General features: G+C 36.4%; 1 protein-coding gene across 8 annotated transcripts; it reads right to left on the bottom strand.

Moving 5' to 3' along the window:
* Positions 1 to 1,458: 1,458 nt before the first annotated feature.
* Positions 1,459 to 100,877, bottom strand: VPS13A (vacuolar protein sorting 13 homolog A). 8 transcript variants are annotated; one of them, XM_027635376.1, is made up of 73 exons: positions 100,712 to 100,874; positions 93,843 to 93,886; positions 93,291 to 93,333; positions 92,272 to 92,367; positions 91,876 to 91,977; positions 91,112 to 91,221; positions 90,782 to 90,841; positions 89,600 to 89,659; positions 89,302 to 89,382; positions 88,830 to 88,887; positions 87,255 to 87,382; positions 86,938 to 87,044; positions 86,106 to 86,277; positions 85,687 to 85,749; positions 82,004 to 82,139; positions 81,238 to 81,332; positions 80,282 to 80,424; positions 78,821 to 79,022; positions 78,621 to 78,735; positions 75,819 to 75,955; positions 71,978 to 72,110; positions 71,071 to 71,188; positions 69,998 to 70,136; positions 65,500 to 65,584; positions 63,631 to 63,806; positions 61,992 to 62,148; positions 61,573 to 61,652; positions 61,252 to 61,311; positions 61,023 to 61,173; positions 60,323 to 60,439; positions 60,137 to 60,240; positions 59,519 to 59,686; positions 58,236 to 58,534; positions 57,297 to 57,444; positions 56,328 to 56,478; positions 53,785 to 53,909; positions 52,780 to 52,949; positions 51,974 to 52,194; positions 50,562 to 50,794; positions 47,934 to 48,026; positions 47,078 to 47,434; positions 46,234 to 46,335; positions 45,856 to 46,014; positions 45,476 to 45,737; positions 44,433 to 44,593; positions 43,247 to 43,350; positions 41,653 to 41,950; positions 40,114 to 40,509; positions 39,199 to 39,303; positions 38,955 to 39,101; positions 35,684 to 35,722; positions 34,510 to 34,638; positions 33,690 to 33,823; positions 32,054 to 32,183; positions 31,478 to 31,713; positions 28,192 to 28,345; positions 27,306 to 27,452; positions 26,656 to 26,737; positions 25,180 to 25,249; positions 24,527 to 24,632; positions 24,044 to 24,157; positions 22,604 to 22,749; positions 22,403 to 22,484; positions 21,332 to 21,445; positions 20,800 to 20,875; positions 20,535 to 20,698; positions 20,125 to 20,170; positions 19,742 to 19,865; positions 18,713 to 18,827; positions 8,329 to 8,414; positions 7,565 to 7,688; positions 5,965 to 6,039; positions 1,459 to 4,677 (listed from the first exon to the last, which is right to left on the bottom strand). In XM_027635376.1, the coding sequence occupies exons 1-73, from the start codon at positions 100,809 to 100,811 to the stop codon at positions 4,627 to 4,629; spliced, it is 9,615 nt and encodes a 3,204-aa protein (XP_027491177.1). In that variant the 5' UTR covers positions 100,812 to 100,874; the 3' UTR covers positions 1,459 to 4,626. The 8 variants fall into 8 exon arrangements, 7 of the variants coding, with proteins under 7 accessions (XP_027491177.1, XP_027491178.1, XP_027491179.1 ...); XM_027635377.1 differs by lacking the exon at positions 35,684 to 35,722; XM_027635378.1 differs by lacking the exons at positions 1,459 to 4,677; positions 5,965 to 6,039; positions 7,565 to 7,688 and adding an exon at positions 12,135 to 12,253 and having other exon boundaries at positions 8,346 to 8,414.
* Positions 100,878 to 121,896: the final 21,019 nt, after the last annotated feature.

The following is a 121,896-nucleotide window of genomic DNA, read 5'->3' as shown; positions in this document are numbered from 1 at the left end:
GACCCATCAGCACAAGAATGCTTTTCTTTCACACTTCCCAATCAACAATGAAAAACATTCATGAGGGCAGGTACCAAGATGAACTTCTGCACATAGTTTTCAATCTGTTTGATGCAACAAGGAGTGAAAATGCACAAAGATAAAAAAACTTGGAGACATCCAGCAAAAAAAAAGGGAGGTTTCCCTTTTTGCCTATTAGTGTCCTATCTCATCACGCCTGTTCCAGCAATCACATTTTTTTCAGCCTTTGATGTATCAATCAAGAGATGATGAGTTCTTTCATTCCTCGTAGGAGGAGACTTAAAACAAATTTACTCCTCCCCTGAAGTATTAAAAGAATATTTAGAATTCTTGTTCCAGATTTGCCCTGAACACAATCAAAACCTCTTTATAAAAACCTTGTGTGTGAAGTTAGTGAGCTTTAGATTCTTGAAGTCACAAAAGCAAAAATTGTGACCAAGATCATATTTGCACAGATCAAATAAAATTTGGCTCCTAGGTGATGGATAGATGTACTTGTGCATACTGGCCAGAAAAAATCCTAAATCCATTTGTAAGAATAATTTTGTGAAATGCTCAAGATAATAAATAGCTAATGGCATACATACAGAATCGTATGTGTAGGGAAAAAAAAAAAAGAGATAATTACGTAAGAATTTGGTTATCCCAAGCACAGATACAGGCTGGGAGAAGAATGTAGTGAGAGCAACTCTGAGGACTTGAAGACGCTGGTGGATGAGAGGCTGGACATGAGCCAGCAATGTGCACTTGCAGCCCAGAAAGCCAATTGTATCCTGGGCTGCACCAAAAGCAGCGTGGCCAGTAAGGAGAGGGAGGTGACTCTGCCCCTCTACTCTGCTCTGGTGAGACCCCACCTGGAGCACTGCATCCAGCTCTGGGGTCCCAAATTGAAGAGTGGTCCTACCAGAAATGGGAGATTGTCCAGAGGAAGGCCAGGAAGATGGTCTGAGGCGTGGAGCTGCTCTCCTATGAAGAGAGAGTTGGAGAGGTTCAGTCTGGAGAAAAGAAGGCCCAAGGGAGACTTTCTAGCACCTTCCTGCACTTAAAGGGGTACTTCAAAGTAAGAGAGCTGGTAAGGGACTACTAAGGGCATGTAGTGACAGGACAAGGGGGAATCCCTTCAAACTGAAGGAGAATAGGTTCAGATTATATTCTAGAGAGAAATTCTTTCCTGTGAGTGTGGTGAGGCATTGGAACAAGTTGGCCAGAATAGCTGTCAATGCCTCTTCCCTGGAGTGTTTAAGGCCAGGCTGGATGGGGCTTTAAGCAACCTGGTCTAGTAGATGGTTACCCTGCACACAGCAGGGGGGTTGGAATTAGGTGATCTGTAAGGTGCCTTCCAACACAAACCAGTCTATGCTTCTATAATCTGGCATCATCATCTTTGTTTTTTCAATGCAGCAACAGAAGAAAAAACCCACAACCAACAAAACAATGTTAAAAGAAGCTTATACATGTTAATCCAGTTATTAAAACCTTGTCTTCACAATAAGCCAAAGGGAAATGCTAAAGTCTAAAATTCTATTTTCTCTGAGATGGCTACAACAGAAGTTTGATCATTAGTTCTCAGAGACAGGATTTGACTTGACCTGTAAGATTCTGAGTAATGGTAATACTTGTTAATTGAAGCAGTATATAAAGAAAACAAATAATAATTACATTTCAGTAAAATAGAATTCAGTTTCACTTTATTCAAGATGAAGAAGAGGTTGAGGGGGGGAAGGCAGTGTGGAAAACAAGAGAGCCATGCCATGAAAGCCATGCAGCTGAACAAAAAGAGATGCAACAACTAGATTTATGAAAGTTTCAGCAGTTTCTTAAAGGTAATTCTAACCCTTAGCAAATTGAGAACCCAAGAGACATTTTTCAAATTTATTAAATTTACATAACAGTAATCTAGAAGAGAAACTGTTCTTCAGCATTTCAGTGAAGGCCATGATAACACTTTAAACACCACAGTGGACAGAACTGAATGCCTACATTTTAATATTTATTGAGATCCCCTTTTGTAATTGCATATACACTTTCAATAAAAATTAATATACCTATTCTGCCTTCTTGAAAAAAATATGCATATTGCAATGACGAACGAGGCACAGCAGAGTGGACATCTCAAACAACCTGCAGTAATCCAGAAAATTACACAATGGTACAAGTCTGAATACCTTTCTCTTTGCCCTTGGATGATATATAGTTAAAAGAGACAACTGGTGTTTGCTAAGAAATGGTAAAATCCACTCATGACTGTATGGAGAAAGTTTAAGGAAAAAAACCAATTTACTGACTAGAATAGGGAAATACAGAAAACACACTGACTAGAACAGGGAACTATAGAAAATCATGCTGTCATAACAAGTGGAAACAAAGTGGGAGGAAAGGTCCCACATTGACTTTTGAACATTTCAGCTCTTGTGTTAAGGCTTTCAGTGAGCACAGAAGATCAAAATACTTTATAAGAAAAATGCAATTTGGGGTGAATTCTTATTTTTTCCAAAACATGAGCTGCTTAACCACAAATACGCATATTTAAAATAAATTTTTCAACATTAATGATTAAATTACTCAAATATTATTGAAGAGCCAGATGAGATTTGAGAATTAGTGTTTGTTGATAAAATAAATGCAAGAAATATTAAAACAGAGACAGAAGAAAATACACAGAATCAGGTAAACTGAAAAGCTACACAAATGGAAACGTACAAAGTACACACAAGAGGTATTGTAAGTGAAAGTTGCAGCAAATACTCTGTAAATGAGATGGAGCTCACTTAGCCCTGTAAGGCCATCCAAGAGAAGGTCACTCTAATCAAACCTACAACCTGAGGACCTCGCTGCCACCATCCAAGCTCGCTTGGCCCTGGCAGATGAACCTGAGGATTAAAGGGTGGGCTCAGTTCCACGTACACTGCATCTCACCTAAATAATCCACTGCGCAGGCTAACTCTGTAAATGCTGGGGATAGGGAAGAGACCACAAACTAATCAAGAAAATAATGAGGCTGTTAATTGAACTATAAGATGAAAATGACAGATTAAAAACAAAGACAGATAGAGAATGGTACTCAGAGCATTTAAAAACACAACTTATCTAAGGTAAAGTACGTAAGTTTGGCATGATAACCTGAGTTCATACTCTTGGTACGTGCTTGGTGTACAAACAAGTGGAGTAACACAATCATTGTAATATTTTGGAATTATCTTATTTTGTTTCAATTTACAGGGAAAATTGCAAGATTACATGTATTTTGTAACCCACTAAATGGTTACTCAACACCAATGGCAAGACTTACAGTACATTAAAGATCTGCAACTACAGGTTAGCATGCTAGTTGTTTAAGATTTTACAATAATGGAACCATTTGGATATCTCAAGCATCAGAATTCTATCCTGTAGCTATAAATATTGTAAACTATTGTTTAAAAATCATACTTTGGCAGCAGGTACTTTCTATATGTACCAGATGTTTTGCAGACTTTGATATTGGAATTTATGGAAGCCTTCATGTAATACTGTACTGCTTCATGTACTTTCTATATCAACTGCAGTAAATACCCATTCAACAACACTATGACTACATCTAAGAAACAAATAGAATTGCAGACATTCAAACTATCAAAATTCTGCTGTCTGGGTACAAAACAAAACAGTTTCATTGGGTAAGAAAAGTTGATATAAGCAACTGTGACATATTGTATTTATTATTTAATATAAATCTGACTTCATTAGTCACTTGCTTAGCACACAATATTGTGTAATTCAAGGCATTTATTTTTGGTATGCAACAGTGCATTTATAACCCCATCAACTCCTCCTTGATTTGCAAGACTGTAAGTAACTTCTATTTAAAATAATAGGCTTTTATGATTATTTTTTAGTGTAGAGAAATATTAATTCTCCCCATTACACATTTTTGTAAACTGTTATATTTTCTGTGAGTACAGACAGAGGTGCTGCAACATTACCTTAGCTAGAATATAAAAAAGTTTACACTAAAAGCAGTACTGTGTTGTAAATCAATCATGACCTGGTCCATTCATTTGCAAAAAGAAAATAATATTGTCAAATAAGCAGCCCCTCCTGTGATCACCTAAATTCAACTTCTTTGATCAGTAGCCTCCTTCCTATATTTTGAGTTGTTACACTAATGGATAAATTTCCTTTGACAAAGAAATTTGTATTTCAAAACAGCCTCAAGTCACATTAAAACCAAGACATAAATTAAGTATTGATTTTCAAAATCAAAACTGAAACATTTGCTCTGAATAGTATCATAAGAATTATTCCAGAGTTCAATTTCAATATCAAATGTTAAGACTAATTCACTTTATGTTGCTTATATAAAAAATGAAATTTGGAATCTTATCTTAAAAAAAGCTGGAAAACCAAGCCCAAACTTGGCAGAATCTTTTCATCATTAGGTATTTTTTTAACTTAACATCATCTAGTTCTGTGATATAGCCATAGACTGTTGTGACCATAATAAACAATTCGATAAATAATCCTTCCTTCTTGTTTTTGTTTTTGTTGCTGATATTCAAATAGTTCTGCTTTTTAAAGAGGAATTAAAAGGTAGTTGTTCTTCATATCTTGGTGCTTTTCCATTCATTACAATTTTGGTTGATTCTCTCTCACTTCTTCCAGTTTAGAAAGGATCCACTGTGTGAAGAAAAAGAAAAAATAAAAGTCTTTCCATGGTAAAAACCAATGAGACGGAAATCTAGAGTAGGGCAAAAGGACTGCCATAAGAAGTGTTCATAATATTTTGCAGGAAGATGAGTATATTATTACAAATCAGAATCAGATTCTACCCCCCTCATATTGACAGACCAGTTAGTTGGTTTTGTTAGATTCCTGAGCCTTTCTAGGAAAATACACAAACTAGTATTTTTATGAAAAGTGTACTCAATTTTTTCAGCTTTCTTTTCCTTACTTAAGACTTATGGCATATATAATATGATGTGCTAATTTGGCTCTTAGTATTGTTCCTGATTTAGCCGAGGCATAGAGAGGATCCCCTTCCCAGAAAGACTACTGGACCTAAACACTGCCTGTCCCTGTTCCACCACAGCCAAAAAAAAAAAAAAAAAAGAGAACTTCAGTACCTCCAAAGATTACAGGCAAGTCAAATTCAACGTGAGGCCCCTACCTTTCTGAAGTAAGAGTCAAGTGTTATCATTCAGCTGTGCTTAGAAATCACCTCCATGAAGAAAAAGGCAACTTAAATTGATGAGAAGGTGCAAAAGCAACTTAAACTAATGACAGGATGCAACTTCCACAACCTGTTTCAAACTATGATCCCAAGGAACCATGTCCCACTGGAATATATACAAGACTAATTTATGGTTTGTAAAAATTATTAGCTGCACTAATAAAAACAAGGCAGGACCTTCACAACTCGTGATTCTGGTAGTGGACCTGAAACACTCCTACTTCTCCATTGTAGTCAAAACTAATGATGTCAAAATGAAGAGAAAATGTGTATAATAATAGCAGCAATATCATATATCAAATAGAGAATTTGTATTTTTATTAAGAATTTTCTTAATTCTTTAACCAAAACTGCATTTTGAGGAACTGAGCAATAACACCCTACCCCTTCCCAACCCGTGGAATAAAACTAATTTACCAAATATTTTTGTTCTATTAACATGTACTATTTTAATTTACATCCTAGATTGTTTAGTTTCTGTTAGTAGTACTGTTAAATCAGTCTTTAGACAGATAGTTATAATTCCAAAGATTTACACATGGACAAGTTTGATGTTGAAATTGATTATTTTTGAAATTCAGTACTGAATAGGTCATTGCTATTTCCATCTCTCTAATGCATATGTGGAAATTACTGAATTTTAAATACATATAGCAGTTTCAGGTTAAGAATATTTGTTTCACTTTTTAAGCCAAATTTAGCACAGTATAATTTTAATAGTATTTTGACTTTACCTTAGCATCCTCTGGACTTCTAAAATTAATAATTTTTCCAAATTCTTTGGCATGGAACACTGACTTAACTCGTTCCTAAAAAAGACCCCAAAACAGCAATTCAGAATTGAAGTTAAGTTTCTTCACACTTTAAGACTAAGAAGTCATTTACTATTAATACAGATATGATGGTTCAGACAGCCACGTGTACCAATTACACTAACCTGAGTATGTTCGCATTGCATGCACATACCCTGAGAAACATAATTTTCTGCATGAAAGCACAGTGGAGTGGAACACTCCAGCAGTAAGACTTCTCTTTTTACCATGGAGTCCCTGGAGAAGGGACTATCAAGTGCGTAGGAATGGAAGGCAGATAATGGAGTGTGTGCAGTAACAAAATCCATTGCTCCCTAAGGTTTTAATTTTTCATTCTTTCTAAGTCATTTCTTGAGTGGACATTCCACCAATACTGACTTGGAAGTAGTGGTCTTAGGCAGTGAAAACAGCAACTTTGGCCGCATAAAGAAAAACATAAGGAGTTATTTGCAAAATACAGTTTTCAACCACAGATTTCAGTAAAGACATACTGCAGACATGTTAATGGATTCTGAAATGACTGCTGTGTAGGGGTAAAGATGGATATGTTATTCAGCATTGTCTGAAATGGCAGAAATGCTAAGAATTATTTCATCCTGTAAAAGTTCACTTGCAGTCAGAAATCCAGTTTGGAGGATTCCAAACCAATATGGCTCTGCCTTTCATGCTCTCTGCAATAGAAACAAATAATCTGAGTGAAAAACTGATTTACTTCGTACACTGTCAAGACTGTCCTGACAACCAATATGTGTAATTACACACCTGAAGCTTATTAAAAACAGAAACAAAACCTGTCAGGTAAATTTATTGATTGAAATTAAATTCAGTTACCACTCAACAAGAATGTAAGAAATATTTTTAAGGAACTGCCTCTGTAAGTACACTCAGTCATTGGTGGTCATCTTTCTCCTTCTGTCTTTTGCAATTCTACCAGGGAAAGAAAGTTTCAGGATTTTTTTCAAAGGAAAAATTGAAACTAAGAGCAACATTCTTCAACTTGTATTGAAAAGGATAGATACATGTCACTATGGTTTTTTTTAAGATATGGAAACCTTACTGTATTTTTGAAGAATTTGATTACTAGCAAATGAAAAAAAAAATCTTTGAAGCACAGCACATGCCATGTATTGCTCTGCTCTATTTGCATAGGATTGCAACAAGGTAGGAGTCCACATATTGGCATATTTCCACAGTGTCAGAGAGCATAATAACAATATTCTGCAATCTTCTGAGCCTTTTGTCATATCACCATTTTCCAAACTATGAATACTTCATGAAATGGTGCACATCAACAAAAAATTCCCAGGGCTCAAGGAATTTCACCTGCAAACAGTAAGTCACCATTCTGCTTAGAAGAGTCAGAAGCTAGTTATCTGAGTTTGCCCATGCCAAATTTCAACTCCCTTCTCTGAGTGTATCTCAACTACAAAAGAGACCAAGAATTCAAAGGAGAGAGAGTATAAATTCAATTTTATAAGCAGTTAACACAAAAAAACAATAAAACATGGCAAGGTTAATGTACCTTGGCTTCAATGCGCAATCTTCGACCATCAACAATGAATGGTTCTTTGGTAAATTCATCGTAAGTGTATTGCCATTCACATATCAGCTGTCCAAATGTCCCTTTTGTCACAAATAACACACCACTAGGCAACAGAAAATAAAAGTAATGGTTTAAAAATTATTGTAAAAATACTTAAAAGTTATCATGTTACCCTTGCTCTAATGAATTCACTTGTTGTTGCAAAACAGTTCTCATATAATGATCTATAACAACTGTACAGCACACTTTCCAAAAGAGTCAATTTTGAATCTTCCTCTTACTTACTTAAAATACTCCCTCTTTCAGAGCAAAACTGTAACACTACTTCAAGCTGTATTTTTACAAAAAGTTGTACATACATTTTTTGAGAAGAATGCCTGATATTCCACTATTAGATGTTGACTCTGCTTTGGTATTATCCTTTTTTCCTGCATTATGCCAATTTATAAGTGAGCCCCAACAGTTCAGTTGACTTCACCCTAACCAGGTTTATAACAAATCCTTCTCAGCTAAAGAAATCATAAAGCCAACATTCCCTTCTTAAATAGGAGAGAAATAACACTCAATGCTTTTCTGCTGCACAATGCCACAGTTGAAGATAATTAAGAGCGCATTAGGCATGCCTTTCCAATTATTTTATCTACATAAATGATGACAGCGCTGTTACTGATCAGCAATTATCAAGGCATGTACATTTTAATGATTGTTTTAAGTACATATTATTCAGAGTTAAAACTGTTTACCTTTTGGTTACCATTAACAGATCTGTACTGTTGACCATAGCATGTGCAATATATCTGAGTTTTGCAAATCTTCCATTTTCAATTTTCTAGAAGAGATAAAAGTTTTGTAGCTTTGAATATGCTAGTAAATTAATGTACTAATTTTGTGATTAAAATGTATTTATGCTCCAAAAGTATAAATTATAACAAAATGCAATGGACATACTTTTAAAATAAAAGGCTACTTTCATACAGTCAGAACATAACTAACAGATCTGTGACAGCTAATATTCACAATTATGTAGAATTACATGGTTCCTGTTAATACAGCTATGCAAATAAAAATCAATCCTAACCAAAACTGGTAAAGAAAAATATAATTTCTCAAAACATTTCAGGACTCATTTTTTAACATCTTTTTAATATACTTTGAACTTACGATAACTAATACCGTTGTGAGACAACAAATGACAAGGATTCTTTTACTAATTTATGCTAAGTCACTTCCAAATCATTGAGTAATTAACTCCGAGAATAAATCTATGCCTAACTGTATATAAACCCCTCTATCATGTAGACAGCAGAACCTATAATAATGCACTTAAGGTAATGCTTAGCCTTCCTCCATATTCATTTGTTTTCCTGTGAACTTACATTTTCCTACAATTGCTGTAAATACTGTAGCAGAATATTTTTTAATGGGTAATAAATTTTAAATATTGATGACAGTAGATTATTTTATAAACACAGACACTCTCTGTAACTCTAATATGACTTGGCAAACATTGGTTTTCTGATTTTCTGAGTTATGAGTGATTAAATTAGTGGTTTAATTAATATTGATGCATCTTAATTGGGAATAGCAACATGACTGCTTGCATACTTTCCATCTTTTACAAATTGAAAGCAAAACTAGATTAGTATAAACCAGTATGATTCATTAAAGCCTTAACTACAAGCATATTCCTTCAGATATGTATGCCAAGATTTATAAACATGTAGGTTAGTTATCAAAGCAGTTAAAATAGCAAAACCATTTAATAAGCGTTCATCAACATAATAAAGACATCTAATTTGGTGTACCCTTCACATTTGGCTGAATGGATAAATCCACTTGCCCAAACACATATTTGAAAATTATGTCTTCCCCAAACATGCTGTTTCTTTAGTGACTAAAATGCATGAATATTTGAGTAACAGGTTCCCGAGAAGAGAGCTTTCCAGAAAGCTCTTAGAAAGCTCAGATAATTTCTCTTTCCCCAGCTCTGCTGGGCTACAAAAATCACTGCTATTGATTATGTGCCTACTTACATAAGTCACCACTTGTCTTTATTTCTACAAGAGTTAATGTCTGGTGCAGGGTGAATTCAGCAAGAAGAATGGCATAAGAAACAAGGAACTAAGGGCTTGGAAAAGTCGTTATTTTTTGTTATGTTTTTGGAAACTTCTTATTCAAGCTTTATCTAGGGGTTGCTATGCCTCTGAACTGAGTGTCTCTCTGCCTTTCATATTTAGCTCTAAGCTTCCACCTTATAAGTAAATAATCCTCTCTAAGCAAAAAATCCTCTCTAAGGTAGCCTCTACAACATTCCTGCAAACAACACATTGGATGATTAGAAGACAGAGGAGGTTGTATGGACAGACAGCATGAGAAGGGTACCTGATCCAGATACCAGGCTACTGGTCTAGGTCTATGTCCTCATGGATATAGACCACTCGCTAGCGGTTTAGCAAGTTTTTAGTCTAGCAATTTTCTAGTGGTCTAGCAACAGGGAAGGAGAGGAGAAAGCTGACAGGAATTTAAAGAAATAACGTGTGTGGAAAGAGCAAGGGTGCTCCAGCAAAGTTGAAAAATACAGAGTTGAGTTTAACTGCAAGACACTGTGACAATGACATCAATTTCTCTTACTGACCAAACATATAAATATCACACAGCATGACCAATATCTCTGTTCTATTAGAAGCAAGTATAGGGGAGAAACATTTAGCAACTTAGCCTTATTAGGATGGAGGGGATATCCCCTGTTCAAGAAGGTAAATTTCATGTGCTTTGTATAGCACTGAGGTAAGTCTCTCAATCCAAATACAATCCAAATACTTAGGAGAGGGATGTTACCTCTTTTGATCTTTTCCGTAGCTTGCTAGGTAATTTTCATCAAATCATGTCAATCTGCTGTAACTTACTTAGCTTACTGAAAATGAACTGAGAATTGTAAAAATTATTATGGAAGTACAGTATTTAACTATCACACAGGTGACAATCCCAAGCAAAAGCTATTTAAATGTCCACCAAATTCCACAAAAAAAGTTTCATTCTACTAAGATTCCCAAACACGTGACTTGCGGAGCACAAAAAACATTGTTGGCATGAGCTAACTAGTCCTCGTTATCTATGAGTCAAAGATCATAAGCTCAGTTTATCTGTGTTCTATAGTTTTGTAGACAAAAGAAGTTAACTGGGAAATAAAGCACAAGAAAATATTGCACGGGCTATTTGCAAAGGGAACACTTGTATCCATACCAATGAAGAGCAGTAACTACTTCTACATTTTCTGCCTTTGGATTTTTCTACCCTTCACTTACAGTCTTTGTCCCTTCAAGTATTAGAGTTATACCTATGCATTGGGAAATGCATCAGAGGGATACATCAAGTTTCTGCTGATAATTCTTATAGCAAGGTCACAACTGCGCTCTGTTACCAAAGTCCCTTATACAGCTCGAACATAAAAGGATATACAATTGATCCCTCAATATAGATGCATAAATAGTTTTTAAAAATTTTATGGTATTTAGCTAATGCTTGGAGAAAGACAGCAACTTGGACCACTGTTTGGTGATGCAAAACTATAAAAGTTAACATTAATCACCTATTAGTTTCACCACGGAAAAAAAACCCCACACTTTTTTTTTAAAACAATGCCTGTATTTCAAATTAAAAGCATTTTAATAACCTGATTAAGATATATATGAAGCTATTGGGAAAAAAAAAGACACACTCCAGCAGCTGTTACATTTGAAGTAACACAAGAACAGATCCCCTTCTTTGCAAATTCTTACCTGTACTACAACTGCTTAGATGCCACTGCAATAATCTAACAGCAAACGTAATCATTTATGGATGGATATGCAAATATGTTCAATATCTTAAGTGGCATCCCTGCATTTGGAGAGATTCCTAATCACAGTACATACTCCTAATTTAACAAGAAACAATCACAGAGGGCTTCAGCAAAGTTAGAAATGAAACAGAGCAGAGTGTTAAGTAGCAGAGCCAAAATTTAAAATCTATGATGCTTCTGCTAATAGTTCTAAAAAATACTAGTGTTATGGGTGATACTGAAGTCTGAATGCTTGATATCCTTCTTGAACTCATCTCAACTGAAACAGGATGAACAAAAATCTGCTGCTCTGTATGTTCAGGTTAACTTGAAGGTTTCAACTGAATTATATATTGACAGTGTATTTCCTTATGAACTGGCTACGGTATAAATGTGTGAGTTCTGAAAGCAATCCACCGTTGTTGCTAGAAACTCCAACCCTGAATGCATCTTTCAGCTCAAATCATAAGGTAACTTCTTCAAAAGCTGTAGAATTACTGATTTCAGCAGGTTAACTTGCCATAATTACATATCCAATCTTTCCCACAGAAATGTTTAACAGCTCTAAGCAGTTCCCAGGTGACTTGTTACATGTAACTTGAATGTATGTGAAAAAAGGGGGGAAACTGTTACGGAAATAAAGAGTAACACGTAAAACATTCTTTTTTCTGCCTTAAAAAATTATCTCTCATCCCTTATGAATAAGAACTGACATTTACCCCTTATTACCTATTTCCTCATTCCAGTTATCCCAGTGTGCAGTGTCATTCTACAAAAAGCAAAGCTTTTGTCCATGATGTGTTAGTGTCTGAATTCAAGATTCCATTCAGCCATGTTGAACAGCAACTCTGAAACCAACATGGTTTTATTAAAATCAACAGAAATTTGCAGCAAGATTAACATTTAAATCTAAGGCCACAGTATGCGGGACAATAAAAAGTAGGACAGTAACTTTCTTTCAGTACACAAAATTCCTTCTTCACAGTAGGAATAAAAGTTGCCTAAGCTGACTAGCAGAATCATCTTGGTCAATTCAAAGAGAATTTCTTTGATAAGCTGAATGGAGAAACCATACTGATCCATACTTTCATTCTCATGAATATCTAAAGGTTCTGTTTCCTACCAATACAATCAAACCTCTGATCTGTAGCATTTGAAGCATGATTACTGCATCAGCAGGAAAATGGAAGAATATTGCATTTATGCTTCCATCACAACCAAGCTAAAATGAAACTGAGTCATGCAAGCTTTCATATTCTTCTGAAACAATTGGTGTTAGCTGGTTTCAGGTAGCTTCCGGAAATATATATATCTTCTATTTGGGGTTGTGCAATGGCTATGTAATAGTATCCAAATGTTGTGCATTTAGGTGGTCAGGATCCTGCTTCTTCCTTTAAACTAGACAGAGGAGGTTTTCCAAAGGAGGATGGATGACAGCCGTGACTCACTTAAGGGAGTAGCAAACTAGATGGCATACATGAATGTCTGGCAAGAGTCAGGACAACGTCAAATAAAAATGAAATTACTTTGAACTTTGGAAAGAATTTCTCCCAATAATTTTATGAAGTGAAACCCCAGTTTTAGGGTACTTCATAATATGGATGTTTATGTTTGGATTTGAACCCAAGCTCAAGATGAGTGAGGGAAGGAGAGGAAGGAATAGTATGACACACTTTTCCCACTCCTCAGATGTTCTTCCTGGCAGACTGGAGTCTGAATACTGAGGGACAAATCACTTCAACATTCTACCACCTGATCTGAAGCTCCACGACCAAAAAAGGATCACTAAAACAAAAGCTGAAGACCTCCAATACAATAGGACATGGTATTGAAGCATAGCTTTGAAGGACTGTCTTCTCTACAAGCTTATACAGTAATCTCACACAACACAATGAAAGTGTCCTCACAAACTCACACACTATAAAAGCAAATTAGAAATATTTTGAATTTATTTTGGTTTTGGGTAGACATTAAGCTGTGACACAGAGAACCACTGATTTCATGGTGCAACAGTTGATGACTTATCTTCATAAGCACAAAACTAGTCTTCCAGCTTTATTCCCTGGCAGGGCAAAGGTCTGGCAGGTCTATAGCTTCTGTAAATGACTAATAATAGCAAACACATATTAAATGATCACAGAAACTGTCTAAAGTATCCCCTTGCACTTGCTTAAGTCTACAGAGCCTCTTGAAAAAATAAGACCACCATAGAACCCTGAACAAAAGGGATATACAGGATAACATCAGAGATAAAGCACACAGATTATTCACCTCAGCAAGGAGGAAACATATACATTCCACCTACTGTTATACAAGTGACTAAAAGAGAAAACCCTAACTCCTGAGAAAAGCTGAATTGCTGACTTGTTCTGTTGGCAACTGTTGCAGCCAAGAGCAGAAAATTCTGCAATATGAGACAAAATGATGGCACAGTAATGGACTTCGAACTCAATTCAGCAGTGAAAAAGGGGCGAGTGGGGGAAATCGTGCAGCCAAAACTTAAATTGTTAAAACACATTAAATAGAAGGAAAGAACCAAAACTGAAAAAAATGTCTCCATTTTTGGTGCTACTTCAAATCCCTAATGAAAATAATCTCTATATGGTTTTTTGGTTGGTTGGTTGGTTTGGCTTTGAGCTGGTTTAGCTATTAGTTTTCATAGCTTTTCATTCCATGACCTAGAGAGAAATCCCAGGTTATACAAGTTTTTGTTATCCCAAAGCCCCAAATCCAAATTATTTATTTTTTCAATGTATATTCAGAGAAATCTAGACTCAAGTGAGAAACAAATAAAATACTTGTACAAAATGAATTTTTTTTTTATTAACATAAAAACTTCAAAAACACAACTATATTCCATCAAAGAGACAGAATAAAGTAAAGAATTGTATTTGCCAACTACACTAGCAATTTTTTTCTACTCTTTTGTTGGGTTGTTTTTTGGGTTTTTTTTAGTTAGCATTCTACAACCTTTTGATCTACTGAGTAAAGAAAGGACTCTGCAGTTATATTGCAGTGTAACTTGAATTAGCAATACCTGACCCAGGAGTACTAGTACATTTGTGCTAAATTTTACTCCTCGTTCTGCAAAAATTAGTTGAACTTTAAGATAAAAAATTTTTAAAGTTAGGTCAACTTTTAGTCAAAAAAATTATTAAAATAATTACATTTCTAAAACTGTTTTAGAACAAGGAAGAAATACGTTTTTTTATAAAATTGACATGCATTGTCTAGAAAGACTGGTTATTACAGAAGAAAAAGAATTTTATAGGATAAAAAAAAATCGCACTAAAACAGCACAAAAGAGAACGAAATGTTAGGTAACATTATTCCAAATTCTCAAAATCCAATAAAGTTAATAAAATGTCACAGTAACCTTTCCATAAAGTTGTATCTAACAATTCCCTCAACTTTAAGACATGATGTGTCTTTTTTCAGGATTGAAGATCAAAATGATTTCCTATGTTCCTCAAAGAAATACGGAAGATCCAGTTGTACCCGAAACATTTAAAATCCTTCCCACTATGTTTCAGGCAGTAACACACTGCAATACGGTCTTTCATCTATTTCTGCAAGGCATCCCTTTGAGGTGACAATATTACCGAACAAATAGAAACACATGGCCTGTACCATCAGTAATTTCAGCTAAAACCAGTTCTCAAATTTAGTTGTCCCCTCTTTCATCTGTGAGATTAAAGGCAAAGGGTAATTGCCCAAGAGATCAGACTGTACAGCAGGTTTTGAATGCATAGAGCAAGAATAAGCAGTCTTAATGCTTTTTAATGGTTCTTCTCTCAGCATTTTGATAACTGGAAGCCAACAGACAATGAACAAAATGACATTACTTTGGTAAATATGCAAACATTTCAGAAGCTCTTATTGCTTTAGAGCAATTCTAACTGTTCAGATGTTGGCAGAATTAATTATCACTACAATACTTAATGATACAGAAATATCTGTTGCCAGTTGTCTTTAAAGAGCAACACAAATTTAAATTTAGTAATGAACCGCAAAAAAGAATGAGAAAACTGTGCAAGTATTCCAGTGAATACAGAATAAATAATCTTTTAAAGAAACAAGTAACTTATAAAGGTATTTTGTAGAATTTATAATACAGATTTGTAGTGGATGAGTGTTCCCTGCCACCTCCCATATCTAGGTAAATAAAAAACTAAATACTTTTGCATGTTACATATGTTTTCCTACACAAAGTCTTATAAAAATAATGGTATTTTTTTCCATCTGTCTGATTTTTACACGGTGTTTCGTTCTAGGGTGGATTTTTTACCTTCCTGTTGCTATGAAACCAAAAACAATTTAGAGTCAGAATAAAAAAAATAACTAAATAACATTATTTCACACCTTTAAGGATACCACAACATACACAAAATATTTTAAAATTATGGTAAAACAAATGATAAATGAAAAATTAAAGTTTTATGTTAAATGTTCCTTGCAAAATGTATGTATGTTATCTTTTAAATACCTTCATAAGCCATTTAGTATTTTCACATTATCTAGTTCCAGGAAACATGAAAAACAATGTTGGAACAGAACAGATGAATCCATTTTAGATATACTTTAGACATGTTTATTTTTAAAAGAAAAGCAGACAAAATACTTCTGAAATATTTGAATAAAACAGTCAAAGAGCATTTAAACACCAATAATTCAAACTCAGTAAGTTTTACTAAACACATTTAAAAGCAATCCAACTACTAAATTATAAATAAACCCTCTCAAACACTTATTTAAATGCAAAAACATTAAACACAGTTGATAGAAATACATCTGGAAATAAACTCTTAAGTCACAGTATCACTTATTTCTTCATATTATTCAATACTGTTTTACCTAATGTACAGTTTTATCTGTAAGACTGTTTTTATTACATTCTTTGCTCCTTTGCCTAGCACTCATCACCATACAGTTTATTATCCCCACATTTTTATTCACAGTTTTAAAAATAAGAATTTAGTAGCACAGAATCCCAACATCTCTGTGGGAATTATAGCAGCAACATTTAAAGGTTAAAGGTCAAAGGAATGTGACAAAGGCCATATATATCTGTAACAATCCACATCCACATTATCCTAACTGTCATCATCATCACTACTACTGTGAGTCATAGTCCACTCTTTGTAGGCCTGTCTTTTCTGAAAGCATGGTAAGGGAAGAAGAAAGCAGAAGTATTAGTTTAGAAGTAATGATTTGTCTGGAAAGTTTGTTAATTAAAGCAAAATAAAACCCCGAAAACCAAAGAAATTCTGAAGTGACATCCTAGTTTAGGACACAGTATGAGTGCATGAAATAACCTATATCCTATTTCCTTTAATCAGCATATTCAATCTCTAAATTGCTAAAAGAAGTTTTACTCCAACCTAACCCTGTAATCTGTTGAAAAGCTACAATACAGTGACTGAAGTGGGACCAGTCACCAGACCTGTATGCAAAGAAACAATGCAAAAGAGGAGAATAATTATTTTCCCCACAAGAAAATACTACTCTATCCAAACTGTTTCAAATAGGGAACATGCAATCCACTGAGTTCCATGCAAAACAAAGTAACAGCTCTGTAACCACAAACATTAAGAACCAAAAACATTGGTATGCTTGAGAGTTAAATTAAGATTAAGACACCAAACATCCAATAGCAGAATTTAATGTGTGGGAAAAAACAATACTACTTTCTGATTTGACTGTCTACAGGGAGAATTATAACCCTGCATGGAGCTCTGAAAACATTTCTTCAAGAGCAGTTGGAACCATACTAGTGAAAACTGATATGAAACAATTTTTCAAGTTTAGTTATCTTCAAATGGTGGTTGCCATCACAAAATATAAAAGTCAACACACAGGGCCGTGCTTTAATGTTTTTGTAAGTTAGATAATGGAAGGGGGTGGTACTGTACTCGACCATACAACACCGAAAAATTAAAATTACGTACTATATTGCAAAATTTTGTAAACGCTTCTCAGGAAAAAAAACAAAATACAAACATGCACAAATTTAAGAAGGAAAAGCAGTGTACAGTAATGAGAGAAGTCTGCACAGTAGAGCTGACTCTGTTGTTTGCGAGCCTTTGTTTTAGTGGTACACTTTAAAACAGAAAAGAGGATGCTTTGAAATTTATTTTCTTACCAAAACCAAAAAGATTAGTAACAAATTTATGCCATTCATCACTAGTAGCTTCTAACTATCCTCTAGTTAAGGCAAAACTGCTTTATGGTACTAGCTTTAAATTGGACAGCACAAGTTAAAGCTATCTCCTTAGAAGAAAGGCAGAGGCATAATATTATCAAAGACCTTTCATAGTCTGCTGAACTAGATCACCGGTGAACGGTATAGTGAACACAGCTAAGGTGCTCCAAATAGGACAGTCCTCTTCCACCAGAAATGAGAGACAAACTGATGAAATGCAGAAGAAACAAAAACAAGAGTGGAACTTGACAGGAAACAAACACCTATGGCAATACTCAAAGTGAGTCAAAATCCTCTTCCAAATGCTACTTCATTCTTACCTACTTTTCCTAAAAGGTTATTTCTGTATGACATTTTCATGGTACACTGTGAATCCTTTTATGTGTATTTTTAAAATTCTGTTTAGATTCAGGCAATCAATAATTACTGCTTTATTTCTTATGCCTGAGCATTTCTAAAAAGTAGGTTTATTTCTAACAGAGGAAAAAACAAACTCTGTAAGCTGTGTGTGTCACAATTGAAATTATTTCTCAAATGTCCTTAAGAGGCAGATGAATCATTAAAGAATAACTGCTGCTTAGCATGTTCTTCATGCAAACAGTATTCCACTTCAGAACTGTTTAGGTTCTTTCATGGCTTTAGTATGACACAAGTACAGCTATTCCCAGGTTCTTTAAAATGCTGTTTTACATAAAATTAAGATTTAAAAGTCACTGTTTAAAATACGTATTGTAAAATTACCGAAAAAGTATCTGTACTTATCATCACTGTTTATAAAAAAATGAAATTTAAAGGCATAAAACTTTTTAATTGCACATTTAAACTTTGTTCTTCTTTCAAAATGCACTGTATCTTGCACAAACTGCCATAGATATACTGATAGACATTATGGTGTCTTCCTCAAGAGTTGTATCACAGCAGCAAGTGTATCACAGTTGTATCCCTAAAGTGGTCATACTCCTAAGAAATAAAATGAAACTTCTTGACTACTGAGTTACTAGGTATGGTCAGATTGGGAATTTAGGAAATGGGAAATTCTAAAATATTTATTTTAATGTAAGATGAGTTTAAATGTATGTCAATCTATCTCTCATTTTTCCTTCACCTGTAACATTTGACTTCCAGTTCCATCTCTTAATCTGTAAGGTCTAATAACTCCATCTTCACCAAAGAAGCGAGGTGGGCGCAGGCTTATCACATCTTCTGATGAATCTGCAACTCTGACAATAAATCAGATTACTTCAGATATGTATCAATATCTCTACTCAACTATAATATTTAGCTAAGGCTATAAATTATTTCATATACAAATTAAATTCAAGTCCTAGTACAGCAACTGTTGTTGTCTATATATGTACTTTTGCATAGAAGTAGACATTCTATGAAACAGTAACAGAACAGAACAGAAACAGGCCTGTAATACTTAATTAGTGTCTAAGCACTGTACTTCAAATCTTCAAAATTAAAGACAACTGTAAAATACAGAACTTCCACTCTGATATGTTTCTTGCATTTCTCTTGCAATTCTCTGCTGAAGAGTTTAAACCGGAAAACAAAAGAGACTGGCAATCTTATGGTAGCAAAAGTGATCTAACTCACTAAGAACAGAGCCACTGAACTGCCGTATTCAGATGAAGTTACTAAATGCCTCCTCAAAACTGTTTCCTACTTCTTTACACATTACAGTGTGAGATAATCTTCAGCAATGAATTCATTAAAGTGAGAATACCAAGTACTCAAATGCAGTCTTAACACAATTCTCAGTCTGAACGACCATGACAGATCCTAGCATAATCTGGTGGTCTTGGAACTCATCTCATACAACAGTAATAATATATAAAGTAATTTTAGATTCATCTGAGAAGTCTTTTTTATCTCCTTATTTTGGGTAGAAGTTAAAAATTAGCAATTGAAGGAAATCCAATCATGAAGGCTTTTAAAACTAGTTTTTTCAGTAATGCGAGAAATACCTGAGATTTGTGGCTATTTTTTAAATGCTGTCAACTGTGTATTTTGTTAAAGAGCCACCTATTTATTATGTAAATAACACAGAAGTGATAGGAAGACACAATGTACTACTGGTACTACTGTCTGTTTCATGCCATACGTTATCCTGTAGACTTATTTTACTTACTTTTTAATACCCTGAAATGTGCTGCTTGCCATGTCTATGATTCCACCAGTAGGCCTAGCTACTGCTCCCACTAAGCCTTTTCCGACACCTTTGAAAAAACCAGCTGCTCCTTCTTCCTGAGCTCCTAAAAGCATTAAGAGCAATAAATCATTATAAGACACTGAGTTTTTCTTACAATCGTAGCAAACTTTACTACTATTTAAATACAACTCTTATTTGATACACAACTACACAGTCTCCATCTGAAGTTCATATAAACAACAGGAATATAAAATCAGCAGGAATATAAAATCTGAGTTTTATATCTCAGACTTACAATATCTCATCAAATATGAAGAATTTACCATGATGTGAACAGTTAATGAAACAAGACCCAAACTTACCTCTTATTGGTTTTGTAACTATTCCTGTTATGCCACTGACAAAACCCTACCAAGATAAACAAAACAGACATTACCAAAAGGCTTCCAGGTAATATTTTTCATTTTTAGCATTTTTCTTTCTATTTCATTGATGAATAGGCTCAAAGGACATGTGCTGGGAGTATTCTAAAATTCACTCCGAGCTAATAGAATTAGAGGCACATGCTTCACAATTTCTACTTTCTCTCCTACCCTCTTACACTTTTCTTTAAAACTATGACTCAATTGAGGCTATGTATTTGCAAAACCACTATTAAAACTTAACAAAAACCTAACTAAAAAAAATTCAAAACACACCACTCTGGTGACTACAACAAGCCCCCTGTTACTTTTGTCTGCATAAAATAAATTGTATTTTTTTTCCTCCTTACAGAAACTAATCCTTTTCCACCACGAGTGATACCCTCTCTCAGACCAGTGGGCTGTTTATTCATGGCTTCTCTCCTTTTTTGCTGGTAATCCTCATCCATGGTTATTGCAGCTACTCCTTTTGCCATAGCACCTGTGATTCTTGAGGCAGCACCTGCTAATCCACCTATTGGAATACAAATCAAATTAAAATTCCAATGCAATTTACAAATACTCAAATCTATTGCTGACTATTAAGCAAACTACCACCACAATGCTGAAACTTACCAACAGCTCCCCCTACTAATGCTTTAAGTCCTAGTGCCATTCCTTCTATAAATTCCTCAGGACCCTGGATGGCTCCCTATGAGAAAAAAAGTGACATATTCATCATAAGCTTCAAATAGTATGCATTATATATTTTTAAATCTTACTTTTTTATTGGGATTTATATGTAACAAAGACAACAAGAAGATAAGACTAAGCAATAAAGTGTGAAAGTGCCCACAAAAGCCCCTGTGAGAGAATGACAGACTATTTTAGAATACTAATTAATTCCCTGAATTCTGCTTATTTTAAGGTGAATGGAAAAACGATCAGATTTATTTTAAAGTAAGAACTGTAAGGAACGGTCATTTGTGAGTTAAGTTAGATGGACTTCTCTCTCTTCATCTCACAGTTTTCCAGGCACTTTCACTTGAAATGTTGAATTCTAAATCTAAATTTAAAACCTGAACAGGTATTAATATAGATTTTCAATACAATTCCTATCTATTTACTTCTACACTACATTTCATAAAAAGGCAGCAGAGATTTTTACCTGGTATGGTTCATAGAAGAATGCTTCTACTCCTTCAGACAAGCCTCTTATGAATCCGAAGGGATTACCCAAGACATCAAGGCCAAGAATAAGAACATACATCTGTTTAATAGCCTAAAATAAAGAGGTTTTAGTTAAATATTTCCTAAATTACACTGAAACAAAGGCAAACAGTGTAGTTTAGAAAACTACAGATTACAAACAGTGAAAGAAACATTTGTTTAATATAAAAACGGTAAAATTACTTGGAAAAGTAGTAGTTGTACTAAAAAGGTGAGAAAATCAGTCAGTAAACCACACTAAGTCAGTCAAAGAAACAATAATACTTAAAAGCATTTCAGCAGTAACTGTTGCTAAAGTTACTGAGATTTTACAAAGCCAACATATTACATAGATTTCTCTCATACAACAGGACAAACTGTGGTCTCTTTGTATATGCTAAGAAAATTGTCTTGATAGTCGCTGCAAAATGTTGTAAACTGCATCTATATGCAGTGTAACTTGTTTTAAAAAAACAGGTTGCACATCTCCTAAACGCCAAATTTTCCCTCCGTGAAAAGTAAGGGAAAGAGAACAAGAGATAACTCATTTCCCCAGTCAAAATCCTGTATTGATTTTTTCTCCTTTAAAGATGGACAGAGCACTAAACTAAAATGTCCCAAGAATCCCTTATTATCAATGGTGGATGGATAGAAGATGATGCCTTCTTTCATGCACAAGTGTGTGTGTTGGATTCTCTCTACTGGATGACAGGACTTCAACAGTATATAAAAGCCAAGAAGGAAGCAAAATTCATATGCTACTAATGTCCAAGAAAAAGCATTAATATTTTCATGCTAATTATGTTCTATCAGAGCTGCATTGTGTTTGCTTCCCCTATCCATTCCAGCAAGCTGCATTGTTGTCCATGCCACTTCTCCCCAGTATAAAGGAAGTAAAATTTAAATAAGTAATTGTTTCATATGTGTTTATTTTACCTTTGTACTTACATATAAGTAATTTTACTCAGTTTCACAGAACAAAAACACAGAGTAGCACTTGCAAAATATAAATTTACTGGAATATTCTAACCTGTTTCGAATAATGTTTTACAACTGCTGACTGGAGTTGTTGTGTAGTACAGAAGTGATACCTGAGTTCAAAGAATGACAACCTAAAAAAACAGAAAAGAGAAAAAGTAAATCCTTATTATGCAGAGCAAAATAAAATCTAGTATATGTAATATTGGTATAATCTTTGGGAGTGATCTTTACAATCACATTTTTAACCTACTTAAAAACAATATCTTGTACATCTGTGAGGGTGGCCCCTATACTCTTCAGCAGGAGATTCAAGGACTGAAGTGGTATCAGTTCATTCTTTCCTTCTTCTTTATTACTATCTTCTCCACCCGTACTGAGTGAAAAGCTTAAGTGTAACTAAAGGATAAAAATGAGATGGGGAAATAACAAGGTTCATTATTAAAAATATTATATTTCTACCTTTATAATATTTTAGATTATTTAAAAATTGAGTTAAGACATTCCTGGTCTTGACTGAAAGCAGTCTGACTTTGTAACAGAGTACATAAATACACCATGTAGGCCAAAAAAACCCCACTGACAAAAAGTCAAACTATGTAATTTATACTACCTTTAAGAAAACAGGAACTTGAAACTGCTTATTCATGTTTTCAGGGAAGGTCTCCAGATTCTTTTAGCTTTAATTTAGGTTTTTAGCTTGTTTTCAAAATATTAGGTTTCTGTAAGTTATACCCAAAATCAAAGCAGTCAGAAAATGATAACATAGCATGATGTCCAAGCAAGAATGTAAAACAAAAGCCTGAAAACAAATAATTACTAACACAAGTTTTACAGGTGCTAAATAAACACTGGAATATGCATACAAGAAAAATCCCACCTGTGCACATCTGAAATAATCAAATTATTTGTTTCACAGAAATTAAGACCGTCTCAAAACAAAAACATTCAGGAAAATTGCTCAAATGGCTCTATAGTGCACAATTGTATTCAGCAGTGTTCAAAATCAGATTAAAAGAAGTTATGTCTGTTGCTGATTCTCTGAAGACAATATCATGTGCCACTCATTAATTTATGTTATAACAGAGCTTAACTATAGCTCATTTCAATGATACACAGCTCATCTTGGAGAATTATTGTCATTTAATTTTTAATCACTAAAGACTAATCCTTTATTGGAACCTGAAGCCCATTTATTCCATCCTATTTCCTCTATGTAATTTTTCTTGTCAAATACAATTTCTAAGATCTCACCAGATACTGCAAAGAGGTGAAACTGAAATCATTCTTTTATTTATTTCCTATGAGATGGAGATGAGATTCTCTTAAGCACTGCTATAGAGCCTATAAGATACTATCACAGCTTTAACAGTGTGAGCTACACAATAATTTGTTACCCTGGCTGTACATGTTATTCAGAAATTACTTAAATCTCCAATCCACAACACATTGTCTGCACACAAACTAGAGAAATTTGCAGGGAAATCTTACGTAACAAAAAGAAAAATCATTACTCATTATAAAGGAAGTCATGGATAGGAATGAAATACTAAGGTAGTGGTAACAATGAAAGCACTTTCCTGGGACTTTTTGTTTTGATCACCTCTATATGTCTTCATTTCCAGTGCCTATTATCCTGCAGGAGACAAATCTTCAGAGAGCAAACACACATTGTAACGTGAAAAAGGAATACCTTAATTGGAGAGATATGAAAGTATTCATACAAGCTGATTTGTGATGTATCCATCGATGACACACTCATCAGTTCTTCTTGAAGACATTCCACATCCTTTTTGAAATGTTGTATCTGTAAATGCATTTCAGATGAATATTACTTCAAAAGTTGGAATATATAAAACTAGCATGCATTTGTCACTGAGACACAATACATTGACTAATACTGCTTATACTCTCCTTTGTACAAATTCCTCTCATTTACCCTGTATTGTAAGATTTTGAAGCCTTCTTTCCATAGCATTCAAGATGAAGATAAAGGAAAGAGCTTACTATCTGTCTCAGGCAACAGTAATTAAAAAACTAACAGCTTCATATTAGTCCTAGACACACAGCAATTAACCATTGCTATGGACACAGAAAACCTTTTTTTTTTTTAATACAATTTGGCTAATTACAACTTTAAAATCTATTTCTCTTCAAACAACAAAAAGTTCTCTACCTCTGGGTCACTTGGCAAATCAGTCTGTGTAAACAACGCAACAAGTGCATACAGGAAGCCAAGATCTAATCTGAGATCCATCTCTTGAATCAGGACCTTAAAATACCTATAAATAAAAAAAAAATATTAAGGATTCTACAAAAATGTGTAACACTTAACACAGGGTATTTAAGTCACTTATGTATTAATTTCAGGTATAGGTTTTGTGGCGGTTTTTTCTGGTGTGGGGTTTTTTTGTAGTATTTTGTTGTTGTTTTCTTTTTTGTTTTTTTTTTTGAGGAATTCATCACTACTGGTGAAAAGAAGGCCTCCCACAGAGGTGTAAGATAAACACATTTCTGGTAAACAGAACCATCTTAATCACCTAGTGGCATTTAACACTCTACATACCACCACTAAACAGATTTTTTTTCTAAATTAAAGAAGACTAAAATCTGCATTAAAAAGACACCTAAAAATCCTTGCTTTGCTCTGCAATTATGGGGATAGCAAAAGGCATCGAGCTTTCATCTCTCTTAAAGTGCTCTGATCTTTCCAAGAATGAGTTGGTGCTAAAATTACCGTTCATTGTTTGCCTCTATAATAATTTTAATTTTAAAGCTTGATTAAACATAATCAATAGCAGAAGAGATGGAACATGTCAAAATACTTACTTAATATGAGATATTTGTGAATGTCCTGCAGTTCTCATGACAATACTGACATCAGTAAATGGTTTTGGTGCTATGAAGTTGTAAAATAAAAAGAGATCAGCACAGACTGCCATATGTTATACATAACTTTATAGTTTTAATATGAAAATGTCATATACATTCAGAGTTTTTTCAATCCTGTAAAGCAGGATTACATAATGGATATGACTGGCAAACAACTAAGTCAGGGAAAAGAGCAGGAACAAAAAGGAATGGGAAGGCAAAGATGAAATGGAACATCAAAATGCTATTTCACTGACCTCTTAAAATGCACCATTTTCATTTAAAAGCAAATTAATACTGATATAATCTTAGATTTATAAATTTCCTTAGTTATGGAATAAGATTTTCCAACCGCTGATACAAAGATACACACTAAACAACTACAAAAAAAACCCAAACAAAAAACCAAAACAGAAAAAAAATAACAAAACCAAAAACCAAACAACAAAAAACCCCAAACAAAGAAACAAAAAAAAAAGAAAAAAAATTCTGCAGATTTATGCACTGTAGCTTGAAACTGATCATATTGAGAGTGAACATCTGACATCCTATTAGCTTCTGCAAAAAATTAAAGCATTATTTTTTGTCTCAATCCACAACCTCTTTTGATATTCCTCAGATCTTTCAAGTGAATTTGATATGAAAAATTTAATGAAAGACTTCAGTTCATCACATAGTAGAGAGACATTGCAAGCAATGTCACTATGCTCCAAGCAATGGAGAAGTCTGAAGGCTAAATACAAAACAGACAAAATATAATTTTCCATCTGCAGAGTTTATAAATGGCACCTCACATAATAATTTTAAGTTTAGACATTTCTTTTCATATTAGTTAAGGTTATTTCAGATAGGTCACTAGGTCATGTACTGCATGATTAAGATATTGGAGCAGAAGGGAAATAACGGAAGACTAAAGATTCACTGAAGTCAATCCTCACTGCCCCAGAACTCCAAATGCAAGCAATATAGAAACAGTGCACCAGATTTGCTATCATCAACATTAACAAGAAATCTGTCTTTTCTTATTTTCAGCAGACAACACTTCTCGTATATTAGTCAGCATTAAGTTTTAGCTGTGGTCTGAATGCAACTACCAAAACCTCATTTTAAGCCTGATTCAAGCAAAACTTTCATGTTTATGCTCTCCAAAAGCAATGAATTAGCGTGCCAAAAAAATGTGCTTAAAAGGTATGATATTGATGGATAAAGGAAATTTTCTTTTCTTCGGACTGTTTACTGTTGAAATGGTTTTCTGTGTATCTTCTTTGTAGACACAACTGCTTCCTTATCTCCAACATTAGTACTTGTGCTGTTATCTGTAGTCAGAAGGCTTAGACAGACTTCATCTGATAGAATTGACATGGTTAACTTCAGTACAAATAAGTTATCTTGTCTTTTTAAATGGAAGGATTATGTTAAACTAGAACAACAAACCTGAATCCAAGGTGATGGACTTTGGAGGTTTAATAGGATAGAACACAAAGGGAAATATGGCTCCAGGAATCTGGTTTTGTATCTATTAGAGGGGTAAGGACAGGACAAGGTGCAGCACGTTAGCTTTTCAATAGTGAAATACTTTAAAATCAGGACAAACACAAGAATTATGAACATTACCTGCAGCCTTCCACCAAACTGAAAACAGAAAGAAAGCTACTATTGCGCTTACAAATATATCTATTTTAAAAATTTAATAATCCAATTCAAATAGTTTAGAAAAGCTTCTTTAAGTTGGTGGTCCACAAAATTAAGTACATGGTCCAAAAAATTTTTACAAAGGATTTGTTTTTAAAAACTTGAGCATAACAAGAAAAGAAACTGCACATATCTTTTTGCTGGTTACAAAGAAAAGCTCCAAGAAAAAGCATGGAAGATGAATGGCAAATGTTTTTTTCTGAACAGTCATAGTTATCTTTTTTCTTTTTCCAAAGTAGTATTCCAAAGATTGAGAATCGCTGATGTAAAAGCCAATGATTACAAATAAATTGAAAACATGAGAAATTCAAACAATTCTAAAAATGAATCCAAGTTTCTATAAAAGTTCTTTTTTCTGAATAAGTAATTCACTACTTTCTGACAAGACTCACCTGTATCCTGTAAATTTGAATTCTGAAAGACTTCTGATGTGCAGATGAACTGTATTCCACTTTTAAAGCTGGCAGATAATTCCTTCTGACAGGAATTTCATTTGGTTGTTGAATTTTCATGTCCATTCCATTAGGAGTTAAACATACCTATTGTAATATCACAGAAAATTTGGTATGCTGTTTTAAAATACTGCTTTTTATAATATACTTAGAGATTTTATCACAAATTTCAACAGAAATAAAATTACAAAATACTGCATTATTTGGGAGTTACTAGCATTTAATACACATCTTTCTAGAGGAAAAGCTGAGTAGTATAATGGTCTACGACTGAGATAAAAATTGGCTTTACTTATGCAATGTTTATTTTCCGATAACACATTTCTGAGGAGCATCTAAGAATTTTTCTATAGAAGAGGACTGAGTATTTGGAGTATAATGTGCTTCAACACTCCAGAATAATTTCTGAAATTATTTTTTCAATTATATGTGGTTGAAAGACAGTTGAATTATCCCATAATAAGCCATCTTAAAGAAGATTTTATGCTAAAACAAACAAACTAATCCCAAACTAACACATTTACTGGTATAATACATGAACCAAATGCAAAGCTTCCTTACTGTGGTTTTATGAATATTTAGTATCAAGACCTGCAAAATTGTTATACCTCAATTTCAAAGTTAGAGGCTAACAACAAAAAGGAAGTTTTCAAATGTTTGTGGATTTCCTTCCAAATTTTTTTAAAGACAGAGATGAAGAAGGATATTCAGATGGACTGGGTAACCTGATATATCTCAAATTTCACTGGAAGTCAGCCAAATTGATATATGATCTTTTTCTAGTGTATACATACAAACAAAAGAATTAGAAAACTATCAGTAATACCAAAACATTCGATTCCAACTCAATAATCTTATTTTCTGAAGGACTCAGCTCACTGTAGTCTTTGAATTCTTGTTCTAATTTTTCAATTTGCTTAACACTCATTGGTCTCCACCTTGACTTCTTCTTCGGTTTTGTCTCCCAAACCACATCAGAACTTTGAAAACAAAACAAAGGACCAAAAGAGATGTATTAGCCATTTCAAAACAAGTTTTAGCTACTGTAGCATGACTTTTAATAGGTTGTAACTGGGGAATGAAAAACAATATCATAAAGCACTACTGTAGTAAATAAAAGGGACCCAAATCACCCACTGCCTTCTTGGTACTAAGCAGAAGCCAGTCTCTCCAATATGATACAAAAAAGAAAAGTTAACGAGTCAGTATAATTCCATACTTCAATGAAGAGAGCTATGATATTTAAGGAAGCTCAATTGTAACAGCACTGCCATCTATTATTGTACAATCTCAATGTATTTTTCTGCTTATACTCCTGCATGTATTTTGGCATTTTAAATTTACTACAAATCGAGAAGTCTAAGTCAAGACAAAACACCTCCTGAACTGCCTCTTATTTTTGATAGCTTGTTTCTTCACTCATTCCATCTAAATCAATTGATGGTGACTTTGGTTTACATGTTTCCTCTACTGATTTTATGGTGGGGGGTTTGGTTTTGTTGCTTGTTTGGGCTTTTTTTTAAAAGTTATCTCTAAATCAATTCTTTTCTTTTGTCTTTGAGTTTTATTAATACAAATAATTAACCAACTTTAAAGGGCATTGGACTCTTTTCCACTGCTTCTAGGCAAAACTATTGTGTCTAATTTCATCTTACAGTCAACTCAATCACAGAATCAGCCAGGTTGGAAAGGACCTCCGAGATCATCAAGTCTGGCATAAAACAGGGGAGAAATCAACACTGTCAGGCAGGTGCAGGATGTTTTCTCTTTCCACAAATACGTAGCTTTTGAGACAGTCCACTAAACCCTTTTAGCTACATCTGTGTCTGTGTTCAGACACATCAATGGTAGAACCACCAAAATAAAAAAGTGAGCTAAAACCCAAAGCAACAGCTACAAAACAGAGTAACGCCTTGAAGTTGCTGGGAGTTTTCCCCCCCTTTTTTTGTTCCTTGTCTTTTTTTTTCTTTTTGTTCCTCCTAAAAAAGGAAGCTCAATTTCAGTACTGCCATCCATTTTCCTGGAGTTTGATATCCATTCAGGGTTTGACAAGAAAACAATACCAACTACAAGCATTGCTAGACCATTGACTTCCAAAAACACCAACACCAAAAAAATCTCAACACCACTATGAATCTAGGCAATCAGATGTTACTTTTAATGGAGTGTTTCCACTGTTTAGATATCAGAGTACAGTTTCTCAGGTGAGGGCACAGACTGGAATTTTCTTTGTAAATGACAGACGTGACTGTGTGAAGTATATGTGTATAAGAAGTTTTTGCCTGTTTATTTTACAGTGCAGTGCAAAAAATTAATCAAGAAAAAACAACCCTCACTCTTGCAACCTCATGGCTGTGAATATACAGAAATGTGTAGATTATGGCAATGATATGTAAGTGTCCCTTAACATTCTAAAGAGCCCCTGTTTGAATATATGATAGCACACATTTCTTAAACATTATATAATTTCTTTTCTGCTTTCCTCTGAAATGTTTTCTTAGGAAATCCAAGTATTAGTGCTCTGGATCACCATAATTTATCAATCAAAACTAAAGAGACCTATAAGCTGCTATTGTATCAAAATTTCCAACACAGAATTCAGCAACTGTTCCTGTAGTGAAGATAGAAAAATCCACTGACACAAACCTAGCACAGACCCTACAGCTTGAAACTCTATCACTTGCCAAACTACATGGACAGGAAATATTTCTGTTCAGTGTATTGGGAAGTTTGCCACACAGAGTTACAAATATATATTCCAAAAATACAAAGATATAGAAAGTATATGCATTAACATAAAACAGTGAAAACATTTCTCTTGACCAGGAAAATACAGTGATTTAGTTCTAAATACTCTTAACCTAAATCTCTTGTTCCTCTTTGTAGTGGTTTGAACCTTGTTTTCCCCCAGAGGCTGAAAAGTGGTAACCCCCAGGGGTGGAAACCCCTGGAAGTTTTGGAGCTCTGTCCAATGAGCGCTCCTGCAGAAATGAAAACATATCACAAGCACCGGAAGAGTTGTAGTTTGGTAGGTAGAAGAAGTAGCCATGTTGTGGTAGAGCCACGAGGAAAGAGGCCCGGAGCCCCTCAGGGCCTCTGGGGCCCCCCCAGCCCCAGTTGGGGGCTACAGAGACAGAGCAGAAGCGGTGGCAGTGTCCAGAGACTCTGGATAAGAGCCAGGACAGATAAGAACTGAACCGGAGGAAGCAGCAGAAGAGAGCCCGCAGCAGAGCTTTGGAGTTCTGGGGGGTAGGAACTGTACCAAACCCCCCCAAACTCCTTGAGACCTCCTGGAAGGAGGAAGATGATGGACTCTTGCTTGAAAGAGCCTTGGAGTGCTACAGCACTTGCAGAGAGGAGCTGAGAAGCTCAAAGGCATCCTGGGAAGCTGGACCGGGACGGAGAAGGAATGCGGGGGGGTTGACCTTGGCCCCCCTCGCTGCTGCTGCTAAGCCAGCAGCCTTGAGACAGAGCACAGAGCTCTGCAAAGGGGAATTTGAATCCCCTGAGGAAAGGGACTGCCACGAAGACCCCTGAGCTTCATGGTATGACGTGGTGACGCGAGCTTGTCCCTGCTACGCAGTCCACGGAAAAGAGAGACCCTGGTTTTGGAGACGACGGGCCAAGGGGCTTGGAGACCCCCTTGTGTGTATTGAACAGAGATCCAGCTACAACAATCCAGTTACTGCTGCATGCATGAGATGAGGAGAACCTGCTGCCTTAGAAGAAGCTGCTGCCCTGAGAGACTGGAAGGGGATCTGTCCTTCTTTCCCTCCTGGACTTTTATTTGGAGGGGAGAGGAGATCTGATCCATTGTAAATACATATGTCATGGTAGAGATAGTTGTGATCGTGTGTATAATGTGTTATAGTATTTATTTGTACAGTCATTGTAATATATTCCCTTTCCCCTATTCTGAGTCTGGTTGTGTTTTGTCTGGAAAAACCCATCTCACATTAGGTTGAGATGTGGGAGGGGGGATGGAGTTAGGGAATTGGATTTTGGGGCTGTGTCAAACCATGACACTCTTCCATCACAACCCAAAATAAAACTCTCAGAGTGAAAATACCCAAAATTAAACATTTTAAACCACTGCACACAAAGTAAGTTACCTTGTAATTCCAATGTAGGACACCTCTTGTTTTAAGTAATTATCAACCAATGAAATTCCAACATCTTGCAAAGACAGAATAATTTCTTGTTCTGCTAGTTCTGCTTTTACACTTTCATATGTCAATTTAAACACATTCTCATCTTCAGTGATCAGGACAATACGCTGCAAACCTTCATAAAATGACATTAAATAGACAGCTTTTCTGCAATCCACTCTGAGTATTTCCATTTTGTCCTACAAACAAGAGAGGAAATGTTTTTAGAACTCTATTCATCATTTTACTCCACAAACGAATGCATATGGCTTGGCAACATAAACAAAAGACATTTTTAAGGTGCAGGAAAAAATTAACTATGACATTTTACAAGAGGTTAACACAAACACACACTTTTCAACTGAAGACAACGCTTACTGGCACAAGCTCTGGCAAATACAGTGTTGTTACTGTTCTGTGTCTGAAACTCATATATGAGACTCCTCATCATACTCATTAAATATGAAGTTTCATACATACACTGATGAACAGGACAATAAATTAGACGCCACTAAAAGGAGATTTCAATAATAAGCATACCTCTTTTGGAGAAATTTCCTCGGTTCTATTTCCACATTTCCATGTCAATTTCCTAGATCCTGCTGGGTCTGCCCAAGTATACAGTACTGCCTTATTGGGCTGAAGGCAGTCTTCCAATTCACTAAGGGAGCTAGAACAAAGTAATTTTAAATTCAAATGTCAACAAATATTTTGTGTTAATGACCTTCGCATTCTAGCATTTCAACAAGAACATTTTACTTATATTTTCAAATAATGAAAATGAAAACTAAAAATAGCATTACACATGAAAAAACATGAACAAAACCATGCTCAGGACAGTTATAAAAACACGCATTTATACTTCGAAATACATACATATATTTTAAAAATATACGCAGTAGACTTTAAATACTCATTTTCATTCCCACTTGTGATTAACGGGGAAAAATAAAGTAGAAAAGAATTCCAGACAGCAGAGCTTAAACACTGAAAGGAAAACTCAGGATCTGTGTTGCCTAGCATTAATATTTCAAAATAAGAAATGTGGGTTCAAAATTCATTGTTTAGGAAAGGTTTCCCCCTATGATTTGCTGAAGAGAAAGAAGTGCAGTGGTTAGTAACTGGATATTTCCATGTAAATGTATTTTAAAATCCATTTCCTCTCACAGTCAAAAACTGGCAGACTTGTCTTCTACTGATCTCTAAAAGGGGGCTACCCCAGGAGAGGTAGTGGAAGGGTGCTGATCTCTTCTTGCTGGGATCCAGTGATTGGACACATGGGAATGGTTCAAAGCTGTGCCACGGGAGGTTTAGACTAGACATTAGGGAGCTTTTCTTTACTGTAAGAATGGTAAAATACATAAGAACAGGGTTCCTTCAGAGTCAATGCCCCAAGCCCATCATTCAGCAAAGCCCTTAATAACATGCTTTTACTTTTGGTCAGCCCAGAAGTGATCAGGCAGTTGGACCATGATCGTGGTAAGCCCCTTCCAACTGAAATATGCTACTCTATTCTCATTAAATTTATGATAAGGATGCCCAAAATTCAGCTAGGAAAATAAAAATTTCTAGTCTTTACAGATAAAAGCCAAAGCAAACAATTGTATTTTTCAGACAAACAGGAAACAAACAGGATTTGACCAGCAGGTCTTCCACTTTTCAAGTAAAAATCTTTAAACAACATTGCCCTGACTGACTGAAAGGGAAAAAAGCTATAGACTGTTTGGCTTTTAAAAAGAAACAGTTCAAGAATGCTGTAGGTATGCTTACTCTTGTCAGTACTGCATCCATAACTCATTTTTTACTTAATCTGCACAGTCAGCACCCACACAGGTCCAGAAAAGCCAAACACAATCCTTCACCCTCACCAGGAATGTAGAAAGCAAGGCCACAAAATTCAAAAAAGACATCAGAGAGCTTCTTTAGCTCACAAAATAGTTTATTTACTCGTACAACTACCTAGCACAACATAACACTGCTAACAATACATTATCTTCAACTTACCACGCAAGAGATTTTTGGGTGCTCTGACAAAATTAGACAGCCATTTTTTAAAAAAATAGGTTTCTTAAGAGATAAAAATAGGTTTCTTAAGAGATGGGCATGCTTACAATACATGAAGTTACAATTCACATGTCTCTATGCAGACACCTCTACTAAAACTCTTCATACATACCTTTGTCCATACTCAATAATTTCTTCATTAGTATGGTTTATCAACAGAAATGGAGCTGCGCCATCATGGTAATCAGAAAAGGTAATCACTGTAGAATGTTCAGTCAGGTTAACATCCACTGTAATTCCTCCAAGCTATCAGTTGTAAAAATTACTAGGTAAGTAACAATGGAATGGATTTCCAGCAAACCAAATGTAATTTAAATGTTTTGAAAAACTTTTACTCTCATAAGATAAAACCATCAAATAGTAAAACAAACAAGCCATTGTACCTTATCTTCAAAATATTTCCTTGATCTAACTACTAGTTAACAAGTATTGCACTTAGTAATCAAAACCGTACAAGTTCTGTACTGTAAAAATTTAGGCTAGTAGTAGAGGAACCTTCCTTATAGAACCATATGCATTAATGCCCTCAAAAGCATTCTACTACTAAAATCATTCACATATTTAAAAACTCCTAGTAGATGAGACTACCTGCAACATAAAAGTAAATTTAGTGGAATCAGTTACTTTTCAGAGTAACTTAGTGTTACTTTAGATCTAATACAATACTTCTAGAGTGACAATACTTGCAAAACAATCTGTGTTTCAGCTTCTATAGAACTGCTTCCCAGAGAAGCACTTAAACAGAATACCTATTTATATCTGTGTGTACACACACAGGAAAGAGACCATAAGAATACATTTACATAAACATAATCTTTTTCTCAGATAAGGTTTTGCAATACTTGATTGTATGGGAAAACAAAGTTTTGAGAATGGAAATGAAACAGTGATTTATACTGTTTTACCTAATTTGCAAAGGCAACCATTTTTACCTTGTTGTCTAAATGCAGTAGGAGACAGTTTTCTTGCTGATCAAAATTTATCTTCTTTGGGGGGAGATCAGAATTTTCAACTCTAACAAGCAGTTTGTTGGCATCATTTTCGGGCCAAAAAGGAATGCACTAGAAAAAAACCCAGAAATTTTAAAGTGAGAAAACAAATTACATGTTAAATGGCATTCACTTTAGCCCAAAGTTCATCTACTAAAATTTTACCCAAAAGTGTATTGATTTGGATCAGAAACTATAATAAAACCCCTAAAAGTAATTACTTATCTGGACACAATACATTAAAAGGAAGTCAAGAAATAATTCAAACTACAGTGAAGAAAGTGATGAGTTAAGGAGCTAAAAGTGGAAACAGTAAGACTTCATAATCACATGAAAAGTACATTTAAAATGGACAGAGTATATAAAATCCAGAGTATAAAATAGCTACTACAGTGAAAATACCAAGTTCATTCAAAAAAACCCCAAAAAACAAAAACAAAAAAACAAAAACAAAAACAAAACAAAAACAAACCCACAACAAAACTGTAAAACTATTTTTCCATTAACAGACCTGTTTCCAAATAAGTATAAATTACAAATCAATCTTCCAGTGACAATTAATGACAAAAAGGGCTATAAATACTCTCCCCAGGACATCAGCTACTAGCTGTTCTTTTAAAAATGCTTCACATATATTTAAAAGTGCATATACACACATATATATGTGGGTATACAATATGTATAAATAAAATATGAAGCATTAAGTAGCTAAATCAGAGAGCATGTTTTGCTATTCACATTCACAACTGAAATCGCTGCAACTATGGATTTAACAATCTCACAGACAATCTCTCTTCAACAGTTTACTCACTAAATGGAGAAGACCATGAGACAGAGAAGACAAAAGTTTTAATTATAACTAATGCAAAGTTTCCAACTAATTAATAGAGTCATGCCAAGGAGAGAAGACATGATTAACAGTAACTCTCAACTGGCAAGAGCCAAGGTCTGTTTAGGTAGACCAGTTTTCCTGTATTTCAAACTGTTGACATGCAGCATCCAAAATTTCAGAAGCATCTTTCTTCAACGTAGCTTAGGAAATGAGATGTTCATATTCAATTGCATCTGAATCCTAGACCTAAATCTTCAGTGGTGAAAGACTAGTTCACCAACTTACCATGCCACTAAGTTCCCTTTCCCATTGTTTCTCACACCACAGGAAGCAGAAAGACAAAGGAAAAAATATAGTTAAATGGTAAGATCAATGGTGTTTTATTTACATCAACATGTATCCCACAGACAAAGGAAATTTAAATTGTGTTGTAAACCTAGCATAAAACACAGCAAGTAAGTCTCAACATGGAATTAAGGAAGTCCAGAGGAAATTCAAGGAGAATCCACCAAAAGCAAATAGAAGTTTAAAATCAAAACCAAAATACGTATAAAGGATTGGCTAAACAAGATATTATAAAATCAACCACAGAGAATTGAAAAATTAATTAGCTACAGAACATGACACAATGATATTGTTTTCAAGCCTTTTACCACACACATGATAAGTGCTTCACTAGACATTATATTTATTCAACAATCTTGATTTTACAACAGGATCTTTATATTTAGTAGTGGTGTTATGACACTTTTCAGCAATGTCTTCTCTCTTTCTTTAAGGATATATGCTTATCAATTGTTTGCATCATACCTAATTCAAAGGACAGTCCTTGGCAAGCCATTGCACAATAATCACTGTCCAACAAATTCTACTGCAATTTTTGAAGAACAAATGGATTTTCTGAAAATAATGACTGAAGTTTCAGATAGGTTTACTGTTTTCCAGACAGGGAACATGTCCCAGCAGAGACTGGTTCTACAAAAGGATTGCTTTTTCCTCTGAGAAGACAGGTGATCTGTCACTAAGAAGGACGAGTGTACAATAAAAGAAAAGCAGTACAAAGGACTCTGCTTAACTTAAAATGACAAAAAATAGAACAGGGGGAGCAAGAACAAGAGCAAACCAAAATATGAATTAACATTTCAACAAGCTGCTTGGTTTTTTGAAGATCAACCTAGCATAAAAGAGTAATGTGAGAAACACTCAAACAAATCACAGGTATTAGTTAAAAGAATAATTCAGGCTAGCAAAATTGCAGAGTTCCCTATCTCAGGATCAGATGGAAACCTGTTCCTGGAAATCTGTTCTGGATGCCCAAAGATAGACCAATAATGGCTTGACGCTACCTAGATTTAGAAGAAATAAGAGACACTGGATTGAGCAACTGAGTTACAAATGAACAACCCTGGCAGTCCTATTTGTCACAACATGGACTTTTAGAGACTACCTATCAAAGGGAAAAATATCAACACAATATGAAAAGAGGATTTAGAAGGGAATACAGATTCTTCTATTGACCTCTACAGCTCCATTAGGTAAACTGCCACATCTAATCTTTCAAAAGTTATTAGGAGTGATCCTAAAATCACTTATCTTGATACTTTATAACAGATATCCTTGATACTGTATAACAGAAAGGAGATTATGAGTAATTAGTACAATTCAGAAACACCTGAGAAACAGTGAAAATTGTGAGACAAACTAGAAAATCCTATAGGCATATGAATAAAAGGGTCGACATGAGAAACACACAGGTTATGTAAGTAGCAATGTATTTCAACTTTCAAAACTATTACCTTTGAATAGTATTTGCAGAAATTCCAAAAGTTCCTATAAATAATTCAGCTTAATCAAATAACAACTCTATATCAACTATAAACCACAAAACACTAAGAAATAATACCATCTGACTACATTTTCTAAGAGTAAAAAATATAAGTAAGAATATAGTGGCATGTTGCCCATGCCACTACACATGAACCTACTGCAATTTCAGAGCTCTGTCAATGAACTAGATGAGGAATCATTCACGTAAAGAACACAAAAACTATGTAAGGCCAAACAAACACTTGGCTCAGAGGAACGTAAGAATATTAGGAAATAGAAAAAATGGCTTATGGCAAACAGTCTATTCTTGAGTAAGAGCACTATTTTTGAAAAAAATGATAAATGTTATGGGAAGTTGAATGGTCTTCAACATTTAAAGATCTAAACATCTTTATGTACATTCAACAAAAATCACAATAGAACAACATAACAATTTCATTAACTGACATGATGATATTTAAATGGTACATCTCTAAGGACCATGTCATCAAAGATAAGAGGCATACTTAAGGAGTGTTGAAGGTACCAAAAATGTAACAAAAATATCTGCTTAAGATTTTGATTGAAAATGCTCTTTAACTTCTGCATTTTGGTTTGCAAACATTTTTAGTAACCACCTGGAGTATTTGCAATGGTGACATTGAGGTGCTTGAGCATGTCCAAAGAAGGGCAATGGATCTGGTGAAGGGTCTGGAACACCAGTCCTATAAGAAACAGATGAGGGAGCTGGGATTGTTTAGTCTGGAGAAAAGGAGGCTCAGAGGGGACCTTACTACTCTCTTCAACTATCTGAAAGGAGGTTGTAGCAAGGTGGGGGTTGGTCTCCAAGCAACAGGACCAGAGGAATCAGTCTCAAAATTACACTAGGGGAGGTTTATATTGGATATTAGGAAAAATTTCTTCACTGAAAGGGTGGTTTGGCATTGGAACAAGCTGCTCATTAGAGGAAGTGCTGTGGGTGTGACACTTGGGGATATAGTTTAGTGGTGAACACGGTGGTGCTGGGAAGAAGGGAGAGGTCACTCTTTTCAGAAAGCAGTACTGATCACTTTCAGCTTTCAGAGACCTCCAACGCTACCCCAAACAGGTAGTGCCTTTCCTACACATTCTGGAGGAAGGCATGATGGCTCCAAGACTCAACACACATACAAAACATAATTGTGTGATACTGTAGTGCAAACAGCCAAGCTGCACACCCAGTCTGCAACAGTCTATACCTGATTTTCATGACACCTGGCCTTGAGGCCAGGGATCCCTCTCTAGAAACTACGTACTGAGCACTACAAACCAGAAGTGAGACTAGTTCCGGAAGAAGAATTTTGAGCTATCTGAACTGATTCACGTGAGGGAATTTCTTCCCATATAAAGTTGCTTGATGTATACCAGATCAGCCAAAATACTCTACCACATACCACTGCTAAACTGAACAGAGGTTTCAATGCCATTGCAGAGATATAATACAGTAACAGTACTGGTTTTTTTCTGACATTGTTTATGACGCAAGGTGATAGAGAAAAAATTCCAATTACAACACAAACCAGGTTTACAGTATGTCCCAATGCAAGACTAAGAAATGGTAATAGAACATGGATAATTTATTGAAAAAAGCATAATATATTCAGACATTATCACTGAATGCATAATTGCTCATGTTTTTCATCAGTGAGTGTTCAAAACAATTTTTTTTCCTTAGAGACAAAATTTGGAATAGTTTCCATTATAAGTTTACCTGTTGCAAAACAATGGGAATCCACTTTTCCTTGCCTTCTTCAGCTACTTCCAAAGTATATTTACTTCTATTTGAGATCATAAAAAATGGAGTGAAAGTAACAATTCTAGTAATATTAAAACTGCTGTTGTTTATGGTGACACCAACCTGTGAAAAGAAAGACACTGTTAGAAGTACACTGTTCTTTTCTTACTTCATTCATATCTCCGGGAAATAATGAATTTGAAAGATAAATCTAACGTACTTGATATTCCTTTTTATGACTCTTGCATTTCACAGAACCATGACTTCCAACAGTGTCCAGTGAAAAATGATCAGACAGTTCACTGTCCGTTACCCTAAGCTGCACCTGTGAAGAAGCACCCTGAATTTATTTTCAATTTACAGTCACTGAAACATTTAAAATTATATATAAAGTATGGATAAACATAAATATAAGTGCATACTAGAAATACAGGTGTTGCTATTGAAAAGTCAAGACATAAGTGCCAGTATCATCTCACAAACGTATTTTCTACCATGCTTAGTTATAAGCCATGTGGAATAAGCGTTATAAGTGTACAGCATTCCAATGAAAGCAACCACATAAGGATCCTTTCCAAAACTTATCACAACTAAAACTTCAAAGGTAAATCAACACACTCTTGTAATCTCTCTCATATCATTCATCCATCAGTGATCTTCAGCATCAGAAAACTCACAGCAAGCACAAATAGTGAATGAATCTTAACCTCAGCATTCTACAAACCCAGAACTAATCAACCAACCACCACTGCAAGCATTCATTTTTCAAGTACCACACCGTTACACTTCCTACACAAGGCCTATGTCTTATTTGGAATAAGGACCTTTACCGATGCAGTTTAAATGGAATAAAAGAAATTCTTTTAGTTAGGAAACACTTCTCAGTGAATTTTATTTCTCTCAAAGGTGAAAATCTCTTTCTTAACAACACCTTTGATGATGTAAACTTCTTATCTCAACCATATTTGACAAGATACTCATTTAAAATACTCTCTTTAGACAGAAGTATCATGTAGGTTTCATGCCCACTACAGAGCACAGCATAGTATAGATAAATTTCAAAGTATAAAAATACTTTCATACAACAACATGAGGTAGTAAGTACAGAGCTGCCGGGTTTTGCAAAACACAATACCTTGTTATTTTGGAGGAAGTTCTTAGGCTGGAAAGAAAAAAGGAGTGGTTTTTTGTAATCCGGAGGATGCTTGCGGTGAATACCATCAGCTTTGTATTGCAACATTCGACCAGTTTTATTAACCATCCAGTATGGACTGTGAATTGCTATAATCATCTGCCCAGTTGTGTAGGTCACATGAACAGCAATATCCAGTTCAGTCTTATCCAGCTCCGTGATGCAGTAAAATGTTGTGAAGCTGATATCAGGCAGATCACTTTTTATATAGTACTCACTCTTCCAATTTTGATCAAGATAGTTAAGCAACTGCAAATCTAGTTTTGTTTGATCCAAGACTGCATTATGAATCTGTGCTGAACTTCCTTCTTGGAGAGTGTCATATTTGTTCCCATTACCCTTTAAAAATAAAGAAACTGAGCAATGGAGTAATGTACACTTAAAGGAATCACATGTAAAATTCATATCAACTTCTATTTTCTAGTTAGCTTTAAAAATTCAGATACAAGTTATTTAGGTACAATTTTAAAATATTTTTTATGCTATTTAACTATGTTACTTTCTTAAACAACTACCTTAATACAACATTTTGCAAAGGGAACCCCAGTACATCATGGTCATCATACTTAACACCATCTGTCACTAAATTCAAACACATGAATATGCCTAAATGACAGTTTCCTCAACACAGTATTTCCTTCACTAAATTTAAAGTTTTAAGAGACATTCAAATAAGAACCTGTTACTTCCATACATTTAGAATAGGGTAAAGTCTCTAGTTCTAGTAATTGTGTATTTGTGACAAAGTTTTATTATTAGTTTCTATTATTTGAATCCAAATACTAAATATTAATACCATCTGAAAAACATCTGTGTCTCCCAACAATATTTCTATTACCCTGATCAGTAAGGAGTGGGACATAGTCATAGCAGATCTGCAAAATGAAACGTTTAGTGCTGAGGAATCAATGTCTACACTGCATGTTTTAAGTATTTTACTCAAGACTGGCTCTCATCTGGCACTGGAATGAATGCCTACTAGGAGTCAGTACACCTAACCGTTTCATTTCATCTAGAAATAATTTAAAGTATGGCATTAGCCAAAACCTGGCAAAAAGGCAGGCGTGTGAGAACTTGTTAAAAGCACGCTACTGCTGAAAGTCAGTGACAGCACATAAAATGCTACCAATAGGCTGATCCACTTATGTCACTTGAGGCAGTCATAATTCACAGGAAGAACTACACTGTTTAATTAGGCTTAAGTTGCACTTGCACAACAGTGTGACTCTCTCACAGACCCAAACCTATACAGTATTAAGTTTTACTTTGCATATATAACTGAAGTATGACTTAATACCACCACATTTCACACTCTTGTAATATTTCCTTTCTGCAGAAAGACTTGCCCTTATAAGATCTCTGAACTTGGTTCACAAATACTCTAACAGAATCCCTCTCTTTTAATCTCCATTTCACCCAGCTGGTAAACTTTCATATCATAGGTGGGAAACATCACAAAAAATTCAAGCATTAAGTAATTACCTCTACAGAAAAAGTTATTAGATAAGGAAGAAGATTGTGAAGAAGAACAGAAGGCCATAAATGAACAACGTATGGAAAATCCCACTGATCTTCTGCACATAATGAAGATGTCAATGAATCTTTTACAGGAACAATATTGATGATAAGAGAGTGGTTAGTTGACCCCACAGACTGGCATTTCCTTTGTAACAAACTGTCAACATTTTTTATAATGTCATCAAATGTAATTCCTTCACACATATCATATTCTCCATTCACTGCATTTTCATTGGCTGGTGGTTGCAAACTCAGTATGGATCTGTAAATGAAAACATTTTTAGATACTCAATATGAGATTGAATTTTTCAATTATAAAAAAGTACTATGAAACAGGAACATTTTAGTATTATTTGGAAGATTTCTAGCAGTAATTCTTTCCCTGCCTTTATCTTGATTAAAGGAGGAATCAAAAGGTGGACTGGATCGCAAAAGTTCATGTTATTGTAACACTATGGGTTTTTTGTTCCATACAACCAAATTCTTCCTTTACAAAGAGAGGTATGTTGGAGATTCTTATGAAGAAGCTACGGAATATCCTTACAAGTGCTTCTCTATTCCTGTTCCAAGCAAAAGGTCTGGATAAACAACTTACTCTTATAACAGATGTGCAGAAAGTGCCTTTCTTTTCAGTCACATAAAGCATCAAGTTTATGGATTATTTACACACATTGCTTTTTTAAGGCAACAGCTTTAATCTAATACAGCTGCTCCTTGACTGAAGATTTTTTGTTAGGACAAATTTCCTTACTGTCTAGTGGAACTCATCTGTGCAATGAATCAGAATGTCACTAAAACTTATTAAAAGAAATACAGATAGTTAGAAATATTAACAAATTAATGAATCTAAGTATAGTGTAACTTAAGTACTGAAAAAGATACATGGCTTTAGTTGTGAAAAAAATAAGGAGAACATGTGCAGGAAAACAGAAGGGAAAAGTCTCTGTTATCATAAAAAAAAATCTGCATCAAAGTAAACCTACCTACCTAAAACTTGGTGACAGTTCAGTTAAAATGTAAATGAAGACTCACTGCTGTTTTAAGTCATTAATGGATGTGCTAATAGTATAGCTATGCTGTAAGCCAAGTGTTTCTAAGGCTGACAAGTATCTACATCTTTAACAGAGTTTAAGTGTATTAGTTTCAATATTTTACTTCAGAATCACAAAATCAAAAGAAGACTTTTCAGAAGAACAAACAAAAAAAGCTGTACTACTTCATTAGACATCACCTGACTAAGAAGAAAATCTGTACTGTGTGGATAACAATCACAAAATTATTCAATCCAGAAGCACTTGAGCTCAGATTTTTAAAGTAACTTAGTTAATTTAACTTGTTGAGAAAAATGGATTTCAAAATACTTCCAATTCAACAATGAAATAATATTCTGTTTAACTCAGACTAGATGCCCTGAGAAGATCCTACCCAACAATGATAGCACAGTATTATTCCAGTATTAGGTAGCAAAGAGAAAAATCTTTTTAGCGTAATTCTATGGATTCAATAATTCACAATGTATAAACATATTTGCCGATAAAGGAACAATGCAATAAGGTACCTGTAAGAGGAAAAGGGTATGTTGAATTCATTTCCTGGTGAAGCAGTCCCTAAGCATCTTCCTTCCTCAAAAACATTTAAGGGGATTGAAAAATGATTCCTTATCTGTGTGAAATAAAAATCCAGCAACATATATTAGGAAAGATGCAGTATTTTGAGAGCTCTCTCATTTTTTCATCTTACCCGTCTACCATTCAAGGTCACATATTTCAGAAAAACTGTCTCTGGAAACAGCAAATCCTTTTAAATTATCTAATTGTGCATTTTAATGCTATATTTTATTTATGAAATAAATATATTAAGTGTAAAATGCTTTTCAAGGAGAAACATAAGACCCTGAAAAACCAAAGTAAAGTAAATCTGAACTCTATGATAAGTTTCCGAAGAACACTCTCCTAAAAATGTAATAGATACAAAGGTATGTGGGTTAAAAAAATCCATATGGCAGAAGACAAGCCAAATGTTTAAGGTTAAATCATCAATGTCAATTATCATTTGAGGGTATGTAATTCTCTTCTTCGCAAACATTATTATTTATTTATTTCAGGGTTAATTTAATGACATTATTAGCTGTTGGAAAAAAAATTAGGGAAGAATTAAACAGTGAATGTGGTCATGAATTAAGCTATAAACCACTTCAAGCAAAAAAAGCAACTGAAATATAACAGGAACACCATTACTATAGAACACTAATATCTGAATCATCCCTGTATCTGTAAGCCATATGTCTATCAAAAAATACTATTCAATATACTCAGAGATCTTGCTTTTCAGCTGACAACATACCAAATTTAAAATTAATGTATCAATGGTACAGGATGAAGAAAACCAAATAATCTGATTGAAGGATAAGCTTGTGGAACCACAATAAAGTTAAAAGAAGTTCATCACTTATACAAGACTGAAAATAGTGCCAGTATTAGGAAACATTACTGATTAATTACCCTGATCCAAAATCTGCTTGATTTCCACCCCCCATTCAACCCCTGTCTGTCACTTTGAAAAAGCTTTTTCCTTGGAAATCTCTTCTAAACTACTTTATAATACACAAACCAAAGTTATATGAACCATCCAGGTACATTTTTAAAACAACTTCTGTTAATTTTTATTTAAAGACTACAGGATCATTTTCATTCATTAAAAAATTTAAGTAATTGTGAATTTAAAATGTATGGATATATAACAACCTGAATAGGAGAACGTATAGTTATCATCTTGCTTCCTTCAACAGTGTCAATTTGGCAGACAATGGACCTTTCAACACCTGATTCCTCGTGTCTCACTCTGTAAATACATCGACCCACTTTTGTCAATGGAATCTTTTCCACAGTAGAATGATTATGTGGACCTAGGATTTCAAGACGAGACATGAAACACTCAGAAGGAGTATACAAATACACTTGAAGGACAAAAATGTGCATTCAACAGAATTCTGTGTCACTTGATCTAACAAGAAAAAAAATCAGATGAAAAAGTAAAATCACCACTCTTAATATGCTGATCTTGCAGTGTTACTACAGAAACAGCAAAGATTCTTTTTTTTACAACAGGAAAAAGAGTAAATGACTCCATGACTCAAATATTTAAGTGGGTTTTGCTACTGCAAATAAAGCTAGTGCTTCATAAGGAATGTTTACAAGATGAAATGGCTTATTACAAAGGTACAGCTCTTATATTGCAAAAACAATTCAACTAACACATTGTATGGTCAAGTTTGAAAAACTGTTAATTGTTACAATAAATCAATTTAAATTGTTAACATACACCATTAAAAATAGCTAAATTTTAATTTTAGCTTTAACTCTGGTTTGCTTAAAACTATTTAAAACAATATTTTCTTAAGAACATCACCCTTAAGAGTAACTTCTATAAGCACGTAAATATACAGGGTTCAGAATTCTAAAAAAAAAAAAAAAATTATTTTGAGCAGCTTAATTCTGCAATAATAAATAAATGCAAACAAAAAATATTTGATTGCAATAAAGGTTAGTTACCTAAATAATTTATCATGGTAGAAAACTTATGCTGCAAAAATTAACGAGTGTGATACATATAACTTCTAGCTGCAAAGACTAAAGTAAGATTTCAAATACCGCCACACATCTAGAACCCAAAGAAACGCTCCTTTCACGTTATGGAGTCCTCCAATATTTATTACCTGTACAAGACACAGTATTACGCATGATGTAGTGTTTACAAAAACAGAAGATGTACGAACTTTGTAACTTACAGATTTGAATGTAAAATCTCTTGCTACTCAGTGTTGTCATTGCTGTGAACTGGTCACTTTCATTCTTAGTTCTAACAAATTCCATATTTAAATTCTCTCCATCTTTTAAATGAAATATTTTTGCTCCAAATTCAACATCAAGGACACTAAAGGCATCACTAGGCAAGACCATTATGGGAAGTCCTAAAGAATTTATTATTACAAACGGTGCTCGGTCTTTTTTGAAGATGTCTGAAGTTTGACTAGCTGCTTCAGCAAATGCCTAGGAAGCAAAAAACAGATACAAAATATAAACACACTGAATAAGACTTCATCAAGATAATCTCTGAAAACATTCATTTAGCAAATCTAACATGGTATAGTCAAGAAATCTTTCTTACCGTGCCCAAGTTACTCAACATTTGCAGTCCACACTTGGATAGTGTAATGTTGAGCTGGTCTTTCGAGGAAACATTTATTACAGTTTTATATTCTGGAACTTTGTAGTTTTCTTCATCTTCATCATCTGATTCAAGTAGCACTTTTTTTGCCTTTTTCATCTGAAAGGATATTTTTAAATAATTCTTATCTGACCACTCATTCTATATAAGCAAGTTTCACGTCAAGTCTCTCTCTCTCCCTTTCCCATTTCTATGTCCTGCCACGGTTCTCTCTCTTTTTTTTTTGTTCAGATTAGTCTCAGCAATGAAAGGCAAAGAGCATTTGTTTTTTCTAAGGGATTGAAATGGAAGATTCGAGTTCAGCTTTGGAAACTATACCTTGATTTCAAGAATCCATGGCTTGAATAAATCAGTCTTCTCAACTTCTAACGGTTCAAGCAAAGGTTCCCACACTCCAAACATCTCATTAAAATAGTGTACCTATCAAAATGCAGAAGTCAATTAGGAATTTACATACATCTGTTTAATCAAAAATTCTCATTTAGAAGTATATTAATTATTTTAGTAACATACAAGATTCATAATCAGAGTGTAATTTCAGCTCCCACCGTAAGCTGAAACAAATGCATTAGAGAAATAAATGAGGCAGATAAGTCTCTACTGCAAAAACCCTGTTCCAAATAAAAGGTGTATCACTTTCAGTATAATGATGGCCTAAACTGTAGGCACTGGAAGTCAAAAGCACTGTAAATAAGGAAGAATCTACCTACAACAATCACTGGACTTTAGGTCACTAATTTCCAAATATGAGCCAGTTTGGATGTTTTATGAAGAATACTGGTACCACTATAGAAATTACATAAGAATATATTCTACTGTAATCTTAAGTGAAGATTATCAGAGAGTTTTAGCCAGTTGTTACTCCAACACTTAGCACTGATGCAACAGATTTTTGAGAACTTGTAAAAACTGTAAATGTGAGATGGTATAACACCACTTACTGTGCCATTAATGCATTACAGCTAATGCATTAGATTTTCATTTTAATTTAACTACCTTAAAACGTCATTCCCATCATGGTCCCACAACACTTATCTGCAGGAATTTAGTCATTAAATATATGGGTTATTTTACTTTTCTTGTCTAAATAACATGTATATAGCATTTAGATAATAGGGTTTAGCATGTTCAGAAAACTTTTTTTTATTGTAGAATTCCTCACCTCTAGCTCAAGACAAGAACGTAGGTTGATTAGAGTACTCCAGTTCTTGACTTCTCCAACAAATGAGGATTTGGCAAGAAGCATTGGTACAGTTCTGTGCCCAACTCCAGCTTCAAGTGTTAGAAAAACAGATTCTATTTTAATTTTCAATGACTCTCCTGTGGGAACTAGTTCAGTGGTTGTGGTTTTATCTTCATTTTCATTTGTCTCTTCAAGAAACCACATGTTTAGATTTTTTATATCTTTCTTATTCCACAAGTCTGGAGGAATTTGACTAATCTCTTCTTCTGTTGTATCTGCAGTTTGATAAAGGGCTGATGTAATAGTAATTACTGTGTTTATAATTATTGGTGAAACCTACAAAAAAATTGGAATAATTGGAAATGAGAAGCTAGTACAGAAACAGCTAATTCCAGACACAAAAATATAATGAATATGTTACACTAACAAAACACTTCTATTTTCTACATGACTCTTGTTTGAAAATGCATTCCCTTCCACAAGCTATAGTTCAATCTGTTCAGATTGTCAACCCCTGCCTTATCTCCAGATGGAAGCTTTCTAAACTGTGTCGTTCAATGATCTATCTGAACACTTCAAAACTTGTATTGCCACATCAGGCCATTTCATAAAACACAGATTACAGCTGCGAAGCACAGTGACACAATTATCCAATTTCAATTTTATCTGTTTTGGAATGCTAAACAGATAGGTGACCTGATGAAGAACAGAAATAATTCCCCACATCAGTCATTCCTGATTTTATTTTTTTTAAGAAACATGTGCCAAAAGCAACTTCATAGGCTGCTGAGCAGGAAATAGCAGAAAACTAAAATCACAATTAAGATTTACCTACTTTTAATGTTAGAGATTTAACCATTAGATCAGCTGTCTGTGGATTAGTACCTGACTGTTTCATTTCAAAGAAGAAGTCACAAGGCTGTAATACCTATACAAAAGAGTAAAAACAAATGATAAATAGTGAAAAAAAAAATCTGAAAAAAAAATACTTTAAAGTAATACATATAAGTACTGAAAGGAAAAGTTACCATTATTTGGTTCTTCAAAATCAAGAGCAATCTGAACACTAACAACATGAAGAAAAAAAAAAACAAGTATCCAGAAGCATCACCTCAGCCATTCTCAATCATTAAAGATTCAAATGTCAGCTACAGGAAAATGCATTACACTTCAGTAACTCCACTCCTTAGGTAAAGTCTGCAGATGTCTTCAAATACACTGCACCATCATGCCTTTGATTTTTGAGGAGAACCAGATTTTCAGTTAAGGGCAACACATCAACAACACAGATACAGTATTCCTGGATAAACATATAACTGTCTGAATCCCAATTCCAGCTTTATTTTGCAATCAGTCCCTGCATCCTTTTACTTGCCGAAGTTTAACAAATCTAAGGTAACTCTATAAGCAAAATCACAGTGCTATGTGATTAACAGAGCACTTAGATATAGTTAGACTCTACTGACACTGTATTGATGTGAAAATTTGTTCTCAAATCCCTACCTGAGAAGGTAAGTCTTTCAAAAACTGTAATTTCAAACCATACTGATTTTTGCAGTCTTCCGTGACATCAGTCTGTATCTGAATCAGGCACTGGTGGCGTAGAAACACCCTGAATCAGTTCTACCACACTTTTCCCAAGTGAGTTTGAGCTAACAGAATTTGTTGTCCATAATATTATTTTATACTCTCTTGCTCAAATTACATTTTTTAATTACATTTTTTCTTATTCTTTGTTACAGATAGGAATGAAAAATAACATATTCCTTTTTAAAGAAATGCACATGTAAGAAATGCGTAGAAACAATCTCATCACTTGTGCTATTCTATATCCAAAAGCTAGTTTCCTGTCTATCTGGGGAAACCTATTTGGCATCTGGATGTGGCACTAAGGGATATGGTTTAAGGGTGACTGTGGTGGTGCTGGGTTGATGGTTGGACCAGATAATCTTGAAGGTCTCTTCCAACCCTGACGATTCTGTTATCAGAAGGATGAATTCATCCAATCTGATGTTCTCCCTAAGTATAGGCAATATAAAATCTTACTGTCAACACCACCCTTCAGCAATCTTGTAATCTTCACATAACCTAATATCACTTAGTTTCTTTCCTTTCTTGACCAAAGGCAGCCATGGAATCTCTAATCCTCTGATTACTTTCTCAGACTGGATTGTTTACAGAAAACCTGAGTTCATAAGTTTGCTTACATGCATGTTTCAAAAGGGTGGTTATGTGGCTACCTGCAGCAAAAGTCTTTTTTTTTTTTTTTTAAGTATTCCACTCAAGAACATTCTGAATCTTTCAAGGAAGGTACTGTTTAAGTATTTAAACTAGTGTCCTCTGAAGTTTTTTCCCTATCTATAGCACAAGCATCCCGTCAGATACAGGTCTTTTTCTCTGTTTCCACAGTCTGAGATGAGGTTCAGGCAGAAGTAATTCCTGTAAGAGGGAAAGCTTGGTGTGAAGCCTTCCAACTGCTTTGTAGAAAGAAAACCATATTTATGCCACATTTACCAGCTATGGAAATGGAAATCAAGTGACCTGGCATTGTGCTGTTGCTATCAATGGACGTGCATCGCTTTCTCAATGACTAGATTAACATATCAGTGCAATTAAAGACTTCTACCTAGGGAGTTAACTCAGCTGCTAGGATTCTACCTGAAAATGAGTCCCAGTCCTCTGTACTTATAGCTTTAGTCTTTCCAGTGTTAACTCCATAAGTAAGCAAGCATTAACAGAGAGCTGAAAAAGACTCACAAATTCATCAGTGGTCTGAGTAATGGGTAACAGTTGGATACACTGTCAATTTTAATTTTTTCTCTGATGCAACAATATCATCACAGAGTTTACTGAGGTACATTACGCTGTACAGGCAGAAAAGCTGTAAGAAGCTCCAGGAGTCAATGCAATTCCACCTGGTCAGTAACTAACAAGTCTGATTCTGTTGCCAAAATGTAAACACGCAGCTTCAACTATAACAGATAATTCCTTAATACAAAGGAATTTATGAACAGCATATCACAATTAAAGTATTTCATAATATGTACTTTCCATTCTCTCTGTGACCCTGCCATTCTCTTTCATAACCACTTGATGCAAACTTTCAGACTGAAAGACTGAAAGTATTCCAGATTTACTATGCCGCATTTGAAATAGTGTGAACTTAAAAAATTCTATTTATTTGGCTTACACAGGATATGAGATATAATTAACATTTTACTCCTTGAGGCTCTTCAATTTAGCTTGTCATACAAAAAAAACATCAACACCACAAGACAAAGATGATGTTTTAGGCATATCAGAAAAAAACCAGAATAAAATCAACAAAATGTTAGCCACAAAATTTTACTCATCTATCTGTGGTATACATTTTAACAATGAAAGTTTCAGAAATAACTTGTATTTTAGCTTGTATAAGTTACACAGCATCTTTTAGATACGCACTGGATGTTTGTAAACTCACCGTAGTAATGTTCCCATTCCTTTTTTCTGGAATAAATGGGCATGCTTTCATTTGTATGTCTTTAACAGCAGCTGTCATGTTGTACCTTTCAGGGCTATTTTTAATGAAGACCTCACACTGTGTTGTAGCCACCAATGCAGGAGCATCACTTCTTGTTAAATCAGCCACAAACACAATCTCTGGATTTTTAATAACAATGTTCATCTCCATTGTAGATACAGGCTGCACAGGTGCTTCAAAAACATAAATTACATTAGTTTAATTGTTCAAAGATTAAATTTTAATAATTTGCATCTCTTTTTAACTTACATAGAAGTTTTAAAGATTTAGTGATAAGATCTAACATAACCGGTGTCAGCAAATCTGTAGATCCCTGCAACTGGCTGGGATTTCTAAGGTCTTTGCTGGAGGCACAAAACCATTAAAGATCTAATTACTTTCAGATACAAAAAAAGACTCCACAAAGCTTCTCTGTCAAAGTCAAAAGGACTTTAACAGTATTAGCACTGTTACTATCTCTGACAATAATCAGCTGACAATTAGCTGATATTGAATATCAGCTTTATTCAATACCTACATCAGCCAACTATGAAAGTGTTAGGCACATTTTTTACTCTCTGGAGTAAGAAAACCACATTTTCCATGGGATAATAATGTAGCACTTACTGATGCTTGATGTAACCATTTGCAACAACAATATACTTTCATATAAAACTTCCTTACCTGTTTAGATTTTCATCATCATCAAATAATCACAACAGACCTGGCTGAGGTGGACACAACCAAGATATTTAAGGCACAGTGAAACAAAACCAAAAAAACCAGGGACTTGCTTGGCCGACCTGATGCAAACTACCTGAGGCCTGGAAGCATAAAAAGCCTACTTCCTCCTCTTATGCTCTAATGGACCAATTTTTGATGTCAGATACTCAACCTAAGCCTGTCTTCTGATGTAGGGAGAAATGTGCATCAGTGGACAAGTGAAATGACATTTCTAGGCAGCAGTATCAGGCAGGCTGTTTTCATGTGTAAGCCTAATATAATATGGTCCATCACTCTTCAGAAGGATGAAAATGATGACAGTGATAATCATCCTTATAAACAAAAGAAAACAAGCCTAAAGAACGCCAGCTGTAACTGTCCTTTTCCATTTTATTTTATTTCATTCTAAACATGCATCTTTAAGTATTTCCTTTGTCTGGTAAGACAAGGTTTCATTTGGAAATAAAGACCAAAGGTCATGAACCTATTTCCATGAGGCAAAGAAAGCAACACAGTTACAAGAAGCTGTTCCATACATATAAACACAGGAAATAACATAAAAGGGGCATTGTATTTTTTTCAAATAGTATTACAATGCCAAAATTACATGGATATTTAAATTCAGATTTTAAACTATTCCCAGTATATACCTTGGTCCTTTAAAGGTAATGACTGTTTGAGATTTCTCTGTGCAGCAGCACTTTCTGCATTAGCCTTTAGAAATATATCTGCTACGGTAAGTAGAAACTCCATGCTTGCACAAAGGTATATCTCTTGAACAATCACATCAAGAACAGTGCCATCTCTCCCCTGTTTGTAGCTTATATCCACCATAACTTTCTTTTCAAATCCATGTTTCATTTCCACCATTCTGAAAGACAATTAAGGTGGTATTTAATGACACAATAAAAAACCAGCCACAAATACTGAAAAACATTCAAGATTCTCATCTAGCAAGACATTAACAAGAGTGAATTTAAAAAGTAATATCAATAATTTTAAAACATGACCAATAAAAGCATTAACATAAATTTTATATAACTTCAAAACTAACTGGACTCTCATACACTGATAACGAAAGGTGTTGATAGCTTTAGCAAATCAAATCATCATAATTCCTTGTTCACATATCAAAAGTACTACATTGACATTCGTTACTACTCATGAAAAATAATCCTAGTCTTACTTAGAAGTTCATTAAAGCAGAAAGCAAAAATTTTTCAATGGATATTTATTCATTTCATATTTATAGTTCGATTTATTTCATTTATTCATTTATTAGCATTTATATTGGTCTCTCACAAAGATATGTGGAACAAAAAGCAAGTAAGGCATGTAAGTCTACAGTAACAGGTACGCTGAAACAATAGCAGTTTTAACAGAATACTAATAAAATGGAACATTTTTAACTATTTGTCAAACTCCAATAAACAGTAATTCATGTCAAATCACAGACCTTGGTGTAGCCTTCTGGATTGACTGTCTTTTATCATCTAATGTACAATTTGTCAGTTTGACTGAAGCATTCATTGAGCCATCTGATAACATTTTCAGAGCAGCTGACATCAAAACTAATTTAAGCTCTGCAAGCTTCAAAAGGTCATCTCTCTGATCCAAACTGGTAACCTGTTTAAATCAAATGTTTGTAGACTTCATTGCAGGTAGGGAAAATAACATACTGGTGTGATATACAGCTTTATTCTAATAAAATTTCAAAAAATAATATATTAAATGAGTCCCCTACTCATTCAAAAGACAGCCACAACAAATAAAATACAGAGAAGACTTAAAGAAAGCTTTATCCTTCTACCATCTTTCTAAAGCGAGTTTACATTAGTGAGAGAGAGACAATGTTTACAAGAAAGTAATGCAATTTTGGTTTCTTTGTATAGTATATGCAAAGATGTCAATTAAGAAATTAAATTTTGTCTCTTATGACTGTGCAGTGTTTAACCAGACACTGGAAAATTGTTCATAATCTAAAATAATATCCAATAAGTCTACAATAAAATATTACCTTTTGTCAGAAATCTGCTGTAAATTTAAACCAAGATGAATATAAATGCATTCCTACTGTAAATACAAATTAAAAATCTCTCTCCACAAAAAAACCAAAAATTATTTGTGTGTCTGTGTTCACATGTGTATGTGTAACTAATGCATAGGCTGTGTTCCTCTGCATTTTTTTCTTCCCAAACTGTATTTTAAACTAAGATAAATTTCCATCAAATTTTTACTCAGATCACAAAAGATGCCAGGTATTATGCCAGTTATTCTCTTTCCTGTAGTATCTGCAAAGCGATTTAGCTAAAATAGCTGTTTATCATTTCCATCACATTTGTTACTATTGCTAGAAAACACTTTCTCTCCTCATAAATTAAACTATTCTTGTTCAGAATTTCCAGGACTCCAGGCAACCTTAAAGTTGTTGCTTTCTCTTAGTAACCAAAATAATATTTACCTGTTTTGAATTTGGACTATACAACACTAAAGTCAGAGAGTCAAATTTGAAGTCCAGTTTTAGTGTTGTTCTTATTTGCACAGGTGAATGCAATTCCACAACAGCTGATGTCACAACAGTTACACCTTTCAGAAATCAGAAAAACAGTTAACACTAAAGAAAATTACCTGGCTGCAAACAAGGAAAAAAACCAAACCAAAATAAAACATCCTCACTAATGACCATGAAGACAACAATTTCCCTTTTCTTCCACATGTAAATCCATCCTCACTTAGGATTTATCATGCTTTCTGTAATTACTTTTTACAAAATCACACAACATTTGAGAATATAAAACACTCCCCCTACATATTCTACATGTGATTTTTACCATCTTTAGGACATAAATATACAATTTCCCTTAGTGTAGTATGGTACTCCTTGCCAGAATGTTACAAAGAATACAAACTTACTTTCATCTTCATTTGTTCATCTGCTACATTTTTGCTTTTCACATTTAATACAGGAATTCAATGAAAGCTGCTTTTCTTAACTTTGCCTTTTTATTTAGTATGTGCTGAACAGTCTATGTGCAATGACATGTATTGAACTTTTAGGGGTGCCATAACTATGACAAGACAAATAGATCTAAATCTGAACAGCAATAGAACCAGCATACATAAGAAAAAGAGTACCATGGCAGCTTTCTAAAGTTGGGATGTTAACCACATTCAACCAACAGACTTGTAAGTGCTGCCTCACATTATGGCCAGGTGATGGAGAGCTGCATTCTGGAGGCCATCTCTGTCTGCAAGAATGACAGGGAAGTGATCAGGAGTCATCAGCATGGATTCACTAAAGGGAAATCATGCTTGACCAACCTGATTGCCTTCTATGATAAAACAACTACCTTGATGGATGAGGGGAGAGCAGTGGATATTGTCTACCTCAACTTCAGCAAGGCCTTTGACCCTGTCTCTCACAACATTCTCACAGGTAAACTCGGGAAGTGAGGCCTGGATGAGTGGACAGTGAGGTGAACAGCAGATCCCAGAGGGTCATAATCAGTGGCACAGGATCTAGTTGGAGGCCTGTCACTAGTGGTGTTCTCCAAGGTTCAATACTGGGCCCAGTATTGTTTAACTTCTCCATCAGTGACTTGGAGGGGCAGATGCCTCCTCAGTGAGTTCACTGGCGACACAAAGCTGTGAAGAGTGGTTGATACCCCAGAGTGCTATGCAGTCCTTAAGGAGAACCTCAACAGGCTGAATAAATGGGAGAGAAGAACTGCCTGAAGTTCAGTAAAGACAAGTGCAGGGTCCTGTTCCTGGGGAACAACCGCAGGCATCAGTACAGGTTGGGGGCCAACATGCTGCAAAGCAGCTCTGTGGAGAAGGACATGGGGATCCTGGTGGACTGTGAGCTGCCTATGAGCCAGCAGTGTGCCCTGGTGGCCATAAAGGCCATGGTATCCTCAGATATGGAATTATATCCAATTGGTGGTCGGTCACCAGCGGAGTTCCCCAGGGCTCAGTATTGGGACCAGTTCTCTTCAATATCTTTACTGATGATTTGGATAAGGTGATCAAGTGACCCCTCAGTCAGTTCACAGATGACACTAAGTTGTGTTGGACTTGATGATCTGCTGGAGAGTAGGAAGGCTCTCCAGAAGGATCTGGACAGCTGAATTGATGAATCAAGGCCAACAGCATGAGGTTCAACAAACCCACGTGGTGGGTCCTGATCCTGGGTCACAGCAACCACATGCCACACTACAGGTTGGGGGGAAGAGTGACTGGAAAGCTGCCCAGTGGAAAAGGATGTGGGAGTACTGGTGGACAGCGGCTGAACACAAGCCAGTAGTGTGTCCACGAAGGCCAGTGGCATCCTGGCTTTGATCAAAAATACTACAGTCAGCAGGACCAGGGAAGTGATACTCAGCCAGCACTCGAGGAGAGGCTGTACTTTGAATCCTGTGTCGAGTTCTGGCCCCTAACAACAAGAAAGACATTGAGGTGCCCCGGCATGTCCAGAGAAGGGCAACAGACTTGGTGAAGGAAGGGCCTGGAGCGCAAGTCTTATGAGGAGCAGCTGAGATATCTGGGGTTGTTTAATCTGGAGAACAGGAAACTCGGGGGTTTTGTCACTCCCTATAACTACTTGAAAGGAAGTTGTAGCAAGATGAGGGTTGGTCTCTTTTGACAGGCAACTAGTGATAGGACAAGATGACATCGGCCTCAAGGTGAGCCAGGTGAGGTTCAGGTTGGACATCAGGAAGAATTTCTGCTCACTGGAAGGTGGTGGAATCACTGTCCCTGGAAGTGTTCAAGAAATGACATGGATATGGCACTCAGTGCTGTGGTTTAGTTGATATGGTGGTGTTCACTCAAAGGTTGGATTTGATGATCTTGGAGGTCCTTTCTAACTTTAATGACTCTCTGATTCTACAGTATTGCTAAACACAACTGAATCTGCCATCCTTTTATAAATGCAATTCAAACAAAAGTAATAAACTGATAATAATACCTAAAAATGCCAGACTATGTCATTTTAGAAAATATTACCTGCAGAGTGCTGTGAAGTACTATGCATATCATTACAATGTCTAGTTGATTCTTTCGGTTCTGGAAACGATGTTGACACACCAGAGCTTTCCCCTGTATTTTCATTTAGTGTCCTCAGTATTGTGGTAATATCTTCCTGACTGAGAATTAGCTTTAAAAGCAATTGGAATTAAAATCAGAATTACAACTCAGTTCACGTAGCTTTCCGTAACTAAAATGTGAGCTTACAAGTAAACAGATAAATTAAATTAATCTCATATAAGTCTCTGTTCAGGAGACTAAAGACCAAGTAAAACGTTTTTCTCAAATTCACAAAACATTTATGGTAATTTCTAGAAATCAGAAGTCAGTCACACATTATTTTGTTTTCATCCAAAAAATTTCTTTACCAACTTACAGTTTAGAAACTAGAACATTAGATGTACACATGCAGTTGGACTTCCAGTCACCCAAAACTGTTATGTGCATTTAGTCACAAGGTAGTTTACATTAATAGTTATGAGTTCTCTTTCAAAATCTGGCAAAACAGCTTTCCTCAAACACCTGACAACCTTTATATTTTTTAATGTTAAATTTAAATGAACACATGCACTAACTCAAATTTGGGCTTGTCATGGGTATGAATTCATGCTGCTATTAAGCAAACCAATAAACCCCAACTTTTTCCAATCCTTCTTTGAAAGATACTGACAGGTAAAAGAAGGCTATAACAGCACAAATATGTTTTAACTAATAACAGTAATTTATAGTACAAAGTCTCCCTGCAGTATCATAGATGAAACACAGAACTTAGATTAGAAAAGAAAGCTATTCACTTCCTTTTCCCCTATCAAGTAACAAAATCCACTCTACATCTACGTCTTGAAATCAAACAACAACCTAACAAATGAGCTTGGACTTTAACGGAGAGGAAAATAAATCCATTTTCCTCAAACATTCTAACAGTTGACTTCAGAAATGAGTGCTTACATTCATAGGCTTGAGTCGGCCAGATATTTCAATATCAGGAACTTCATTATACCACGCAGCAGCTAAATTTCGTTCAACAGCTACTTCCAGATTGATTGGCTGCAGCAACTGTACTTCTGTTTGCAAAGAACCTTGCTCATAGCAGGATCTGTGAACAGAAACAAAATACTCCCTGCTTTACATATTTTGCTTACACACTCTAACAAACACATTTCTGTACTTCTCTAATGTTTTTAAACAGTGCTATGAAACTGTCTTTATACCACTCTTAGTAGCTCTAGTTAAAACCTTACTCCACCAACTAGGCATCTTTCTTTGTCAGGGAGGAGACATCAGGCACCTACCAGGCACACACCACATAAACTCTTGCAAGTTAGGACATTTTACCTGATCTCCAGCGGAGAACAATTTCTTCTTTCTTCAGTACTCTTCAACCGTGTTTGAAAAGCCCCTTCCCCCTTCCCTCTCCACTCACCAATCCCTGCACCAACAACCATTTTCAAACAGATTTTTATGGCTATCTGACTTAGTACCTTTCCTGCTGTGCATAGCTTGAAAATCCCATCAAAATAGCCAGTTACAAATGGGTATAACCTGTCCCAAAGTAATGAATGATATTTAAGTCTGTGCTACTAAACATCATATCATGGCTAGGCTTCGCGAACGAAGATTTAGGAAGGCTCTATCCACATTGCTACTAAACAATTTTGCCTATAAAAACATTTGCTTCTATTTAAAGATATGTAGATTGCTATTCTTCCTAAACCATACAATTTATTGCTTTTAAAAAATATTAGTTTGTCATTATATTTCAAGATAATAGTGCATCTGTCAACCACCAACCTTTAACTAACTATTTAGCAACTCCTCAAAGCTCTCTATCTGAAGAAGAATTCCAGAAGCATTTAATGAATTTTAAAAATACTGACATTACATTACCTGTATAACTTTAGTTCACTCAATTTCACCGTCATAGAGTCAATAACAGGTGGAACATCACAACACATTCTTGTTTTAGCGATAAAGAATTGGTTCTTCACGGTGATTAGACCAAGATCAGCCACTAGAACGTTCTCAGACATTGCTGATTGTGGAATTATTACAACAGGTGCTTTAATGTTAATATCTAGTGCCAAACGGGAACTACGCTCTTTTACACCTGTAGCTGCTTTCTCTGCTGCTTGAACAGTTGCTTCAGTAAGAGCTTCCTTTGCAGCTTGAAAGTTATTTACAAAAGCCTAGGAAAAGAATACAGATCTCGGAAATTAATTACTAAGACTGCACTACTTCAAAAACACTAACAATCATAGTTATTCTTAAGAGACTGTTTTTCCTACACACTTGTGGTGGTTTGGGCTAGGCCTTCCTTGGTGACCAGTTTGTAACCAAGGAAGGGTCCAAATTTACCCAGTATTCCCTACAATTTTTACGTAAGCCAGACTATAAGAAGAAAGGAGGAGAGGCCTTCGCTCTCTTTCCTTCCGGCGGCTTGGAGGTGCAAGTTCCCTGCTGTTGAGTCTGCCGTGTTGGGGAGCGAGGCCTGGTAAGGCCTTGTCGACCTTGGGAGGCAGAGGTTGCCGGCGATCGTCCCAGAGTGACTCTCAGTTGTCCCAAGGAGAGTGGTGGGATATTTTCTTTGCTAACTCTTTAGTTACTAGATTTCGGGCTACTGATTGGGATATATGTATATATATATTTTTTATTTTGGTTTTGTTCCCTTTCCCTTCCCCCTTCCCCTTCCCTTGTGAAATTGTATATATTTTAAATTGTATATATTTCAATTGTAACATAAGTGTAAATATATTTATATGTATCACTTTAGCTGTCTCTCTCTCGTTTTGGGTTTTCTTAGTTGGTTGTTTTTCTCCCTCTTCTCCCAGAGGTTTTGGTGGGGGGGGGACCTCTGGTGATAAGGTTTGGAGACTTGGCAGGGAGTCAGCTTCAAACCATATCAACACTTTTTCCAAATCCTGTAATAGGATAATCTTTCCTCAAATATGATAAACTATGCATATATATATATATGCATAGTTTATATATGCATATATATATATGCATAGTTTATATATGCATATATATATATATATAAATTTACATGCTAAATATTTGGAAAATTATAATTATATTTGGTAAGAGCAAAGATCACTCCATATGGAATCCTTTTCTGGTTCTGAAAATGTTACTTGAATGCTAAGAAACAGAATCTGGGAAATTTAACTTACCAAAATAGATGAAACAAACTTGTTGACAAAAAGTACTTGAATACACCCAACAGTTAGATAAATACGATTGTCAACAACATCCATATTTGAATATGCAATGTCTTCTGTAGCATTCACATATGATATCATTCTGAAGTTGAAGACTTCTTTTTCTGTGATGTACAGAGCCTTAGGAAGACAAAAATACATTATCTCTACTCTAAAAACTTACATGCCGAAGAAACTGAAATAAACATAATACCTCACACTCTTATGACATTTTTACCTCAAATATCTCAAAAAGAAATGAAAAAAAATCAAATTTAAAAAATCCATTGAAATAGCTGAAAATATTCAGTTTGAATCTCAGCTTGAATAATTCTGTTCATTAAAGTCAACAGAACAAGAGATGTAATGAGCAGCTGGGTATTACTGGGTATCACAGTTGCACAAATTAATGTCAGCCTAATAATTACTGTTTGTGGGAGCAAAATCAATGTGCCTACAGAGAATGCTGCTCCCACCAAATACATAAAACATGACTGAAAAAAGTCACAGCAGACAATTGAGTCCATAAGTAAGTTCAATTTAGCATCAATATTCCACTCAAAAAAGTCAACGATACATGCAAATGCATACCTTTTTATACAATGCTGTCTCATCAGAATCCAAAATAATGATGTTCTTCAATTTTGCAGTCACTTCGGTTGCTGTTTTCCTCATGATCACTTGGCTATCCAGACCTCAAAAAACAAGATATACAAAATCTATAGACTGTTCTGGTTACAAAGTTCTGTATCTTCGTGACTAAAGTTCTTCTCCTACCTTCAATGTGAATTTCAGCTATTCTTTGTTTTTTCTCTCTAATAAAGATACTCAAACACGATAAATCTGCACAGATATTGAGGTCAATAACATCTTCATACTTCAATTTTTTTGATGCTGTGGGAAACACAAAATAATAAAAGTCACAGTTTTTCCAAGAGGAGATTTAATATTTTAGTGTCCCTTTGAACTGCACATTAAGCAAAAGAGGAGACTGATAATCCTCAAGTATAAGGTAATAAGTGTAAATAACTGTAAATAACTGTAAATAACTAACTGTAAATAACTGTAAATAACTGTAAATAACTGTAAATAACTGTAAATAACTAACTGTAAATAACTAACTGTAAATAACTAACTGTAAATAACTAGCTGTAAATAACTGTAAATAACTAACTGTAAATAATGGTAAATAACTGTAATGCCATCAAAAGCCTTAATTCATACCAGGAAAAAAAAATTTAAAATGACAATCTATGAATTTTTTATTTGCATCTACTCAGTGCTTCAAATACACAGTAAAGGTAAGTCTCAATCTCTGTGCCAGAAAACTACACATGGATAAGCATACAAATCCCAAGCAAAATTTCTCATATCAAGTCATTAACAGATTTACTAAACCAGAAAATACATTTGTTTTCTTCTTGCTTGAGTGAAGAGAAAGGAATGAAAAGAGGAAAAATATAATAAAGAAACTTACTTAATTTCTTAAGAACATCCTTCTTCTCCTCTATTTTTTCAGGGAGTTCTGCAACTTTAGTTTCTTGTTTGGGTAGAAGATTATTCAGATAGTTCATAGTATTCAGCAGAGCTTCAGTATGCAAATGAACATCTAAAGATGAAAAGTTCACCTAGAAGAACAACTTTTGCTTATCCAAAATGCCTGTCTCCCCACTCTGAGAAAACTATGTTAAAAAAAGATATCATACCTTTATTTTCTGTAGAACATTCTGATAGGTAGTTTTGAGTTCTGGTCCATTAATATCAGTCTATTCCATCAAAAGTGCACACAAAACAAATAAAGAAAACAGGAGAACTTTGGAAATTTCATTAGAGAGAACTTATTTTCAAAACCACTACAACTTAAGATGTACAAGTTATTCTGTTCAAGGGAGCAGACAAACTTTGCACATGACACTCAAGATGCTAAAGGTATAAATAAGTGAGAAGAACCTTCAACAATTACTCCATAATATTGTACTATTTATGATAGGTTTACAATTCAAAAGCAAAGTCTGCTCTTTTCTCACCTTTATGTACTCTAGAGTGAGAAGATCATCTTCTACATTATCCAATGTAGTAATTATGTAAACTGGCTTGTCGTTATCATCTTAAAAAAAAACCACAAAATAATAAGATTACTTTTTTAAAAGAAAAAAATCTACAACTTTCTTAATCTATATACTACAAACTAGGCTACTGTCATTACTCTTTAATCACAAAACCTCTTTTGCAGACCTAAACTATTTAGATGTCTCTCTAAAATCATCAGCACCAGAATGTATTTACCAAAGCACTAATAAGAGAATGAGCTCCTACTTCCCCCCCACTCTGTATTTAATTTAGAAAGCAAATCTTCCTTAGTTGACAAAAGTCCTACAAGACTTTTTGAAGACAAATTCAAAGTGTTATTTGTGAGTAATTTTTTGATCAGACTATAAACACTTACCCATATACTCTGGGCACAGCAGACAAACTTCGCGAAGGAAAGCATTTGCAGTCATGTCGAATGTTCTTAATTTAAGTTCTGTGCCTAAGCCCAAAATATCAAGCTGCAGCACAGGTATCTCAGTATTATCAGTATGACGGCATAATTTAACTAAGACCTAAAAAAAACACACACCCCCAAAACCAGTAGGGGATTATTCTCTTAGTTTTTATATAGGATAAAATATTTACATACATTCTACCACCTAATGTGTACTTGTGTATTGATCATTTAACACATTAATACATTAATACATACAGCAAACACCTTGGAAAAAATAAACAATTCATCAAGTAACATTGCTCAATTTGGTTGCCGCTATTTTAACAAAAACTTCAAACATGCACACATGTAATACCAAAGTAACAGTTACACAAACTAAATAATTTTTAAAAACTATTCTGTACAGCACTTAGTAACGTTGAACACAGTCAAAACTAGATTTTCAGTCAGCATACAGTGTTTAATGCTTTCTTTGGAATTTCTCTGAACACTCCTGGTAATTTAGATTCCCAAGATTGAAGTTAGGCAGGAGGATTTACTACTTTTGCACCCATGCATGACAACAATGTTATTAAATAAATACCTAGATGAAATGTTGTATCTCAACTTCACAACCAAAGCAAAACAAAGATATGTACACTTCCTTTCCATATAATGCTGTCTACAAATAAGGAAAATCAAAACCTAACCCAGTACACTGTGAAGTCAATAAATGGAGAGGTGATTTCTAAGAGATTCCCAACTGTACTTTTTTCTTACAGATTGTAAGATAATTTCCATTACAGAATAGTGTAAAATACAGCATCTATCTTTAGACTAGTAGTTCTTAAACAAGGCCTTGTCATCACACAAAGAACAGCTCATTTCAGTTTCATTTGTAGCAAAGTTTTAGTATATATAGTATGTTGCAAGCTAGCTATGATGTGTTGAAGACATTCTGCAAGCCCTTGTAAAGTTAACTGAATTTGTATGATTTATTTGTATAATAAAAGTAAAGTAAAATACAGTGATTAGCAGCAATAAAACTGATGGTCTAATGATAAAGGCAATGATAGTGTTAAGAGGCCACCTTTTTTACTAGACCAGCTGATATAGTCAGAAACAACTGTCTTGCATTTGGATAAAATACTCTTTTTTCCCCCTGTGTCTGAAGCAGCAAGAACACCACAGAAAACTCAGCATAATGAAGACGTTATAGATTTAGGTGTGCAGACAACAAGATCTGGGAAAAACTGGAGCAGAAAAATATGGTTTTTGTTACAAGAGGAAACGTTAATGAAGTCTTCCCAGTGAACACAGCAGTATCTAGAAAAAACATGTCAAAACCTAAATATTTACCTAAAATAAATACATAATGTGATTTTTGAGTGATAGGTAAAGAAAATTCAGTGATAAAACTGGATAAAGCAAAGTATTTCAGTGATGAAAATGATGTAGAAGCACAACTGTGGCTTAGAAAAAACTCTGCAGAATAGTTTTGGCAAAAAAACAGGGAATGAATACTTCTGCAGGCATGGATTTATGAACACAACAAATAGGGGAAAATTACAGTCCTGATGTGCTTCAGAGAAAGTTTAAAAAAATCAAGTAACTTTACCTCAGCAACTTCAAACCTGAGTTGAAATTCTGTCATATTTTTCAAAGATTCTTGTTTATGTAGTCTTTTTTGCCTTGCACTACTGCCAGCTTGCTTGAGGGAACCAGATGGGGCTTCAAAAAATGTCACTTCTTCCATAGGACTGCTTAGTGCATCATAAAATTCTTCTTCTGATTCTATGGATTAATTCACAACAACATTACATACACAGTTTAGACAGCCAAAATTTTATATTACTATGACTTAGAATTTTTATGCCTACATCTATAAAAGCTTAAATATCCAAGTATCTAGCTCATAATTAGCAACCAATAAAGTCTGTTTCTATAATTACCTCCACTCCTGCCTTCACAACTTTACACCACACCTACAGCTATCATGTCATCTTAAATTTCAGTTCTCATCAGCTAATTCCCTTGTCAACATTCTCTCACTATTGGATGTGTAAAAGACAGCACAAACTGTGGCTCATCTTGCATTTGGTGCATATTAATAGATTATCTCTCCTGCTGGCCTGACTGCTGCTGAGGGCTGCAGCCTCTGCTTCAATATCAGGGGCACTACTTTGGATGTCTCCCTGCTATAGATATCCCATTTCAGGAGAGATTCCTAAGGACTATCAAGCTTTTAATCCACTTGACATTACTATGGAAATATAAACAAGCCAAATACATTGCACTGTTTTGTAAAGCTCTTGTCAGTCACCTAAAAATCATGAAGACTGAAGTTTAAGGTAACTGGAAGAAGTATCCTTCTCAAGAAATTATATGAAGAGCTATTTTCTAAGGCTTGAAAGTACCCCTGAGTTTGGAGGGTGAAGATCAAGAAATAACACGAATCACTTAAAAAGATCGCACAGCTGTATGTACAGTATAGATTAAAAATCAGACTTTATTCAATCTAAATCTAGTTATTACTTTCTCAAATTACTTGTTGCCAGCATTCATCCTCCTTTCATCCTCATTTTTAAGAGCTGAAAGACACTTCCTTTGGACACAAAGGAACTCATACAAAAAATAGATGAAGATGCACAAATACATATTTCTATATATACTGCACATACACTGAGTTTAAAGCTATAAAGTAGATATAAAAATTAACTTTGCTAATAATTTCGCTAGTGTTTGCAAACCACATATATCATTACCTTGAGAAAGGAGAAGAAGTACTGTTCTCTTTTCTCCAGCTGAGTGTTTTGGTATCACAAAAAAAATTGAGACTGAAATAATACTGATATATTTGCTTATTTTCAAATGTAACTACTAGATGAAATGTTAGGATCTAGTTAAGCTCTTTGAACAGCAAAACAGTACTAAATACAAGTGGTTTCTCCACAGTCAATCTTCTATTTTGAATCGAAAAATTCATTCAAAATGCTTGCTTATTAAAACACGGTAGTTTCTAACAATCATCATTTCAGGATTTTATAATTTAAATAAATCCAATTAAATAGGAGATAACTCCTTCATAAGAAGAAAATAATCTAAACTGTCATCACAGGACTAAGTACATACTAAATGTCATAAATATTACTTCAGATGCTCTGAATAGAGACTTGCAACAACATATGCTAATACAAAAACATACAAACCATACCAAACAAACATGTTTCCGTTTTACCTTCAGAAAGAAAATTACAAAAATAAGCAAAATGACAAAAATTTTACTGCTATGAGAAAATACACAAATAGTTTGTATAGTGTGAATTATAATAAGCTACACACAATATAACATTATTCAACCCTCAAGAATTTGAAACAAAGCCACAAGTGGTTGCTTATAGTAAGAGTAATAAATTCATTCAATGAGCTCCAAAACTTCTTGACTTGACCTATTTCTTAAGCAAAACTTTAAATTACATTATATTACCTGATTCAGGAAATGAATGAAGATCCAGAGCAGGAAACATGCCTTGTGGTAAATGTGGTGCTGAAAGCACAGGGGATATTCCAGCCTGAAACAGGAGGTACCATAAAATTTTTTGCTTGAATTTACTGGTCATGCTATTGCACGCACATATGCTCTGTGAAAGTTTTACCACTTAGAGGAACTTGTCTAAGTTTAAATGCAAATTATTACAGTTAAACACTTACATTACTGAAATTACCAACATGGAGAGAAATGAGACCTAAATTAGACAGAAGCAGTAGGTATTGCACTGTCATCTAGTTACAGAGAAAACACAGGAAAGATAGTGAAGAGGTTCAAACATACAACTTCACAGATCAAAAGAGGGACAGAAATGGCACATCATATGAAAAATCAGGAGAAAAGAAAACCTATTCTCTGAGAGGACTACAGTACGGCAACTTCAGAGAACAATAAAGATCAAGAGCTTTTTTATAAAAATCACACAATACAAGTGCCAGGTGGAAAACAAAGAAAAAAGAGCTAGACAAAACATAAGGGCAAACGAAACTCTTTCTTGATTTCACAGAATCGTAGATACATTTAGGTTGGAAAAGACCCTTCAAGATCACCAAGTCCAACTAGCATTAAACCTAGCACTGCCAGGGACATGGTTTAGTGGTAGAATTAAGTGCCACTTCTACAAGTCTTTTAAATAGCTCAGGGGTGGTGACTCATCCACATCCCTGGGCAGGCTGTTCCAATGTTTGACAATACTTTTGGTAAAGAAACTTCTCCTAATATCCAACCTAAGCCTCCCTTGGAGCAACTTGAGTCTACTTACTCTTGTCCCATCGCTTTTTCCTTGGGAGGAAAGAGCAACATCAGTCTTTCTTGGAGTGAGGGACCCAAAACTGAACAGAGGATTCTAGGTGTGGCCTCACCAGTGTCAAGGACAGGTGGAAGATCACTGCCCCTGGTCCTGCTGGCCACACTATTTCTGATACAGGCCAGGATGCCATTGGCCTTCTCGTCCACCTGGGCACATTGCTGGCTCACATTCAGCTGCTGTTGATCAGCACCCCCAGGTCCTTTTCTGACGGACAACTTTCCAGCCGGTCTGCCCCAAGTCTGTAGCACTGTACGGGGTTGTTACGGCCAAACTTAGGACCCAGCATTTTGCCGTCTTTAATCTCACTTCTTCACACATCTGAAAAATCAAACACTAGTAGAGAACTGAGGGGAGATCTCACAGCAGTCTACTTCTTCACAAAGGGAAGCAGAGGGGCAACCATTGATCTCTTTTCTCTGGTGACCAGTGACAGGACCCAAGGGAACAGCCTTAAACTGCGTCAGAGGAAGTTTAGGTTGGGTATTATCATCCAGAGGGTGGTTGGGTATTGAAGCAGGCTTCTCAGGGAAGTAGTCACAGCACCAAGTCTGACAGAGTTCAAGAAGTTCAAGAGTTCAGACATTTGGACAATGCTCTCAGGCACATGGGTGACTCTTGGGGTGTTTCTATGCAGGGCGAGGAGTTGGACTTCAATGATCCTTGTGGGTTCTTTCCAACTCAGAGTATTCTATGATCCTAAGAGTCTTGAATTGTGAGATGCAGTTATGCATAACCCAGCGAAGCAACTGAAAATATGTGAAATGCCACTAGAGTGCACAAAAGTACAGGAATACTCCACTCCACCTGGTTTCATATATGACAGAATTAAGTTCTCTTAGTAAAGGTAACCAAATGGTTTATTCACCATCAAGTCTCAGGAAGCAGTCTTGGTGATCTGAGTTTGTAAAGAATTCTCATCTGCAAGTTCCAGCTGCATACGTAGTGTACATGTGCCTTGCACACAATACTAAAGTAAGAAGAGAGCTGTGCACTCTCTGTGTGCCATTTTTCTGGAGTGCCTTTGGCTCTGGACTGCACAGTCAACAGCTCTTTCCCTGCACTATCACCCTCCCTCCACCCTTGTTACTGCATGTTTCAAAGCTTAGTGTCAGACAACTATTCACAGAATTACAGTATCTTACAGAAATATAAACATTATGGCAACAAGAAACATTCATCTTTGAACACTTCCCAAGGCTACATTTTTCATCTCTCTCATAACATTTCAACAGCCTCATTCATAGTCTCCAACCTACTTAATTTGACCTTTCTGAATACACCCATGTCCACAAGTAATAAATATATCAACTGTATTAAGAGTCTTGTAACTTGTGAAAGCTGCTCATCTGTAACACTTCCACATTCTAAGAAGACAAGAATAAAATGTGACATTTGACTTCATAATACCAAAAAATGAAAAATAAAGTCTTCCATGCTGGTCTTATGCTAAAGTACAAGTGCAGAATGCAAAAACGTAGAAGGAGCTGTTTCAAGAAGTCTTCTGTTATCACAGCCCAAGAACACTTCCACCAATAATTCAAAATGTAAAGAACAAAGTTCACATGCAGCACATCCTTTTCAGTTCAGAAGTGTTGTGATGTTAACAAAGTTAAGAAGAATTTCAACTGTAGGGATGAAAGCCAGCACCAAAACAGAAAATCCACTCAATTCAACCGAACTTAATACCATCAATTAAAGTCTGTCAGGCTCTGTGGTAGATGGAAGATTGAGCAGACATGTTTAAGCACAGAGGGAGCTTTGCCGACGTGGTCTATGCCCTCACAGGAGATAAGAGGAGGAGCCTTGGAGCACACAGAGGAGAAGGACAAGTCTAAACCCAGGCAGATGGAGCTCGCTTAGCCCTGTAAGGCCATCCATCTAAGAGAAGGTCACTCTAATTAAACCTACGTCCTGAGGACCTCGCTGCCACCGTCCAAGCTCACTCGACCCTGGCAGATGACCCTTAGGATTAAAGGGTGGGTCCAGTTCCGCTCACAGTGTCTCACCTAAAAAATCCATTGCACAGGCTCGAAGGCCTTACCCACATTTGCAAAGCTGACAACGACTGACATATAATGCAAATATATTCACACTTGCTCCACAGTCTTTCCTCACCTCATCTTGTAAATCACAACTAATGTACAGGTAATACTAACCACATGAAGATCACTTAAAATGTTTCAGATGTAATAGTTGAATTCTATAATTAAATTCAATATAGTAAATGTTATAAAGTACAGGATAATCATCTTATATGTGTAGATTCTATCTGTGTATAAAAATTATGTAAAGTCCCATTACTTACCTCAAACAAAGTTTGTCTGTGATTAGTTGCACAAAACAACAGAGACTAGGACAGCTTTTGGCTGAGTATGCTAGTAGTATATGAAGAGTGAAAGAGCAGGTCAGAATTAGCTAAAATTTTAACGGCACCACCGAAGAGATGGCAAGAACCACATGTCAAAGTGAAACAGTCTTCACTGTATATATACTTTCAATAGGTATGCATGTCTAGTTGTTGTGTTTACAGTTACTGAATATTATGCTAACATAACCCATAGAAAATGCCAAACTGCATCAACTGCCTTCATGAACAGGGCAGAGTAACTTTTACAAAGATGGAAAGACAAATTATCAAATAATCTTAAAAAAAAGCCAACACAAAGATGACCAGTAGTCCTTTAGAATCAAGTACACAGAAGATTAAATAACAGAATGTTGGAAGTGTTTACAAATGACAAAAAAAATGGACAGCCGAATTTTGTCTTTGACCTTGAGATCTGACATATTTTCTAATGACAGAACTGCTTTAAACATACATAAAATATAACCAGATCAGACAGACTAGATTTATGATAAAAATTAGGAACTGGAAGTTCATTTCCTAGTTTTGCTAAAAACAGTTCAAAAGGTAAAACCTACTTTTCAGGAATAATACGAAAGGGGTAAACTTCTGTTCTGAAGAAAGCACAAAACAGTGACCCAAATCATTTTCACTAAGGGAAAGGGGTTGGGAAGGAAGGAGAGAACACACTCCAAACTCCTAAACATTACAAATGCAAGGCAGAACTTCTACCCACTAAGTTCTGTTGTGTAACTGAAAAAAAAAGAAAGATGAGAAAAGCACTGAAGTCAGCTGAAAAAAAGCTGCCACTTTTGCTAGGCAGACACTGTTTATAAAACAGTGCCTGCCTAGCCGCAGATAGTGAATATTTTGTTTGTTTGTTTTTGAAACTTAAACTCTCATCTTTTACTTGAACTTTTAAAAATTCTGACATTTCAATGTTTTCTTTGCTGAACCCAAACTCTGCGGCACTCTGATATATGTGTAAATTTGAAGGTACCATTAAGCTAATCCTCGGCAAAAGTGAGCACATTTGTTAATCAAGATTAATATGAACTACAAATTAATTCCCACAGCAGTAAAACTCTGGGAGGGTTTATTTTAAATCCAGCCACTGGACAGCTATTTCATAGTTATTGGATAAAGAATGAGCTAACTTTTCCAAGAGGCACTAAGCAAATGCTTGGTCTTCACTTTCATGTGCTCCTTTCAAAATTGCAATGCTAATAGCAAGAAGGTGTTTCGCTAATCATTTTTTATGCAATATCTTTTAAAAACCTTACCTCAGCTGGTTTTGGAGGAGAACTGGTAGCAGGCACACTTTTTGGCTTAGGAATGCTATCAATTAGCTCCAAGATACTTGTCAGCTTCTGATCTGATATTTGGATAGAAAGTAAAGGCATCTGTCCAGAGAGTTTGAACCTGTTTTGTAAAGAATCAAAGTCAAAACTTTCAAAGTTAAAACAATCAATCTTAAACCTATTTCATTCAAACTTCATGTTAATTTTCTTCTGAGAAACACAAAAGTCTTCCTGGTCAGAAAATCATTCATCTAACCATTGCACATAATACATAAATATACATATATATATATATATATATATATATATATATATATACACACACATAAATAGTACTAATAACCACTTGTGATTTGGCTACATAAGCATATTTCACCAAACAGACAAAAAGTAAGGAGGGAAAGCATAAGATATCTTTTGTAAAGTCAAGTATCAAAACCGTGGCCTCCCAGGTTTCCAGAAGATGGCACCATTACACGACGCAATCACTGACCATTATTAAGAGTACTATACATTTTCTTCCAATTGAGTACATTTCCATAACCAACAGAATTTTGCTAAGTAAGTTTAAGTGCAAACTCAATGCATTAAGAGCTGTTTCCCTGAGAAGTGATCCCTAGTATGAAAACAAACAAGAGGAATAATCCAAGTCAAAGAGAGGGAGTATGACAGCATTATTTTTCAAAATATTTTTTGATGTTTATAAAGAGACTCTAAGTTTGGATTTTTAGCTCCTCAATATTTCCAATGACAACTGAAATGTAGCTCTTACAAAAGACCCAACTAAAACAGGCAATACTACCTTTAATAAAAATCTTTAAATATATTATACATATTACTTTTATAACAATATAACATTCTATGACCTTTTCAACATATGAAAATGTCTTCATTTTATTATCATTTTTCTACATACATGTATTTTACTTCCAAGAGTCACACCTAGCCAATTTTAAATAGCACAGGTAAAACTACATTGTTACATTCCCCTCCCCCCCACCTCCCCTAAAAAAAGTAATTTACTATAAATTTTCAAAATTAGGAAAAACACATACTTGGGCATTCTTGCATCTGTAACAACCATAGCCCTGTTAAATTCCATATTTACATCCAAGGGCTGCAAGATACATTGAGATGAATTTTTTAGCTTCCGAGCTTCTTGCCAGTTCTCATCTACAAGAACAAAGAAAACCTACACTTTAAACATTGGAAGAGATCTTCTCATTACACATATCACAGAATTAAAGTATCTACTATTAGCACATATTGCTAAAAATTCAGGTGACATGATCTCTTTTACAGGTCTATATATCAAGAGATATATATTATAGAAGCACTGAATTCAGACACAGAACAATACTGAATAATTTCTCCCATTCACATCTAAACAGTTACCCCATCTATGCTGCAGCCATCTAAGACTCTGATTCTTAACATGCATGGTACTGAGAGTTGAGGCTCTGGAACCAAAGGATTAAGAATTAAATGCTTATGACATCTCTGATTATAACTGACTCTGTATTGCTAGTTGCCAAACTATTAGTCAGTTTCCTTCAACACCTGATCAAAGTAAGTTGATTCTCATTCTTTCTTTACCCTTACAAAACGATCAAACCTACAACTACTTGTGGATTCTGCTCTAAATTTAGAGAAGAAAAGGCATCGAAGGAAAATACCATAGATAAACTAATTAGTCCTATATTTATTATGCAACAAATAAATTAGATGTCTTCAAATATAAAGGATTTTATTATAAATCTGTTTATTTAGTAAAAGCTAAGACAGTAATCGAACCCCTAAAGGCATGTTTTGGAAATTCGTAACATGTTCATAGTACTGAGTTTAGAACACGTTGGAAGATGTATGTTTCAAAGATTCTCCACTGCTTCAGTTAAAAATATAAGAGGCTCAACAAAAACCATAAAATTCATATAAAGAAAGATTACTTTCATGAATACTTACCATGTTTGCTGTACAGTAAGTGTATACTGCTAAGCTGGATGTCAAAACTGTCATAAGCTCTTGACATTATGTCTTCAATAGTGCTTTGTCCTACTTTGAGTTCTGACAAATCAGAACGATTTTTGCTTGTCATCTTAAGACAGTCACAAAAAAAAGAATAAATCAATTTCAAAAATATTCAAAGCACTAATTCTAAAAGCACTTGTTCCTACCATGATAAAAGATTTAATTTAATTCCTCACGACAAGGGCACAGACTCTTACAACTATCACAGCACAGGAGAACTAGAATTAGTAGTTCTAATTCTGCATCAAAATGAAAAATAGAAAGTATAAAACTCTATTTCTTCTTCAAGGAAAGAAACAAAATAAAAAGTGAATTAAAATACATGAAGCTTTAGACAATATATTTTGCATGAAATCATTTTCTTTAACAAGTAACTCATACTCCAAAGTGTAAAGTCTCAAACCCTCTGTAATCAGTAGAATAATCATTCAGTATTTTTATATATAAAAATACTACTGCATTAATCAATTCCAAAATATGAAATCGATTTCTGAGTTCTGTTGAATTCAGTTGTGGCATACTAGTTAAACAGAAAAAAAGGGCATTTGGACTGTTTATCATCAGTCTTGCCTTTATTATCAATCAATATTCCTTTGACTCAGCATAGGGATGCCCATACTTCCTGGGTATTTCACACTCGTATGTGCCCTCTCTGCTGTTCATCTCTGATGGTTGTCCTCAACCTTAAATGTCTAATGATTTTGGATTCATACTCGGTTCTGTCAGACCCAGGTAACATTCAAGAGAACTGAAACAGGTTTAAATACTAGCATCTAGGACATAGCATTTTTTTCCAGTGCTGCTGAACTATGACTACTTTTACATTAAAAATAATTTGCAGATTGAAAATTCAGAATTACTAGATTAATAATCTTACGTATCTGCATTAAGAAACAGTTTCCCCCCCGGCTTGATTTCATCCAGTACACAACTGAAGGGAAAAGACTGTTGGCTTTGTATCAGACATAATCATTCAACAAATGACCCACATCTCACTTAAGCATGTCACTCATAGTGAATATGTAATTACTGATCATATCCTGAGAGGTAATTAAATTTTCTCTTATGGTATTGCCAAATTCCCTCATCTTGCTTTCTAATTTCTATTAAAGGACAGAAGCCAATCCAGGAGTCACATTCACTACAAAAATTACACATCTATTTCAGAAAAAAAATCTCAGACACACTGATTTTGAAACGTGTTCTTCTATGTGTTATTCAAAGAGTAGCTTCTATGGGTGGAATAGGAGGTGGACTATTAGATCTGTCTCAAGCACCCAGGTAACTACGAAGTGCCACCTCTACAAAGTGCCTACAAATGACCAGCATTCAGAAGAGCTGGTAAAATTATAAATCACTGAAATAACTTGGATTTACAACCAGACCACTTATTTTTAGTATCTACACAGCAATGTTTTTTGCTAATTCCACTTTCTGAAGCAGTTCTTTCTAACCACGGCCTACTGCAAGGTCCTGAGCTTGGGTTGGAATGACCCCTGGTATCAATGCATGGCACCACCATGACAGGTGCAGGATGACCAGGCAGAGCTCCAGTGGGAACATGCTGCCTCACAGGTGCCAGCCTGCAGGATGTGCTGACTCTTACGCCAACACCAGACAGCAGCAGTGAGCACACCTGTGGGAGGTGTGCCCAGGTAGAGGCTATGCTTAGTGACATAGCTGCAGGAGGAGGTGAGTAGGGGGAGCTGGTCAGAAGCCATCTGAATATGAGCCAGCAGTGTGCCCAGGTAGCCAAGAAAGTCAGTAGTATGTATGTGGCTATGTCAGTGGCTTGTATCAGAAACAGCATGGCCAGCAGGACTAGAAAAGGGACCATCACCTTATACTCAGCACTAGTGAGGCCGCACTTTGAATACTATGTTCAATTTTGGGCTCCTTATGGCAAGAAAGACATTGAGGGGCTGAAGCATGTTCAGAGAGGGGCAGCAGAGCTGGGGAAGGTCTGGAGCACAAGTCCTATGAGAAGTGGCTGAGGCAGGTGGGGATGTTCAGTCTGAAGAAAAGGAGGCTGAAGGAACACCTTATCCCTAAAACTACCTGAAAGAAGAGTGTAGCCAGGTGGGAGTCAGCCTCTTTTCCCAAGTAATAAGTGACTGAACATGTGGAAACAGCCTCAAGTGGTGCTGGGGGAGGTTTACGAAAAATTTCTTCATTGAAAGGGTTGCAAGCATTGCAAGAGGCTGCCCAGGGATGTGGCTGAGTCACCGCCCCTGGAAGTATTTCAAAGCCACATAGACATGGCACTTAGGGACATGGATTAGTGGTGGACTTGGCAATGCTGGGCTAATGGTTGGACTCAAGGATCTTAAAGGTCTTTTCCAACCGAAGTGATTCTATAGTTCTATAATCAATGCAGGCTAGTGATGATGGGATCAAGAGTTGCCCTGCTGTACTCATGGACGAAAAGCTCAACACGACTCAGCAATGTGCACTTGCAGCCCAGAAAGCCAATCACATCCTGGGTTGCATCAAAAGAAGCATGGGCAGCAGGATGAGGGAGGTGATTCTGCCCCTCTACTCTGCTCTTGTGAGCCCCGGCCTGTGTACCGCAACCTGCAGAAGCAGGTCCAGAGAAGGACTACAAAAATGATCAGAGGGACAGAATACCTCTCCTGTGAAAAAAAGGCTGAAAGAGCTGTGGTTTTTCAGCCTGAGGAAGAGAAGGTTCTGACGAGACCTTACAGCAGCATTTCAGTACTCAAAGTAGGCCTATAAGAAAGATGTGGACAGACTTTTTAGCAGAACCTGTTCTGACAGGACGAGGGGTAATGCTTTAAAACTAAAAGAGGGTACATTTAGGCTAGCTGTAAGGAAGGATTTTCTTACAATGAGAGTGATGATACACTGCCACAAGAGGTGGTGGATGCCCCATCTCTGGGCACATTCAAGGTCAGACTGGACAGGGCTCTGAGGAACCTAATCTAGTTGACAATGTCCCTGCTCATTGCAGGGTGGTTGGAGTAGATGACTTTTAAAAGTCCCTTCCAACCCAAATGATTTTATGACTAAGTGAAACCACATGCTCCGAAAGTCACTCTGTTGAAAAGACAGAGCCAATTTACTCTCTTTAGCAAGATTTTAAGATTTGAAACAAATTCTTACTTAAGCAGTAGATAAGGCAATACAAACAGGTATTAAGTAGCAGAATCAATCTTACTCAGACTACAAGTAAAAAAAAAAAGAAATTGCCCGCATACATACAATATCATTTATCTTGAAAGAACACAAATTCAGCGGTGAGAAGATTGCTAAAAATACTGATATAGTGATAAATTCTACATAAATCATTAGTTTTTTGACTTTTCGCTTGCATGAAATCTCAAACATACCTCTAATTTTACTCAAATTATTTTAAAAATTGTCAGTATGTTTACTTTTCTCATTTTAAAGTAAACTCAATGACCAAAGGTAAATAATAATAATAATTTAATAAGAATACCATTTAATCATGTAAGTAAGAAGTTCACTATTTTATATTCTAAGGCAAAAAAATGTTAGATATTTTCCATGTAACAGTTCAAAGCATCAACAGTAGTTTCATATTACAGGATGATCACTTTTTAACAATTCTTTTGCGTTGAAAGAATGCACTGAAAAGAGTTCAGTAATTTCTGCCTTGACTGGAAAGCAGTTTAAAATAAATAACTAATACATAAACAGCAAGTGGCACTTTTACTTAATTGATACCATAAAATACAAATGTAAAAGCTGAATTATAATTTTCAGTAAATTACTGCATTAGGTAAATACATACTTTAACACTACCAAGATCCAGAAGTAGTAAATTTGATGTATTATCATAGAATCCTCCCTGTGGAACAATGATGTATGAAGCCATGAGGTTAATTTTGAGGTCAAGAACTTTCTGGGTTTCAATAATATACATCAAACCTGAAAAATAGTATGATTAGTAAACATAAACAAAGTAATCCATACAGAAGCTATAGCACTAAAAAAAAGCTATAAAAAGCAAATCGAGTCTAACTTGAAATTAATCCTGAACGCTAGATAACTAAGGTACAGATGATCTTCAGATTTCTTCTGAACCAATAATTACAGGCAATCCTTAGAGAAGCACCAAATAAATGAAATGGTTAGCAAACAATGCTAACTGACAAGTATAGAAAGCAACACAACATATGCAAATCCAAAAAAGTTCCATAATCAGCAGAGATGAAATAAGAAGAACTGGAATGTGAACTGCAACTCTGCAATTACTGAGTTAGCCCACTGTGCTCTGTAGATTCAGAAATTTTATTGTTCTAGATATTCTTACTGGGAGTATCCAGCTGCACTGGTCAAACTCCTAGTGTTGTTACTATTGAAATACTATTGATACTATGATGACAAGCATCTCCATCTTCAGACACTGAAGATCAGCAAATACCTTATCTTCCAAAAATTATGCTTAAAAATCATGCAATTAGTTGGGAAATTCAGGCTGTCAGAACATTTGAGATCAAATTCTGCTTTTCTGCTTGTCTGTAGAGGAATGAATGGTCTTGCTTCAAATTAGTACTGAAAATTGCCTTATGATGCAGCCACAACCCATTAAATATTTACCATGTGCAACAAGCTGATAATCTCAGTAAAGATAATAAATTATGAAGATAACAACATGACACTCAGCACATCCACTGGTAAGAAAACAATTAAAACTGCTACATTATCAAAGGTTGTCTTGCCACAGGAGATTTAGGTTAATCAATGAAGAACTGGGTGACAACCACATTTGAGGATTTGCAAGGTAAAACAACTTGGGATACTGCCTAACTGTATTTGAGTGATGTAGAAAGTTCAAGCAAATACTTTCTTTTTTCCTTCACTTGGGAAGATAATATAGTGGAGTCCATACATTGACCTCTGGTAAACCAAACTTTTGTAATGTCTTTTAATGCTGAAAATCATAACTACTTTGGCATAGCAAGTTCCTTCACTTCTGCAGTTCACAGTTCCCCTGTATTTTTCAGCTACCTTCTACCACTCAAAGAAAAGTGTTAAAAATTAATTCCTGAGGATTGCAAGTCTGACCATATTAATTATGTTGATACGTTCCCATTCTTCTTATTCTACCTCTGCAACTAGTGTAGTCTACCCCACAACAGAAGATTCTGCAGATCAAATCTTTGTGCCCTGGAAATTTTTTAAGTCTCAGACAAGATTTTACAAGAAATGTGCCACATATTTTTAGACATTCCATCAAATTTCTTGTTTCTGACTGGATCAAGCCTTTAAATTACCACAGGCAAATCAGCATTCTTGTGAGGGTGTGAACAGTATTTGGTATACCTCTAAAGTAATGATATGCTGAAACTGTAATAAACACAGAGTATGATTCCATATTTCCACAAAAAATTTCATTATGATCAACACCAGTGTATTTGGTGGTAATGAGCAGAGAACCAATTATATTAAATCCAGCAAATTTACAAATTCATCTCAAGAAAGAGCAATGCATTGTGGTATCATTATATTTAGTATTGCTGAAGAAGTTTCTGAAAGAAAAGTAAGTTGATCTACAAAACTTTGACTGGTTAACCCAATATTAGTCCTTAATTAAACAGTTCAGTCAAAGAAAAGCTAATGAATAAAAATACAACTGACACCTAATTTCCCTCCCAACATCAGCTTGATAAAAGCAATCAATTAAATATACATTATGCTTGAATTTTCTGTAAATTCTTTATCACTTGACTATTCAGATTTTTTTAAACTTACAATTCAAATATTAATACATTACAAATTTAAATGAGGTTTAAAAAAAAGCATTTGTTGCTTGGCCTTTTTGCTTTTAAAAAATAATTTATATATGAAATCTCCCCTTAGCATCCACTCCCATCCACATAGATGGGACACTGCTGGATATATCTCTGATCTAGAAAGCCTCACACATCCTTCCCGGAACACATTAATTCTACACATCTCAGTGTTAGTTTCCAAAGTATTCAACTTTTTAATTAATGTGTTAAAATGTAAGTTCTCCAGAGATAAAATGAAAACTAGGGTGATGGCTTTAATGCCGAGCAACTGGAAGGCAGATAAATATAGTTTATGTGACTTGAACTGAGTTAGTCCAAATTAAAATCAATATTCATCAAGGAATACAGAAAATGGAAAACAACCATATAAAGGCAGATAATGTCCTGAAAAGCAAGAACTCTGAAAATGATTTAGGGGTTACTTTAGAGGACTAATATCTTAGTATCAGTTTTTAAGGAGTAGGAAATAATTAAGGACATTTAGATATCAGATGAACAAAACTGAAGAAGTAACAAACCGTGTATGGACTACAAATACTGAAATACTGTCTTATGGGCATGCAGCATATCTTACAAAGAAGCAGAAACAGTTGAATTTAAAAAAAGATACACACAAAATATCCAGTATCTAGAATAAATGCATTGCAATGAGATTGAATAATTCAACTTATTTAGGTGTTGTGTTAGAAAGCTATAACTTGGGTTCATGCATCTCCATATGGAAGGATACAATGTTGTCTTAGTCCTAGAATGAAAAATTTGTCTGAGTGTGTCACTAGAAAACATGTAGCACTTGCCTGTTGATGTTTTTTCACGGAACTCTTCAAGTTTCGTCAGAGTTGCTGATGTCAGTTGCTCTAAACTTACATCTTTTGGAGGCCTGAAGAAATCCACTAAGTTATTTACTGTCAACTGTTAAAATAAAGGAAAAATAAAACATGGCAAGTTTACTATTAAGATTTTCCAAGATTTATACCTTATTCCAATATTTACTTACTGCATCATACACTATTTCCAGTGGCTGTGATTCTATTCTAAGCTTCTGATCTGCTTTCTCATCCAAAGGATTAGTCTCAAACATTATGCTTAAAAGTGAGGTACTCTCATCCGAATAGGCCGTTCGAGAAGATAGGAGACAGGGTGTACACTTTTCTCGGGACATGCCTGTAACTTCAAGTGAGGTAATTTTTGATTCAAATCTGTAAAGAAAGGTAAACAGACTGTTTAGATGTAATATCCATCTGGCTAGGCACAATTAGGTAGTAAGAGTATAGGAAATGAGCTTGGAAAAAACCCAATACAACACATCTCTACCCGAACTTCAACACAAATAGCTTACTCTAAGGAGTAAACACACATCTGTCTGTTAACTGTTTTCCATTTCATTATCTTTTTTGTCTGTTAGCCTTGACTAAATAAGAAATGAGGTCCAAGTTATTCCCTTCATACACTTTTCATGAGGACAGGTGTCAGGGCAGGAAGGAGACAGGCAAATGGGAATTCTGCAGTACGAGCTCAAGAATTACATCGTATAATTGATACTAGAAAACAGACATACATCAGAAACGAAAGAGTTCCAGTGCAGAGAAATAGAAGAAACAACGATAAATAGTCTCATTACTCTCAAGACGTATATTTTATATCTTGGATTTTTTATTTTTTCAATATCTTGTCCACCTCTTTAATAGCTCTTAGTTGAAGATCTTTATCTCCAAACACTCAAAGAAAAATGTTTCACTGTAAAAATGTAATATTTTCTTCCTTTTTCTTAGTATAATAACTTTATTTGGGCCATTTAGATGCACAAGAGTACAAACAGAAAAGCCACATGCAAAACTTATAAAAAAAGATCAATAGTATCTTAATATTATACATACATTATACTAATATGCCTCAAAGTAGAGGGCACAAGATTTAAAGCAGGAAGGCTACTCTCCCCCAGAATATTTAAGTCATTACATTTGAAACGAAATTAAAATATTTCAGTAGATACTTTTCATCTGCCAGTGTAAGAACACAAAACAAAGCAAAAATCATCAGTTACAGCTTTCTTCTAAAATCTAATCTGAAAGTTAATTGAGAATTCAAGAACTTTTCAGTCAGGTTAAATGCCCACACGCAAGCATTTGCAAGATCACCTTGCTCAGATTAAGTTTCAAAAGGAGTAACAGTTGCTTTTAAAAGCAAGTAACAACTTGGCACCTGGATAGTTTGCACATAACAAACTGAAAAAACAGGAGTAAATCCATATTGGCACAAAAACTTCTGAAGATGCAGAGAACTCTATCATGGAAACAGTATCCATGATTCATCCATCAATTGTAAAATTATTCCACTCCCAAACTGCACAAGAAATTACAGTGAAAAATGGAGCTTAAATACTGTAATAGTCTAAAAATGCTTATTAGCCATCATCAGCATCACATGAGGAACAAGTACAGTTTGACAGAAAGCTCACCTTACTGCTTGTGCACCTGGTCGTTGGGTAAATACTGTACTCAACCCAGTTAATGCAAATTCTACCAGCTCAGGAGTTTGCCTGTTTTCTCTTATGGATATAGACATGCTTAGTAACTTCACAGAGAACTTCATGGCTTCATACTATATATGCCAAAAAACAATACAGGATTACAAAATACATTAATACACATTTTGATAGAGTTTATGAAGAGATGAAAGCTACAAATAACAGTTCAAAACTATTTTTCTCAAGTTATGAATAGTCTGTATCATAGCTGGTGTAAAAGTCATTCCCAAACAGTTACCAGGAAGAGATAGGGCTAGAGTAACAAGTAGACTTAGAAAGGTATGTCTGGTGTCTCTACACAACATTTTGTGATAAAGACTCTCTGATGTAGAGCCAAAAACCAGTCAATTGTATTGTCCTTGGTACCCCACATTAACATGATATCAGGCTATTGCTGAAAGGTTCAAAATGTTGCTATTCCCCATTACAGCCCTTGAATCACCTCTTTCCTTATATAATCATTTATTCTACCTCTTCTACTATCACTCCTATTTTAGATTCCAGTGTATTTTCTTATCCCTTATTAAGATCCCTTAGTACATTTTGTGAAGAAGCTTCTGAATATTTAAAGGCGATCTATAAAGCACTTCAATATTTAAAGAACAATACACTACATACATGATTTTATGGTAGCTAGGGCAAGCAAAATTTAACTGTGAAGTGTTTCAGAATATCCAAAGTAAGCTATACAAGTAGTATCCTGAAACTGCATCTAATGATGCTGTCTTCTGCATAAAGCCAGCATGTAGCAACTTAATTAAAAAGTATCAGAAGAGTATTCAAATGTAGAGACAGAGCTTCAAGTAATTTGAAAAGTGATTTCCTACATTTAGATTTTTATTAGTAGATAAAACTACCATTCGGCATCATAGTCAATCATGACTTACTGATTTTGGAAGAGTTGGATCCACAGCTGTTTCACTATATCCAATTGCTGCATAAAGTTTAGCCTTTTCTTCCTGTGTCATCAGTTCTTCAAGACCTGTCACATTTCAAGAGGTTAGTTAAACTCAGTACAGGTATCTAAAAAGTGCAAATACTGTTACGCACTTTACAGGCCTTGGTAGCTCTACAATGTACAGCAGATACTGTCAACATTGTCCTGAATTAGTAAAAGCAAATACACTGAGGTTTAAAGCCAAGTCTTGAGTATCCTAAAGCATGCTTTAAAATGCTTTTATTCTGACCTGTTCTATTTCCTAAGTTGCTAACAACAGAAGTAACCTTTCTGATTTACATTCCATGTTCCATAACCATTACTAGGAGCCCTACACTTAAGTAAATCAAAGTCTAATACATTGCATGAAATACACAAATTTTAAAATGAATGGAAGTAAAATAATTTTCATTCCATTAAGTTCTACTGTTTTCTAGCACTTTCTTCAAATACCCATACACATACATTGTGCATGCAAATACAAAAACTGGCAGAAGAAATCACATATTGAAGACAGTTCAGAAAGAATTATTAAAGGAATTGTACAATATCTCTGTTACATGCAATTAACAACTTCATCAGAAAAAAAAGGCTAAGAGAAAATGTAAGCGGTAATAATTTGATAATAAAAACAAAGTTCTATTCCACTGCTGGGGATCTATTATTCTAATAAATCATTTCTAACAACAGAAAAAAATACAAATAAATTGTCATACTTGAACCCTTGATTTCTTGCTTTTTTTCATCCTTTTTTTCACCTGACCAGCTCCATATCCAACTAAACCAGCCACCAGAATTTTCATCAGCTTGTTTTACTCCTGGTCTGTAGATTTTTAATCCAGCCTTAGTTGCCTTAAATTTAAAAAATACTCAGGTAAGTAATTTTCTTCATGCTTTTTTCTTCATTTTCTTAATGAAAATATAGACCCAAGACATCTCTAACACATCAAAACATCATTAGACAACAATTAAAAAGGCAACATGTTATTCCTTAGTTTTCCTTCTAGTAACTTTTTCAAGTATACACTGCAATATCAGACCAATTCTATTTTGCATAATAACAAACACCTTTAAGAATGAAAAAGGCATGTAAAAGGTCAATAAATGTTTCTTACATAGCAGATTTTCTCTCTAGCTTTCACCATAAAAAAATCCACAGCCTTATACAGTGCTTTACGTTACAATAATGGCATTAGAAACAATCATTTAAAATACATATGTAAGCAATTAAATAGCCAGCACAGGCCAAAATTTAAATCAGCCCTATATTTTTCATTTCAAGATAGATGTGCAAAGCAATTTAAAAAAATTACTCTTGTAATACAGCATTTACTCTAAGAAAAATAGAAAACTATTCCTGGATCTGATACATACAGGTATAACAGTAAGGAAGATCTCCATTCTCCCATATTCAATACTTCCATAACTAAGGGATGCCCCGTCTGATACCAGCAATGATTCTAATACTGGTCCTCACAGAAAGTGCAAACTACATCCACTGAAAGTTTGGCATGAGAATGGCAAACAAGTATCAAGTGATCTAAGAGACAGAGGGGTTCTCAGAACTATAGTGGACCACATAAACTAACTTTCTTCATGACTAATACGATCCAAAAAGATACAAATAGTTGCAGATAAGCCCTAAATTTAGAGGTACTCTAGTGAAAGCAATACCTAAAGTGAGTGAGACAGGGATCTCTTCTCAGCATTCAAAACCCCAAGATCTGTGCAACATAATTAGGGAAAACAGTCGACTATAAATCAGAACTATGTAGGGACTTGTCACATCTATACACCTACAGCCCAATAGAAAGTAGGACTCACCACAAAAACACAGAGGCTTCTGAATTGATACTACTGATTCACCTCAGAGAGATGATGCAGAATGTCAGTTAAACATCGAGTCTCAAAAAGTTTGAACAAAGTCCTCAAAAGTCCTCTTTATAAAGGTCACCAAGTTATCAAGTAGATGTTACAGAGTGAACAGTCCAAGGAAAAACTGAAAAGAGCCTTAGGCTGTTGAATCTGTGAAATTACAGGTTTCTGGGACATCAAGGGGTTGGTATTGAAGGACAACTGTCACAGTGAAGAAGAAATGATGTTTAAAGCTGTGATGCTCCACATAGCAGGCAGGAGCAGGCACTGGAGTCCAGGGTAAGCAAGACTACAGGCAGAAGCCAGAGGAACTGTATTTCTGCAAAGATGAAGAAAAAAATCTGTGCAGTATGGGAACTACACAGATTTGCTGAAGAACTCTTGGATTTTCCCCATTGTCCATTTACAATGGTTTAGTAATGAATGCAGTCACAGATTGTGGCAAGTTTAATCAGCAAGGTAAACTGTTTTGACTAACAGAGAGAACTATGTGAAAGGAGGGTGTAGCCAGGTGGGGGTCAGTCTCTTCTCCCAAGTAACAAGTGATGAACATGCGGAAAGAGCTTTAAGTTGTGCCAGGGGAGATTCAGATTGGATATTATGAAAAATTTCTTCATTGAAAGGGTTCCCAAGGACAGGAACAGGAACAGATGGCTGAGTCACCATCTCTGGAGGTATTTGAAAGACACGCAGATGCGGTGCTTAGGCACATGGTTTACTGGTGGACTTGGCAGTGTGTAGTTAACAGTTGAAGGTCTTTTCCAACCTAAATGATTCCATGATTCTATCCTGTATTCTTATTTAGGTGAATCACCTACAAAGTTTTCCCTAGACTGAAAGCATAAAATGTCTCAAGCTACCTGATACTTGATGCTTGGCTCACTGAAGCAAGCACTAGTGTGCTAGTGTCTGGTACTTAGCACACTAGTGCTAAGAACAAAAAGTGGCTTGAGGTTTGCAATATAAAGTTCTTGCTACAAAGTTGCCAGAAAATCAGCTAGCATTGTGATCACGAATATGATTTCTGGTGAGCTTGATTTCAAGATCTAGGTGAAAATAAGCCCTTGAAATTCAACTTCTAGGTATGGTTTTAAAAAACAGAAAAGCTTCACAAACAGCAGGATCATTTATCTGGCTTTACTCCACCCACATCTAAAGAGTGAAGACAGAACACAGTAGAATCACTGTGACCTGATTTTCAATACTTTCAAATATATTTTGATAACCAGCTAGCAGATCTTTTAAGACGCTCTTTAACGCTTCTCGAATACAATCCTTAAAGCCCAAACGACTGAAAATTTATTCACTTGCAATCTACTTCTAAGCATTACAGAAACCTATCTTAAATCTCAGGATTTGAAGGTAGTCAGGAATGCAATATGACATAACCTTCCGTAAGCAGCATAGTCACACTGGGGAAAAGAAGAATAAAACTAGATAGAAAATACTTCAGGATTTCCCTCGCCTTGCAAAAAGTTTGAGGAGAGAGATAAACCAAAAGAAACTATAAAGTATAGGATAAAAATATTCCAAAATCAAATGAGAACTACAAGAAGACAAAAAAACCCTCCTTGTGAAAAGCAGTCCAATTCAGCCAAACAACTGAAGGGGAGGGTCATGAATGTGTCTTCTGTAAAAGTCTGGATAATGATGCACCAAAAGCAAAAATCACATGTACAGATTCATCTTCAGAGTTTTGGGTTAGAAGCCCAATATCTATTACTGCAGCAATTGCATTCACACCATATTTAATATACTCCACACTCCTCAAAAAAAAAAATCAAATTGCTTTCAAGCACTGCCATAAGCAGTCACTGAAATTCGTGAAGTTTAATTATTATTTTCAGATTGAAAACTTCATAGTCTACTTACTTTTAGTTACCTTGATTATTAATGTAGAAAGATTTCAGAAAATTTATAAAGATTTCACTTCAATGTCCTAGAATGATACTCAGCCACTACTGAAAACTAGGCAGTATGTTAACCTAGGAAAACTGAGGCTAACTAATTAAGTGTAACTACTCAAGTCACATTATCTTGCCTAATTGTGATAATCTACTTAAACGTTTTCTGCATTTGTGGTATTCTGAATAGTAACATTGCAAAGAGTCAACACACAACAGATGTTCAGTCTACATAATAAGGTATCATGAAGGAAAGGAATAAACTAGTAGTCTACTGTTGGGGGATGGAGGGACCACGGAGCTTTGGATATAATTGCTTCCAACTTGACCTCTGTAACGTTTTGACCATATTTTCCACAGCAGATCTTCCTCATCACATGTGGAAAGAAATTTATCCCAGATCAGTCACTCTGAAGAAGCAGTATATGGAGTTACTTAATTTTTGCTTAATTACAAGCTGAAAGTAACTATGCCTTAGAGTAGAAACCATGAAATATTAGGAAAATTGAAAGACTGTATGATACACAATTCAATTACTAGATCTAAAATCCATCTGCTGGAAATGTCCACAACCTCATGTTTCAGTTACTCTTGGACTAATTTAAATTACGGAATTTTACCTCAACTTCTGCTTGTTGCCTTGCTAGAGTGATGTTAAAAATATCCAAGGCCTTTTCTAATTCCTGGAAAAGAGGTGAGAAATTATTTTTTGACAGTTTCCTTTTGTTACATGTCACAGTTCAGTTTTACAGTGAACAATTCAATTTATGCAACCTAAGTTATTTTGCTCAATCTGAAAACTTAAACCTGGAAAAGAAAATCACGTCACTTCAAGTTTTTCTTTCCCGAAGTTTCTAATTTAAAAAATTACACCTATGTTTGTTAATACCACTAACAGAAAAAGGTAGTGATGTAGGTACAAGTATGGCCACTGAAAATTTTATTTTAAATTAGAACTGACTTAAAAATATGTAAACATTTAACTTTAAACAAATATCAAGATGAACGCTGTTAAATCCTTCAATAAAAAATTACTAACCTCCAACAATTTCAAGATTTCTTCATCAGGTTTTCTTGATGTTATCTTTGTTTTATACATTTCTTTATAGTTTTTCACTTGCTTCCTGTGGTGTCGAATATGTTCCCATGACCACATTTGGAGCTTAGGTTGAACATTTACTTCAAGGATGCCATAAATAACATACTGCCACCTGAAAGCAAAGACAAATGAAGTATAGCTTACATTTCTTTGAGTATACAGAAAAGACTTCTAAAGCTTTGCAGACTATTAATGAATACACTCCAAGCTGTGTACAGTGGAATCTCATGTCTAATATTGCACTTCTGATCAAGTGGAGGAACTTAAGGATTTTACAGGTTGCTGTTTTCTAAAATTAAAAAGTAACTGTGTATGAAAAATACTCACAAATCTATGCATGTATGTGTGAAAATAATAAAAATATATTTGTAAGGAATCTTCTGAAATCAAATTTTTGTCATCTAGGTTGAAAAAGTTGGCCTATTTTTACGTATATTTTCTTGTAATAGTACCTAACGTATAATGGGGGGGCATTCACTAAAACAGTGTTATGGTATTAAAATACTGTAAGACATAAGTTCCTGATAATGGCCTTTAAGACAGTAATCATAGGCTTTCAAGTATTGTGTCCTCAGCTTTGGTTTGAGGTCCTCATCAATTTTTTATAGTACTAGCTTAAGAAAAAAAAGTGAAAACAAAAGTGAAGACTTCCTTTCAAAGACTTCATTTCAGAAGGAAATTACTTCTAACCCCCTTAAGTAAGAAAAAATTCCTTGGTAATAATTTCAAATTAATAACTAACAAAGTATTTTCAAAGTCTGAGACTGCATACCATGTCTTGGCGTTGTTGTGCAATGGAACATCAGGTCTGTATTTTCTGTATGGCAGATTTCGAGTCATCATATCAATAGACTCAAGAAGCTCCATAACACTGAAGTACTAAGCAAACAAATTCAAACTGAGAGTTATTACCTTTGTGAGAACAACATGTATCAAGATTCCCTTTCAAGAGCAAATCAGTTACAAAGAAAAACAAGACTAAGTTAATAGATTCTGTATGTCCACTGTAAAATTTCAGACTGCTTTTCTTATTCTCACAAACTAACTTCTTTACCACACTACATAAAACTTCAGAAAAGTAGTTTATACCTGTGGCTTGTTGAATTCAACAGTTATATTCTGTAAGTTTACATCTAAATCCATTTTTGGTGATGAAAAGTCAACATCAGATCGAGGATTCATAAGGAGTTTGGCTCTAGCTGAAATTGGGCGGAATACTAAAAAATACAAGTTGAAATAAAAAGTGTAATTAAATTATTTAAAACTATCATAAATTATATATATCTTAAATTATGCCAGATTATTAATTGTAAAATGCCAGACTTCAAAACATGAAGAACTCCAAAACAACTTAAAAATATAATACAATTTATACTCATTTTTCAGTTTCACTCTGGCAACATTTGTGAAACAAATGTTTACAAAACATTACCACAAATTTTTCTGTATGCAGTATTACGTGCAGATGTTTCAATTACTAGTTTATATTTGTAAAAAATATAATTTTTTTGGCTATGATATATTTATAGTACAAGACAGTTTAAAACATAGATTTATTTCACTATACATAACTCATATTCTGTAAGAATTATTTTTTTTGTGTACTGATGATTTTCTGTTTGATAAATTATACTCACAATAGTGGATAAAACCAAACATTCCGTATTTCTAAATCCAAGCCTAAATAAGCATGGAAAAAAATCAATACGGATCCTACACAAAATAAGACATCACAATATTAAAATATTCAGAGCAGAATTGTTTTATCGGTTCCACATTTTGGCAATATCAGGTATTCAAAGCCATGTTTATTTCAATATTTTCATCTGTTTCAGCAATTGATCCAACAATAAGAATTTGCATATTATTTGAATTTGTGTAAATCATATTTTTATCAAACAGAATTCTCTGTTTTCAACAGAGATAACTATAGGCTATCTACATAACAAATATTCCAAATTCCCTGAAAGGTTCATACAATTCAAAGATACACTTTTGCAAGATGAAACCATATTTACACCAATTTACCTTTGCTTTTTTTAAATCCTGGATTATCCTACTTTTATCTAAACACTGTGTGTGGTAGCATTTCTACTAATTTTCTTTCTGTATTTTGCTCCCTAAGCTTCATTTGTTATGCTTCTTATATGTAAGTATTATGTTTGCTTTTACATCAAGTGACAGAATCAGACTCGGTGATCATTATCTTTCTATAAAAGTCTCAAACTAAAGAGTTGTCCTAAAAGAGGTAGAATCGCCATTAACCACAGTTTCAAACTTGTGTGATTACCGTATTCACCTCTCACGAAAAAAGATACGTCGCATAAAGCAGGTGACCTCAAAAACATACTCAAACCAATCTGATTCACAAAACTTACATGGTACACATATTATTGCTAAACTTCTCAAGTAAAGGAATTAACCGGTGGAGGATTTTTGTATGACATTCCACTTGAATGATACATAACTCAAGACTCATTTTTATCAAGGCCTTTTTAAGGCTACAGATGTGGTACAGTATTCACTGGTCAGAAAGACTGTTACCCTTTCGGGACTAAACTGAAATCTTCACTAAGATTTTTGAGTAACAGCCAAAGTAGCAACCTCTGAGAGGAACTAAAAATTAGAATTAGGCACCTGTATCACAAATAAAATACCACTTACCAAAATCATAACCTTCTGGAATCACACTGTGGCTGGAAACTCCCTGTTTTAAGTTAACCTACACACACAAAGGAGTTAAAAGTAAGATGCATTTTATTTCCAGATAAAGTTTTACAATATAAAGTGTTAGCAATTTATTATAGGTCTCAGATAATCCCTCTTACACACCATAAAGTTCAAAATACTGATCTATGTTTTAAACAGAATGTCTAATTTCAGTTAAAAAAAATCTCTGAATAGTAGTAAGATGACCGTAAGTTGTGTACATTTTGTAAAAGACTTTCTCTTTTTAAACTTCCTCAGATAGGTGTTATAATTCCATCACATAAAAGCCTTAGCATGTACTATCCTAAAAATGTTTCTACTTACAAACAATACTGACATAAATGGAAGCAGAACTAAATGTGAAACGTGTCCTGTGTTTCCCAGATTGAACCAGAATACTAGATACACTATCTCATGCTTTACTTACCAATGATTCATCAAAACCACCATGGTAAAACATCTCTGATTGCACATTCCAGTAAGCAAAAAGGTTATCCAGTCGTACAAGCTGAAAATACAACAGGACATATGTATTAACACCTACAAATTCTTGATTAGTTATTTGGATTTCACAAAGTCTGGATGAATAAAAATATTCAGAATGTTACTTTTATTTTAGAGCCTATATAGTTACATGTTTTCTTGGTCTCACATTCTGTGGAAGAAACTCCAATGCAGCTAGTTTTATTGACATTTCTTTCTTTAGCATACAGTTTATACTATACCTTGTAGAACAACTTGGCAGTTTCATCATGTAAACATGGATTCCAATTCTTATCTGAGGTCTGAAATGCAAATTATACAAAGTTACTCCAATATCTATAATTCACCAACATCTTATCATAACTGAAATAAACCATCATCATAATTAAACTCCATGGAAAATAATGGGACACCATCTTCTGATTTAAGGTGATTCATCCATTATTTTAAGTGTAAACTTTGTAAGGTTACTTCCCCTAAAAAATACATATGTGCACATGCAGGCTGCACACAAGAACCGAAGATACAATAAAATTCTGTTTTCAGTACTTCAAACTGTTTTCCTTTACACCAATATCATTTTTAGGCATGCTCTTTGGATAGAGCTAAAGAAGGGATTGAATGCCTTTATAATTCTGGAAGTAATTGATTTTAGCTTGAGCCCAAAGAAAACCCTTAAATGTGCTAGGAACAAGCATTCACAAGACAATCATTATTTACTTAGACACATTTTCTTTAAGATTATCAGTTACTCAGCAAAAACTACTGAATCAGAGCAACTCAGGACAATTAGCATACTGCTTCCACTACATAATCTTCCAGAAAAAAAAATTTATACGATCTGTGATGACTATTCTTAGCACTTCAAAGTGGAGTTTGCAGTTTGAAAATTGAGCTCCAGTTTCAAAAAAAAAAAAAAAACACTTCCAAAAAAAGTCTGGCTTCCAAGAACTGCATGGCTTCTTTTTCGGCATCATATTTTATGCCTAAATGCACAATGTAAAGAAGTCTAATACCAAAAAAAAGTCATACTTTTTTTTTTTTGCTTTTTTTTTTCCCCTGCTCCCTGTTATCAAGAACTCACTTCCTTTCTTGAAGCTCAAGGCAGTTTCAGTAAAATATTCATAGATTCCAAATAGCCCAAATCCAACAAAGTGGATTGGCAAACACAAAGTGCAGCAGGCAGAAGAATTTCCTCCTGAACTTCTATTGTAATGATAGCACTTTATCTTTAATGGCACCCCTTCCACAATATTTATGTTGAATTTAATAAGCCAAGTAGTTACCATTGTGCATTGCTGATGATTATAGGTATATTTTCATTAGACAGCATGTTACCAGAAAGCATAACACACAAAAATGTAACTTAATCTACTGGTATATATTGACATGCTTTTTAGATAAACAATGAAAAATAAAATTACCTGCAAACTTAGATTCTGAAGTGAAATTCCAAATGACAAAGGGTTATTCCGATTTGTGATCTAGTAGAGCAGGGGGAAAATACAAAAAAAGGATTATGTCATAGTCTATAAGATACAGTTGACTAATAATTTAAGTATCTTTATGTTTTGGTATGAGCTTTTTATCAGTTTTTCTTTTTCTTTTCCTTTTTTTTTAGACTACAAAAATGCCACAGCTTTACCAGGATTCTCTCAACATGGAAAACAACTAGGAGAAAAGAAATCAGACAGGTTCCTAATTTCATGTTACACTGCACAACCCTTTATGTTAAGATATACAAACGTACTTACATCATCTTCATAGCGGATATGGATGTTGGAAATTTTCAGCTGAAGATTTTTGATGACCTGAGTAACTAGTTTTTCTACAAAAGTGTCTTGTGTCTCCTCTTTTACTTTATCTAAAAGAAAATAATTTGATATTTTATTTATATTATTTTTAAAACTAGACAAAACAATAACATAATAAAGTTTGCACGATAAATGTCTGATTTTCTATTCCATTGTACTCTAGTTGTATAAAAACATGTTCGCTCAGTATAATCCGAAATATTTATATCCTCAGACTAAAAGGTTTCACAGCTTTATTACCTGCTGCATGAAGAACCAGGTAGTTCAAAAGTATGACTTGCACCCACCAATATTGAAGGTGGCCAATAAAAATTTCTTAAAAGTACCAAAAGTCAAATTTAAAGAGCAGACTTACCAAAAAACAAAATAAACAGAATGTTTAAAAGGTTGTAATTGTAACAATTTTTGCTACTGGAAACAAAGGTAAATTGTTTCTTATGAAAGAAGAGGAAACAAAATGTCAGGCAACATCTGACACAAATAAGCAGTATTCCAAAAGCTCTACTTAGACCTTGTCAATACCTGAACCCTTTTATTTTCAGGATCCCAGTTCTGCAGTAATAATGGTAGTTACAGCTAAACTGTAACTAACAAGTTTTTAAGTATCCAAACAGGAATCTAGAAGACTTTGACAAAGTCTGCATCTTTCTGGATTAAAATAAAGAAAGAAATAGCATCACTTTCTTAACTTTTCCCACTCTTACCTTGGTTAGCTATCTTCTGCTTTGCTTCCTCTATCCTTTGCAATTCCCTTTGTCTTGCTTCCAAGAACTGCCTGGCTTCTTTTTCAGCATCATATTTTATGCCTAAATGCACAATGTAAAAAAGTATAATATCAAAAAAAACTAACGCATTTTCTTAAAGATGGTGTTTCAAAAGCAGTAATTTTTACATTTTCATAACAGTTACATAACAGTAAAAAATTAGGTGATGAAATGCAAATTAATTACAGGCATCCATTCCACTATCTGATTGAATTTGCTAGAAGCATCTGCTAGGAATCAAGCTCATTCAAATATCATCAACCTATTCCAGATACTTATGAAATCCCAGCAATCTATCCACTTCTTTCTCTACATTAACTTACTACATTAACTTACTGGCTGTGGGCACAATAAGCAAATAAACTCCATCAAGAACTGCTTCAACAGGTTGAGTATAAAGGTTTTGCCATGGAATCTGTAGGTTAAGTTTACCTAAAAATACAGAAGAAAAAGGTTGAGGTATACAGTTAAATGGTTGACAGGGAAAAAAATTAGAAATATAACTGACATTAAACACAAAATCTTTGAACAATTATTACACTGGACAGAAAAAGAAACAGTGCATCTGAGGCAATGTCCTTCATGTTGTATTATTTTTTACACAACACACAAATAAACATGAGGCAAGTTTTTCCAGGAGCAGAACTATCAAGTCTCTAGATCCTCTCCTTACTCACAAGAATTATATTCCCTCTTCATAACAGCAACCTCCCTCTCCTTGTAAATCCACTGCACCACCCTCAGGAACAAGAAAAGCACATGGGCAGATCATACATCATCAGTCAGTTAAATACTATGTTTTGTGAACACAGGGATCCTGAGGTTACAGTGTCTCTCATTCTTCATCCAAGCACCAATTTTAATAAAATATTAAATCAGTCACTGGGAAATACATATTTCCAGGGTAGATTTGAAGGAAGTATAACGGCTTCACACTTAGTTTGCTTTAAGGAACCACTAACTTTTACAAGACAATCAACTTGCAATGAGAAAACTTTTCATTTTAGCAAAAACAAGGAAGGAGGATGGAAAGGGAAGTGAAAGGCAAAAATCAGTTGTGGAGTCTTGCTAAGACAAGGAATGAGATCCAGTCCTGCCCAATGGCTAATTTTTGCTGTGTTGGGCTCTTTTCTCACTAACATTGAAGTGATTAAACAAGACTCCACTATATTTTAACTTTACCATCTCAGAAAAGGAGCCATCAAACAGGTTTTTTTTCCAGAAGAGACAAACTTCAGAGCACACAAAGTATGCAATTCAAGGAAAGTAAGGAAATTACTTGCTTAAGATGCCTGAGTGACTTGCAAGGAAAAGCAGTATGTTTAGAAACTCCCGCATGATAAAATGTAACTTACCAATATGGCCTACTTTAACTTTAAATGGCACATCCATCTGACTCTGAAAGAAAATAGTTCAGAAAATTTAAGCTCAATTCAGCAACTTGTGAAATGCTGTCGCAGGAAAAGACATTATGACAACCTTAACAACAAATTTACCCTTCGACCACTGAAAAAAAAATTCAATATAATAGATAAGCAAACATCAGGCTACCCATTTAGACTGTTGAGCCATGCTAGGCTAAACACATTCCCAACAGCAAGTTTCTAGGTTCACGAGCTATAGGAAAAAAAAGATCTTTCAGTATTCCTTTTGATCTAAACATATTCTTTTAGCAATTGCAGAGAGTTCTCTCATGTAAAAAAAAAAAAAAAAAGGCATATACTTTCACCTTTAAATTTAATCTAAAATTAATCAGATAATCCACACAGGGGTACAGAAAACAAACCAGTAAGCTTCCACTTAAAAGACAGTGTATCCTAAAATAAGAACTAAAAAATGCCCACCAAATCCAAAACATTGTTCATGAATAATTTTTTTATGTTATATTTTTATTTTCACTAGCTTACCAAGGCATTTTCTTTTATTTCCAGATTGTTCAGTGCTACAGCTCCTAAAAGAAAAGAAGCCAATAAGTAAAACTGCAATAAGAAAAGTAGTAGTGGTGCATACTAAACATCCCTAAGTCTGAATCAGTGGGTTACAGAAGTCCAGAAAATACAGGGGCTAATGTGTATGTCTTAAACATCAACAGCCAGATAGTCGTGGAGCCAACCAGGAATTCTATCATTTATGAAGATGTTGAAGAGCACAGGGCTCAAGATGGAGCCCTGTGGAACCCCACTAGCGACAGGTCACCAGTCTGATGTCACCTCATTCACTATTACCGTCTGTGCTTGATCCATGAGCCCACTGCTCAACCACCACATGATGCATTTATCCAGTTGCGTGCTGGACCTTTTGCCCAGCAGAATCTTGTGAGAGACATTATTGAAAGCTTTAATGAAATCCAAAAAGATTACATCAACTGGCTTCCCTTGATCAACTAGGTGGGTTATATAAAAGGAAATCAAGTTAGATAAGCAGGACTTCCCTCTCAGGAACCTATGCTGGCTGTGACCAATGACCAATGCTGACATCAGCCTTTCCAGAGAAATACTACATGTAGAAGGATGTTTTTTGATATCTGGTGACTCTGCTTTTAAGCCTTACGATACATACATCTTGCCAGGAAGAATAGAAAAGAGAAAAAAAATATACAGGCAAAGACAGCATTCCCAACAATAGTCTATAACTACTCTAGTAACTATAACTACATAGTCTTTGTGGGTAACAGTAAGGTGACAGTTTTATATATCACTGGGTTCAATTCTATTCTAAACTTATTTCCTGGTAAAGCTTACTCTGCAGAGACTATTTTAACACTAAAAAAACCTTATTTGCTTCTCCAAGAAGACATCACTAATTGTAATTATATTCATAGCAAGTAATCCTAATGGTATCCAGAGCAAAGGTTCAGGTTTGTAACCAAATTAGCAGGTGCAACAGGCCACAACATGCAATTTCTGCATGTCGGCTGAGCCATGTTAAAAACACTGACATGGAAACCTTAAGACTATACAACACATGAAGCAGTTTAACTAGGTTGAGTTTCTTCACTGATTGCTAAGTCAACATGCCCTCTCATTTTTCAAGGGTCTGACACACGACACATTTCAGCTGAGGCACAATTACTTAAGCTAAAACAATTTGGGGGCCCTGATGCTTCCAAAACCAAAGTACTGCAAAGTAAGGATTATCTTAAGCAATTTACAAACAATACTTTGTGATGGCATAATTATTTCTCATTTTACCTGAGCACATCATAATGGCAGAGAATAAACATGGTATCGGTAATGTTTCAAACACAAAGACAATTCTACATCAAATGCTGGGATTTGGAAGTGCGGTACATAATTCTTCACTGTTTTTCCTATACTTATGATTTTACAGTTAAAAAGTTTAAGGTTTTAGTTAAAATCATTAGAAAAGATAGCTATTAGTAAAACTCAAAATATCTCATTTTAGTACAAAATCACTGAAACACATTTATTAAAATATAACAGTTTACTAACAAAAACCTTGACTGAGGGTCTGACCACAGTGAATGGACTATCAAAGCACAGAAAAGGCTAACAAAAGAGGTGCTGTGTTTTGTATATTTAGGTAACCTTTCTTTTTCCTACACTTGAGAGAGAACATAAGAGATTGACTAAACATTCCTATTTCCAAAGCCACCACACCTTGGAAAGCTTGCACTCACACTCACAATCTAAAATGCAGCTACTGACCCTGTCAGTATTCTCTTTGATTGCCAAAATTTAGTCTTTATCACACTCAGCCATTTCACTTGAAATGAAACAAGATTCAAGCGCAACTGTACTGAATCCTGACTGCTCTGTTGGGGGTAGGAGGCAAAAAAACCAATAGCCCTCATAAACAGAAACAGAAAAATCAAGGAGGCTTGTTCCAGGACGTAACACAGCTAATGAATTTTACTATCTTGGAGCACTGACAATAGACTTTAATTGCAAGAATACAAAAATACATCAGGATTTAATTGTTTGTTTCTGTTGTTGGTTGGTTGGGGTTTTTTTGGTAGGGTTGGTGTACCTCTGTTGGGAGCAACTGGATGTTTCGATGACAGAAATGCATCCAGTGCATGGTTAAAAATTACTCAATTAAGCAACCTTGAAAACTGTATATACAAGTAGTTGGAGTTGTATAAATATCTAGGTTTAAACACGCAGGTTAGCAGCCAAAGCAATAATAAAAGCCAGAACATTCATAAATACTTATAGCAGAGTCTGGGATTTACTTAGGCTACACTATAAAGCAAATTCTTACGTTTACTGATCTCTAGACATTGTAAACAATTCAACAAAAGCAAACAGTTGTCAAAATACTGGAATAAATAGGTTTATAGTTTTCATTTTAGATACTCAAAATAACTTCATGGATTTGAGTGCATGAACCAATGTCTACTACCAAGGATTTAGCTTTCAAGAATTAACAATCAGTAAACACAGTAACACTCAGTAAACCATTTCACCAAAGAGGCCTAACTGAAATTTTCTTACGGTTGTAAACAGAAGTTAGAGGGCAAAGAAAATCAATCCACATAAAAATCCACAGATTTTACCTAACTAAATCTGTGCTGTCTTGTAAATAAGGGGTGGGGAGAAGGAAGGTAGATGAGAGAAACAGAGATGAAAGATCAGAAACTGAGAACACCTCAGCTGGAATCTGATCAATACCCAACACTCCTGCTCACATATTTCAACAGCATTTCTACTTTTTACCAACAGCATTGTCAGCTTGTGAACCCTCCTGACCACTTCATACTGCCTTTGCCAGGCTTTTCCTACTTATGTTTATGCTGATAAATATTCCTGTTTAAACAGGTCATTAAAGGCAGAAAAAACTTTAGATACTATTCATCCCCCAAATGAATTCAAATTACCATTATGTAAGGAGAAGGGGGGAGGTTGCACCTGCTATATGCTTGCACCTCCTATACCTAGACAAAGCAAGGTATGCAAAACTAGTTATCCTTTACTATAACAGTAGCTGTAATCAAAAGAAAAAGTAAAAAATGTTTTTACAAATGTTACAAATGTGTCAATTATGTGCCTATATCATCTTAATAACAGAGCTGCCTCGACAAGACATACCAGATATTCAAATAAAAAGTGAAGAAAAATACGCTTGAGACATTACCTAATAAGCAGGTGTTCCAAGGTAATAGAGAATTAAGTATTTTAAAGGGCAGTACAGAGGGTCTGGCCAAGACACTGAATGAAAAGTTACTTAGACAAAGTCAAAAGAAAACAGTTGCATTGTGAACGTGGATGAAAGTGTTTGATCTCTGTACTGTTTGGAAACCTCACTGGCACTTCCTGTCTAAGATAACTGTATACATCTCACATTGCTGCAAGCATTTTTTCAGGTATTGAAGTATAACTTTACTAGGTCTAGAGCATTCAAAAATACCTACCTTACCTAAATACTTATCTAACCTTTTATCTAAGCCAAGTACTTGCACACTTGTTAACACAGCTCATTGAAATTATCTAAGTGAAGGCCAGAACAAGAAGGGGATTAAAGCATAGTCCTTCCCACCAGCCATTGCTTTCTGTGATGGCTGCCTAACAAAGTAGCCTTTTACCCTGAATCATACTAATGGAGTTATTTAGGAACGCTATTTCCTTCCCTGTTACGTTCTCTCCTGAGTCTTGGCCTTTCCAATACTGGCCTTACATGTTCAAAGTACATTTGTTTTCACTTGTATAGGTTGTCCTTCCTTCTCCTTTCTGCACTGCCTTTTATATTTCAGGTCATTCATTTCTTGCAACAATCTGAGCCATGAGTGTTTCCACAAATCACATCTTCCTTTAGTATTGAGACAGTCTACATTTTTACCATTCAATCTGAGAGCTTTTTAACAAGAAAAAAATTTCTGTAGTTATTTCTGTGTTCATGTATTTTGTTTGAGCAGCATCATCACACAACTTTACTACATAGATTGAATCTGGATAGCTTTAATATGATATGATGAATTCTCTGATTTATGAAAAACCAAAGTTAATGTTAAGCATGCTCATTAAAAACTCATTAATTAAGCTCTCAAATTTACAGAAGCTGAAACCTCTGTAAAATTAGGCATTATACATATATTAAGAGTCTATCAACAGGTTATCAGTCTTAATTTAAACAGGCCAGCTATAAAATACCACAAGATCACAACTTGCTTCCTACAGCATTTAAAAAAAAAATAAATTCCCTTGGGTACTAAATCATTCAGAGGCAAAAAAATACATGCTTTTAAAAATTTAAGATACAGATATATAGCACTTGTGCAATGCTCTAGTACTCAAAAAGCAGTGGCCATTTGTTAGAAGGAAAAAAAAAAAACAACCAAACAAACCAAAAACCCCAAACACACAACTTGCCTTTTTTTTTTTTAATCACTACTAGAACATTTAATAGATTTAGGAAAATTTAATTTCAATACGACATGATTTATGTAAAATTTAGCAGTTTTCTCATGACACACAAAGACAAACACTGCATGGAAACACACAGCTGTAATGGAAATGCTTTGGGAGCATGCAGGCAAGCACGAAAAACTATAAAGTCTACACAAAATATGAAGACAAAAAATAGTGGTGATTTTTTTTTAAAAGACCTTAGTTCCAGAATTTTAGTAAACAGCCAGCCAAAAAAATTATCAGTAGACTTCAGATACACTGCGAGTGTTGGAATCTGCTAATCAATGATGCACTCCATATAAAAACAGTACTCTACTGCTATTACTGCCTTTTGGTTAGCAGAATGCAATTTCTAGGTCCTTTGAGATATTTGGAATGAAAGAAATGTTGCAGATGCACAGACCATTTAACACAGTTTAAACTGCAAAAAAGCATAATGCAGTAGACCAGGAAAAAAATAAACTCCTAAGGTGATGCTTCACCAATGCTACACAGCAGTTCTGGGCCTCTTAGAGCAAGACACAGATAGTTTTATATACCCATTTTCACAATAAGCAAGTAAACAGCCTGTGTAGAGAAAAAAATTGTTTTGCTGTAGTACACAAGCACTGTTCTGAGAAATGAGAAATTTCATTTGAATAAAAATATACTAAAGTCTCTAAAAAATAAGAACTACTTGAAAAGGCAATAATAAAAACAAAATCAAGTTACATGCACATTAAAAAAACTGAATATCAAAACTCCAGAGAAAAATTTATTGAGATTTAATTAAAAAAAAATAAGCAAGACAGTTAAAGTGCATCTAATCTCATAAGAATTGCCTCACAGAGGCATAAGCTGCCATGAGTAACCACCAGCAATCTACAGAGCAAGAAAAATAAACTTTTCCTTTTTTGTAATGTATAAATATCGCCCAAAAGATTTACACATTGTTCCATATCTTACATTAAATATTCTACCTGCCTTCCCTCAACTGAAAGAAACTATGACAACTTCAGAACTTCAGTACACAGATCAAATAATTAGGATGACACAGTTTTGCTGAAAGATACACTAAATCAAACCTTTCAAATAAGACTCGCTTAATCAGTAATGGATACGCTATACTGAGCCTTACTGCTATAGATCAAGGACTACCACCTTCTCTCCAGCACTTACCTGTCATGTTGCAGTGTTAAGACTCCATATAGAGACTGAACTTTATGAAGATGCTACAAATGCCTTGACTAACTGACAGAAAATTACTGCAGATATGAAACCAAATAAGGATGTCATTTCGGAAAACAGAAGCATGAAAACAAAAATGTCCATGATGCAAAAAGCTCCAGGAGAAGCTTACAAAATCTGATTAATGTATATGAGTATCTAAGAATGGATTTGCACATAGGGAATACCTCGAGGGTGCTTCACACCTACAGATGTATGAACACACCTGTAAAAATCCCTGAACCTCTGTGTTTGCTTTTGCTGACGCTACAGACACCTGGAATGCACCCTCGAAGTGGTCACTTCGTCGCTGCACACGTCTGTGCCTTGACAGACCTTTGATACTGTTTTCTTGTACCTACTAAAGGGGCCTCAGGAAAGTACATTTAAACAGAACACTCCTGCCTTCACAACTGGCATGTTAATTTAATTCTATAGACCACTGCCTACCTCGCCTAGTACAGCTGGTCATCACCTCTGCAAACATCAAGGCAGGCTTTACTCCTGGGTTTTTAAGGCTAAGAGTGACAAATATTCTAGACCTACAGAAGACAGCACCAAGAAGAGACGGGACGTCACTGCCGTTCGCAGAGAGGCCACTCACTCCCGCGAGCACGACCCTGACACTCGAATACCATCTAAACCATCTATGCTCAGTTCATTTCCGGGCGGGGAAACCGCCCCTACGCCAGTTTCACATTCCCACAGAGCCGGGTCAGGCTCCCAGCTCCAAGCTGCCCGCCCAGTCCTTCCAAACTTTACGCGACCGCCAGAAGCACTGCGGCCAGCGAAGGTCCGCCCCATCAGCAGAGACCACGGGCTGCCCATGACTCCCTAGCACTTCGCCTAGGTTTCTCTTTGCCCCCCGCCAGCTGTTTCCCCACAGCTCCTCCTGCCCGGCCGCTCCCTGCTGTCGCAGGCGGCGGTCCCGCGGACACCGCCTCCAGCCCGCCCGCCCCCACGGCTATTTTTAAGCCGCAGGCAGGTGGAGCGGCGGCTAAGCTGTCGGGCAGGCGGTCCAGCACGGCTCAGCACGGCCCTGCTTGGCTCGGCAGGCCCGGCTCGGCACGGCTCGGCACGGCACCGCCCGGGGACACCGCCAGGGACACCGCCCCAGCCTCTCCCTCCTGCGGGCGGCAGGGCGAGCCCGGACGGGCAGGAAGGGACGCAGCGGCAGCAAGGGAAGGCAGACAGGCCCATACCTCCCCAAATGCCCAGCTTCAGCTGGGAGCTGTCCAAGTTCACCACGTAGTCGCCGAGGAAACGGTTCAGAACGTCCACGACCAGCGACTCAAACACCATCTTGCCCCCGCCCCGGCACCAGCAGCAGCGCCGCCGCCCCGGCTCCTGCAGCTGCGCGGCCGATCGCACCGCCCCGCGGCCCGGGAGGCGGCTCCGCGCTGCCCTCGCCCCGCCGCCTCCCCTGCGCGCCGGCGAGGGAGGGGCGCGGCTTGGCCCAAGCTACGGGAGCCGGTGGGGGCCCCGTATTTCGGCCTGGCTCAACCCGATCTTTCTTGTGGCCTCTTCGTACGTACAGAGATTCTGAGGGGAAATGCAGGGGTTTCGCGCTAGCTACTCTTGTTTGCTTGTAAGGTGTGAGTTAACACAGAATCTGTCAGGTTGGAAGGGACCATCAGAGAAGTCATCTGGTCCAACCTCCCTGCTCAGGAAAGGTCGTCCTAGAGCACGTGGCGTCCAAACGGTTCTTGAATATCTCTAGTTAGGGAGACTCCACAACCTCTGTGGACAATCTATTCCAGTGCACAGTCACCCACACAGTAAGGAAGTTCTTCCTGTTCAGGTGGAACTTCTTGTGTGTCAGTTTCTGCGTGTGGCCTCTTGTCCTATTTCTCAGCACCACTGAAAAGAGCCTGGCTCCACCCTCCTGACAGCCTCCCTTCAGATACTTACAGACGCTGATGAAGTGGGCTTTCCATCGTCTCTTCTCTGAGCTGAACAGTCCCAGCTTCCTCAGCCTTTCTTCATAAGAGAGATGCTCCTGTCTCTCAGTCATCTTTTTGTCTTCAGCTGGACCCCTCAGTTTGTCCAAAGGATTTAAATGTGAGATAGCTATAAAGATTTTTTGGATATTTTTCTCCCTCAGGCTAGGCAAGTGTAGAAATTACTGAGCTGTTCAAAAATGGCTGAACTATTACTGGCATAATGGCTAAAGCAAGTTGAACTGAATTTCTGTCTCCAAAGAGCTTGACTCTTAGGCTGTTTTTTGGCTCGGGTAATGCTGAATCACACTGGGCCATATTTACCCTGAGTGGTTGTACTGAAGCCCTCTGTGCTCAGAAGGTTTGTTCAGGAAACTTCCCAGTCTGACCATTCACAAGATTCCTTGGCACACCCCACACTAGAGACCTTCACTGCTGGGACTGAAGGCCCTTCCCAGTGGACGGCTCTCGCTTGACTCTCTATACACATATACTTACACAGTCAGACCAGTTTTCCCTAGGGGTTTGACCAGAGGTTTCCCATACCAGAGTCTCAGATGTCCCATTCCACAAACCAATTTGTTCCCCATGCAGTAACACAAAAACAGCTTGAGCTGAGTGCGTCTAAGGAGAGACTCCCAGCCAAGGTACCCCTGGGCTTTTATACCCTCACAGTCCAAGCTGCACACAAGTCTTGCTCCTCCTAAGTCTTCAGCTCCTGTTGTGTCTCCCAGTGTCCATCCACCTGGCTGGCAACACTCGACTTCGTGCCCTTTGTTAACCAAAGTGTTAACAGTTCACTGCCTCTTGCCTCAGGCTCCCACCCAGAGCTCAATCTGCAGCTTGCTAACTGAGCTACCTGTACCAGATGTATTTCTCCACAGGTTCCTCTGCCACACTGCCACAAGGCTTTTCTTTGCTGATAGCAGGAAGAATAGAATTACCCTCCAACTTGTTCCTGGAACTGCAGTAATTAGGTTTGAAATTAACATTAAGTATTTTATATTTTATTACTTTCTATATTATTTTCTATAGCACGGGGTATTAGATTTCCATGGCAGGTTTGTGGGGATGGAGGGCTGCCTCCCTAAGAGACAAAGGGCTGCCCTGTCCTGGGCACAGCCATTTCTATCTGCTTCAAACTGAGCCACAACAGGGCACAGCTGAACTCTTCAACAGTAATCCAGTCATCTCTTGAGAACCTATTTAAAAAAGGGTAAAACAGGCTGTAGAGTAGCTGTGAAAGAAGTGAGAACAATGTGGGAGAAACAGCACAAGATTCTCCTGGAGCCTGAGAAGACTATGCTGGAGCAGGCTGTTCCTCTGCAGCCTGTGGATGACCACAGTGGGACAGATGCCCACCTGCAGCCTGAGGAAGACCCCACACCACAGCAAGTGGCTGTGCCCTGAAGGAAGCTGCAGCCCATGGAATGCCCACACAGGAGCAGCTTTTGTTCATGATCTGTGGCCCATCGGGGACCCACACTGGAGCACTGAAAATTCTTATCCTTGTTTCTTCTGTGTGGCAGACAGTGCTTTCAAAATGGCTTTGACTCAAAAGAATGAAGTACAGTAAATAAAGCAGGATGAACTCATTAATATGTCCCCCAAAATTATATCAATCTTATAGGTCTATCAAAATTTTTGAATTATTTCTTGGAGTATTTGAGAATATAACTGCAGCAAAACACACAGTGCAGAGGTGCCTTATTTCTAAATCTTTCAGAGACACATGGTTTTTAATTTCCTTCAGAATCAGCTGAATCATGGTGAAATGTTTGCTCACACAAATTTTTCCTCAGTACAAGGTGAAATATGTGTAAGTGCTAAACTACTTCAATTATACATGCAGCAGTGTAGTAACTGCTCAAAAGTGTAGTAATCCTAGTAAGTGCATAGTACTGAGCCTTAACTGCTTAAACATTTTGAAACCCAAAGACAAAACCACTCCACAATTTTCCATCCGTTCTTGCGGTGCAATAAAAAGTCTGAGGTCTTCTTATCAATAAAACACTTCAACTAAACTTGAAAGACAGTTCTTGTAGTTCAAGGTACAAACTAGAGAATAATTATATTCTTCCTGCCATTGTCAAAGAAATGCATTCAGTAGTTTGGCAAAATAGGAGTCCAACAGCCACCTGAACACTTTCAACTGAGAAGACCCTGATCTTCAAATTTTATTCAAAATTGTAGTCTAACATATCAGTAGACAAAAGAGGTCATTCTGGTATATTGACAGATCTTCTAGTTTTTTAAAAGAAGTTATGAAGTACTATACTTAACATTATAAATACTTCATTTATACTTCGTATCTATAAATATAATTTACACTAGATTTATGAATTTGCATTTCATTTTAAATTTGTTAAGTCACTCATAAGCACTGAAAAACAACATGACATAGAAAGAAAAACAGAATTGGAGAGTCTATGTTTGCATGTGCAAAGTAATACAAACTTATCTTACCATCTGGAAGTACTGTTGTAGGATAAATTTAAAGTCTGACACTGAACATATTTTGTTACATGTCCTTGCCTTTTTCTTGACTCATAAAAGTACTTCTCAGGAAACACAAGGCATTACAAATAAAACCTGGATTTCAGTCAAAACCAATTGACTTGTCTGAGAAATTAGTGTTGATGGAAAAATGTAGTCTTGGTAAAAGGGCACTGTCTTCCTTTTGAGCAGAATGTAAAGTAAAGTAGATGATGTACGTTTCTGGTAGGCCCAGTTCTGATTTTTTTTGGACAGGGCTATTAGGATGAAACCTGCATATATGTCTTGCAGTTAAATAGGGGTTTATAAACTATACACATGTAGTATGTCATTCGTATTGATAGTAGTGTGAAAAATAGATAAACACAGTTGAAGATATGTTACATGCCTAACTAGGCTGCAAATATTTGTTTATATCCTACATTATGGAATCTTGTGTTGGTTTTAAAATCAGTATAGACTTGTTGACATTAAAATGTTTTTTATTTCTCTGATTCTTTATGCCTACTATGTTGAAAAAGTTTAAAATCTTTTTTTTTTTTCATTTAAACAAGTAATTATATTGAAATGGCTTGAATTTTATCTTTACCCACCTCTCTGAAAAAGAAATATTAGTTCAAGTTGTCACATGAAAAGGGGAGATTTTCTCAAACCCTTAATGTTTGATTAGTCTATCAGTGCCCTTGAAGGACTCAAATTAACAGTTTGCAGAATGGCAGTCTTTATTAATATAATTGGGACAGGTTAAGGTTTGAGGATTTCCAGTGATAATGTCTGACTGGAAAAACATAGTCAAAGCAAAATACTAATTCAAAGCAAAATACTAACAAGTTCTAATCCCTAACAAAAGCTAGTTCAAGATAATAATTCAGCACACATAGAGTGCAGATTTTACCCAGTAGGCTTCCCTATGGGGGAAGAGGCAGGTTCAGCCCTGTCATAGGTTTACTTGTTCTAAAAATCCAAGTAGAAATTTTCCTTTTTCCTGTCTCACTGTAAAAGAAGGTGTTGAACAAGGGAGGGGGAAGGAGTAATTGACTATACAAAAGAACTAGCTGGCAGACCTGTGTTCCAGGCTGATAGCCTTCTCTAAGACTGGGGTGTGGGGGAGGGAGGGGAGTTTTTCTCCCTTCCTCTCTTTGGAAAGAGAGGCACTTCGCTTTTTGCCTTAACAGTGGCAAGATGTGTGTTGGCCGTTTTGCTCTCGGCCTGGTCATCTGGCTGTTCTGCAGCCTCGGCTTGCCTGCAATCTGCTCTGTCGCCAGCTGGACCTGCTCAGATTTCATCGGAGAGGTTTGGCATATCCTGCAGAGGAACTTTTTGGGGAGGGGGTTGTTTTTCCTTTTTCCCTCCTCCAATCCCGTGTTTTGGCAGCATTTTGTGCTCATCGAGGGGGGGTAGTCCCAACCACAGCCAGCTGCAGACATCAGGAGTTTCATGGGAAAGAAACTGCCCTCCTTTCCCCTTTTTCCCCTCCCCCTCCTCGGTGGGGGGGAAAAAAATCTCCATTTTCAGCTTCTCCCACGCACCGGGGCGTCACGCAGTGACCACCGGAGCGCAAAAAGCGCCCCCTGCCGACCAACGCCGAGCAACTGCAGGCTCTGCTCCTCCAGTGATCCAACAGCGCCCCCTGCCGACTGTGATTAGAATCGCGCTAGAGGACAGAGAAGTATCAAACCGTGTCCTTTTTTTTGAAGGGGACTTTTGGGTACAGGATTATTGTTTAGTTGTTTTTGTGTTCTTTTGCTGGTTTTGGCAATATACATTTATCTTCTAATAAAGGGTTGTTATTTCTTCCTTTTTCCATACTTCTTCAGTTGGAGCCTCTTAATTTCGGATTTACAACTGCTGAGAGAGAAGAGTTTGGTCTATCTCATAACTCATCCTCCTTAGCAAAACACTTCAGTCTCCTTAAACTGAGACAGCCCATCAGCTGATCCCAGAAGTTATGATGGAGTCTCCCCTAACTTCTTCCCATTCTCAACTCACTTTTTTTCTCACGAGATTGCAGGAGTCAGAGTGAATGAGTGATATAGCCAGCAATGTGAAGGACACTTGGAGTGGGAGACCTATCTTTTTTGAGTGATGGAGATGGCACCATCTCGTGGCTTCACACTGATTTCTGAGCATAGGGTTGGATTGATGGGCTCATGCATTTTCTGGTAGTTTACAACAAATTCAACAGATAATTACAGTTGACATGAATAATTCAAAGCTATTTTGTGTCCCTTTTTAAATTAAGTGAACAGGGAAAATGTAAATTCTCACAAAACAAAGATAGTTGCATTTGGAGTTGGCTTTGGATAGTTGCAGTTGAATTGGCCTTTGGAAAGCACCCTTGGCAGCGCAGCAATCATTTAGCAATGAATAGATGTATACTATGTGAAATTAGATAGGACAAGACTATGTGATCTTCCTGTATTGTTTATTCTTAAGTACCATAGGTAAAGGGTCAAGAAGAGAAGACAAAACTTACTACAAAGACATTCTTGCAGGTTTTATCACTGTCTACAGGGTGAGGAGGACACTGTAGATACTAAAAATAATTTCCAGAAGTCTTAAGGATTAATTTCACATTTGTGTCCCCTTTTAAAAAGTCATTGTTACTGTATAGTCTGTGGAGTACTATTTGGATGTGAACCGTGACTACCCCTGCTGAAATGGGGTGTCAGCTTAGCAATTTCTACTCAGTGTAGAGGGACTGGAGCCATCATTGCTATGTCTTGCTTCCTGATCTTTCTGCACTGTTACTCACTCTGCAGTTCTAAATGAAGACACTCGGACTCCATCGCTCAAATGGCAAATCTGAATCTACTAGCTCCCCTGTATGAACTTTTTCATAGGAAATGGGTTTATGGGCACTTGTACTTCAGTTACAGGAGTAATGGACCACTGTAGTTAAAATCCATATGACACTGTATAAAATCTACATAGCACTAGACCTCAATTAATTTTAAAACACCTAGCCAAGCTAGTCTAATTAAAGTCCATGGTTACTTTCATCACCATGTGAGAAAAAGACTAGAGTGAAAACTTATGCAAAAGCTGCTGGCAGCTTGTGGCAGGTAACAGTTAATGAGGCCTGAAGTCGTCGCTGATGAGAAATAGAAGGCCCATGTGGGGAATATAGGAAGAAACATGGAAAAGCAGATACCTACTCACCTTCAAAGCACAAATTTTGCGTGTACATGTTGTTTGAGCATTGTCCCTTACTATTTGATACTATAGCCAAAACCACTTGCCCCCTACAAAGCAGTACCTGGTGTTAGCCAGTTTAAGGTTGTCCTTTAACTTTATGTACGGTGAATTTTCTGTATGATTATGATAAGTCATTAGATATTGTTAGCATAATTTTCCCCCTTGATTTGTACCATGAAACAATTTAGTTATCACAGTGAAAACTCAGAATTATGACTTCTTTTTCCCTATGAAATGATGAATGTAAAGTTGGTAACACTGTTTGTTTAGATAATTCTTAAATTCTTTCTAATATTCTGTAGTTCTGACTATAGCGTGATTATGTGAAAAATACAAGTGCACTGTTTACTTGATCAGTAGTAACAGTAGATTCATCAACACCGTGTACATCTGAATCACTTCTTTCAGCTTTTCATATATTGAACAATTATTATTTTTATTATTTTATGTCTCTTACTCTCTTTTCTAAGATTCTAACAATATTCGTCACATGGCCAACTAAGGACCTTCTTGTAAGAGAATTTGTCAAGAACTGTCAGACTGTCAAAGTAGTGGAAAATGTTATTATCTGTTTATTCTCTGTTTTAAGTTTTTAAAGAGATCTGTTTAAACTGTTCAAAGAGATCTGTTTAAATTCTTCACAGAACAGGCTAATGATTCACAACAGACATTTCTAGGTTTCTCCCTGATACTATGATGCAGAATCCTGTATAGCAATTTCTTCACTTATTTTTCCTCGTACTGAATTGGAGCTATATATCTACAGAACCCTGAAACAGATTAATTTTTTTCAGTGAGGATGAAATATCTGCTATGAGGACCAGAACTCAAATAATGCTCATCTGATTGTGAAGTTTTAGATAACTTACCTTTTTCAACTGTATCCTTTTGTCTGAGTAGTTTTGCTTTGCATGAGTAGGTAAAGTTGCTGAAGCCTTAGACCACAAGCTGCGAACTCCCACTCAACTTGAACTATTGCTTAGATAGGCTGAGGCCAATGCAAACTGGAAAATAACCATGACTTTCAACAGAAGTAACCCATGCAGATAAGAAACAAATGACCCCCTAGGAGACAGAGAAAAAAATCAGATAAGGAACAAATAAGACCCCAAACCAAAAATCACCATTAGACCAAACATTTTGTGAAAAATGCATGAAGAATGATTACATAGGTTGTAAGAGTATAAGGGCCCAGGGATATATTTGTTCTAGGTTCCTTACCAGAGGCACACAGCTGCTCCTACTGCTCTACTACTCAAATGCTCTTGCTACATTTCCTACCTAGGGTACATAAACTTCTTTGACAGCTCTTCTCGGTTTCACTTCCACCGAAAAATCCTCTATAGTCAGAAGAATAAGGCTTAAAAATGCCTAAGGTTTAGATTGTCATAGGTACCTGAAGTTGCTAAGCTACAGTTTTTGAGTCTTAATTTACATGCCTTGATGCCTGTGAAGCCCTCCTTATCAAGACATGGCAACAAGCTGGCCATGCATTATTTGGAGAAGGGTAGCAATAAGGAAGGGATACATAGGAATTGATCTGAAGTACTAGGGCAGGTACTTAAGTGTACTTTGGGGTTTTACCATGTAAGTAAGCTGGCTGAAGGCAGCTCGCTCTAGGCAGCAAGCTCTGCCATGCTTCAAAGCCTTCCCAGTGAAATACATTTAAACCACTTCTACACTGGGGAATTTCTTGCATTGCAGTGGGGAATTCATAGAGTTTTAGAGGCTAAGACAAGTGGATAAGAATCACTTTGTGAATTTCTGTAGCATTTAGGTCTCTGCACATGTAGGAGAGGTGACTTAACAGTCTGTAAGCATTGAGCCAAATCATAGAATATGCCAAGTTGCAACAGATCCATCAGGATCATCAAGTCCAATTCCTGGCCCTAAAGAGGACACCCCAAGAATCACACCTTATGCCTGAGAGCATTGTCCAAATGCTTCCTAAACTCAGACAGGCTTGGTGCTGTGATCAACTCCCTGAGGAGTGTGTTCTACTGCTCAAACACCCTCTGGGTGAAGAACATTTTTCCAAAAATCTAACCTAAACTCCCCCAACTCGGCTTCATGTCATTTCCTCGAGTTCTGTCACTGGTCACTGTCGCAGGGTATCTATCGTATTGGTTAGGTTTGGTCGATAGAAGAAGCACACACACACACACACAGAGAGTTGAGACAAGAGTTGTCTACCGTGTCAGCACAGCAGCATCCTTTATTGAGGCAGCTAACCCACATTTTCCCCCACAGTTTCTGTAAACATAATTTTTACAAAACACCAGAGCACTAACACCTGCACCATGAACACAGCCAACATCCTTGTCCTTGTATATTTTATCCTGCTTATCACCTTTCTAGCTAACTCCCAGATTCTCAAGGCTACTCTGTCCATGGGAACAGTTAATTAGCTTCTCTGCTGTCACGGGAATGGTCTTATACCGTCCAGTACATTATATTCGTCAAGTTCTAGGGGCTTAGCGGGCCTGCCACTTCCCTCCACAGGTCTCAAGAGTGAATAGGTCAGTACCTACTATCCTCTCACAAGGAAGTTGTGACTGCAATGAGATCTTCCCTCAGTCTCCTCCAGACTGAACACAGCAAGTGACCTCAACCACTCCTCATACGGCTTCTCCTCAAGGCCCTTCACCATCTTCGTTGCCCTCCATTGGACACTCTCTAAGAGCTTAATATCTTTCTTATATTGTGGTGCTCAAAACTGCACACCATATTCAAGGTGAGGCTGCCCCAGTGCGGAGCAGAGCAGGACAATCCCCTCCCTCCACCAGCTGGTGATGCTTTGCCTGATGCCCTCCAGGACACGGTTGGCCCTCCTGGCTGCCAGGGCACTACTGACTCATATTCTACTTGCCATCGACCAGGACTCCCAGGTCCTTTCAGCAGTGCTTCTCTCCAGCATCTCATTCCCCAGTCTATACACAGAACCAAGCTTGCCATGTCCCAGGTGCAGAATCCGGCACTTACCTATTTTGAACTTCATATGGTTGATGATTGCCCAGTCCTCTGATTTGTTGAGGTCTCTCTGCAGAGCCTTTCTGCCTTCGAGGGATTTGACAGCTCCTTCCACTAAGCAAACTTACTTAGCATTCCTTTGAGTCCTGTGTCCAAGTCATTTATGTCCAAGATGTTAAAGAGAACTGGGCCAACGATGGAGCCCTGCAGAACACCACTATTAGATGGTGTTTTTCAATGCTTCCCAGAATAATCCATGATTTTACCAGGCACTGAAGTGAGACTGACAGGCCTGTAGTTTCCAGGGTCCTCCTTCTTGCCCTTCTTGAAAATTGGGACAATGTTCACCAGCTTCCAGTCAGTTGGTACCTCTCTAGATTCCCAAGACCACTCAAAAATCATCAAAAGAGGTTTTGTAATGACATCAGCCAACTCTTTGAGTGCTCTAGGATTAATCTCATAGATTTGTAGGGATCCATTTGGAGCAGCAGATCCCATTCGAGTTCGGGGTCAAGGGGAGTTGATTATTCTCACAGTCATGATCCTCCAGCTCAGGGTACTGGGACCCTCTTGGTCCATCATCCATGTTGAAGACAGTTGAAAAGACCTCTGCCTGTGTCTGTCCCTGTTTGTTAGGTGACCATCCTCATTCTGTATTGGGCAATAATGTTTCTATACTGCCTATTGCCATTTTTGAAAAAACTCTTCCTATTGTCCCCCAGATTTCTGCCCAGCTTCGACTCAGTTGAGCTTTGGCTGCACAAGTTTTCTCCCTGCAGTGGTATGTATTCTTCTTGTATTCTTCCCATTTCACCTGTCCTTGCTTCCACTGGGCGTACACCCTCCTTTTTTGCCTTATCTCCAAGAGAAAATCTCTGTTGAGCCAAACCAGCCTTCTGCCTGCTTGATTTCTGACATTTGGAATTGCCTGCTTCTGTGCCCTTAGGAAGTGATGTTTGAAAAGTGACCAATACTGATGGACCCCAGCATGTGCAAAAAACATTTTCCCAGAGGAATTTACTCACTAGTTCCCTGAACAGCCTATAATCTTCTCTCCTCATGTCCAGAGTTCAGGTTTTGTTGGCACTTTTCCTCCTGTCAACAGAGATTTTAAACCCTATAACTTCATGGTCACTGTGGCCAAGACAGCCACCACTCTCCCCTTCACTCATGAGATCCACTCTGCTAACAAGCAGCAGATCAAGGAGGGCATCTTTCCAAGTTGGCTCCCTGTCATGGTTTGAGATAGCCCCAAAATCCAATTCCCTAGCTCCATTCCCCCTCCCACATCTCAACCCAATGTGAGATGGGTTTTCCAGACAAAACACACCAGACTCAGAATGGGGGAAAGGGAATATATTACAATGACTGTACAAATAAACATCATAATACATTATACACATGATCACAACTCTCTCTACCATGACATATAGTATTTACAATGGATCAGATCTCTTCTCCCCTCCGAATAAAAGTCCAGGAGGGAAAGAAGGACAGGTCCCTTCCAGTCTCAAAGCAGGAGTCTCTTCTAAGGCAGCAGGTTCTCCTCATCTCATGCATGCTTTCTGCCAGCACTCACGAGGGAGGTATCCAAGCTCCCTCAGCCCCTTGACGCAGGCAAAGGGGTCTTCCTCCGTGGACTACGTCACCCCAGACAAAGGTCGTTCCACCACGGTCATATCACGAGCACAGGGGGCTTCGTGACAGTCTGGTATCTCCAGGAGATTCAAGCTCCTTGCAGGGCCTCTGTGCCCTGCCTCAGGCTGCGAGCTTCTTCGTAGCTTGCAGCAAGGGAGGGCCCCCAAGGCCATCCTCCTGCACCGTCCTGGCTGAGCTCTCAGGACGACTGAGCTTCTAGCTCCTCTCTGCAAGTGCTGTAGCACTCCAAGGCTCCTCTCCTTAGTAGGAGTCCATGTCCCTCCTTTTCTAGGAGGGGTCTCCAAGGGTTTTTGGGGGGTCTGGTTCAGTTCTTACCTCCAGAACTCTGTAACTCTACTGCTGACTCTCTTTTCTCAGCTCTCCTTCCAGGAGTTCTTTCTCTGGTGCTGCATGTCTCTGTTGCTGCATCTCTTCTGGCTCTCTGCCACCGTTTCTCTGGTCAGTGCCGGCTGCTGCTTTCCCCGGCCGCTGCCCACGATGGAGAAAACATCTCCCGGCATAACTACAAACACTTAGCCCAGTCTAAGACTGTTCCAAGTCTCTGCAGTCCCCCCAGCCGGGGGCTGGAAGGCCCCAGAGGCCCCGAGGGGCTCCAGGCCCCTTTCCTCATGGCTCTACAACATGACCACCTCACCTACTACCCAAACTACAACTCTTCTCTTCTGATCTGGTTGTGGTATGTTTACATTTCTGCAGGAGCGCCCATTGGACAGAACTTCAAAACTTCCAGGGGTTTCCACCCCTTGGGGGTTACCACTTTTCTTAGCCTCTGGGGGGAAAACAAGATCCAAACCACTACACTCCCTTAGGACCTATTCCATAAAGTTGTCATCCATGTGTTTTAGGAATTTTCTAGTGTGCGTTGTACCAGCTGTGTTAATTTCTGGCAAGTTGAAGTCCTCTGTAAGGACAAGGGTAGTTGACGTGGAAGTGTTCCTTAGTTCTTCAACAGATAATTCATTGGCATCATTGTCCTGGCTGGGTTTATAGTAGACTGCCAAAATGACATCCACATTATTTGTTTGCCCCTTGATTCTTACCCAGAGGTTTCAACTGTGCCACTGTCAACTGTGAGCTCCATATATTCTACTCCTTCCTTTATATACAGTGCCACCTCCCTCCCTTGTGCCTTACCTATCCCTCCTGAAGAGCCTGAAACCATCCAATGGGGCACTCCTATCACAGAACTCATCCCACCATAGAAATGATTTATTGAAAATAATGTTTTCAAACTAAACACGGTAGGCTTGAAGTGATCACCATGCCAAAGAAAATTTTATGTTCGTAAACTCTGATATGGTACTGTACATGCATTTTGGATTACCAAACCATTACCTTGGTTGTATGCCCAGGTTAATTAACCTCTTTCCTAAAAATGAGGGCCCTAGTCCATTTGCAGTCCATTTGTAAGCTTGCAAGCCCTTGCTTTGAACTCACATCTTCTGGTGTTTTGAACCTCAGAATTTAGGGCCTTGTCTCCCTTTTCAAACCTCTGTTAAATTCTTGTTCACCTGAGCTTTGGAAGTTTGTCTATAATTCTCCAGTTCCCCTTTCACTTATCCTAGTACTGCATTAAGGTTGACCTTCAGTTTCCAAAAGCATAATGTGCTCTAAGTGTCAAAAGGGCTTAAGCCCAAAATGTACTTTACTTTTTGTGTTTTATTTTTTTTGTTGTAGTTGCTGAATCATTTAGTTTTTATACAAATTTAAAATTTCTATAGATATCAGTAAGACTATACATGTGTATCATAATTGGCATTATGTAGTAAAGCATATAAAGCATATCTGTCACTAAGAAATTAACAGTCATAAAAATATCTTATTTTTAGCATCTGTAAAACATAACTGCGTTATCACTGTTTTGCCCTAATTGTTTTTGTTTTATGTAGTCAAAACTCATTACTTCATATGTGTTTTTGTAGAATTGCATCTGGAAAATTGCTATAGATTTTTTCAAGAGTGGTCCCAAAGAAGTATTTTGGTTTGAAGAGAAGTACTTTTAAAATACATTTGTGGATTTTTACAAAACCAGAAGATGGCAGCAAGTGTTGATTAGAATTTTGTGCCACTAAACCCCTTCACACCTTCAGAGCAAATCAATATCCTTTGTAATGCAAACATTTGCTTTGAATGTGATGTGTAACAGAAAGGAGCTGATTTACATTTGCATCAGTACCGTTATTCTTGCACAGGGAAGTAAGAGGGCTAATCCATTTCAAACAGGTTTATCCATTTGAAAAGACTAATGCTGTGAGAGGCAGCAAGTGTGCACATACCAAAGAAATAATGCAATGATCTGTCCAACATATTCCCTGATAATACAAACCTAAGTGCATAGTGATGGTTTTCCCTTCACACTGCAATCTCTGAAACTTTTTGCAGCATGTGTTTGGAAGACAGATGCTGTTTCTGAATAGGCATCAACAGCTGAAAGTATTAATGGTGATAGAAGATGTCTTAAATGTTGATTCCAGGGTAGTTCAGAATCAGGGTAGTGCTTCTATGGAGTTTGGTGGGAAGAGGTAAAACTGAGGTCTAATTCTTCTCAGTGTATCATCCTGTTTCTAGTTTGGTGGGATAGATGGGAATGAACCAGCAGATAGAGGTGCAGGAGGTTTACAGCTTTGTTTCTGGATCTTAATTTGAGTATTGTATATAACGTTAGTTTGTGGAAAGTTGGGAATAAACACAGACTATACTCTCTGGACAGTTTTATTTGAATAATACATTTGGACAGAGCAATTCATTGGCATAATTTTAAATTCTTTCTGGAAATCACATACTGGGCCACACACTGAAGCTAACTTTGAGTAGATAGCTCAACAGTTAAAGAGAAAAAAAGTCCTCCCATCTTAATGTAAATTACAGTGAATCAGAGAAGAACTGGGAAAAATATAATGAACCTCACACATCAGTAAATAGTAGTTTTGGGATATAAACATCCTTCGAAGTGTTTAAATCTAATGAATTTTAGTGTAACTATTTCAATGTAAGGTTTACGTATCATCAAAAGGGACCTGGAAGCCACTCATTATTTGAAAAGCCTACTGTTTCATCTAGGCCTTCATAAACCTGAAGAATCTTAACTTATTTAGTTTCTTCTCAGACAAATCATCCTATAACTTTGATTATCCCCATTGTCTTGATTTTTTTTCTTCCACATTACCTGTTCAAGATGCAGGTGAGCCATGGGTTTTATACAGTGGTATACTGAGGTTTATTCAGCCACATAATAATATTGCCTGATACTCTTTTCCTATTAAATCATAACATTTGACTTGCTTATCTGTACCTGCTGGTAATCCAACAGCCGCACAGTGAGGGAAGGAAATGAAACCAAAATACAAAAGTTGAACAAATAACAGTATTTTGTGTGTATGTGTGTTGCAACAGCACGTTCAGGAATCAATTTCACTTCTAAATGGATGAGCTGTGAAACTTTATTATTTTTCCTCTGTCTAATGGATAGAGAAAAAAAAATAGGAAAAGCTTGTGAATTCCAAGGTAAAGTAGATAACTGTAATAAATTTACAAGAATAAGAAGGAAAAAGACCATATTTGTTGGATAGGCTTCTGTAAGAAAGATTCTGTGTTTCACTGCTCGGGGGAATGTTGGTAAGAGTCATTGAGGGCTGAATGCCATCCAGCTTAGCAGAAGAACAGAATAAAATATTAGTGCTTTGAAAAGTGCAGATATCCAAGTATCTAAAATGAAAATATCACCCAACAATATTATAAGATTGGACAGCAAATAATATGAATTTTTATGCTTATCTGGTATAACAGATAAGTCATTGAACACTACTGAAAATTGGGTATGATTTATTTCCAAAATTAAATTCGGTACAGGAAGTGGTGTAACCTTTTTTAATTGATCCTTCAAGATTCTAAACACCTTTATGGTTTAGAGACAAGTTAGATAGAAATCAGATTTAGACAGGAAGCAATTATATATATTTTTACTGCTAGATCAGTTAATTAGTTTGATCAATCGAATCAATTGGTTTGGTTCTCTCATTCACTGAGTGATTGGTGAATCCATGAGAAACTTCTCTAGTTTCCTAATATAACAGTACTATAACTGTGATTATAAAATCATCATCATCATCATCGTCATCATCATCATGGCTAGGCTTTGATGATTATAAAATAAACCCATATAAAATACCCCAAATAAATATGCAGGTCTAAGAATATGTTCTTCGATAACATGTATTGTGATTGGTGCTGTTTAAGATCTTTCTTGGCAACATGGACACTGCACTGAGTGTACCCTCAGCAAGTTTGCCAATACCAAGCTGTGCGGTGTGGTCAACACACTGAAGGGAAGAGATGCCATCCAGAGGGACCTTGACAGGCTTGAGAGGTGGCCCTTGCAAATCTTTTGAAGTTCAACAAACTAAAGTGCAAGGTCTTGCGCTTGAGCCAGTGTTCCAAGCACGAGTACAGGCTGGGTGGAAAATGGGTTGAGACCAGCCCAAGGAGAAAGACTTGGTGGTATTTGTGTTAAAAAAGCTCAGTATGAACCAGCAATGCCCAGGAAACCAGCTACATCCTGGGTTGCATCAAAAGAAGTAGGGGCAGCAGGGTGAGGGAGTTGATTCTGCCCCTCCACTCTGCTCTTATGAGACCCCACCTTAAGTACTCCATCCAGCTATGGGACCCCAACACAAGAAAGTTATGGATCTGTTGGAACAATTCCACATTAACTTGATCACAGGGCTGTAACACCTCTCTCATGAAGACAAGTTGAAATAGTTGGGTAGGCCTGGAGAAGAGAAGGCTCCAGGGAGATCTTAGAGCGTCCTTACAGTACCTAAAGGGGGCATACAAGAAAGCTGGAGAGGGACTCTTCATAAGGGCATGTAGTGATAGGACTCAACAAATACCACAGCTACACTACCACTGTTGTATTTGCTTCTGAGCAAATCTGCAAAATTACAGAACTGAAAAAATAAAGTTAGACCTTGATTTTGAAGGCATATTTTTTTCTGACAAGAAAAAAAAACATAATACATTCAAATCAGTGAAGCATGAGAATATCTGGATTGATTTCTTAGCTATATGAGTGATGAATTCTCATGTTTAGTAATATTTCATAGTTTCTATCTCTTCTATTTTTGGTTTACCGTATCTATCATTACCATTAGTACTCTCCTACACAGTCTTTCCTATTCCCATTCAAATTAATTTTTAGTACACAGTGGAATATAAAGCCTCTGGAGAGTGATTCACTGTTGTAGTATCACAGTTTCTTGCTGGATTACTTAATCAGTAGGGGGATAATGATACAAGGCAATGCATCACAGATTCTGTTATCCAAAGATGTCTACACAGTAAACTGGCTTTACCACCTGAGAATATTATACATATGAAAATAAATTTTAAAGATGTTTTAAGATGCTGATGTACCATTAAGTATACATCAGTCATATTGAAATAAATCGATCATCTCCAGTTGCACTACTAGAAAAGTGATAAAAGACTTTTTTTTCACAGAGCCTAAAGAAGTATCAAAAACCTAGAGAACCCCTTTGGCCAACAATAAAACTCCTCTGTATTTTCCTGATACTGAATTTAACTCATTGAGGAAGTACACAAGAAACAGTACCACTGCATGTATATTCACATTTTTTAGCTTCTGGTTTTTTCCCAGTATGCCAAGTGCCAGAAGAAATCTCAAGTGTGCACCTTAAATGTGTTTTAAAGCCAGGCCTTTTTTTTTCATCTCTTTGATAATGCACATTTTTCATTTTAAATAAATTTTGGTTGCCCACATCTCAACAAAACTCTTATACAGCTACAGGTTCCCCAAGGTTTTCCTCCACTCTCTTTGTGTCTTCTTCAAGTATCTGTCTTGTTGATGTTGTGGCCTCTTGGTATGCTATTAAACAGTAAAGGTTTTGAAAGCAGAGGAGTGCTGTGCCAGTGCACAGCTTACAAATTGCAGTAACTGATGTTCAGACAAATGTGAGACCAAGTTAAAAACAATGCTATGACTCTTCTTGCTTTCCAAAGCAAAAGTCTTTTGACTATTTTAGATCATTCATTTTCATGTATTTTTAGCAAGGAAATGGAAGAGGAGGGTTCAGCTATTAATTTTGTAGGAGGATTATGTTGTGGTCAGATTTCTGAATGTCAGAGAAGTTACACTGATGGAAAATTCGTAATGAAAAAGGGTAAGGGCCTGATTCTTTGCACATCCCTTCTTTTTCACATCACTTTTATTTCTCAGACTTGTCAGCACTGTTATCCCAGCATTGTTGTTAGGTGTTTTGTTCTTGTTTAATTACAAAAAACTGATAGTGTGAAATAATTGGCATTTGCTAAGTCCCTCAGCTGCTTTTATTAGCTCTTCTCTGCAATAATTTTTCACCCTCATTCTGTGATTACCTGCATTCTTGACAGTTCCTGCAATGACTTTGCTTATAAAAGAATTTTGAGGCTTTTTTATGTTCAATTATAACCTTTAGTTAATGAACTTGGCAGCAATTGATGCTGAAATACGTTTGCTGGCATGGTCTTTAGACTGCAGAAAGTGTTCTTCCCCAGCGGTGAAACGTTACAAATTAGCATGCAGAGATAAGCATGTAATAAATTTTGTATAGATATGTAAGGATATATATTACCCCTTCAGTTTGCCTAAGTTTCAACTGTTGTGTTACTGTATAATCTAACCTGCTAGAGGAAAAAACGATTAATTTTTTACACTGGTGTATGGTCTTCCATGTAGCATGGCTATTTGGCTTATGGAGGTTATGTAATCTCTACTGCTTTTGTGTACCTATCAAATCATATCACCAAGACTCAGACTGATGCTTGTTCTGGCAATAGATAGAACTCCCAAAAAATGTGGAGAGACATGATTGTTGTCTGACACAACTCTTCCCTGTTTTAAGACCTGTGACAAACATATTAAAAAGAAACTTGAATTTGTAGTTTGTTTTTTGTTGTTTTGGTTTTTTTCTTGACACAACTTTAGTGCTAAATGCATGAAATGTTATTTACTTCAGAAGTATTTAAGTATGAGTTTCCTCTATGTGGATGCCAACTGTGTCGAATGTAAGAATGTATTTTGTTGCATTTCCAGTTAAAAAAAAATTCAGATTTACTTAAATTTATTTTCTCTAGGACAGAAAAAAAAAAAAGGGGGAGGATATGTTTTCAAAAATTCAAAATCAAAGCAGGTACCTGGACCTTCTAGCCTGAAGGTAATGACAGTCCCCTACCTTCCTTCCTGTGACAAGCTTTCACTTAGCAGACATAACCCTTTCACAAATTAATGCTGAAATTGAAAACATGACCCCACAATTGTCAAGAAGCTGTTTTTGGAACTGCAAGGATGAGAAAACCAGCAAGTGGTGAGTTGACCACATGTCTCTTCACCAGGTGCCCATGAAGCTGCTCTATCATTCCCCCTCTACTGCTTGGCAAGGGGAGAAAAATACAAAGAAAGGATTGTAGGACAAGATAAGAACAGGGAGAGATCACTCACCAATTACTGCCACAAGGAAAACAGGCTTAATTTGGGGAAATTGCTTTGTTACCAAACAAAGCAAAGTAGGGTAATGAGAAGTAAAACTAAGTCTTAAAACACCTTCCAACCACTCCTCCCTTCTTCACAGGCTAAACTTCACTCCTGATTTCCTCTACCTCCACCCTCCCAGTTGCACAGGGGCACAATGAATGAGGGTTGTGGACCCTCATGTACACCCATCACAAGCTATCTCTGCTGCTCCTTCTTCCTCACACTTTTCCTCTCTTCCAGCATGGGGTCCCTCCTTGAGGCAGCAGTCCTCAACAAACTTCTCTGGCATGGGTTCTTCTCCTTCCCATGGGCTGCAGTTTTTCACAAATTACTCTAGTGTGTGTTCCTTTCCCAGGGTGAAATCCTTCAGGAACAGGCTGTTCCAGCATGGGTCCCTCAGGGGGTCACAAGTCTTTCCAGAAAATCTGCTCCATCATGGGCTTCTGTCTCCACAAGGCCAGAGGTCCTGCCAGGAGCCTGTTTCAGTGCAGACTTCCCATGGGGTCACAGCCTCCTTCAGACATCTACCTGCTTCATCATGGGGTTGTCCATGGGCTGCAGGTGGATATCTGCTCCACCATAGACCTCCATGCCTGCAGGGGTGCAGCTACCTCACCATGGTCTGCACCACGGGCTGCTGGGGAACCTCAGCTCTGGCACCTGAAGGACTTCCTCCACCTCCTTCTTCACTGGCCTTGATGTCTGCAGGTCTGTTTCTCTCACGTGTTCTTACTCCTCTCTTTCAGCTGCTTTTTGTGCAGCAGATTTCTTTTTTCTTTCTTAAAGTCATCCCAGAGGGACTATTATCATTGGTAATGGGCTTGACCTTGACCAGTGGCAGGTCCACCTTGGAGCTTCTTTCCACTGGCTCTGTGGGACACGGGGGAACATTCTGAGACCTTCTCACAGAAGCCACCTGTGCATACTATCAGAACCTTGCCATGGCATGCTATCAGAACCTTGCCATGCAAACCCAATAAACACTATTAGAAATACCTTTGACACTGTTAGAATGAAGTGTGTCCCAGTATTTCAGGAATATATAATTCTGTGGATTTTTCAGTTCTCTTACATATCAGTAAGAGATACTTACATACAGAACAAAGGACTCTATGTAACTTTTATTGATTTCGCCAAAATTTTTGATACTGTGAGCAGAAAAGGTCTGTGGCAGATTTTGGAATGATTAGGATGTCCCTCCATGTTCCTCAAAATGATAATTTTGCTTCATGAGGATCAATGCGGCCAAGTCAGATATGGCAATGCACTTTCTAAGCCCTTTCTAATAACCAGTGGTGCGAAACAAGGCTGCGTTCTTGCACCAACTCTATTCATAATCTTTTTCAGCATGATGCTCCAAAGGGCCACGGCAGACCTCGATGAAGAAAACATTCGATATTGTACCGATGGAAGCCTATTCCACCTAAGGTGACTGAAGGCCCATACTAAGACTTTAAATCATCTTGTCTGTGAGCTGCTGTGGTGGTTTGAAAAACCTTTTCTCTGGGGTAGTAATGGTTTGCCCCACTGATAATAGTGGACCAATCAATAGTCCACGTGCACCCTATGGAAATTACATACCCACAGAAACGGAAGAGAAGGGAGTGAAGATAGTTTAGAAGGTGGGTAGCCATGATCTGAGCCAGGAGGAGGCAGGGGGCCAGTGAGCCCCTCTGGGGGCCAAAGGCCCCCAACCCCCAGCTGAGACTACGGGAGACCCGGTATAGTGTCAAAGCTGGACCGGGTCCCGTAATCAAGAGCTGGAAGAGTTTCCTTACTGTCAGCAGCAGCAGAAGACATTGAAAGCAGCAGCAGAGCAGTCCTAAACAGAGACAACGGTGGCTAAAAGCCAAAAGATAGCCAGTAGCAGCGAGATAACGTGAAGCCAGCTGAAAGACGCAGAGATGTTCCTGCAGGAGGGAGAGCTGGCAACAAAACAGAGGAAAACTGAACAGGGCTGGTTTGGGTTAAGATTGTATCACTTTCCCAAAACCCAGAGACCTCCTGAAGGGGAGGGGTGGACTTCTAAACCCTTAGGGAGTCCCAAAATGCAGCAGCAGCTAGAGAGAGAGAGAGAGAAAGGAAATGAAAAACTCAGAGTCATTCTGAGAGCTGAACCAGGACGGAATGCAGAGGAGGTGGCCTTGCCCTCCACTGCTGCTGCTGCTGCTGCTACCATGCTGGTTAGCTGAGACAGAGCAGAGGAGCTCTGGTAAGACTGAACTGAAAGCTACCTTAAATGCTCTAACCCAAGAGGAGTGAAGGTCTCCAAGGAAAATCCCCCAAAGGCTCAGGCTTGGGGTTGGAATTTCCACAAAGTAAGAAAAAAAATCCTGACTACCATACTTTAATCTGCTGCCTCAGAAAAATGAAAGACACTAACCAGTTCCACAAAAAACTGAAATGAAGGAACTGTGGCCTGAGGAGTGACAGAAAGACTTTTCTCTTTTCTTCTTAGACTTTTATTGAAGGAAAAGAGGAATTTAATTCAATGTAAATATATATATGTGTGTGTAAATAAACCTTTGTAAATATTTTCCCCTTCCCCCAATAACAAATGGTTGTGTTTTGTCTGAAAACTCTCCACATGAGGTGA

The sequence above is a fragment of the Corapipo altera genome, unplaced genomic scaffold, assembly GCF_003945725.1.
Source record: "Corapipo altera isolate COAL_440 unplaced genomic scaffold, ASM394572v1 61411, whole genome shotgun sequence".
NCBI classification, from domain to species: Eukaryota; Metazoa; Chordata; class Aves; order Passeriformes; family Pipridae; genus Corapipo; species Corapipo altera.
The sequence above is the reverse complement of the archived record's forward strand: the minus strand, read 5'-3'. Positions and strand labels throughout refer to the sequence as shown.

Excerpts from the sequence above, each read along its gene's own strand:
- VPS13A (XM_027635376.1), bottom strand. The coding sequence starts at position 100,811 with ATGGTGTTTGAGTCGCTGGTCGTGGACGTTCTGAACCGTTTCCTCGGC. Across the intron at positions 45,738-45,855 it reads TGTTGAGTAACTTGGGCACG|GCATTTGCTGAAGCAGCTAG; the intron begins GTAAGAAAGATT and ends TTTGCTTCCTAG. Across the intron at positions 18,828-19,741 it reads ACATTTCAGGGTATTAAAAA|AGTTGCAGATTCATCAGAAG; the intron begins GTAAGTAAAATA and ends ATTTATTGTCAG.